The 123,194-nt window shown below is 44.9% G+C and overlaps 4 protein-coding genes and 1 long non-coding RNA gene across 19 annotated transcripts; 2 read left to right on the top strand and 3 right to left on the bottom strand.

Moving 5' to 3' along the window:
• Nucleotides 1-7,567: 7,567 nt before the first annotated feature.
• On the top strand, nucleotides 7,568-98,275 carry LOC137840677 (uncharacterized). 14 transcript variants are annotated; one of them, XR_011087566.1, is made up of 20 exons: nucleotides 7,568-7,768; nucleotides 8,248-8,322; nucleotides 8,387-8,531; nucleotides 13,889-13,991; nucleotides 15,196-15,319; nucleotides 15,885-15,971; nucleotides 29,693-29,811; nucleotides 63,142-63,248; nucleotides 70,717-70,851; nucleotides 74,185-74,241; nucleotides 78,710-78,887; nucleotides 79,022-79,089; nucleotides 86,907-86,992; nucleotides 87,965-88,038; nucleotides 91,973-92,065; nucleotides 92,591-92,745; nucleotides 92,824-92,922; nucleotides 93,808-95,909; nucleotides 96,516-96,972; nucleotides 97,134-98,275. It is a non-coding gene; the product is annotated as an uncharacterized lncRNA (long non-coding RNA). The 14 variants fall into 14 exon arrangements; XR_011087565.1 differs by having other exon boundaries at nucleotides 96,516-97,324; nucleotides 98,023-98,275; XR_011087575.1 differs by lacking the exon at nucleotides 97,134-98,275 and having other exon boundaries at nucleotides 94,070-94,138; nucleotides 95,301-95,909; nucleotides 96,516-96,767.
• Nucleotides 56,049-84,705, bottom strand: trabd2b (TraB domain containing 2B). Its single transcript, XM_049724404.1, has 7 exons — nucleotides 84,311-84,705; nucleotides 81,525-82,094; nucleotides 65,575-65,721; nucleotides 64,136-64,310; nucleotides 58,889-58,985; nucleotides 57,522-57,791; nucleotides 56,049-57,010 (listed from the first exon to the last, which is right to left on the bottom strand). The coding sequence occupies exons 1-7, from the start codon at nucleotides 84,422-84,424 to the stop codon at nucleotides 56,812-56,814; spliced, it is 1,572 nt and encodes a 523-aa protein (XP_049580361.1). The 5' UTR covers nucleotides 84,425-84,705; the 3' UTR covers nucleotides 56,049-56,811.
• On the bottom strand, nucleotides 93,718-96,550 carry lpxn (leupaxin). Of its 2 annotated transcripts, XM_049724620.2 has the most exons (8): nucleotides 96,446-96,550; nucleotides 95,774-95,882; nucleotides 95,514-95,604; nucleotides 95,119-95,334; nucleotides 94,879-95,052; nucleotides 94,321-94,402; nucleotides 94,091-94,239; nucleotides 93,718-94,013 (listed from the first exon to the last, which is right to left on the bottom strand). In XM_049724620.2, exons 1-8 carry the CDS (start codon nucleotides 96,456-96,458, stop codon nucleotides 93,747-93,749), a joined length of 1,101 nt encoding a protein of 366 aa, XP_049580577.1. In that variant the 5' UTR covers nucleotides 96,459-96,550; the 3' UTR covers nucleotides 93,718-93,746. The 2 variants fall into 2 exon arrangements, with proteins under 2 accessions (XP_049580577.1, XP_049580566.1); XM_049724609.2 differs by having other exon boundaries at nucleotides 94,879-95,334.
• Nucleotides 98,276-112,087: 13,812 nt separating the features above from the next.
• scyl3 (SCY1-like, kinase-like 3) lies at nucleotides 112,088-115,565 on the top strand. The gene is made up of 13 exons (XM_049724345.1): nucleotides 112,088-112,252; nucleotides 112,332-112,517; nucleotides 112,593-112,706; nucleotides 112,819-112,875; nucleotides 112,955-113,057; nucleotides 113,119-113,230; nucleotides 113,302-113,379; nucleotides 113,555-113,694; nucleotides 113,778-113,959; nucleotides 114,044-114,215; nucleotides 114,291-114,449; nucleotides 114,534-115,192; nucleotides 115,282-115,565. The coding sequence occupies exons 1-13, from the start codon at nucleotides 112,088-112,090 to the stop codon at nucleotides 115,345-115,347; spliced, it is 2,193 nt and encodes a 730-aa protein (XP_049580302.1). The 3' UTR covers nucleotides 115,348-115,565.
• A 355-nt stretch (nucleotides 115,566-115,920) lies between these two features.
• firrm (fignl1 interacting regulator of recombination and mitosis) lies at nucleotides 115,921-122,231 on the bottom strand. Its single transcript, XM_049724297.1, has 25 exons — nucleotides 122,063-122,231; nucleotides 121,774-121,899; nucleotides 121,509-121,549; nucleotides 121,343-121,431; nucleotides 121,178-121,282; nucleotides 120,968-121,108; nucleotides 120,708-120,870; nucleotides 120,511-120,595; nucleotides 120,230-120,368; nucleotides 119,967-120,056; nucleotides 119,826-119,890; nucleotides 119,588-119,736; nucleotides 119,183-119,312; nucleotides 118,907-119,093; nucleotides 118,516-118,598; nucleotides 118,255-118,306; nucleotides 117,790-117,879; nucleotides 117,518-117,703; nucleotides 117,335-117,454; nucleotides 117,142-117,237; nucleotides 116,955-117,068; nucleotides 116,770-116,877; nucleotides 116,605-116,685; nucleotides 116,386-116,532; nucleotides 115,921-116,237 (listed from the first exon to the last, which is right to left on the bottom strand). The coding sequence occupies exons 2-25, from the start codon at nucleotides 121,866-121,868 to the stop codon at nucleotides 116,013-116,015; spliced, it is 2,781 nt and encodes a 926-aa protein (XP_049580254.1). The 5' UTR covers nucleotides 121,869-121,899; nucleotides 122,063-122,231; the 3' UTR covers nucleotides 115,921-116,012.
• Between the last annotated feature and the right edge of the window lie 963 nt (nucleotides 122,232-123,194).

Raw genomic sequence — 123,194 nt, 5'->3', positions numbered from 1 at the left:
CAGCGTTTGTTGACGTTGTCAGCGTGGACCCCCGGCCCGGGGAGACTCAATGCCCGCACAGCGAGGGGTCCCCCTTTGGCAGGCCTGGAGCAGCCACACACGTATATAGGAGCCCTGAAAAGCAATGTTCTTTCATTCTAGCGGCGTTGTCTCGAAACACGGATGAAAAGAAGCAGTGGGGGACCCCCAAAACAGGCGCAGTGGTCTTTTTTGAGCGGAGCATGTTTGTGGACAGAAGGAGCCTGTATGCATGCGAGGAGGCTCTTTGTGCGCAAATGTACGGGCAAATTAGTTTACGGGTGTTTTGACACGTGATTATTGCGGATGAAAGGCGTAGAAGGGATGATCCGTCTTGTCTGTCCTGTGGCGCAACAGCGGAGCTTTTCAAAAGCTTTGAAACGAAAACCAACACATGCTTCTTTAGTCCAGGAACAATTCTGATGCTTCTGCTGCTGCAGGAGTAAAATGGACCAATGAGAAGCGGTTCATTTTGTATCCTCTTCTACTCCAAACAAAAGTGCTGTCTCGAAGATGACGCACGTTTTTGACAAGGTGTATTTTGCTGATCTTATGTATATCGTAAAATTAAAAACAACTTAGTGTGATGTATAAAAAAAAAGAAAATCTGCTCTTTTATTAAAACAAGGTAAAAAATAAAACAGAATAAAACACTTTTGATCATTATTGCTACATGATCATTTAATTATGAACATTTGTGGAATTTTTAACGACGTAATCTTTGTTTTATTTCGCTTATGGTCAAGTTAAGCCTCAAAATGGAATGTGTAACTCACTCTTGAAAAAACTACAGCAATAATAATAATAATAATAATAATAATAATAATAATAATAATAATAATAATAATAATAATAATAATAATAATAATAAAGGCCCTACGTTGTGCTCAAATGCATTTTGCGGTACTATTTAATAGAACTACATGATACTGGAAAAATATGCATCTATGGGTGTTCAATATTGATGATATTATCGCGATATTTAATATGTAACGTAAGAAATGACATAAAGAACTAAAAAATATTATATATATAGTTAATGATGCCCCTAGATACTGTTCACCCATGGAATTGCGATGCGCATTAAAGGTTGCAAGTCAGAAACGCATTCAATTCATTTTGCGATACCGCATATCGTCCAGGCCATTATCGGGATGAGGATTTTTTTTTCTATATTATATGCAGCCCTTCTATTTTTAGCACCGTGGTGCTGTATAAAACAACCCATTATCCAATAGCACCAGACACGCAGGAAGCAAATGGTTGGTGGTGTGATATTGAACCTATACTTACGTTTAATAAACTCAATGGTGCTATATAGCTGGAGCAATTTCAAATTACCCCTGATGAACGGCTATCGGATCCCCTGTCAGGTCTCTGAAGCAGTTCTTTTTTGTTACTTAATTACTTTTTGGGCATAGATATTTTTTATATAAAACAGCATCTCTGGTGTTTTATTTCCTTCATGAGACATTTTTATTTATTTATTTTGGTCATTTTATTTATAACCATACAAGTCATACATTCTGCTGAAAACGCATTTAATGCAAAATGCATACACCTATCAATGCAGAAAAAGCTTGTTAATCATTTTTTAAAATTTAATTGATTGTTTACTGTGAATTTATATAGAGAATTCCAAGAAACAAATCTTTCAACCCCACCAAAAATTACCCGAATCTTAGACCACCAGCCCAAATTTAGGGACCCCCATGCATTAAGAATGGCTTGCGCGAAACTCCCCAACAGGCTGCAGCATGGCTGTCATGCAGACGCACCATCAGTCCATTAGAATCTCTGCATGAAACAGGGGAGCGAGCACACAATTGAATGGCGTCTCATGTAGACCTACAAGATTACAGGCTACGGCAAGCAAAAAATAGACCCATGTTCTTCTTGCTCACAAAAAAAGAAGACACCACAACAAACAACTAGCACACCCGGCGAACATCTTCCCTATAATTTTTATTTTTGATTTTGTCTTGACTTCAACTGCACGCTTGTGTTTGACTACCGGGACCACCCACGCGCACCGGAGAGAGACCGACATTGTCTTGATTTCGTCACCGCCGTGCTCGTCATTTTGCGTGACGTTGTCTCAAAGTATAGCCACGAGTGATGCGTGACGTGACAGCCAAATGACTCCAAGTGCGTTTATACTTTTTTTTCATCCCCCCTCCTTAGCCTAACCGCTTCCATATGCGCGGTTGGCAAAAATGCATTGTCATGTTTTTGTTATTTAAATATTTATAAAGATTTATCATGAAATGTGTTTATATTTTAGAGCGTGTGACAGGAGGGGTCTTAACTAAAATCATTATGCCCAATTCTTTCACCACCTTGTCAATAGACTCGGACACCTGATCGATACGCATCTTCCTTAGACTTGAAGGACACAAGGGCAACGTGAGTGTGTGTTGATACTACAAAGAATGCGTGATGTCGATAGGATTGCTTCATTTTTTAAACAAATTGAGTATTTTTTTCTATCTAAATATTAATATAATATATGTACCACAATGAGATTTAATAATATTGCCTCTAAAATAATTTCAAGCATCGTAAGAGGTATTTTCCTACTCAAACATGTTTCTACTGAAAGCTGTTGCTAATATTTTGGTTCCCCCTAATTGATTACAATAGGGAGGCAGGGTGGAATCACTATAATAACCACATTATTAAATCGATACCTATATTTTGACGTGTGTCAAGCATCATTATCGCTGCAAAGGGAAAATCAATTTTTAGCGCATTAGAAGGTGCAGCTATACCTATTAATGTGACGAGACCAAGTTTTTTTTCTGCGTCACCCTGCGTGGGGTGATACACGGAGTGATCTCAATGAGTAAATGGAATTATTTAATAAATTACTCCTTTTTAGGTGCATGGCTAACAAAAGTGCGCAGCGGACATTGTTGCACGGAGGAATGTTGGACGGGTCTGAGTGGCTCCTTGGCCGAGGACGAGAAGTGATCGAGCCAAGGCCGGCGTCGATAAATCACTCCCTGCACCCCTGGCCTCTCCTACCATGCACCACCATGCAACGCTCGGCGCTCCCCCTTTGCAGCAGCCTCGGTGTTTTTGCACCACACAAAGGAATCTTGCGCTTAATTAATTTAGATTGTGTAAATAAAGCCTCAGGACAGTCAACTCCCCCGTGTGCCAGAACATAATATGAACTTTGGAAGACACATCGAGTGAAGAGAACACCTGCAGTTGGAAAAATAAAAGACGAGGAGGACACTATAGGACTTGCTCAATATTAGCAGCGAGGTGATTAATTCTACGAGGCAGACATGTTCTTATACGAAAAAAAATGTTTTCCCCTTCTTGATTAATATTATGTAATTTTATTTATATGTTTTTGTGTATGCTACAGGTTTTCTTACAATATGGTAGTAAGGAAATTACAAAAAAAAATCGCTATTTATATAAAGGAGACAAATTTGGAAAGCAAAAACAAACATACACAGCACGTGGAATATCGGAATATTCACGTGTGAGTGTAATTATTTTCAATGAACAAAAATAGGATTGGAGGACCTGGTCTATTTTAGGATGCTGAGATTAATTTAATGATTTAACGAAGCGGTTATTGAGAACATATTTAGTCAACATGCGCGTCATTTGTAACGAATTAAATTCGGATCACTGACACGTTTTTGGACTTCTGGTCACTTTTGATTTACAGAGGTGCAGCTGCTACATAGTGTGCGTGCGCGCGTGCGCGTGTGTGACGCGGTATACGCACTTTCGCGTTGACCTTACGCGGACATGAGGTCAACGCAAAATGTAAATTTATTTAAATATTAGTATTAAATATGCAATATTAATTAGGAGTAAAAATGAGCACCTCATTGATAAAACATTTACGTAATATTTATTTTTATGACCTAATTAGTTGCGAATCAAAATGTCTGTTTATCCAATTGTGTCATAATAAATCGCACATCAATTCACGTCAATAAAATATATCAATGTTATTGTTAGACTCTTAAACTTTGTTTAAATTGACATCTAATATTTTTGTTTTGTTTTTTTGTGCGCGAAAGTGTTGCGTGTGTGTTTTCAAAAGAAGGCAAACCTCGCGATAAAAATGGACTGTATCCAGAGTGAAACGCGATCACGCCGAGGTCGCGGGGCCAAACTTTTTAAGACTAATGTTTATTTAGAGAAGTGAGCGCTGTCTATGGGACTCCCCGTTCTAATGTCTTTGCCAGACGTGACTGCGTGGACCACCAGGCGCGCACCAAGTCCCGCTGCAGCTAGTTTGCCTGGCTGCCTCCAAGCATGCGTGCCAATGCGGATGGATATTAACAACTGGACAGAACGAAACTCACACTCCAAAAAGCATCTTTCCATGCTGTTCGAGTCGCTTGATTTGCTTTGCACGAACCACCAAGAGTGATTTTTAATTTATTTTTTAATGGCCTTGCGCTTGATCTCTACCTCAACATCAAATATTTTAACTCTCTTGAAGCTGCAAGCAATTGAAGTAAGCAGCTCATCAGCAGCGTCGAGTGCAATTTATGGCAAAAAAGAAAAAAGTGGCTTTCCTGAGAGATGAAAACATTTTTTAGATGGGAAATATACGCACATGCAACTTCAAATAATGGCTTGTTTAGGCAACTTTTATGTTGTATTATGATAAACATGAAACTGAATGAGCAGATGCATGGAATGCAGTAAGCAAGGGCTTCCGGTAGGGACAACTTGTCTTGGTTTCATCATCAATAGACATAAATAATACTTTACATTGTCAATGATGTCATCGATTAATGGTAAGGGGACTCGACTATCATCCCGATTACAAAAATGTGAAGTCGTTCACTGCAGCGATTTGGAACCACCGTTGCAGAAGAAATTAGAAAAAATTCTGTCAATATTTGTATGACATTTGTTTGGAAGTGTGCTGTGCGATTTCATATTCACGTAAATATGAGCCTTGGCTCAATAAACTCTGGGAACCACTTCTGCATTTGAGTAAATAATCTCCCCCGGCCAGTATTTATGGACATACACTTTGTAAAAAGCAGATGGGAAAAGACCGTTTTGAGTCATTGGTGAAAACAGCAAAAGTGTAAAAAATTGAAATATTTGCTTTACTGCTCAGACAGCAGCGTGTTTTCTTACAGTTTGTAAAATCGAATTAGATACGGTGGGGGAATCTGACCTATCGGCAGGCCTCGCATATTTTTCACCCCTCAGGTTTTAGTGTTCCTCGGGTGCTTGTGTTTTCTCAGCTGGAACTGCCATTACACATTGTGTCCACTTGTAGCCCAGCATCTTTCCTCTCTGTCTCCCCCCCCCCCCCCCCCCCCCCCACCCCTTCCACCAGGGTCTCCCAACACCTCTCCTTCGCCACCAACGATGATCTGAGGCCCAGGCCGGAGCACCACAGGCATGCGCAGTACAGTACGCACACAGCAGCCGAGGAAGAACTCACGCTAGCCTCCTTGACGTGACATGGCTAATCACATAGGACACTTTAATTACCTCCCCGAGGAGATTGTGTTTTTCACTTTGGCTTTGTTTCTTTCTTCGTGCATGTAGCCCAGTTTGATGGCCAAATTATGCTCAAGTTGTTTACCAAGACTTCGCTGGGGGTTAGCGTGCTGAGCCAGGAATACATTTTGGGAGCCATCTATTTAAGCGGCAAACTGCGTTTTGCAACATCGCAGATCAGAGCGGGACCTTTTAAGTTGAATTTCCCAGAGGTGGTGCAAAAAATACAATTTGACAAAATAGAAGTCTCTAAAGTCACACAGTACTTTGTCAAATTTGGGAATCTCTTTGGCTTTTGATGCCGTTTTTGCAACATTTATTTGAAACAAATGTCCAACTTTATTAAGGGGTGTTGAGAAATTGCGTGAGAAGAATATACAAAGCTTGTCAGGAAAGTTCCAGGACCGATGCATTTCAAGGCTGAACTACGATTTTGCACCTGCTCAAAATGCATCTGACAGTTCCTCGCTGAGAACATCACCCAGCCTGGAGCAGCTGCCCCACTCAACCAACCAAACGCAATATTTTGTTTAATATCATGTATATGAATTAAGCCGAAAAATCTACTTGTTTTCATCTGTCTTAGCGGCGGCCATTTTGCCACTTGCCGTCGACAGGAAATACTCGGCGCTCACCCTTTTCGATGTCATTTTCAATTGTGCAATTTTACCCAATATTGGCCCATGTGGTTATTCAGAGGAGCCAAACCAACAGGCCACAATTCACTGGAGAGACAACACACACAAGTAGTCACAAGGCCGAGCGGAAAATTTGAGTCAAAACATGCGATATATTTCTTAATAGAGGATTTATTGTTTTCCAGCAGGCGTCTTTCTACTCCACTTCTCCAAGGGAGGTCCCACGCGTGCACATTCATCTTTTTACAACACGAACACACCCTTGCCTCCTTTCTCCTGTAACACAGATGTAGAAAATATGGATGCCATAAGGTTTTAGATTTATAAACCCTCCTCGTGTCATCTTGTGTTTGACCTCATCGTGTTTTTTTTTGCAGCAACATATTGACAAAATGTGTCTCTCAGCAAGCACCTATTCATAACCGTGCGTCACTTCAAGACTATTTTCTCACACGGAGTCCGTGTGGTACATGAAGAGGACACAAGTTCAAAGCTGGAGGCAAATAAAAGGCCCAAGATGATAAGACCACTCAAGACGAGAAATGTCACACGTGAAAAAGGGACAGCGGAGGAGCGAAACAACACTTGGAGAGGCAGATGTAACGGTGAAGTAGGCCGAGATTGGATTCCGAACAAAGTAAAAGATTTTCTGATCACGAGTGAGTGTGTATGCATTTGGACACGGTGTGGATTAATATTGTTCATGACTATAGAGTCATTACACAGAGCGCAGCTGGATGATGGATGGGGGGGGGGGGGGGGGGGGGGAGCAGATGGGTGAGGAGAGAAAGTGAGGTTAAGTGGTAGTTAGATGTGGGAGATCTAAGTAGATCAAGTGTGCGTGAGCAAAAGAGAGTTAAAAGTGAGCCGACACATGTAAGCACTTGCTCGACTTCAGCGGCTGGATGTATTTGCGGCTCATTTTCATTTTTAAAAATGTGCCATAGTGTAGTTTGACCGTGTTGGTTGGTTCCTTAACCACACTTATGATGGTTAGAAAGCAATATGCTTGCAAGAACTCATCAACCTATTTTGTCTGGGTAGACTTTCATATTTTGCAAATGACTGTCTTACTAGTCTCGTTTCTTTTGTAAAATATTAGTTAACTTCGAGCATAAAAGGTCAATATGAAATAGTAAAGTTAACTCACTAGCTAGTTGACTAATTAGTTACAAATTTGTCTATCTGTCCATACACCAGCAGAAGAGGCGATGGCTGAATGACGTCATTATACGCGAGGATGGCCAAAACATTAACATCACATTTTTTCCATCTCAAAGTATTTAAAAAAAACGAAATTCAGTGTGGAAAATAGTAAACATCATTTTAACCTAAAAAAAATAATTATTATAATTATTGTTTTTTTTTCTAACTCTCCCGGAAGTTCTTTATCCATTTCCTGTGATTAACTGCTAGTGACGCACCTGCCTGATAGTGTTGCGCGGCAAAAGGCTTTTTGTGGCAAACTTCAGAAATTTCAAATATACAAGCTTCAATTTAAAAGTTCTCAAGTCGGTATCAAACCCAAAACTACGAAACTTAAAGACAATACGTAGAAGGACTGGGACTTCGCCGTTTTTTTGTCCCCCTCATCCCGCTCATTACTGGTGAGTTAGCTTACTTTCCGTAAGTGCTTCTGCTAATGTCCGTCGTGTTTATGAAAACGCAACATTGAGGCACGAAAAATCATTAAAAACAATAACTCACGACAGCCTAGTCATAAGTTAATGTTGAATAACAATATTTAATTTGACACGTAATTTAATGGATTCAATTTACGGCCTGATAAATGGCACTGTGTTTAAGGATACGTTTAAAACTAAGTTCAGTCATGAGCATTTTGATTAATACCTTTCAGAATAAGAATGTTTAACAATAATTTACATTAAGTTTCGAATTTTTTGTAACGCAACAGTTGTAGGAAAATCCCTTTATTATATTGTGGTTGGTTTGATCTAAACAGATACTTAAAGTTGTTATTGTTATATTTTTTTTGCCAGCATTAAAATACAACAATGTAGATTGTTGACACATTGGAGCAAAGTTATTTAATGTGTTGCATTTGATGTCTTTCTCATAATTACAGTATGTGACACATGGAATCAACTGGCACATAACTCCAATCCCTATTGGAATTTCAGCTTTGGAATGCCAATGCTGTGTAAGTTGGGGTCCAGATGTGTTTTGTCGGCCCGCTGGTTGAGCCAAGCTACCCTGGGTTGCAGGACATGTGTCAGACCTGTTGGTGAGCCGTCACAGACCATTGTGGCAGTTTGTGATTGATGCGGAACAGCGACAGAACAGGAAGAATGATGGCGACAGGGCAATGGGAAAAGGAAGAGAATCGAAACTGCACATAAACGTTGAAAGGTAAATATACATTTTTTTGGAGCCTTTCGAGAGCCCTAAATGTCACTGATGAAGTGATAAAATAGCTCTGCTCTTGGGCCAAAAATGTCTGCCACTAAATGTTCTGCTCAGCAGATTTATGTTGAAATGGTGGTTGATAAATGTCATGCTGATGTCAGTAGGTTGTGTACACGGAGGGCTAGGTTGACGCTACAATTAGCCAGCCGCTAACATTCAACGTTTTTTTTTTAAATCAAATCAATAGTTAGCTCCAACAATGAGTTTCATTTTTTTTTAATATTCTGTCAGAAGCACTTACTTTCTCGGCCCATGAACAAAAAATGAAAGTTTATATTCATCAACATGATTCAAAGAGGCCCCACCTGCTGCTCCATTTGTCTCAAAGCAATAGTATTTGCAAATATACACGGGCCACTAGTGAAGCTGCTCTCCCATTCACAGTCCTTTCCAATTATCCTAATCCTTCCTCCGACCCTGTGATGTTTCTTCCCTTTTTACCCCTCAACAGTCGCCAAGGGATGTAACGGCTAATGTAAGAAAGGTAATGGTCCTCCTCTTTCTCTTTGCACCCCTGCTCCTCTCTACTTGTGCTCGGTTGTGTTCCCTGTACCTTAATTCAATTCTACATGCTTTTCTTGGCTGGACCAGACTCTTTCTAAAGTTTCCCTCTCTTGTTTTCCCCCATTAAATCACTCTTCACGCTTTTTTTTTTTTCTTCACCATAGTTTTGCTTCCAAAAAGTTCGATTTCTTTCCGTACTCTCCGTCTCTTTTGTCCCACTTGGTCTGCTTTTACTGCTTTGTCTGATTTGCTACCTCTGGTTCGCTCCGAGACCGTCTCGCTCGTCATCTCGGGCCATCTGCCACCGTCGGAGGGAGCAGCTTACTGGGAATGAGAAGGGTCATGTACAGGTTAGGGATATCACTTCACTCTATCTTCTTCTATTCTGTCCTTAGTTGCCACTCAACTCACAAGCTCTTCTCCATAGATCCCCCCCCACCCCGGTCTCCACAGTTGTATTTTCTTGAATGTCATAATTCATACACTACAGCAGAACCTCCAAGGTTGAAAATGCATTTGTTTGCTTTTCGAATCAAAATAAAAAATGGTAAAAAGTGCACAGTCAGTTTTACGTAAGTTAACACAATTAAATTAGAATACATAAGCTAATTACGTTAAAATAAATAAATTAAAATAATGTGAATGATATAAATATGACTGTTTTTGCACTAAAATCCAGATTTTATAAGTTCCACTGTAAATGACTCATCTAGAAAGTGTGTTTGTATGTTGATGGATGATGATGTAAATCTGTGATGAGGCTGCTGCCCAAGAGCTTTGTGTACACAGATGCATGATGAGCACCACGCACAGTGATGGGGAGGAAAGAGACAAAAAAGGGGAAGATTGTCATAGTGTATGTTTGTGTGTGGGGAGGGGGGGCAGCTGAGGGGATCATCTTCCCTCCTCCTCCCTGGCCCCAGCCAGAAGCCCCCGGGGGTCCCTTGGTTCCCGAGGAAAAACATCTCAGGCCCCCCCATCACCCCTGAACCTAGCGCTGGGCTGTTTACCTTGGCCTGGCTGCCTGACAGCTTTACTGATGTTACATACAGGCACACAGGGACCCTGAGTCAGAGAGGGCGATGGTGGAGACGAGGAGGAGAGATGCCGAGCGGAGGAGTGCGAGTGGGTGGAAAGTGAGCAAGAGTGGCACAAATTGAGGTGAAAAGGATAAAGGGGGGGGGGGGGTCGTAGAGACGGAGGTGCAAGGAGGGAGCCAGTGTTGCCTTACCGTGATCTTAATCACCTCGATCAGATCCATTTGGCAGATCTCCAGAGGAGGGAGCCGCTCAGAGGCCAGCGGAGTGCAGTCTGAAAGAAATATTGTGGACAAAAACGCCCGCGCTAAAAATACAGGCATTAATTTCCATCGGCCCTCCGAGCGGATCGCTGTGTATATAAAGCAATATTTTGTTTTCGGGATCATTGCTCAGGGAAGTATGTGGGATTCGAAAAGCAAATGTGGACTGGAGACTCACTATTTTGACAGGAGGTCGTGTTACTCATTACGCCGCGCTGAAAAAATGTAGAAGCACTTTTCAAACTGTTAGGGCATTCCTATACAAACATTGGCGTAGCCATTTTGCAAAATAGATGAAGACACAAAACTTTACAATAAGGACAGTCCCATCAATCTAACTGGAATTTTCATTTTTTTTTCGGATAAATGACTAATCAGATGTTTTCTACTAAAGCGGCCTTCATGTGTGGCGATATCCCGTCTATACATTTGCGTAGGCGTGAGTTTGTTCATATCTGACGCGAAAAGTTGGGCCGGGTAGGGCCATGGGGGCTTCCACAATAGGGTGGGAGGTCTGTTTTGCAGCCCAGAGCACCGAGTCTTGTTTGTCTGTCTTGAGCAGCTGGACAAGCTGTAATAATACAAACAGGCCTTTGAACAGGCTGCTGTGTTGTGCCGCTTCGGCTTGGGTTACATCCCACACACACACGCTTGCTCACAATAGCAACCGCACATAAGAAAAACAAAACGACACTCCAAACTACAAGTGTTCACGCGATGGAGAGATGCATGCAAAGTGGTGACACCAAACAATTCTTAAAAGCACTCAGACAGTTATTATAGATATAGAAACCTCACAAGGAAATATCCGCCCCCCCCCGAGCGCAGAAGCGATTGATCTCCTTGAAGTCTGCGCTCGACGCCTTGTTTGTGTGTCGTCACTTGTTTGTTTGCTTGTTTGTGCAGACCGACGGGTGGCTTGCTTGCTTGTTTGTTCACCCCTGATCATTTGCGCCCATGAATCACTGTGTGTGTGTGTGTGTGGGGGGGGGCACCCAACACACGCACCTCATATCACCTCCTCCAACTGATTTAGCCTTGCACAAACACATCAAGCTCACCTCGGAGAGGGCACGAAAACGTGTCCAATGTCGTTCCGCATGGCAACACTGACTGATGGCTGATGGCATTGACTGATTATAAATTGGAGTTTCCTTTTTTTTTCCCTAAAGAAAACCTGCCATTTAAATATTTGTGTGGAGACTTTTTATATGCCCACCCCGCTCTTACCTTTATACTGTTTGATGCTCCAGGAGGAAAAGAGTGTTTCCCTCTTGGGCAGACTAATTACTGGTCCCTTTCAGAGTCTACGCTAGGTGCACACATTATGAGGAAAAACAGATTGCATTCGCTATGGCCCCCTTTCACCAATCCTTTCACCGACTCCCATGATGCATCTGCTCAGAAACACTTAAGGCCCATAAAAAGAGCACACGCAAATGTTTATTTAGTCCCACCACTGTGGATTTTGACAAAGAGAGTGATGGTAAGATGGAACTAGTCAAAAATAAATTAGTAGTCACTGTCGCTACTGTAGGCGCAACCCGGCAAGCTGTCAATCAATCATTCCGTCCCATTCATCCGGGTAATGTGTGAAATGGATTCTATTCGTCAAGTTAGTCACACAAAAAGTGAAGTATTTCAAAAGCATGCTAATGTTTTTAATGACACCTCTTTGCTTCGGACGGGATTTGTGCATTTGCCGAAAGAACAGAGGGCAAAGTTGAAACAAATCAGCCGTCACCTGGATGTGGAAATCATGACACGAGGGCCAATTACGTCTGACATTTGCCGTGAACTCTAAATAAAGGCAATTTGCAGCTCATTATTTTTACTCCCACATTCAAATTAGATGCAGGTCTGGCAACGCAGACCCGCCGTCCGTGGGAGCCCGGGGACGGGTGGCCGCCGGGGGGGGGTTGAGTCGAAGTAAATGAAAACACCTGTTTAGCAAAATAAGCTCTGTTTTGGTCCTTTTTTTTTTCTGCTGTGACCTCATGTTTAACATAACTTATTGCAATTACTTATCAATTACAATATTGTTTGTACTATTTTTGCCTTCGCAGCTTCCGTAGGGCAAAGCAGGACTCGCAAACAAAATGGCCGTGTTTACAAATGCACAGTCAGTGGGTATGGGAGGGGGGAGACACGGGCATGAAGATTTTTGAAAGGACGGCACATCTGCCCAATCCATTCGGAAGCGCGCGCGTACGCCGTGCGTGGCGTGTTTTCACTGCCGGCGTTGGCTCGGGTACGCACAGCACAAGTGGGATCGAGTTTCGTCCGTATGCGGTGGGGGGCCGTCTCCAGTTTGACGCGTGATGATTTAGTCAGGTGCGAGTGTGCATTTGGAGGGAAATAAATTAAGTGAATTTATTTTTATTTTTTTGTATTTTTATGAGGCTTCTGTCTCCCTCCCCCGGCTGTCTGTAGGTTCAGCCTCCCTCCCGCTGTGCACTGTCAGCCCAATTGATGTGTTTATGAAGAGCGTGGCAGCGGGAGAAAACACATGTGCATCAAGATGCTGTGGAAAAATGACAAAATATGTCTCCTTCACATTCGGGTTGCCAAATTGCCGCCGCACGGCAGGTGTGTGTGGTCGGAGAGCTTGGACGACTGTGTGTATAAAAAGACGATTCGGTTGAGAAGCGGGAAAGCCAAATCTTGCGTGACCTCTGACCTCAGTTTGGTTTCCCTGCTACTGCTCCCACATGTGGCTCCAAATGACTGGTCGGACTCTCTTCATGTTGATCACTGTCTCTTTGTGTGTGGGTTCATGTGAGTGACCTGACTGTCTGTTTGCCTGCCAGCCTCTGACTGATTATCTCTCTGTTTATTTGCTTTCAATCAACTGCATTATCAGCAATTAGCGACATCCATTGAGCTCAAGTCTAAAGACTAACATGCGCTATGAAGTACATTTTCACATACTCCTGAGTACCAAGTCAATTTAACGCAGGGACTGCTTATAAATAATCTTAGGTAAACTGTTTAAATAATTTTAACTACTGGCGGAGCTAGAGGGGGGCACAGAGGGCCCACTGACCCCCCCTAGAGTATCAGGCCAGATAATTGACTTTTGGGTATTTTATGAATATTAAAAAAATACAGTTAATTTATCGTCAAAAAATAAGTAGTAATTTGCATTGCTATAAGTTTGATTTTTTTTTTAAACAAATTATTATGATATTTTCAGTGTGGTGCCTCGTGTCCATTTGGGCACAGGGTGTTGCCAACCTATTTTCATGGTGACTGCAGTTGACGATCTTTTATTGCGCTCCAGATAAAGAGCAATTGCTAATCATTGTGTGTATCGCATTTAAAGTAGTGACATCATCTGCCAAGTATTTGATACGCTCCCCTAAACTCTGACATATCTAATCTTCTGATAGCGTGTTGGCATATTAAAATGTACTTGATGTTTCGCTTATCACCTCGTACAACGTGCTTCCAATACAAGCCAATTGAACAACATCTCGTCTTTTACTTTGCACAGGAAATCATCAGACAAGCCTCGTCTCCAGGAGAGTCGCCGCGAATTTGCCCGGGCCCGCCTCGGCGCAACAGATGATCGAAGTAGATTGGCGACTTTTACTGAGGTGGGTCAAAGTCTGCTTCCTTTATGAGTTGTTACAACATGAATGGGAGCACACAGAGACCCAATGAGAGCGACAGGGGAGGGGAGGGGGGAGAGGGCGTAGGAAGTGAATGGTGTAGTTTTTCTCAGCTCTAGCGCCCCTGAGCAAGGTGAGAGGTGGGGGGCCAGGGGGCACCGGCTGGGTGGTCACCATGATCGGCACTGCGTGTGTGTTTATGTGTGTGTTAATGGCTCTATGTGCTTGAAAGTCAGAAAGAGAAAGGGGTTCTCTATGCTAAGTATCCAGCCATGGGAATAATCAAATGCCTCTCATATTTCCCCTCTCGCCGCTCGTTTGATGCTCCCGCCTCCCTCGTCTCCTTTCTATTCTTGTTTTCCAATCACTTTTCTCACCCTCGGACTGCGGCTTCTATTCTTGTGTCATTGTTATTCCACGCTTCGCTTAGCCACGCACATTCTCTGAGGTTTGGCTCTTTATGGGCTGCAGAATGAGGTGTAGACCAAAATGACTACCCTAATGGAGAACCCGCACGGGTCCTAAAACAACACGCAGCGTTTAGCCAACATAACTCATTCCTCTTGCTCGTAAAATACCCGGGCCTAATAAAAAAGGGCATCAGGCAATGAAAGTGTAAGTGGCTAAATTCTTTCGGGCTCTTTGTAAGAAAAACACACAACACAGAGCTTTTATAGAAGGCAGTTCGAGGATGTCATTTTAGAGGAAAAACAACTTACACTTGGAAGTTGTTATCGTAATTCGGCCGGCTTGGCGAGGGACAACGGAGAATGGCTCAAATTTGAGATTTATTTGCCTGTAATTATGTCCGTTTCATTTTTTGGTTCGTATCAGTATTCGTATCAACATTTTCATCACAGTGGACCTTTCATTTTAGGAAGTACAATTAGGGCTGGACTCAAATCGAATTCAAATCAACACCGCAATGCAGTCGAATGCAATTTTCACATCGCAAAGGATGCAAATTTTAAAAATAAAAGGTCTGCTGTACCAAAACTGAAGTGATAAGTTTGCGCCACACTGGTTTGCTGGAATTTTATGAAGTTTTCGTGAGAGCTTTGAGGCAACATTATGACATCATCGTCACATTGTTTTTCTTGCCCTACTCATCTTCTGGCACAAGTAGTCCCGTCTTTAACGGCCTTGTCTGTTTTGAGTTGGAATCTTCTGAATATGTCATTTGTCCCAGAATTCAAGTCCCGGGCCATCTGATGCTTTGCATGCAACCTTCAATTTGGCCCGAAGTTGGATCAAAAGTGTGACGGCGGCGCGGGCAACTTAGCAGCCAGTCAAGAACTGCCTTCTGTCATCAGGTGCGGCCAAACCTAAACACGAGCAGCCACAAAAGCGTATCCCCCTCTTAGCCTCCGACTACACTCGTATCGACTTCCCAAACCAACGGTAACCACGCGCACATGTTCTTGCTCGTTCGGCGTTAGCTTGTTCGCACCCATCTTTGATCTTTTCTTCTTGTATTGTCAATCTTGGGGGTTTGGGTCGCCGTCAAACGATCATATTGAGCAGAAGAAAAAAAAATGATAGCATTGTCAACGTAGAAAGTGGGACCCTGACATGAAATACTTTTGTCATTCACCACTTTGGACTTTTTCCTCCCTCTTACGCTAGGCATATGCGGTTCTGTTTCAGAAGTGTTGTTTTTAAATTCAACCTCACACTGCATAAGTTAAGCGGCTGGCTGAAGTGCACTCTACAAACTGTGTTGCGCTGTTCCACTTAAATTCTATAGGCGGTGGTAGTCCACAGTTGTAACGCACTGGCGGAGATAGAGGGGGGACCGTGGGGGCGCTGGCCCACCCTGAAATATGCTCTGACCCCAACTGCCAGGACAGAATTGAGATTTTTTTATTTTCTTTACAGACGCTCAGAAATATCCTTTGTAGTACTGACCACTACTGCCTCCTATGGGACTGGAGGGATGTGATCTTCATTGAGCCTTCTCTTCAAGTAAGTGCCATCTTTGTCTTCTTCCTTTTTTGGGTGTCTCCCAGCTTCTCTTGTCAGTTTTCGCTCCGACAGCAAACGTTGTGTAACTACTGGGGTGGGGACTATATTTTGTCATCATTTAAACTCTTTGGCAACTAAGTAGAGGTCCTTGGTGTTGATTATGTTGACAGGATTATATTACTGACAGATGAACATTAGATAGTAGTGTTACTGGAAAGGGTAAACTGACGCCGCACACACACACACACAAGATGCTCTTGGAGCCTGCCCACACATGCTTGTTGTCCCTCTGAGTCAGACTGGTTGACACATGGATGGCTCTGACAGCCACAAGTCTGTGCTTTGAACACACAGTAATGCCAGATAATGTCGGAGACCCGTTGCCAGATGAAACCCTCGGATTGAATGAATGCACTTTACAGTGCTCGTGACTTACTGCAGTGGGCGCCGTTCTGTCACCGACGCTCCACTTAGCTCACCCCCCCACCCCCCACCTGCACGTTGAGCGAAGGCAAAAATGATCCGGGGTGGGTGATGTGATGTGAATTGGCACTATAAATAGATGATGACGCTTGGCATGGCGTTGTGCAGTAGCTGCAGATTGTTGTCCTTCACTCTATCTCGCTGATAAGGTGTGAAATATAACGCATCGCGTGCGTGTGTGTGTGTGTGTGTGTGTGTGTGTGTGTGCACACGTCGCTGGCCTTTTAAGTTGACGTCGGCGGGAGTGGAAAGAGAACAGGGAAGATAATAAATGTGGAAAAGTTATATAAATATCACGAGTGAATGTTTAATGAAAATAAGACCTTTTGAGTCTTTTATATTCTGGAAAATAAAACTACAAGACAGTAAAACCATCCAGCATAATATTTACTTTAGCCATAATGGAAATTACGTTGTGTTATGTTTGAAAGTCATTATATTTGTTTTAGATTGTAGAAATGGCCATTCCATCGGCTTGCCGATTAATCGGTCGGGGCCCTAGTCAAAATCTAATAAATGATAAACAGGATAAATATTTTTCTGTGTTTTGAAACGATTAATGCAATTATCATCATTCAGTGCGTCTCTGCATAATTTGTAAAACAACTTTGACCTTTAGCCACTTGGCGCGCATTTATAAAAAAAAAAAAAATCTGTTTCCCAAGTGTTCGTTAATTTCAAGTTTATGCTGCGGCATGGAGAGAAAGACATAATTCCCTAGATACCTCTCCTCCCCCACTTATCTCCTCGCCCGCTTAATGAATCGTCGCTCCTCGCGTCTGATTCTCTGCTCTGATTAGCTAGCGAGCCGGCGTAGCACCTGCACTTGTGACAAATTAGTCGCTTTGGTACATAAATACTCCGAGGCCAGCTTGTTAGTCTTTTTTTGCTTTGTGGAATATTCTAAGTAATACATAAATTCAGTTAAAGTCTGGGAGATGAATTTTATTAGTGGATGACGACCACACATGTCAATAGGAAAGTAGTACATTGGCGCCAAGGAAGCGTGTTGGTGATACATCACCCCTACAAGCATTTTGGTAGAGCATTTCAATAAATGACATGCTCGATAGAAAATATCCTCCCTTAAAATCACACTTGGCTATGACGTCCACGTTGGATTTTTTGGGGGGATTTTTCCCTCCAGCGGTTTGACAGACAAACTACGCCCTCGCAAAGTTTAAGAGAAGAACAACAGCTTACGGTGGACGGAGAACGCACTTTTACTGCCCGGACTCAAATAAAACACGAGGACTTTGCGGTCCACAGTACAGTCGGAAAGACAAATATTATTTTCTTTACGAGCGGGAGAAGTCCGGAGACAAGCGGCAAAAGAGAGAAAAAATAAAAACTTGAATGATTGAATGGCTGAAGTATTAAAGCTCGTAACTCGGACTGTGGGATCTTGGAGGGAGGTGGGAACAACAGGTGAGTGATGTCAGAGACGGAATTCACTGGGCTACGCACACGTGTAAAAAAAATAAAAAGTTACACATTAGACACTGTAAACTTCCCATGGCGGAGCAATTGCCTTGGTAAATCTTTACATTGGGGCGCAAATTGGAGCTTAATCAGTTGTTTGAAATGAAAACTCTTAAACCTTCAAACGCAGGCAGTGAAATTCAAAAGAAGGGAAGGGGACATTTTATTGGGATGATTTTTATTTTCGGCCGCCTTTCTATTGCTCTGTTGTCTTTGTCTTGTTTTGTGTGTAAAAACAAAAGAATGGTTTGAGTGTCTTTATGATGTTTTATGGTGCGCTGGGAAGGATTTTTTTTTTTTTTTTTTTTTTTTTGTATTTCCATTCTATTTCAGCTCTGTTTCCATTGATGCTTTCTTGTTAAATCCACATATTGACGGAACCTGTTTTGGATCTAAGGCTCTTTTTTTTTTTTTTTTTTCCGTTCCCTCTGCTACTTACACTGTCATGAAGCATTTTCAAAACACCTGTGAGAGAAAAAAAAAACAGCCTCTTGAACTTTGTCATATAAATCTAGTTTCAGGTGTTCAGTAAATGTAAACACAGGGTCCGAAATTGGTACTAAATTGGAATTTACCGCTTGTAGTCCGAATCCAGCTTCGGTTTCCTTGAGACTTTTTTTTTTTTGCCCCTTGACACTCGGGCTGTTTGAACTCAGTATGCTAATGTTAACTTGAATCAGCTCGCCATCATCATAAGGCTCATTATCCGTCTCCCACCTTGTCAAATGATGGCAATCATTGCCCGAGCTCACACCGCCGGTCAGCCTTTCAGGAAGGGCTCGGATTCCAGCCGTGATTTTTCTCACGCGTCCCCTTGGAAGTCGCGGGGGGTGGCGGGGGGCAGCGACTACGGAAGGTCGGAGGGATGGGGCGGCAAGCAGATGAGCCCGCAGGCATCCCAGGTATGCCAGCGCTCTGCAAATGCTGGCTAGGGGGGCGTGGCCAGAGCCTTCCAGATGGGGATCTCACGCAAGTCATTACACAAACGCAAAATGTCGCAGTTTGTCCCACCGCGTCCAAATATGAACTCATCACAACAAAGAAGCTAGGCAGATGTTTGTGACATGATTGAAAGACTGAGCACTTTGCTTGCACATGTGCGCTACTCTCACTTTCCAGCTGGAGCTCTCCTGCTGGGGCCTTCTTCTGGTAGCTATTATGGCTGCATGTGGATGTGTGTCTGGGTGGTCCTGCCCCCCCCCCTAATAGTTTTATACTGTTGTGCCGCGGCGGTGCCCGAGGGTCGGTGGAGGCGGCGGGGGTTTCGCTGTGGCTCGGTCCAGGAAAGCAGACGACAAGACTAATAAAGCTTCACAGGGCCTCGGCCCATCGCTCTCAGCACTTCCTCCCCGCTGCCCTCTTTGCTCTCTGTTGCCCCCTCTGTCCAACAACCCCCCCCCTCACATGTGGTCCAGTCCTAATGGGACCCAGCTGGACTCCCACCTTGTGGACCCCGGCTCTGGCGCTCCTCGCTGTGTTCTCCCTTTCAGTCCTCGACCACAGATGGCAGCGTATTCACCACCGGGGGATGTTTAGCATCCTTTTATTTTTGCTTTCCTCTTCCTCTCTGTTTTCTTCTTACTTCCCAAAGGGCGGTTTGTCTGAACGTCAGGAGTGTGACTGCTTGGGAAATATTCTCTTCCCAGTTAGTCCATTGCGACCACAGCGAGTTGTTCACACATCAGCTGCCTGAATGTGTGCCCCCTCTGTGGTGAGGTAGCGTGGGGAAACATTTGCTCCCCAGACCTCCTCGCCTTCATCTCCCCGGAGTCACACAATCGGCATGTAAACAGGGCCGTGCCAACGGGCCGTCCCCAAACTTTTATGGTACACAAGCAAAGCAAACAAACAAACTGGAGAATTTCATGCTCTCTGAAGGTTCTCACAGTGCTACAAGACGACGAAAGCCGGACAAAGTTATCTCCGCCGCCGCATTTGTCACGAAAGTTTCTTTTTCTCTGTGTGCGGCACGTCATGTGAGATCATGTCAATGAGCAAGACACCGGCGACCGCCGCGTATGTCTTTGTGTCCCGACACGTAGCCGCAAACAGCGAGGAAAACAATAGGGAACAAAAAAAAAAAAACTACTGCCCTCGTTGCTCTCTCACACATGGCTGTCGTGGGATTTTTACTGTAATCACACTGAAGACAGACAGCCGTGTGCCGCAACATCTTATCATTGTCAGACCATAAGTAGATGTTCACGCTGAAGAATGGTTTGGGCTCCTGCGTGTGGTCCTTCTTGTGGCTCTTGCATATGGTGTCATAATGGTTTCCGTCCATGTCTGAGATGAAAGCGAGCTGGGCGCGGCGACGTTGGCTTGCTGCTCTTGAATACATTTCGGCTGACCAGATCCCGTCCCTGTGATCAAAGTCCCATAGAAAAGTTGCTCTTCCTCTTTCTCTATTAAACATTGAAGAATAGAAGAGTCAGTCTGGTCAGACTGAGATTTTTGAGAGTGGAGTCAGAGGAGTTCAAAATGTGCTACCAAGAGGAGTTTTGGGTGTTCTGTCCGGATTGAAGCCATGACTCTTGCCCGCCACCGCTTATGTCCACATGGAGACCCCGAGTGTTTATGTGCGGCAGGCGCCCAGGCTAAACAGGAAGGGACAAGAGAGCGTCACTGGGGACTCCGAACGGAGACCCACATCCACGGGACCTCTCAGCATAGATTAAGTTCACCATCGCTCATTTGAAGCAACATCTCAAATGTGTCCGTCACCCCAAAACACCTGGCAATGACCTCATGTGGGTGGTAAATATCTGTCAGTGCCGACCCGCAAATTAATTTGCGCACACGCTTGGCAGCGTGTTGCGGAAAGGAGACGGACGCTACGCTGTCCGTGCGTGCTGGCTTTGAGGCAAGCTTTTCAGACAGAAAAATAAATAGCGCCAGAGGTAAGCGAGTCTGTTTGAAGTCAGAGAGCTGCCGAGTGGACTTTTGGAGACAGAAACCTGAACGCAGCCTTGTTAAGAAACGGTAATACGTGTTTGTGTGTGGCAGCAATAACACAGTTCCAGAACTCGGCTCCGTGCGTACACATGAGCCAGTGTAACCCGACGCACCCGATGATGTCAGATTAGCATTAAAACCTAAGCTAGCAAACGTGATGTCTACTATTGTTTTTTTTTTTTTTTTTTTCCGGGGGGGGGGGGGCAACAGAAATGTAAACAGCGGAAGGTAGCGGCAGAGGAAGAATCAAAGAGCAGAGACGTTCCATGCGCCCGTATGTTTGTGTGGCGAAGGAGATGACGGCATCGGCGGCCGAGCGGGCGATGAGCGAACGGGTTCTGCTCAGTGTGAAGTCGAGTCTGTCACACAAACGTCGGCCCACAAACTCACAATAGAGCACTCAGACTCCGCCGCTGGCAGGGGGACTGAGCGCCGGCCGATGGTGGTCTGCCAAGAGCTGTCAACTCTGTGGCAGCTTAAATGTTTAAGCACGGCAGCCCGGGAGGCGGAAAAGTCACAATCGCACTTGGCGTCGGATTTCACGTTACACTTAAAAAGCTTTTCCGCTCGGCTTTCATAAAAGAAAATCCTGATCCGGTGTTCTTTATCGAAAAAATAAAAATGGCTCCACGTGTAGAAAAAAAACCAACACGTTTGTAGATTGTGGATTACACGGCAAAGCAACAGGTGCCACAATATAAATCGTAACTGGGAGGTCATTTTAGATGGTGATGAATGAGCAATTTCGGAAAAGGAGGCAATGGTATAGTAATTCTAGATTTTGGGGGAAATAAAAGAAAAAAACACACACCATTATTAGGCTCAAAAGCAGTTTGCGTGCTGATTCAAAATAAAAAAATAAAGATTCCTACATAAAAGAAAAAAAAATCCCAACAATCATTGACGACCGATCAATTTTACATTCATTGCTTTGCTCTGGTTCACTGGCGCGGCCATGATGACATTTCTCTTCCGCCAAGCGAGGCTCATCGCTTCCCCTTTCTCCCTCCATCAGAGGAGGTGGTCCTCGCTTTTTACCGACGGCCGTCTTTGATCCGCCTCTCTCTTCTCCGCTATGATTCATCCTCCCGCCGCGTACAAAAGCCTCCCCCCCACACCCGCCCTCTCCACACCCAAAAATGCAGCTGCATTTCAGGGCCAAGCGTCAGGCTGTTGAGGAAGGAAGACCACATAAGAGGAGCAGGGAAGCAAAGAGCGGAGAAGAGCACGCCGTTTTCACTCACCTCCGCCATCCCCGGCAAGACCCCGTCTCTCGTCAGCGCACCTCCGGGGAGGGCCTTATTCAGAGACTCACCTAATGAACACTCCTGCCCTCATTCAGCCCCACAATGGAGTCCTCCACTGCCATTGAGCGCGCTCACAATGGGGAACATCGCTCCAATTAAACCCACGAGACAATGAGCCGGGGTAGGTGAAGGGGGTGGAGGTGTGCGGGTAATATCTGTGCGCATGAGGGGTCGAGCTGGGGGGTCAGCAGGGTAATGAACAGGCCCCAACCGCCGGACCTCTTCGGAGGTCCTCTCGAGTGCCGTTGCCTCTGATGTGCTATTTGGATCAGTAAGAAGCAATTAGGTGCCCATTCCCAGCACATCCCTGATCTTTCTCCTCCCCCCAGGCACATGCGTTATTTGGACGGCGGGCGACCTGGTCGTGCATTTCAAACCCGGAGCGGTGTTAAAAAGGCCTTCGTTTATGTTGACAAAGAGTTTAGCCGCGCGGCTTTTGGCGACAAAACAAAGTGTCAAACAAAGCCCGCCCTTCATTTTAGGCGGCTTTCAAAAAACTAGACAAAAAATTCATGGACTTAAAACACAAATGTAGCATACGGTGATTTTGGTTTGCTCTCGTGTCTTGTTTTAAAATGCCTGCCCTCTGCAGAAAGGTCACACATCTGCAAAAGGTCTAAACACATTTGTCATAACCACCAGTGATGGGCGAAAGAAAAAAAAACACAGCGGCTGGGAAATTCTACGTATGCCTTGCGCACCGAGACGCAGAGCTTCCATAATTCCGTATGTCTTATTATTGACGCTTTGGCTGAAAATATAAAAGTCCGCCGAGACATGACATTTGACAGATAGCAAAGCCAACAAAGGGCAGGACAAAGGCCGGATCTGTTTCATGATAATGCCGCTCGCTCTCATGAATACGGCAGCGTTGGCGGCGATGACCGAAAAGGCGTTAGTGGGTCCGCATATCTATCCGGCTTTGTTTGTATGTCGCGCCCTCAAGACTTCCATCGGCAATGTATGCGTGTCCTCACGTGTCAGCTTACGCTGTTGAGGCATTTCTGTGTCTCTATCTGCATGCGCTGGCTCCCGCCGGGGCTGAAAAGTCAATCAACAAGTCTGTCAGGGGAGCCCGACACGCTCTCTGCGCAGGGATCAATGGCCCTCGCTCCCCCCCTCCCCTCCCGGGACCCTCGCTTAGCCGGTGGGGGAATCTCGAGCCACGCCAAGCTGGTTAAATCCCTCGTACTGCATTGACAGCTGACTGGAGGGTGCAGCTTTTTGTGTCTTGTGTGTCTTTGAGTGTGGTCTTTATTCATGCTTCGTTGCTGCATTTGCAAGATGGCAGCCATTTTGGCTCTTATAATTAAACACTGTTTAAATGTTTATATATCGCGACTCAGTCGTAGACCAACTTGATGGTGTAATATTTTTTTCAGTTTATTTACAATAAATCAAATATTTTACGCGATAAATGAATCAAATTTAAATTGACATTAAAAAGAAAAAAATGGCTAAATTATTGCAACAAATATGATTTTTTTGTATTTTATTTTAAATTATTTTACTATTTTTTTAAAACTACAAACAAATCAAGCTCATTTATTTTGACAAAATATAAAAAAAATCTCAAAATTGTTATGGCTCGTGTTACAACTTTAGCAGCTCCACCTTCATTCTCTTGTGGGATTTTTTTGTAATTTATTTTTTTGAAGGAGCCTCTTGCTTTAAGTGGGAATCCATCTGCCCTGAATTTACTCTCTGAGTGACCTCGCAACCCTGACCTGTCAGTGCGGCGTTCCTTTCTACACTGAAGGCCATATTGTTGTCAACCCAAAAAGGACATAAATACCGGCTAATATTCCAAGTCTCATTGGAGTGGAACCGAGAGTTGCCGTAAATCAAACGGCGAGCATACGAAGAGTCCCACCACTGTGCCGCTGCCGCTGCTGCCTGTGTGAGCTCTCTATTAGTGGAGGCGAGTGTGTTTTTCTTTGACTGACCCAGCGCGGCGCTCTCCACTCACCGTGGGAGGGTGGGCTTTGCTCTCTCTTTCTCGCTATCCAATCCACACTGGCCAGTCCTCTTCCTCAGACCTCCATCTCTCTTCCTCTCTGGTTCCTGTGGCCTCCCGGGCCTTCCTTTAGCTGTCAAGACTGCAAAGGGACTGCCACGACGGTTAAGGGTGGGGGGGCTGGTTGTTTGGAGGTGTACGGTGGGTATCGTGTTCGCTCTCTCTTTCCTACTACAGATTTATGGGGGCTCAGGCCTTCTCTAAATATTTGCCTTTTCCCCCCGTACTATGGGAGATTGATGGCCTTTGATGTTGAGGGGAGGGGGCACGGTGGAGGTGATTCGGGTTAGAGAATATATGGATAGGTGAAGGCCTAGTGTAGGGCAACTCGGGTGGGGTTTACCGGTGCTGTGTAATGTTGCAAAAAAAATCCGATTTTGAGGGAATACCCTGATTTGACGTGCACCGCTTATACCATCAATATGGCAGCGGACGTAAAACTAAGACTGTTGCCAACCGAGTGACCTTTTGGACACCTCAAGGGAGTACTTAAAAACATAGTCCATTTTGCTGAACATTAACAAAAACTTGGTGCAGATTTATAGCATTTTGTGTATTATTTATACTATTTTTTTAATATTATTTTTGCATTTTTATATTTTTCACAATTGATTGTTATTCCAAATGATTAGACAGCATCTAACCACTAAAAATGACTTGCTGGTAATTTTGTTTTTGTTAATGTGAGTTACATTTTCTGAACTGTTCTTGGTCCAACACGGCCAGAACAAACTACATATCCCCTGCCAAGTAAGCTCGCCCAGCTCTGTACGTCGAGCGAAATACTGGCAGGAGTTTTGCCAAATACCTGTTCTGCAGGGGATTTTGCCAGATAAACCTGAGCTGGGCCTGCTAATAATAATTCTGTACAGAGTCAATCAAAAGTTAGAAAAACATCTGTTAGAAAGCTACCTCTTAATCTCTCCCAATCTCCTTTTGTAAATAATGGCTCTTGTATTCCCATATCTATTTCTTCATCCAGCAAAGGTTGCATCATCTAGTCTAGGAGTGTGTCTATACGTGAGTGTTTTGATTGCACTCCTCCCTTTTGAAGTTAATACAACAACCAAAAACAATTTAGCTTCAAATCAAATCAAATTAAATGATGCAACGTGGCACGCATCTTCCAAAAGCAGCTCGTCCACGCTCCTTAGCCTCTTCGTCTCCTTTTCCACTCTTAGCTCCGTGTCAGAGAGTAAGTACTGGGGGCCCAACCTCAGCCACCCTACTGAGCGGAGCACTAAAGTGCCAGCCTGCATTTTGACTCGTGTATTTATATGCATAATAAAATGTGGCAAATGCTTGCATGGAAATGTGCAAGTGCACATGGAAAGTATGGAAGCATTGGTGGGAAGCAAGGAGGTCAATCTTGTTACTTTGTATTGTAGCTTTTTCCTTTATCGGTACTTGAGCATTTATTCATCTGATGGTATTTGACTTTTACTTCTATAAAAACTGACATCGGTACTTTCCAGTCCTTCCTTTGTCAAAACAGGCATAATCATGACCCTTTGACTTTTATAAAAAAAAATAAAAAAAAGTTTTTGGAGGCAAAAATGATTTGTGGCGAGTGTGTTGCGCTAGCCTAAAATCCATGAGAACTTCTGGTGTTTATTTAATCTGACAAAACACAAAAAGTATTTTTTTTTCATTTATCATCTAATTTTGCATTGTTTTTGGCAGTCAGTTCATAACACTGGTCAAGGTTGGGTTCAGGAAGTTTTGATAGCCTAAAAGCTTGAGCCAATGCTAGCTAGCACTTAGCTTGTCAACAGCAGACATGCTACATGTAATGTTAAGTTTCGCTGCTTTTGCTACCACCCAATAGTTATTGCATTTAATTTATATTAAAAATGCATGTATACCTTTCCTTTTGTCCTTGAGTACATTTGAGTCTGTACTATTTGACTATAAAAGAGTTGTGTCAGTTCTACAATTGCCAAAGTTATTTTTCCACCCAAATATCGGCACTCCTAAATAGAGATTATGATCGCTTTTGCCACCTCTGCCCTTTGCCACAGACCTTACACACACACACAAACACACACAGTCCATCCCTGGTTCCCATTTGCCTGCCTCCTCCCCAGGCAGCCATTGCAGCGCCACTTTAGTGTCGCACAAGGCAAAAAGATAGGAGCAAGAAAGGTCACTCGGGTGACAAACGGTCAAATTTGCAGGAAACTCCCAAGAACATTCTTCCTCAAATTATGCTATTAGCTGCTCGCGGTGGGGGGAACAGAGAGTGAGAGCAAGATGGCGGAAGAGGGAAACAAAAACAGGCACGGCATGAATGTGTTGGGGTGGAAGGAGGGGTCTTGTCTTAAAACAACAGAAAAAGAAAGAGAAAGGAACTTTCTAGCCATTTGGCCTCTTGCTCTTGAGCGGAATGCGGTTTGGTGGCATTTACATGTTCATAGTGATTTATTGGAGTTGGCACCCCCAGACTCCCCTTGTGTTCCAGTGCAGTCCTTTCCAAGCCAGAAAAAGGCCCTAAGCCCAAGGAGACAGTAAGCCTGAAGTATTCTCCTTCTCCTCCTGCACCTGTTCCTCATGCTGGGGAAAGGACAGCCGCAAGCCTCGCTGACAGTGTGAGAGTGTCAATCTGATAATGTTTTTTTTTTGGGTGGACAGACTACACAAACCAGAAGGATTGTTTTTTTTTTCTCCAGGGTTTACCCAATAAGGAGGTTATTTGACAGTTGTTTTCTGGTAGGCTACATCAGCTGTTTGGTAAATTGAATAACAGTATCAAACTTATCACTGTCGTCAGGCAGAATTCCCATACCGCCAAAATCTAACTCCTAAAATGGGCGGTGGAATATAGATATACATCTCTGTAATTCAATGTGTCGATCTGTCCATCTATTTATATAGGCAAGCGAAGCGATTCCATGTTCCATTCCTATTGTAACGCTTTCCCTCCTTTTGCTTCGAGTATAAACCTTGTCCTCTTAACCCAGCCATTATTCGAGGAACTGCCGTATGTCAAAAAAATGTCAGCTCTAAACGCCGGTTGCCCTCTGCCAGCTTTCCCAGATGGGCTATGACTTTACTCGGAAATGATTGCAGCGGGAATAAGTCCAGTTATTAAATAATAAGCCCTCTACTTGAGCTAAGAGCCTCCGCACTCTGTCATTTGAGGTAGGGCTTTGCTAACTATAGCCGCCGCCGACGGCTGGAAGAAAATCCCGTGACGGCGACACAAGAAAGGACTCGAGCGTACGTAACGGCTGCTGGAAACTTGCTGTTTCTCACTCATCCATGAGAGGGAGAGACAAAGTTATTTCTGTTGTGCCAGAAAACGTATTGTACCATGAGTGTGTGTGTGTGTGTGTGCCTCGACAGCGGTTGGTACGTATATACAGGAAACCACAGAAAGCTAACATTTACTCCCATAAAAAGAGAGCGAGTTTTGCTCCACCTGCCTCGAAAATCACAAAGCAACGGCGGTCTGAGGAAAATAACCAGTGATTTCTACGTCCACCGCTATCTTTATAAACTGTCTGACCCCCCCCGTGTGTGTGTGTGTGTGTGTGTGTAAGAGAGAGATTAGACACTGAGTCATAGTAAGACTGTAGGTGATTGGTCAGGAAGTGGTCATGTTATTATCTTTAATTGAGGCGTAATTGTAGCCCTGAGTGTGCCGTACTGTACGCGCTAGTGTGTGTGTGTGTGTATCTTTCGACGTGTCTGTGTTTTTGTTTAGGTGGGGAGGGGGGTCACATTAAGAGTTTGAGCTTGCTTTGATTAAAAACAAAACAGAGTCAACGCTGCGTTTTAGTGGGCAGCGGTTTGGATGGCGGGTGTCCGTTTGTGTGCGTTATCTTTTGGTGGCTAACAAATTTCGGTTGAGACACGACCAGCCTGAATGAGTTACTTTCTTGGCCAAATATAAAAGTTCCCGTGTATTGTTTATATATTTTCCCTTTTCGAAATACAATACAACCCTATTTTGGCCAGTTTTTTTTTTCTTTGTTTCCATCCATTTTTAAATCCTCACTGCTACAGTCAGCATTTTTTTTTACTTGAAGAAACCCTATTAAACTGTAAATCTGAGCTTTATTGTTGGCTCTGAGAATTTTTTTTTCTGAGCAAGTGAATGTGTAAACATTCCAGAGAGAGAAAGGATGCACACTCTGCTCAGTGAACCTCAAACAATACGTCAACAACAATTCCAAGTTGATGGCCTCCAACTGAGACAATGGCTTCCTTCCTCGGGGGTGGTTTTCAAACTTTTTACATCAAACTTTGCTTTGTATACAATAGCGTAGCATGTCAAAATGATCCAAGTCCGAAGTTTATTTTGACTTAAAATCATCACTGTCATTCATGCAAGCAACTGTGTGACATCACGCAGAGTTTTCTACCAATTTTATACATGAGCTCATTAAGAGCATTACCTCTGGAGTGATTTCTCTCCTCGCTCATGCTCCCCCCTCCCACTCTAAAGTGGCAAGGAGTAGCTCACCTCCCTTATTTCTTTGTGCTTGCTTCGACCCCCGGCCCTCTACTCGCTGTGGATATCTGATGTGTTCTCAACCACTCTGAGCATGGATCTAATTGAGGGCAATCATTCAGGTAAAAAGCCCTCGACAATGATGCTGCCTCCATCATGTGTGTGTGTGTGTGTACATGTTTTCACCTACTTGTGTGTGTGGTACAAGATGTTTGGGGTGCTTTTCTTTCCTCGTTGCTGCCCAACCCCACCACCTCTCCTCCTTTTTAAAATGTTGTACTGACCCCGTCTACCTTAATATTGCCCCGGCAATCCTTTTGTGCCGCAGAGAAGAGGCACTGAGAGAGAGAGAGCGAAAGAGAGAGAGAGAGAGAGAATGTGACATGGAGAGAACCGGAGAGGCAGGTCTGCTCCTGTTGTTGACTAGCGCCATTGTTGTGGACCTCTGGGGAGCACCTCCTTAACACTAGGAGGCTCCAAGTGCTCCACTTTTCACTCCTTTTAGCCCCACCCAACCCTGCTCTGACCCCCGCACTAGCGAGCCCCATCCCCATGTCAAGTCCTTAGAACCTGAAAATGTCGTAGGTTAAAAAATAGAAAAAAAAAATTGATTGATGTTGTGGTGGGCGTCTCTCAACCAGCGCTGACCTTGTATATTCACGAATACAATAAGTTTCAGGTTATTATTTTATATGTAGAAAATTTAAACTGTTATTTAAGCTTTTAAGAAAAAAATATAAAAATAATAGTACAAATTAAAATAAATGAAAAATATGTAGAACATTACATTTAAATCTTTATAAAATTATAAAATAAGAAATATGCAAAAATATTTAAATATGAAATTAATAAAATCTTATATTTTTAGTTTTTAAATTCATAAAATGGACCCAAGTGATCCGTTTTGTGCGTGAGTTAAGTGCACTTTTAAGTTGAGCACTGGTACTGTACATTAAAGAGAGCTGGCTCAAGCTATGGGTCCACACCCTCATCTAATTTTTCTTTTTGTACACATTTACAGGAATCTAAAACCTTCAGGGAATCCCAAATTATGTGTGGAATTGCCAAAGTACGGCAAACTGACCAAAACAAATCAGAAGAATTATTTGCGAGATGGGGAAAAAGGTCATCATTTGAAAGGTAAGTGACTTTATGATGTCTTTACATAGCTTCACATGTTGTCGTCTCGCGGATGGACGTAAGCGTCCTGGGAAAAGCTTCCACATTTCTGCGCATCATCACATTAACACATTTTATTGCTGATCTGGGCCCCGAAGCACAATTCAATTTGGTTGTCCACACTAGTGTTGAGAGATCTATTTTGCACCACTTTGATCCTCACGGTGTCCATGTCCACTTCTTCACTTTAGCCCCTCCCCTTTGACGCTTCCTACCGATGTTTAGTGTCTCTCTGAGGTATTGCGGCATTCGCCGCAGCTCTCTGCTCACCTACAACTCTTGCTACTTTTGACGTGGCTGGGAGTTCAGAGGTCACCCGCTGACCCTGAGTCCTCTAACTCTGCCTTCCCGTTCGTCCGCTCCATCGGCCCGGCTTTTTCAGGGACTGTAAAGTTGCTCCCAGATGACTACTGTTCACTTGATTTTTATGTGTTTGTCCGCAAGGGCAGAAAATGGGAAATGAAAAGGTGGAATGCAAAGCACCACTTTGGGACTTTAATATACTATCGGCAAATACAGACTTTTAGAAACTTTTTATAGCTAAAGGCCAACTGATATGGATTTGAAGAGGTCACATTTTTGGCCGAAAATAATTCAATAACAGATGAATAAAAAGTTGACCCCTGAATGCTTACAACAATAAAGACATGAATGACAGGCAGAATATATAATTTTATATACCTTTTAGAATACTTTGTGCTATTGTGCAAGACAGAAAAATCTGACAGATTTTTCCCAGATTTTTATTTTGGTGGGCGAGTGATGGTAATGTTGAAATGTCTTACATCTCAGTGTGTTAACATGTTCTATCCATTTACATATTTCTCAATATGTGGTCATATGGCAACGGCAATTATTGCATCGAATCTCACGATCTTATCCCACGCACGAGTGGAGAGTTGTTGTGACGAGTCGGTTTGCATCCCTTTTTGTTGTGTTGAGAACGCGCGGGGGTCTGTTTTCGCAATCCGACCCCTCTTCACAATCAATTACAGTCACCAGCTCGCTCCACTTGCCGCCTGGGCTCTCCGCAGCATCCAGGACACTAGCAGGCCAAACATTAGCATAAGTAAAACCTCTACTGACAACTCCCTCCCTCTATATTTCTCTCTCTCTTCTCATAATACCCCTTTCTAGGCCTCCCTCTTTCGCAATCTCTCCCTTGTTCTTTGTTAATATCGGACTCTCCATCATCCCCTTCCCGCTGTCCCTCTGGCAGGGAAAACGTTATTGTCACGGAGAGAGGGATGACAATAATGAAGCGGCCGCAAATCACACTGATTGTCGGTGGCGGGCCCGCCGGATGGCGAGAGGGCTAATGTAATTGTGCGAGCCCTTGTCGCTGTTGATACGGGCTCTTCAAAAGGTGCGGTGATTTAGCTAAAAGCTATCTCCGGGCCAAGTAATTAGCCACGGCATTAGCGCGGGGGCGCCACACGGCGCAAAGGTTTCATCACGCCACTCTGGGTGTTAGTCAAAGCGTTAAAAGGGAACGCGGCGTTCCGGGGGCAATTTGGACGGCTCTTTGGACCGGGCGTCTTTTCTGTGGCGCATCACCGGCCGATTGCTCGTTTCGCCCAACTGACACGGGCCATCCAAGATGGAATTGAGGTAGCGCAACACACTTGACTTTGCCAAAGCATCCAATGTTCCCCCATCTCCCGCTGTGACTCGGTGCTCCCCCATTAAATCAATTAGAGCCATCCGACACTCGGCTGACAACAGACGGGGGCAGACGAGAGGCAGGTACTGTGCCCTCCCTGTACTTCAGTGGCATTCTAACCTAACGCCCATGGGAATTGGGGTTGGAGAGTGCTGGATTGTTGGCCCGTACTCACTTTTGGAAAGATGCCTTTTCCTGAGTGTCGTTTACATTGGCGGATTTAAAATGAATAACAAATTTGTACGCAATAGAAGCATTGGGTAGTTACTTTATGTCTATGGCAGAGATGGACTGACCATCTGTTGTGAAGGGCAACTGGTCTATACATTATTTATCCCCCCCCCCATCATATCATTTTACCACATGAAATTTATTTCCAAATATCTAGTCAACTTCATCCACTATTGCGGACGATTCTGGCTGCTAAGATATCAATCATTAGAGCGTCCACATTCGCGGCTGCCTCGGTTGTCAACGGCCAGTTAAAAAGTCGATGGCGGCAAATTAAGTCTGACTTAGTGTTTTTGTTGTAGCTTGAAGCGGCGATTGTTTCAAGGACTGTGGAGGTTGAAGTTAAGGCCAAGTAGAAAGCACTAAAAATTCCTCCTGAAAAAGCATCTCTCGTTCTTTCCTCTGCTCTCCAACACCCCCCCTCCCCCTTTCTCACCCTGCTCACCCCTGTCTTTATGGGGACACCAGACTCCCCGGCAGTTTGTTTTAAATTTGACCATGCAGATGTTTCTACGGGTGACTGACTTTTATCGTCTAGAAAAGATTATATCAGCTTTCCTCGAGATTGTGTTACTGTATTCAAAAAATGACTGAAATGGGGGGAGGCTGGCGTGCATTTCAGAGCTCGCCGTACCAATTAAGGTTGTAGCTTAAGGCACCGCCATTTTAAAAAGTCTAAAACATTTAGCCCCAACCAATCCATAAAACTTCTCTGTCGACTTTGTCCGTAAGCAAAAGTTGCCATGGTCAGAAATTTTTTTGGGTATCCTGACACCGAATGCCCTCCATTGCGGTCTTTTGTTTACTGCGATGCTTCTTCTCTATTGTTGCATCGGCATGATGTGATGCTATTTCAACGATCGCCATCCACCCTACGCATTCCGCGTATGGAAACATAAGCCAGACCGGGATTTAAACCGCTCGGCCATGGAAACACAAAGGCAAGACGGGCATAAAATACAACCGCGCCTATCGTTTATCTGTTATCTCATGTCAGATGGCCTGCTTCCGTTTCGGCGTCATGATGAATCTATTAGGCCTTTCATCCGCCCGCTCGCAACGGCCAAAGCCCATCAACAGCAACTTCTAATGTTTCCTTATGAACATACGCGGAATAACTATATTTGAAAGATTAAAGAGATGGAAGGCGGCCATCGGGTCTGGCTCGTACTGCGGATCCGAATGATTTTAATCAGACGTGAAAAGAGGGTGACGTCGAGCCTTTTTTCTTCCCGCATAATTTTGGCTCGATTTGTTTCGAAAAGGGATTCCTGAATGTGTTCGTGAAACCTCGAGCTTCTGTTACACCCACGTTTTTAAATAAGTGCGCTATCCAAATAGCCGCTTGGACTCGGACACCCTGACCGAGTCCATGGCACGGGTGTTGATTTTACTCCCCTTTTATTTCGTCAGGTGGCTATGCTATGTTTTATTTCGGGCAACCGCTTGATGAAATAAAATGGACTACATTCAACATAAAAGTTTTTCAGTCTAAAAATAAGTGAATGAAATAACAAAATGAAAATAATAAGAAAAAATGCAAATGTATTTGCAAATTTTAAGACTGGCTTGGAGGAGCAACTTTGACATTTGAAATTGTGGATGATTTTCAGTGCTCCTTTTAAAGCATATTGAATGGCTGTTTAGATTTTCTGATGAGTCAAAGCAGTCTTTTTTTCCCCCTTTAGCTAAAATAGTCTTCACCGTAGAGCAAATGAAACAGTTCCTCGGAACAACGGTACTATTTCATTGGCAAGCCGGCAGGAACGGCAGCGCCGGCTGGGGCTAATTACAGTTGAGCCTAAATGTCCCTCACTTCCAATTTTCGTTCTGGCACATGTAGCACCATCAAAACAGCTCATGACTTTGGCCCTCCACTTACTTGCATTATGAGAGGAAATTGGGCTTAGCGCTGGCAAATTTCCTGCTGCTTCGGCCGGCTGCCGCTGAGGAAATGCGCTGGAAATGTTAGGACAGTGACTGCGTTGCGTGTGTGTGTGTGTCCGCGTTGACTGACGGCTCGCCTCAAGGCATTCGGGTTACTTTGGTGAAGGCTTCGTTGGACATCAGAGGAGACTTTAAACACCCGTTTACCTTTCCTGGGGGAAAAAAAAAAAGCTAAAGAGGAGATTACAGCATACATCATGAGGTCAGAAAGCCACAAGACTGAATTGGATTTTCATATTTTAATTCGTCAGGTTTACTTGATGTTTAGTGATGCAGCAAGACAACATAATGAGAAGGTGGAAAAAAAAAAGTCGTCCTTTTGTGGCTCCTTCTTGCGCCACCGGCGCTTGAAGTCGTCCCTGCTTTTCCGCCATTGTTTGGCAAGTTGCGATCGGTACTTTGTAGTCATGTCACATGCAGAACCCGACGTGATTGTCTCCCGATAGATGAAAGGGGGCATCTCTGCCCTGAACTTTGAGTGGCTCCCATCTTTTTATCGCGTTCTCTCGGCCCCTCCAGGCTACTCAGAGATGAAGAAGATGGCAGGCAGGGGAGACAAAGAGCCTGCACCTCCGCCGCTGCCTCGCTTTCCCTTTGTAGCGCTGTCGCTGTTAGGCGCAAATGATTATGCCCCGCCGACTGGCAACCAAGTGACGCTATTTGTCGGTAATAGCACGGTAATCAGCGTCAATCTGCGCCGGGGTCTAAATATTGTTCACACCGTGTGCCCCTTTGACTGCGTTTTACATACGCTTATCATACGATATGATTCACGCGTTGCTGCCGTCTTCTCTAGTCTGATCTTGTTTCTACATTGACTCCCAAGTATGATAGGCTGCTCTCTACATGTATACGTTCGCCCCACATAAACATCCTCTCGATGCTATATTCTAGCTCTCGTCTGAATAAACTGTTGATCGTATAGCACTTGCCGCATTAGTTGCCGAGAGCATCGGAGGAGAGTAGCACGAATTGAATTGAACCTCCAAAGTCATCCGTTATTTGTAGCGCTCGTTCTTATTAGCGTCACGGGCGCAGGGGGAAGGAAGGTGGAGTGTAAAGACAAAAAAAAAACCACATTAAAGTTCACACTTAAGGACAGTAAAGAAATATGAAGCAGATATGCGAACCTGCGCTAACTGTAACTGTTGGGCTAATTATGCTAACTCGGCTAACTAGTCTACTAATGTGATGAATGTTAAGTCAAAGTTGATTAATTGATGACATCGTTGATGTTTATTCGCCGCTGTACAACAGTCCCTGACCTTACCAACATGGAAACAAGTAAAAGCTAACGATTCTATTATAGTCGTTATAAGCTAATAGGCTAGCCTAACATGCTATTCTTTTATTCATTCCATTCGGGAATTCCGGTTGCTTCATTATTTCTTGCGGAAGCGTGGAACTGCAAATGTCGAGTAAACATTTCAACTGGATTGTGTACCGGGGTAAACATCGTGGGGTTATGGAAAAAAAATTAGCCTTCGCTTTAGCCTCCGTGCGAATGACTTTACAAAAGACGTTTGAATGACTTTCCCAGAAAAATGAACCAAACTCCCAGGTTTTAAACGCATTAAAGGCAGTGAGGCAGTGAGTTTCCCTGAAGTGTTTCAGCCATTTTTTAATCTATGGAAATGTATGACACAGATGAAGTGCAATTGTAAAGAGGGACTTTCACCATTAAAATCTTTCAAGTGTTTGTTGCGGCAGGGGGCAGCTCGAGAAAGGGCCGTAATCACCGCAGGTTCACCTCGCTGATGACGGGGAGGGAATTAATTTAGCGCGGGGAAAAACAAATTACAGCTCCACTCGGCAGCGCGCCCCGTCACACAATAGCATATATAAATATTTGATCACGGGTGATCCAGGTTAGCAGAGGTTTAGTACATCTCCATTTACACAAGGGCCCGCTCTCCACCCCGCGGCCTCCGCGCCCCTCTCGCTCGTCCTCCTGATGAGTGTCCTCTCCTTCACCTCCCCCGTCTTCCTCCTCGCATCGTGGATTTCTCCTCCACGTGAACTCCCACCGTCTCTCTTCAAGCGACTCATTCAGTTGTTAACTACACTGGTGAGAGGAAGAAAAAAACATTTTCCTCAGTGTCTTAATCCGCCCTGACGCTGACGTATCACTTGTTGAGAGACAGCGTCGAGTACACCGTGAAAAACGGGATTCAGCTGAAAATGTCACGCTGATTTATGAACTGACGTGTAAATCAAGTTTTGGCCGGGGGAGTGGATGTCAGTGCACCCAACCGACTTGGTTTTCCTATCCGTAGTAAAGATCCTGTTGGATATTTTGAATTGCAATAAATTAGCTGAGGAGAAAATAGGGCCTTTGTTATTTTAGCTTCCTCTTTCACTTGCTCCCCAGCTCCACCGTAAAAACAAGCCTGTGTGATACTATATAATAAGGAATAATACTGTTAAGAAAAAGAAAAGGTGCTTGTAAAGAAATACCTTCACGTATAGGTCCCCTGGACATGCCGTGTGTGGCCCGCACGTTGGATAGCTGAAGTATTCACCTGAGCAATGTTGTGTTTATTTTGAATGTCATCTATCTGGGTGTGTGTGTGTCTGTGTGTGTGTGCGCCACTTGACGGACACATGTGCCTCTCACCTCGTTCTGGCGTTCGCAGGTACAGACTGACAGTGTTTGCACGGGAGGGGAAATTTCAACAGAGTGGCTTATTTCCAGCACAGCTTCTCTTTCAAATTGGAAACCTTAGATTCAAAGTGAACTCCAGGAGAACCTTTATACCCCGCCGCATTGTTTCTGTCGAGCCTTTGATGCTTTCGGTTTGCAGCGGAACCCCCAAATTGTTGCGCGGCTGTCGCATGATTTCATCTTTTTAAGCCTGACAATACTTTCAAATAAGAGTTAAAAGTGAACTTCCTTTATGGGTCCTGCTCTCTTTTAATCTAAACTGGATAAATTTCTTAATATGCAACACTTTTTAGGCAATTTTTTACAGTGGTGCTCTTGCATTAAATTGATTCCGAAGTAAAACAAAATATATATATAAATAAAAATAATATATAAGATATAAATGAATAAAAATGTATTTAAATAAACACTTTGGACCTGATTTTGCTAAATACTTTTCGAATGATAGAGAGATTTTTAAAGCTTTTTTTTTTTAATTAAATAATCCCTATAAATAGAATGACTGAGAATTGATTCAACGTCTCCCGCTCTAAAGTCAGCTGCAATTGGCGCCATCTTAAGTACGACCCAAATGAGCATAAGCACTATACGGCACGGATGGGTAGAAATGAGGATCCAATGACATATTGTTACATATTACTCAGAAGTGATCCTGCAATTGTACAATTAGCAGTTGGCAAAAAAACACGGAGGCAATTAGCTATGCGGCCAAGCGCAGTGATGAGCATAATAGGCATGCGAGGCCCACGCTGACAGCCAACAGCGGCCGCGCGTGCCGCGGCTCGGCTGCGATGAGGCTCGTGCTCTAATGAGAGGGATTTAATAGATTTACAGCGGCGGTGCAGTCCTGAGCACCCGCAGGCTCCTGGCATGCTCGGAACATCTGTAATAACTGCCGAGCTGACTCCATGTTAAGTAGAAAGGTCTGCTCGATGGGAACAGGTCGCAACCTTGACGTCGCGCTCTGTAGAACGCAAATAGAGACATCTCAAATGAGAATTATCACTCGATTTGTTGTTTTATGAATTTATAACTTGCAGATTATGCTTGTCTGTATTTTTGTGACCAATTTGCTGACCTTGTGGAATAGGACTTACTTTGCTTGTCTTTAATTGCTACAATGGAATCCTAATACAAGGGAATATTTGGTTTTTGAGCTCTGAAGGCAAATAAATAAATAAATAAATAAATAAATAAATAAATAGCAATGATTAAATAACAATAAATAAAATTAAATAAAAAAAATAAAAAAGCTTTTCAGTCCAGGCTACTTAGTAGCAGCTGTCCCCGGGTCACACGTTGGCCCCAACTGTGCCGATCAATAGGCCAGGTCTGCTAATTTCTTGTTAATATGTTCATTGATCAAGTCTCCTCTGGGAGCAGAGTGGCAAATGGCGCTAGGCCAACTCAAATCCCTGTGCATCATCACATCATAAAGTAAAATGACCCCCTGTCTTCAAGACGTCAATAATTGAGGGAATATATTAAGGCTTTAATACCTTGCCATGGTTAATAGTGAAATAATTACAGCCATTTCCTTTTACAAATGGTTTTTATTTCATTGGGAAAAACAAGGGTAATGTATTTGACCCAAATAGAAATATTGCTATTGGCTGAAAAATTCACCTATTTGCAGTGCTCATTCTGAATTATGATACAAAATGCCAAATAGGAAAGTAGTACAGAGCTAATTTTAGCCTGGGTTGTTAGTGAACGTTTGTCACGTGTGCTAATGATTTCTCGTACTAGACCACGTTAGCAATTTCACTCATTGATTTATTAGCCACTAATTTACATGCATGTACTAGCTGTTCATTTACATTTTAAATTTAGACAATCTATTATGATTATTAATGATTCTTGATTAAGAAAAATTTCCATCTGCCCTTTTCCACACCTAATCTCTAATTCGATAAATTGTTAATCGTTTCCCAGTGAATAACAAACCTCCAGTTCTATCCCATCTGTCCCACATATCCGGAACCTCATCTGATTGTGATCAATTACATCCGATAGGAAACTGCGGTTGGCAAAACCAAAAGCGCGTATCAAGTTCACTCGATCCATTTTCCCCTCGCTGGCTGCTTTCCTCGCAGACTCGGCGAGAATTTGAGGACAAAAGCAACATTTAGTGTCCGCTTGTTTATTCCTCTGCTCGCTCTGTATTTATTCACTCCTGTCACTCATCTTAGCCCCCCCCCCCACTCTTTTTCGCCGGCGGCTTCTCCCTCTCGCACGACCGCTGCCCAACGGCGCTGCAGCACCGAGCTCGAGAAAAGATCTGGGTGACCATCTGCAAGCGATTATGGCGGCGCTGCAGCCACCCAGAAACTCAGTGACGGATGGGGATCTTGTATTTATAGCTGGGGTAATTGGCAACACTCAGACACACATAACACACACTCACAATAAATAGACACTCCAAAGAACACACTGGAGGCACAGTTTGTGTTTGGACGTCACGGAGACGGGCCTCACAGGAAGTAGGAAAAGGTGCACCGGCAAAGGCGGCATGGCATGCGTGTGAATCAAAGAGTGCTGGCATGGAAAGACAAGCAAAGGTGGAGGCGTCTTTTGCGTCATTTATTTGCACAAACTTGTTACGATACGTGCCTTTTGCATTTTATGACGCGACCTGTCCGCTGTTTCTTTAAATACTTTGATTTGCGAGCAAAAAATGTGATGGAACCGCCGTAGGATGGCAGTTTGGCGGATTCTTTATTAATAAAAGAGGCTTCAAGACGTTTATTGGAACTTACTGTTAGAGTCCAGTTAAAAGAAAAACATTTTGCCTTTACTTGCGCTAGCTAAATGCTAATGGCTTATGAATAGAATTAGCATGTTTTTACCCCTTCTGATACGTCAACATAAACAAAATCCACAGCTTATTTGTGCTAGCTTAATGCTAATCGCTAATGAATAGCATTACCCCTTCCAGCACTGATACTATGTCAACATAAACAAAATACACAGCTAGCTAATAACATAGATGTATTCTTTATCCTCTGAGTAGAACGACCATCACTGCGAGTTACTGAGACATCTTCAATCAAAGTTGATGTTCACAGGCCATACTTGAAGCCATCACCGCGTTGAACATGGCCGCCTGTCTCGGCGCGTCATCAAACCTACATGCGAAACACATCTGCCTCTTGTTAGGTGCCATAAATGGCTGCCATGTGCCGCGCTGATAAATAGTCCAGTCTATTTATTGGAGCGCAACAAATTGGCTACAAACGCGGCGACAAGGAATCGAAACGCCATAAATACCACCGACGGTGGCGGTGTTGAAATGTTGACATGTGCGACAGGTAGTTTACAAGGCGTTTGCTCCTTTCCCCCCCTTTTTTTTTTTTATGTGCATTTCTTTTCGGGCGCTTTCTTCTTTGACGCTTGTTAAAAAGACGGCGGTACAATGGCACTCGGGCGCTGAAACGGGGTTCGGGGCCCTGAAGTGGCGAGCCGCCACTTGAGAAGGATAAAGAGACCCGCTCGCAGGCTGGCACTCGTAAGCTGGAATTCCTGAATGGATTGGCAACGGGCGAGTCCTAAACCCCCGTGTAATTACATATTTGGACTTTATCAGGGTTTATACGAAAATGCGCAAGTTTCCCTACCCTGGTGGTCCTTAAACACATCCATATGTCTCGCATGTTTCCATTTCTGCGCCTCCCCTCTCGCCCTCCCTTCCGTCTCTCTCTCTCTCTCTCTCTCTCTCTCTCTCTCTCTCTCTCTCTCTCTCTCTCTCTCTCTCTCTCTCTCTCTCCCCTCTCCAGCTTCCTCCTCGTTTTGCTCCGTGACAAATGTTTGCAGAACAATGTGGCCCTTTGCGCCGCCGTTTTCTGCATTTTTGTTCCGTTGTACTCGCCGGCTGTTGGTTTGTGAGCAAACAGAGGAAGTCGAAACCTGTTCGGGTCACACTGACTGCAACGCACACAATCTGGGGAGGCCTTCTCGCGTGTGGGGTCTCTCTCTCTCTCTCTCTCTCTCGCTCTCTCTGTCCCTCACTCAATCTCCCCGCTTGAGAAAAATGATCTGTTTTTAAACACGTGCTAAATATTACCATATTTACATTTTCTTGTTTCAAAAAGGCAGCACAGGAGGCGTGTGTTGTCGATTTTTCTTAACCACCCCCCCTCTTCTCGCTAACTTTTTTTTTTTTTTTTCTTCCCCTAAGTGGGAAGGTCTCTGTCCGAGGTTAGGCCCCGTTTGAAACTTTAAACCTTTTTCATGCTTATTTGTTTTATGATTCTGCAGGACACCGTGTTTACACTGAGAGTGCAACATCTGGATTAGATAATTTGTTGGGAATTAACTGAGCCCCAAATGCTTATCCAGCTCATCTGATTACATCTGTTTGAACTTTACCGCTCTTTTTTTTCTTTCCCCCCATCATTCAATTTTTTTTCTCTCCAGCCAACTCACCGCCATTCTCCTGCTGCTACACTTGCAGTTTCCTAAAATGATTGAGACATTTCAAGCCAGCTCTCCCGTGTTACTCAAATATTGACAGACACTTTACGGAATCGGTATTTTTTACTAACGCCTCGCCATTTTATCTCTCCCGTACTGAGTTGGCTTGCCTGAATCTTTAAGCCCACTGTGAAGGCTAAATGCTTCTGTCCATGCTGTCATTTTCTATTTGGACTCAGAGTTCATTTGACACCCATGTAAGAGTCCAAAAAATAATTTGAAAAATTATTGAAATTATTTTTTTTACTTGACTTCCCCTTTAATATTTGCATTGAGTTTTTTTCGGACTATCAAACATCCTCTCTCCGTGCCTTTCTCCCCATGCTACGATCCATCACAAAGCTTCTCCGTCCCCTAATCTCTCCATCCTGCTGTGATTCCATCACTTGCAGCGGAGCCACGCAGAAAGATTAGCCGAGGACTCTGCGAACGACAGATGTGTCCAACGCGTGATTTGTGTGTGTTTTATTGACTCTGGCCATCTGTTAATACAGTTGCCGGTTCCTCCTCTTTTTGTTTGTTGATGCGTGCAGACAGCGCCGCTCGGCGCCAGGAGAAACATACGGCCGAGGAGAGGCCGGAGATAAAGAGAGTGGAGCGGGAGCACCCAGGCTAATATTTTATAAAAGAGCTGCTGGTTTAAGTGTTAACCTGCGACCTGCCCAGAGAAGCGAAGCATTTGTTTTAGCTGGCGCCTTTTGTATTCAAGTGCGGCCAGCGCGAGCCGTGTCGGTTGACGAATGAGTCTCAGATGTTTCAGAAAAGGGCTTGAATTCCTCCGCCCGGAGGAAAGTGAGCGATTGCTCGGGATATGTGGAATTCCTCGTGTGGTAGCCCTTGCTAGGTTCTAGCTGAAGGCATGCGAGTGGCAGTTGGTTGGCGCCATTCCTCGGCGTGTCCGCATGCGTGTGTCAGTGTGCGCTTGTATACGTTGTGAGAAAACGACGATGGCACGCCACAGTTGTTGTCTCGCGTTACTCCTCGTCTTGTTTTTTTTTTTTTTTTTAAAACGTTAAGGGGCATGACACATCCCCTTAGCGGTTTTCACTTCCATGGAAGCAATGGAGCTTAAAACCGGTCCATTAGGGCTGGGAATTGAATTGTAACAATAATGTGAAACTGAAGAGGAAATTCAAAACATTGTGGTCGTTCACCAACGTAGTCAGAACGCAGTTTATTGAAACAAAGAAAAGACGATCAGCCACTGGCGGAGCTACGATTTTTGGAGATGCCCCCCCCCCCCCCGTCTAACTCTGCCAATGCTAACAGCGAAAACAATGACAATAAAAGTCAGTTAAAAAAAAAAATTGGAAGGATTGACGAATGTATATCACCATAAATCACATTGTAATTATTTCCGGCTATCCCTGACTCACAAAATAGTCTCCCGGACAAAATTCCTGCGGATATACTCCCTAAACAAAGTCTTTCCAGAAGTCGAGAGGAAGTTGTTGTGTATGCAGAACCAAGTCCAACAGCAATTTGCATCCATTTTCACTTCCTCCACATGTAATAGCGGCTCTGCCATGCCTACAAGGTGAGAGAATTACATCGTCACGCTAAAGCGCCTCACTCAGCAAGGATTACATCACTTAGTTTGCGCGCTCTGACTCATTTTATCTGCTGCCAACGCACTCCCAGTCCACCGCTCTTCCCGCCAGCCGCTTTGCCATGTCGCGATGATGTGATCTCTTGACGCCGCCGTCACCCGGCCATTTAAAACCCCAGAACTTTACGTGAACCCGCTGAAAAGGGAATCGGCGTCCGGCCCGGGTAAACATATAAGGGAAGGGGGGGTGGGGGTGGCTGGAACGCGGCTCGGCGGTTCTCCTAAGTGGAGGAAAATCGGCCAATAAGTCTGTTGGGAGCAAGCAGCGCCAAAGCTCACCCTAGACCAAGATGGGAAATTGGATCACAGCTGCTCGGAAAAAGGCGCATAGGTAATAGAAAAGCATTCGGACATGCGTTTAATTGATTTAACCTAGTTGTTGTTTTTGTGTCTTATAAAAATAGTTGCGTTTTTATCATTTTAATTCGAATATAGTCACGCTTTCCTATTTGGCGCCATCTTTTGGCGTCGGCAGGGATTTCAGAAAAAGCACAAACACAGCAAATAGATGAGTTTGTTAATGAATGAAAACAAAAAAATGGAAACACATGTAGTTGTACTATTTTGGGGTCACATTTTGTGGTCTCAACTCTTAATACAGGCAATCCTAAACCAGTTTGGGAGGTGTCAATTACTCGCGTTTTTTGACTCGGTCCACATTCCCGCAAATAGCGTGTGTTTACTATCTTACCATAAGGAAGCTTTTAAGCTCTTGCACTCTACAGTTTTAAATTACACTTCAATCTAAAAACATTAAATGACCTCATGCCTCAGCTACTGTACACGAATGCATGGTCGCAAATCCACTTGTGGTTTATGCAGCATCCAGCTTAGACGTGTTAAATAGTTACGTCTGCGTGAGGGGGCGACTCGACCCAACTTGGGTTAAATATTTTGAAGGAAAAAAATATATATATCAGTGCACGTCTCGGTCATCTCTGTGAGCCAGGTGGGTGTAGAGTAGCTCTGATCAGAAAGATAAGTTGAGCGCACTCAGAAGCACACATTTTGAGATTTGTTTTCCTTTTTAGAACGTGAAAGCGCTGTACTCGTATTTAATAAAGAAAAATATAACATCATATGATATTTCACGGTAGCAAAGAGGGTTTGGGAGGGGGGGGGGATGAAATAATTTTCACTCCGCCCGTTGCTTGAAAATAACTGCTTTTGTAAGTCCAATAAACTTCTTGAATACTGCAGCACTTGTTTGGAGTGGGAAAAAAAAAAAAAGATCCAGTGAGCACTCAAAGCTTTAATTGGCATGTAATGAGTTAATTGATCCCGAGTGTTGTTCAAAAAAGGGGCGCCGGGTTCACATGTAACCGGAGGCTTCGGGGGGTGCAGGTGAGGCCCAGAGTGCTTCCTGTGTCACATCACCAGGCGGAGGTGCCCATCCGCCCCCTTTGAAGGGAGAGACAAACACTGGAACCGCTTTGATCGGGGCCGATGTGTCATCACGGCCGGGGTCCCATGTATATGCATGGGACCGCCTTCAAATACACAAAGTCCAATTTGCCCGCTACAGGCCAACCTCAGAATAATGAAACGCATGTGATGTGTTTCTGATTCTCGGGCCTGAGTCATCACCAGATGTTCGGGCAGGATGACTTCCAGTTCTGCACTTTTTTGGACAAGGAGACAAAGAAAGGCAGTCAACAAACATTTGCTGCCGTGATTAGAAGCGCATCAGGGCTTGTAAAACGCTCAATGGCTGCTGTCTCCGGAGGGGAGACCAAAAGTGTTTCTCGGGTCTCTAATTGGGGCGACACAAGCCAAATGAGAGGAGTTGTTTGAGGTCAGAAAGAGAGGAGGAAGTAGCTCAGGCAGCGGGCCTTCAGATAAAAGCTTACAGGTGCGTGCGGGCGGGCTCGCTCGTCCATATGCATGCAAGCTGTGGCGAGCTTGTTTGTTCTGCCGCCTGTTTGCATGCGCAGCTCCCAGAGCACCGTGTTTGCTCACTCCGAGCATTTTTTGTGTACTCTGGACAACGTCGCTCCGGGCCTGTCTTGAAGGAGTGTGCGTGTCCCCGTTAGCGCGCTTAACTATTCGCCGTGTGTGTGTTAGCGAGACGGTGTTGGTCTCGGTTTCGCCGCGCATCAGAGAGCGACGCCCAGCGTGCGCTGTTGTTGTAGGTGAGGGCGAGGAGCTCCCCTGTTGGGTTGCCATGGCAGAAAGGCCAGCTTTGATCCAAGGCCCCAAAAGAAGGAGGAGGAGGGGCAAGGAGGGGGGCGGGGTCTAACCAGGAGAGCAAAGAGGTGAACCCAAGCTACAAAATGACTCCACCCAACTGTCTTTTTTTTTTTTTCCCTCGCTTAATGCACCCCCGTCTCTGCATTGGATTGATCCCAGCTAATTGAATAATGCATTTATTCAATAGGCTCGGCCAGCGTATCGATCGGCCACACATTGAGCCCGCTCGTTCAATCTGCTGCAAGCGTCTCCAAAGACAAACCCGGCCGCACGTGTGCACGAGGAATTCGATGCACGTCGCTCAGGTTGCAATTGCCCGTGGGCGGACGCTTTGAAAAGATGTTTTAGCGTCTAGCTGGTGTTTACACTGCTATGCTAATAATCCGCTGTTTGTTTATTGCACCTTAATGCATTCCCACCAAAGCCGCAGCAGAAAAATACAATTGGAAGACTCTACATAATCAGCATCAGTCCAAAAAAAAATATATCATATCATCATTAGGCCTTAATAAAGTGTACTTAAGCCAAAGTCACACTTTGTGTATTTGTGCATTGATTTGCCTTTAAGGGGACGGGGCCTAGTGAGTAATCACAGTAATTTTTCTTCTTCATGCTCCTTATGATTGTTTTTTTGGGGAGGTGGGGTGATTTTAATTTGTTCAATGAGTCAGTGGAATTAATTGGATAAAAAAAAGCCGGCCTTGTTTCTTGCCTTTTCAAGCAATCTGACTAATTGCTTCATATATATAATAAATTGCTGTTTTTCCACACGAGTGCTGTAATTGCGTAACACATTAACTAAATGTTACAGTTTTTTTAAGTCACATTGAGAACATTACCAAAATCCCCACAAAGCACGCAAGAGATTAGAGGAGTATTTAAAAAAAAAAAAAAAAGTATTTGCCTGCAAGCGCTGCGTGACTTGTCGCAAAGGTTGTATTTGATGCCGAGAGGGCCACCGCATTTCCGTTATAATTATGGCTGCGCTGATGTCTGTCTGAGCAAGGAAGACTCAGCTCCTCTTCCTCGGCATGCGATGGGAAAAAAAAGAAAAACAAAACTCGGTCTCGTTTCGTGTGGTTTGGGCCCCGGTTCTCGGTCCCCATATGTGCCGCCTGCGCGCCTTGTGAGGCGGACTGAAAAAGAAAAACAACAATTAGACATGAATGTGTGTGTCCAAACAAACGAGTCAAAGGCCCTGTTGTGTTTGCGGGAAGATGATTGGTGGGCGACGGGGGAGAGAGCGCCGCTCCTCTCTGCGAGCTGACCCCGCGTTTGAGTCCTGCCGAGCGGGCCCGAGACGCGCAGATGGGCCGGGCCGCGCTCCCCCTCCCCTCGCCTCGCCTCGTTTTCATTATCCGTTAGTCCCAGTTCAACTCCCGTCAATCCAGTTCACTTTCATTCAGCTCAATGGCGTTCCACTTCACTGCTCTCCTCTGGTTTTGCACCTCGCTGTGATAGAATGCAAATTATCGCATCGCTACCAATGTTATACACAATTGTGCCAATAGTTAAAAAAAAAAAGTCCTAATTTTTAACAGGCCGCCAAACAAACCACTGTCGATGCTTATAGACCTTTAGAGACTATAATGAGTTTTATTGCTTGTAAAATTACGCTATTTAATTATATATAATTGTTTGTAGTTTTTTTTAAATTGTATGGACTTCCCACCCACTGACATGTTTTCTGGTCTGTTGATTTTAGCCACCACAATGTTATTGTTATCATGAACAAAACATCGTGACAATAATATAGTATCGTTTGCCCCAAGAGTAAAATATCCAAAGTCTTTGTGTAAAAAAATGCACCCACCCCCACCCCATTTCCCTTTTCCCCCTCCATCCCGCAACAAACAAGCTGCAGATCGGTCAGTCAGTCCACGAGCAAAAAAAAAGACCGATTTGGTCTGCAGCAGACACGTGAGGATGTGGTCGCTAGCCATCAAAGGCCCGAGCTGTCACGCTCCGGCCGTGTCGTGCAAAAACAATCCGAAGCGAGCGCAAAGATTTGCTCAACCTGCCACCCGGCATTCTGGCGCAGAAAGAGGATCCGCGACTATAAAAGGAGGGCCGAGATGAGAAGCGGCTATTTTAAGAAAGCCACGACACGTTTCCCGCCTCCTTTTCACTTGGGTGCGTGTTGAATCGTTTCCAAAAGGCGCGGTGTGGGTTGTGTCGCTAATTTGCAGTTATTCCACCGCAGCAAGTGGGCCCTTTGCGCCTTCCGCAAACGTGCACTTAGAGCCGCGCCGCGTCTCTGTTGCGCAGCTTGTGTGGGCCCGCGGCGTCAAAACCGCATGTCCGCTCGGCTCCGCGTCGGGCTTGTCGGCGGGAGGTGGGTCATTGCCACATCTTTCTTTTCTCTGAAAAATTGCTCCTAAGGAAAGGGGGGTCCTTAAACCTAAACGATGTGTTGACCGTCACAATAAATCTGTTGTGTGTTTCTTGGCATGCTGAGTGGGAGGATTCCAAGTTGTCAAACAAAGGAATGCAAAAAAAAAAAAAACTCTCTCAGAGGCCCGCGGCGTAGCCAGCCGCCTCAAGAGTCATTTGTGGCGATCTGTACCTCCTCCTCCCCTATTCTAGGTTTCTCTATTAGTCCTAATAAGCATGAAGGGCCTGAGAGTAGCCACTGTATTCATCTCCAATCAATGGCGTTGCCGCCGTGCACCCTATAGACCTCCGCCAAAGCATTCCATCAAGTGAGATGACCAGCAGGACAATGGGTGAGAAGTTGCTCTTGCATGGGCTGGCTTGGTGGAAATCCTGAATCCTAAATGGACCCAGTTGTTCCCCCCACCCAAAAATATTTAATAAGTAATTAAAAAAAGAAAAAATCCGCAAATAGGTACAGAACCACGGATATACTCCATCCATTCACTCTCGATTAAGCCCTCATTCATACCTCCTCCTAGTGTGCGTAGAGGGAACTACAAGGTAGCTCACCTCCAAAATTACAGCTGTAGTGTGTCAACTACATCAGCGGCGGCGGGTCAACCCCCCTTTCTGAATGAATAGAAGCGGAATTGTTGGCGTCGGGACCGTCGGCCAACTTTCTGTTCACGCAGCAGCCGCCCCGAGGCCGGGCGGACAAAACCGCAGGACACGGATCAGCGCTGCGATAGCGGAATCATTCCACTCAGCTCTCAGCAGTAGTCGATCTGCCTCAGCGGCACTTGAGCTGAGAGGAAGTGCAAACTGGCTGTGTAAGATCAGGTTGCTGCTGCTGCTGTTGCTGCTGCACTGTGTCAGGCAATCAAACGCACCAAAAAAAAATCATTTTCAGAGATTAAACCGACACTCGGGCAAAGCAGGTTCAGGAAGAGGAGAGAGTGGGGCATTCCAAATGGGGAAAATTGACAAATGGGATAAACGCTGGATTCGAGCAGGTTTCAAGCGTTTTTAGATAATTATAAAAATAAAATAACATTTCAAATTTAAAAAAAATAAAATAAAAAAAAGCGCCATTGAGCTGTTATGAATTCCTTCCTACCGTCAGGTTTGAATCTCGATTCAGAACTGTGATTACAAAGAGTCACTTTGAGTTTATCCACTCAGCCTGTTTTAACTGGCAATCAGTCAGGAAAGAATACACACACACACACACACATGCACACGTGTGAATCTGTGGCGTGGGTTTTTCCAAATGCGCTCACTCACCAGTGCTAATGCCGCCCTTACAGTTCACGCAGAATTGATTGCATAGACCATACGTCGCCGCCGTCTCTCCTGCTACTTCACACTGCACACCAGAGATAGTTTAATTAAAGAACAACATTATCTTAGGGCCGCTAGCTGTGAGGAATGTTGCTTGTGTGTGTGTGTGTGTTTGGTTGGAATCTTTTCTTTATGCCCGTTTGGCTCATTCTCTCTCAATAGCTTTTTAAAACACCTCGTCCGGGTGTTGTTTTACAGCCCACGGCTTTCAAAGATGAACCATAGCATTGCCCCCTGTAAAATTTAAAGCGACCCCGGTGTGTGCAAAGGGTTGCATCATGCCAAACGCCATTATTTTCAAATGCACACTTTAAGTGTGTGTGTGTGTGTGTTTTGTTGTGCACCGTAAAGTGGGTACTAAAACGCAAGGCCATGGGCACAGATGCACTTTCATGAGCACACTGGGAGCTTATGTGTTGCATTTGACTAATTCAGGCCATCTTTTGGAGCAATTTAAATGTCTAGAGATACGCTAGATGGGGTAGGTATTTAATTAGAGCAGGTGTCCACAACCACCAGTCTGTGTTTTCCGGAACCGGTCTGCTTGGTACCGGGCCCTTGACCCCTATCAAGGAACATTAGCTGAGCATATACAGTATGTCTATTATTATGGGTTCAATATTGTGTGAGTGAAGAATCTTTTTATATATATATATATATATATATATTTATTATTTATATATAAAAATATAAAGTATGGTCTTAAACGTTTTAACCACATTAACTTATTGGCTAATGTCAATTGTATTTAATTATTATTATTATTAAGCATAGACTGATTAGAAGTTAATAGGCAGCTGGGTAATAAGGTGATCTATTTTTTAATACACTACTTTTTTAATACATTAAATTTAGTGTTTTACTGGGAAAAAATAATCAGTTGTAGCAGGCTATATAAATAATACAGAATAATATGAATGTTAGTGTATATGAAAGGTATCTATTTTTTCCTTTTTTAAATTACAAATATATTAATAGCATTTTAAGAAAAGGCTCGTACAAGCACAACCCTTACCCCCCATCAAAAGGTTAAATATAAGATTTTAATGACAGTTTCCATGGCGCTGTGGTTTTTTTGTTCAGTGTTTCTAATGTGTTTATCCATCTGAGCTTACAAAAAGCCTTTAAACACGGTCAAAAATACAGCAAAGAAAACCAAAACCCATCCACATCAGACAGCCGAGGGCGAAAGAAAGGAAACAAGGATGGCAAAGTCAAGTTAAAATACAACTCATCACATGAGACAGCACACAGTTCCAGTTGTTGCTTCCCGTATATTTTCAATCCAGCGTTTATACGTTTGAGCTCCTTCCATTTACATAACATGAGCCTCAGGAATGAGTTTTACTTCGCCACGCTGCAAACTAGCGCTTAATTCCCTACTAAATGAGATGATGTGTATTTAGCCTGTGTAATACAACCGCTTGGCCTTTGAGGACGTCCGGCTCGGGTAGGGGAAGGGCAGGGGGGGCTTTGAAACGCTCCCTTCAAATCAAGACGATTGTAACCCCTACTCCACAAAAGCATGAATATCAATTTCTAAGGAAAAGGGTGAGTGGCCCCCCCACGCCCACCCACTCCCATGCCCCTCCCCTCGCCCTTCTCGCCGTACTGTACCCGTTACCCTGGTAACCTTAACGGGGGCAGAATGCAGATCAGGGGTTCTGGCCTCTTGTCTCCTCACAATTCATCCCGACGACGAGCAAACTAAAAAGAGGGATCATCATTTTCTTCCTCAGATTTAGTTCACTTCGCATTGCCTTATTTTTTTTGAACCCATATTGAAATTTGCGTCCCTTCGAATCGCGCCCTGCAGACGTGGCGACGTTTTTGCGAGAGGTCAGTGTTATCTAAACAGACCCATTGGGCTATTTGCTATAGCACCCTCCATCAGGCGGCGAGCTCCGAGAAATCAGCCCATCACTTCAATCAGCTGCGGCCGCATACGATGAATTTGTAATGGCCATAATCAGGCGGGGTTACGGAGGACAAGCCAGGCGAGAGAGTGTCACCCCGAAATATTGCGTGAGGGTCGAAACCATTTTTAGTTTCTCTATCGCACGTTTTTACCGATTGCCTTTGGAACGTTATGTCCTGCGATAAACAGAAGTTAATCGTTATCTTATCGCCGTTCAGGGGGCGGGGGTGAGTACACGTAACCGTCCACACACACAAACTCTCGATCCGTATCTTGATGGGCTGCCCGATAACGACTCGTAAGGCAGATTGCTGCCATACGAGGGTTTTTTGAGGCTGAACGCCGTCCGGCTGAAGCCGCCCGTCGCGCTCTGCCCTTTGACCACATTAACCGCCGCCGTCAGACTCATCCTTCGGCCCGCTCTTATCACCTGAATCAAACATTAAAAGAGGGAGGGAGCCAGAATTTGGTCGTAAAAGTCGGAGAAATATGGACAAGGAAGGGCTGATAAAAGAAGAAAAGTGGCTACCACCCAAAACGACCGATAAATGTTTCGAATAAGCCTGTCGGTGTTGACCTTTAAGTAATCCGAGTCGGCAAAACACCTTCTCAGTTTTCTTAATTTTCTTTCTTAGCTGCTTCCAGCCTCGTGAGCTTGCCAACTTATTGGGGGGGGGCGGAGCTGAGTCATAAGCAAACATGCCGTTTTTACGAGGACCATTGCGGCAATTAGCCGTTACCTTGACTGTCGCGGTTTTAAGAGCAGCTTGGCCTTGGAGTTACCTGGCTACACCTGAGGGAGAGCGATAACAGGAACTAGGCGTGTTCAGCGGCACAGGATGGGAACAGGACACGGGGCGTCTGTCTGTCTGCCCGCTGGCACCCGCACATACACGCCTATGCTGTCTGCGGGTCCGCCTGTGGGCGGGACTCAAAAGCGAGCGGCACACGAGACTAGAAAATATTTTTATTGACCCACGAACAACATGTTTGTTTTTAAAAATATCTTGTGACATCAGTCTTGGAACCTTTATGACTACCTTGTGCACACAAGCAGAGTGAGGCAAAGTCAGTGTTTTTTTTTTCTTCTGTCCAATTTCAGGGGGGGCCAGTGCCACCCCCGGCCCCCCTCTAGCTCCGCCAGTGCTTCACCCTTCAAAAGTTGAGATCACTTAAAAATGTCATTGTTTCTTCAAACCAATTTCCGGGTTCTGCTATTTAACCCAATAACCCAAGCTGCTCAAACGGTACCCAACCTTTTGGCCAAGTTGCTCATCGTGCAACTGGTTCAAGACGCTCTCCATCTTTCCCAACCCATGAATCCAATCTTGTTCATCGCACGTCTCCTCCTGCACATCTCAGCCAGGAGGTTTGCTCATAGTGATGGCTAGGAAAATATTTGATGTCCCACCCACACTCCTCCCCAGCTCGGCCATTTAACATTCTCACCCCGTGCTCTGACCTTAAAGGGCGCACACCCATGCATGCATCGTTCATGAGCAGTGTGTGTGTGTATGCGTGCGAGTGAACCGCATTGTGTGTTTGTTCACACAGCTTTTAGCCTCAGTTAGCTGGACACACACTGTCCTATTAGTAGAACTTATCAGGGCCCATTTGACCTCCACCTTCTCCCTGACCTCCAGCGCCCCATCTCTTGGGAGGACTTGGTCAGCAAGGTGAAAGTGTGCGTGTGTATGTGTGTGTGACTGGGCCTGGTGGGGGTGTTCTGCCGTCTGGCCGAGTGCAAACACTGATGGTCAAACACGTTGTCTCCCCCACCTCACCCCTCCTCCTTCCTCACCTCCCTCTTGACATTAAGTTACTTCAGCTAATTACATTCAGCTCAAGATGCAAGTGCAAATGTGGGCAGTTTAATGCTTTTTTTTTTTTGTACTAATAATTTTTAGCAAAACTAGGAATTTATTTTAGGATGACTTTACACAGCTTGGTCGCAACAATTTTTTTTTTACTTGGCTACTTTCCATTCTTGTCCTGCATTTTAGGGAAAGTCAGTACAGTATAATTTCTGCCTCGAATTCCTCATCTTTATAATGCGGAAAGAACACCAATAGTAGTCTTTTATTTTCTGAACTCTCAAATTGGCGCCAGGGCACATTAATCATCCATTTTCATCTCTTTATAGGTTTCTAAAATAAACTGCAGACTGATAAATGTCATTTGTCACTCGCTTCCTAAAAATGACTTTTTATATCCAAATTCAAGTCAACGTTATATGAATCTTTTCAGCCTAAGTTAGCTCAGAGACATCTTGTCTTTTCAATAAATGGGAACAATGGGGTCCATGACATATTCCGGGATCAACAAATGCCCCACTGCTTTGTATCAGGTGAACAGCATAAAATGTTTTTTTTTTAAGGCGTAATAATCACAGAGGCTAAGTCATATTTGTTTTTTGTTTTTTTTAATACCTTTTTGTCCTGTTGCGTGCGGGAGGGCTCTCATGTGGCAGTAATTACCATATTTCATTAGCGTGTGGAGTGTCACCGCCGTGGCATCAAAGCGCTCTGTTTGTCGCCGATGCGCGCCGAGCGCTGCCGGGGGGGGTGGGACGTACGCAACTATCTGTTTCCCCCCCCCCCCCTCCCCAGAATAAATTCGCCTGTTCCTGTGTTTGAGTGCACTCTCCGCCTCAAGCTGCTGTCGATATCAAAGAGAACCCATCCCGCATGTGAAGTGCCCCCTTGCGCCGAATAATAAAGAAGTATATCACGGCGAAAAAACTGTGAAACACAACACTCGCGGTACCAGCCTTTAATGCACACGCTGGCATTCATGTGCTCGGCGACACGCACTCAAACATGCTACTCTGGTCTCTTTTGTACTTTCTTTTTCGCTTCTTGGTGAAAGCGTCATTACTTTTGTTTACTGTGTGCCGCAACACAAAAGCAATGTGCGTGTCAACTAGGGCTGAACAATTAAATTCAAATTAACGTAGCAGGCCAAACATTTCATTTGGGTTGGTGGGCTTCATTTTGTATGCACACAGACACGTCAGTTTACCTAGCTAGCTGGCTAGCTAATTACATTCGTGAGCTAGCTAGCTAGCTACTTACATTCGTGAGCTAGCTCGCTAGCAGACTAGTTACAGAAGGTAGTTTGCTATATAAAACCACACTTATTTGGGAGAATTTTATGAAGTTTGCGATCCTTTAAAGATTTTTGTGAAATGTTTAGCCAAGGCATCTCTATTTATATTGCACATTTCATACACCAGGCAATTTATGTTTCAAACAGACAAAACAAGTAGCTTAGCATTAACATTTAGACAGTCAGTTAACACCTAATTGAAGTACATTTCACAGTTACTTAAAAGCTGATTATTTATTACAACTTCGCCCTCCCAACATGCTGTAAATGATTGTATTGAGCGTACAGCCAAGACACAAATTTTTGACAGATGGCTTTTTCATTCCCGTTTGCTGTTATAAATTGACTTTTATTTCTGCACTGTATAGTTGATGGTACTTTTTCAATTTAGCCCATCAGCTGAAAAAGTTAAGCCCACTTTGTTCGTCGCCAGTGCATTTCAATGCCTTTTGACACATGCACCTGAACCACAGTTACGACTCCCCAAGGCCAGCGGGCTCGACACAATTACTCCGAGCCGCATGTCTTCAAGGGAGTCAACTAATGTTGAGAGAGAGAGAGAGCACCTCGATCCGCTTCGGCTCCCGACGCGCTTTTGTTGTCCCGAAAAGCTTTTTACAGCTGCCGTTGGCTTGGCTGAAAAAAAAGAGAACCAGAAGCTCTTTCGGAGAAGCGAGCAGTAATACTCAGAACGTGGCGCCTTTGCTTAGCTCATAATTACATTACACATTAAAAAAGAAAGCTGTTGACAACAACAACAACAAGAGGAGGAGAACATTGCGCGGTTGCAAACGTTGGAGGTCGTTTCTTGTTTGGCTCTTTTGTGTTATTCCTGAGATCAGTGCTGCCGGGGTACGTTTGAAAGGCTCTTAATGGCCTCGTTTGGATCGATGGAGGTTTACCTTGACTTGGATGACTTGTTTTTTGGGGAGGGATCGATCAACATTGTCTATGGACAAAGCGCAGCTATTGTGTTTTGACGGCAAAGAATAGCATTATGGTTAGGTAATTATTTTCTATGCACACTAATCCCCCGCTTATTCACGGCTCACTATTCACTAATCCTATTTTTTTTTTCCTGTGGTTGTCGTAGTGAAAGTTTAGCAAAAGTATCTTTCGTATTAAGTCATGCTTCAATTTAGTGAACAAATAAATGTATGTATAATAAATTTAATATTGTTGATATTATTGCAAATTAATTTATGAATTAATCTTTGTTTAAAAAAAAAAAACTTGATAACTTTGTCGAAAGCTATGAATAATCCTCCAAGATTGAATCAGTTGAGCAAAGTTGCTCGTCCTCTACTCATTGAAATCAATGGCTCAGCAGCTCCTTCCAAATACGGCTTCACCTTGGACCTGCATGCCCCCCCCCTTCTCCGTCCCAGATGCAACAGAGGAGGGAGGTGTGAAGAAAAAGCCAGGGCCTGCCACATTATATGCTTTAACATGACTGGCAAATCCAGCACGGTTAAACAAACTTAACCTTCATTTGTGAAACGCTGCAAATCAAAGGGCGACAAACGACTTGTGCAAGTAATTACCAGCAGGCAGGGCAGGGCGGATGAAGAAGACGGGGTGGGAGTGGCATGTGCGGAGGGAGAGAGGGGGTGCTGGAACAGGTTGAATGGAAGGAAATGAGAATCATTTAAGGTGAGGGGCATTTTTAATGAGTTTGCCCAGAAATTGATTTTTCCACTGTAATCTTTTATTTATATGCAGCAGGCGGCGCGTCCCCAGCAGAGTGAGGGTCAAAGCTCGAGAGCAGCCTGTCAAGGCCTCCAGCCGCTCAAACAACAGCTCCAAAGCTCAGGGAAAATGGTATTGTAGCAAAGGCAAATATTGTCCTGTCTCGGCTTAAGGGGCGGAAAGGCTGTTTATTCGGGGGGAAAAAAAATTCAGCCTTCCTCCTGCATCATTCAAGGTGCAGATTAATTCAATTATTTTCCCCTCCCTCTCTGCTTATTAAATCAACATTAAGAAAGGTTATTTCCAGTCCAATGGAAAGTCCTCCATTTGAGGTCAGCCTGTTGAATTCACTCTAATCTCAAGATACCGTACAAACTAAACATGATCTCTTTGAGTCCTATCCACAGTAGGACACAAACTAAACAAACATTTATGTATTTTAACAGAAGGCAAAATTTTACGAGCCCCATTTAATAAAAAGCTGATAATAGTCTGTTTTGATTGAGGCTGCGAATTGTGGTTACAGTTGCGTAGTATTGGGAATTGTTTCTAATATTTTATTGTTTTGTTGTTACATGAGAGGCATGAAATATTTAACTAAATGCAACCACAATAATAAATATTACTGCTGTCAATCCCAAACTAACGCGGTTATAAAGGAAACAAATCCAGGCAGAATTTTAACACAAATAAAACGCTGTTACTGTCTTGACAAATAATTCTTAAACGCCTTTTGTAAGATAATTCCACAGCCTTCAATCGATCGATGTGGTGGCGCCATAAAACGTCAGCATTTTTTCAAATCTGGTCCTTTTTTTAAACCTACTAAAGGAGCTGAAATTATTGTATGACAATAGCGCCCCTTAGTGTCGAAGTTGAAAAGTACAGCCTCATTCCCTCATCCCTTTTTGTACTCTTTTGACTTTATGTATCGATTACCGATTATTTTTCTTTACCATCCAGTAGGATGAAAACTCAGGGAAAATGATCAGCTCTCAAAGATACTTTATTTCCTAAGTACATTTTTAAAAAGCAAGAAAATATACTCTTTCTTTCAGCAATAATAAATATACAATATTTATAGACAAAATACACAATTTACATACAAAAAGTCTAAGTGCTCCCCACCACAGCACTGTTTGACCTTATTATCTCCCAGAGTTATTAGGATCTGTACTCGATATCCATGTTAATCAAAGATGACTATTTAACATGTTTTAATGCACGTGTTCTCAAAGTTTTTGATTTTGAGGATCCTTTATAAGAGAGACATTTTCCCAAGGAACACCGCCTAATCCTAATAAGGCAATTATACAGGTTAGCATCAAGGCACCACTATCTTCTTTTGTTTGACTCCTAATGAAGTGGTTTCAAATTCCTTTGATAATATGTCACGGTCATATCAGAACGTTTAATTGACCCACAACTAAAGTAGGGATGAACTTTTTTTTTTTTTTATTGGTGTCAGTCAAGCTATGACTCATGGACTCTAGTTTGAGTCCGACTGATGTAATGGTCACGACCACAACGACTCTAAATAGGCGAGTTCTCCACTGAGTTCCTTCCTGGTGGTGTGAAGGCCTTTGAACCATTGTGGTCCACTTTCTTTGACTGTGTGACTCACATGTGAAGGCCTGGCAGCTTTTTGAAGAGCTTGGCAGCGTCACTCAAACTATTCCTGCCTTTCTGGCGTTCACATTTGTCGTTCTTTCGATGGCAAATTGCAGCCCTCGAAGCGATCTCCTCGACGGTCAGGAGATGAGCAGTGCGTAAGATAGCAGCCAGGCTAACGCGCACTGTTTGCTGTGGATCGATAAAGACGGCTGGGCTGAAGTGAGGCCGGGCGGCGTGGAGAAGGGTTGACTTGTGATGTGCTCGTCCGGAGGGCTCAGAGGGGGCTCCACTGTCACGTAACCGTTGATGATCCTCACGGTTGGGGGTGGTGTGGTGCTGCAGGACAGGAAAGGAAAAGGCTTAGTTATGTTTACTGTGCAGTGGCTACTTGTGGTTTACAGTTTGCTCAGTTTTTCTCTGCAGAAGAAAAAAATCCTCAGCTATTTTGTAATGCCCACAGATGCCACAAGATGGCGCCAAAACCTTGGTAAATAGGAAAACTTAACCGGATCTTCTGCCATCTAGTCGAAAACCTAATACACCTTTTAAATACTCTACTGTTTATATAGGCACGTCTTTATAGCAATTATAGCATTTTTTTGACATTTTTAAAATGACACAAACACATTTAAACACATTCAATATATTGTGAGAGTGACCAAAGAATAATGGATAACAGAGAAATTGAAAAAGAATAAACTACTGTTAAACTAATTCTCAAACTAAATGTGTGCCGCCATCTAGTGGTCAAAAGGGCAATTACACTCAATATAAACGAGATAATTACATGAAAAGGGCAATTATTTTACATTTTTTTAATTAGGTAAAATAGAAAAAATTCCCTCACCCATCTCCAAAGCGAACCCAGAGGTCACTGAAGAGGCGGGGCCTCCCGTGGCCGCGATGAGTTTTTCGAGGACGCTTGTGTCGTCCAAACTCCTCCAGCTGGCTCAGGCTGTCCGGCTGCAGCATGTGAGGCAGCCCTTCCTCCCCCTCCTCCTCCTCGTCCATGCCAGGCATGTTACTGGGCTCCTCCAGCTCCGTCTCGCCCGAACCGGTCGGCCAAATAGTGGGAGGAGCCGCGCTCGTGCCGCCGATTGGCTCGAAATCTGGTTGACTGTTGAAATAGAGCCGTATCTCATGAGCATGGATTCCTTTGAAAAAAACTGCAACAGTGTAGAAAAAAAAATTGAAATAACAGCAATCTACCATTTAACGACACTGTGTTTGGAAGTTATTGATTGAAAACAGTCTGCTTTTTGATTTTATTAAACTTCATTATTTCCTTTGGGAAAAAGTTGTTAACAATCAACCAGCATCTTGGAAGAGATTCCGTTCAAACTTTTAAAGGTTCCTCTAAATCGCAGGAAGTTGTAAGTCATTTGGCTTTATTCTCGCTCATCAAAAGTGAATGTGTCTAAAATCGGACCACCCACAATTCAATAATCTTCCATTACTCATATTTTCTCCCCGCTTGTTAACATCCGTCAATATAATCTGCACGTGAAGCTTCATTTAATAGCACGCAGGCTAATAATACAAGAACAAGTGCAAAATTATCTGCTGCTCACGCTGTGTTTCTATTGTCTGAAAAGCCACTGGATCTTACATGATGCTCATATTGGGATTTCCCGCAGCCCTTCTGTCTCATTCATAAAGTTGTAATGTATTCAACAAGCTGTTTTTCTACTTTTACGAGCTCTAAAAAGCCTCCATGCGGCATTTTTGATGGCTCGGTCGGTCGGGGTGATGATAGCTCCAGGTTTGTGGTCTGGCTTCCACCCGGCCTGCGAGCCGGCGCGGCTCTGCTCAGCCTGTCAGTCAGAGCATCTTTCACCGTCCATGAGAACGACGCTCGTAAACACCACCATCGTCCCGTTTCCTCGTCATGCCGGCCTGCATCTCAACACGGAGTTCTGTTTACTTTCGGAATTTGGTTCCTGGCATAACTCTTCTCTTGCATGAGTGCGCACCCGTTTGTTTGGATCACGGTACCAGTTTGGATCACGGTACCAGCGGCTGCCGAGCACAGATGAGCGAGGCTGGCAGCACGCCACTGAGCTCCAGCGGAGGGAAGGGAGCGAATTAATCGGCTATGAAAAAGACTTTGTTTCGTTTTGAAATCTCAGTTTGGACAGTGTTGGTATGTTGAAAGACACCAGCAGGCGTTTCCACGTTCAGTTACCATCAGAACCAAATTGGGCATTTACTCACAGCGTGACGGGCTGCTGGTCATCAGGGGTCACGTGATCGATCACATAGCCGTCTCGTCGGAGGATGTCCAGCACGCTGTGGTTCCCCAGGAAGTGACCTGGAAATAGTCCGAGTCAGGACGAGACTAAGTTATGAAAGGCATTTGTTGTGTTTTATTTCCAGTGAAGGTCACACAGAATTGTTTTGGGGCCACACTGGGGAAAAAAATGGAGTCTGTTTTTCTGTGAAAATGATATTTTTAAAACTATGACTTTTTAGCTTGGTAATTCAAGTGTCTCTATAAAAAAAAAAAAAAGCTTCACTCCTGCATTTAGTCTGCGCTTCCTCCCTTGCGCCATATTTATCATGACGCTGTTCCCCACCAAAAAGGCAACGCGTGTTGCTCTTGGCAGAACAAATTTGTAAGTGGATTGCAATTGGCTGCTTGGGGAGGGAGTGGAGGCGAGATCTGATGGGATCTTTCTTGCTGGGAGTCTATTTGGAACCCCCAAGCGACATCCACAACAGGCCAGAAAGTTGTTTTAACTTTAAATAGGATCGTATTGAAATTGGACGTGACATTTGATTATCATTCAATTCATGGTGGACATATGACATCATCTTCTTGCGTTGTCTATTGTGTAGAGGTGAAGTTAAATTCCACTGATGATTTTACTGTTTTCTGCCAGGCAAATATATTGCCTATGTTTATTTGATATATTGTATTGAAAGCAATTTTGAAGGGTTAACGTTCTCCAACGAAAGGCCTCATTTTGAAATACAACTCGTGTAACGTTGTGGTCAGCGTGTGTATATCTGTGTGTGTGTCGACTTCTTTTCCGTAGACTCCCCACAAGGTCCCCACATATCCCTGGAGGCATGTTTTTAATCAGGCAGCAGAACACAATGATCCCAAAAAGCCTCTCAGAATGTTTCAATTCATCGGAGTGAAAAAACAGTCGCTGACCTCAAACGCAAGCATCGCTTGCTTCTTCCATATATGAAATTTTCCCCCGCTCTCCATGTCGCCCGCTGATGTAGAGCTCTTTTTCACGTGCGCCTCCAAGATTTCAAAGAAGCCATCGTCGGCGCACCTTGCTGTGCATCTACGCTTACCCTTTGACCACCTTTATAAATCACTTTTACGTTCATGGAGCGCTGCCAGAGTACCCGGGGCGCGCTGGGTTCAAATGGTAAATTCCACCTTTGGGTCCAGCTAGGAGAGTCTGGATGGCTTCTCTTCAGCCCCCACGCTCATTCCTCATCTCCATAATGACTTCACTTCCTACGAATGCAGCAGCACGTCTGTGTCTGACTGTCTCTGTTGCGCCGACGCTAAGGGACCTTCTGAGTGACGGCCGCTCACATTCGAGTTCTGCTTTATGTTCTGCTCACTTGCAAAGCTCTATAAAGCTTCGATGAATAACTACGTGAGAGGCCCGCGTGGGTCAGTGGGATTTAAAGAGGACAAATCCTGAAGGAGGACCAAATCACTACTTTTAGGGCAATAAAAATAACGCCAGGAGATATGCGTGTGTGCCTGTTCATGTATCAAATCGCCCTATTTTTGAAAATTTATTTATTTATATGCACTTTGGTAAAAGCGCTACAAAGTTAGCACAGATTAGCATGAACGAACAGCATTTTCTTGGCCCACTGACCCCAGCCAAATTTTGCATTTGCCCGAGATCAAACTACGCTTTAATTCCTCGTCCTCTGTGTATTTTCAAATCTTTCATTAAGACACCTGGGAAGCATTTAGATAAGGGGGAAGAAAAAAAATGTCTCCTTGAAATACTCCATTTTGCTGCTGCTGCAGAATGTAATCATCTCCCACTAGAGGAAAGCTGATAACATTTAGCTCCGGGATTGAAGAAAAACAAAACGCGCCCCCGTTGTTTGCTTTTTGTTTGCTTTCTTTTTCAGCCACAATATTTCCCTGCTGGGACGAGAAGTGTATGAGGAGCAGCTGTTTGACTAGCACGCACACACACACACACACATAGGCTACACTCGCTAATTAAAGTTGCATTTTATTATTCATGGGATTTCCAAATGATTCTCTTGTTTTCCTTCATTAAAGCCTCGACTGCTTTTTAAACGACAGTTTTGTATTAACGTATTTGTGTTTGTTGCTAGCCTGCTAAGAGGTTGAAGAGTAAAAAAAAGCGTGCAGGTATATGTGCACGTCTGTGTTGTGTCATTATTTTCTTCTGTTTGAATTAAGGCCAGCGAAATTAACTGTATGGTTAAAAAACAATTTTTAAATGCAAAAGTTGCGTCATACAATGTTATGAAAACGCTCGTTGCTCCTTCCGACCCCCTTATCGTAATAATTACGAAATCGTTTGAAAATGAGATACTTGACCGCTAATAACCATGAAAGCGATGACAAGATTAAAACCACAAATTCCGCTTGTTGGTTTTGAACGATGGCCAAAGGGAGGGGAAGCATTTGCCACGAGGGAATTGTCTTCAGATTGTGACACAATTACTGCTGGAAAACCCAAATCATTATCGTGCTCAGATAGAAGTTACAAGAAGAAGCTCAGAAATAATAACACTCCTTGAGTGAGGCTGTTAAAAGGTGTGTCCGGCCGGGATTATAGAACGCTTAGTGAAGTACAGACAAGTCGGTGATGTCATCAGTTTTGCAACGGCGACAAAGAGACAAGAAAACATGGTAACGCTGATGTCATGTCAAATTAGGGATGAGTGTTTTTCTTTTGCTAAGATGTTTTAGTTTGCATTAGTCACTTCCAATTGGAATTAATGAAATGTTTTATTTTCAGGCTAAATAGAAAAAAAAAATCACCTATTGTTGTATACAAAAGCTCTAAGGTCAGTTTGCATAGCACCACCTGTTACTACAAACTTTCGGCGGCCTGAATATTTATTCAAGTGTCAGCAGATTTTTTTTTTTTTTTTAATTGATATTGATTTTGGCCCTGGACTGTAGACTTGTTTTATTTTATTTTATTTCAGCATCTCTTTAGCCACATCAATGTAGACATAGCCTAAGAGCTAAAGCGCCGATGAACTCGTAGTGAAGCAAACAGACGTGGAAAGAGGCTGAGAAAAGCAAACACGCTCGGTCGGCTAAAGCACGACAAAGACCAGACAAGTGACGTGCGTGCCTGCATGGGAGCGTGTTACCGGGATGATTTCGTACCACAAGTCAAGAAAAATCAGGGGACATTTTGGCAGGAAGCTTGACATTTGTTTAAAAAACAGTATTTCCCACCCAAAAAAATTAAACTGGCATTAGCTCCACCACCTAAATTATTTTTTTTATTTGAGGAAGAAAAAAGCCCACCCTTAAAACAAAAAAAAAAGGATTTTCAGCATTGTATTTACTAATACAAACTCACTATTTTGTCTTATATCGCTCCAAGAATTCAAATTATGACCCCCATTAAAGTTATTTTTTGTTTCCCATAGCACGCTAGACCTCTTTTTGCTCTCACTATAGTCCCTAAAAGCCCGCATGGCAGAGTCTTGGCGCCAGAATCAGCTCTTGGGAAAGGAAATGAAAGTGGCTCAAACAAACAAACCTACATGTGTATTTTGGAGAGCGCCAACTCTTCTTGGCAAAACGCACATGACGCGCCTCGCCGGCTTACGCGCACCAGTGTGTGTGAAGCGGCGTCTCGGCTGCGGCCGCGTCAGGAAATTCCACGGGATGTTTTCAATAAGGCGGCAGCCCGAGAGCTGGCAAACTTGCTGCACACCACAAAAAGCAAGATGCAACTTTTAATCGCAACTTGTGATCGTGCATACGAAAAGAAGAAGGTTGTTTGTTGTTGTCTCGTTCCGACTGATGCGTTCAATGCCGCGCGGTTTTCTCGGTTTCGGCTACTCTCCAGGTGACCCGCACCTGTGTAATGGAAAAATGTAAAGCACCAACCATTTTAGTGTTGGTTGACGACACAAAGTGACAAGTCTCTCAAATATTATGGCCTAGTCACTTGCAAAACATAAAAATCTATAAAAATTACAGCAACACAAATCATGTTTGAGAGCTTGGCAGGAAACTGAAATTGTTGCCGCCCGAGCTGAGTAACTACCGCCTACGCATCTTTTTTTTTTTTTAAATGACAATAAATCGAAGAGGAAAACAACATTATGTAGTACCCACTGCAGCCTCAAGAGACACAAAGGAATCAAAATAGTTTCATACATACCAAGTACCACCAAGTGTTCATAATAAAAGTCCGATTTATTAATATTGATGTTTGTGGAATAAGAATTAACCAGAAATGTTTCCATTTCAGGACGCGGCCATTTTGTCCTATTTTGCCACCTGCTGTCCACTGATTTTGACATCACAATGCCCACAGTGTCGTTTTACGGACATCGAGTGACCGAACCCAAAAAACAGGTGAGGATCCGCTTAAGCATTCCGGTGAAGGATGTAGACAGATGTGTCCAGGAGAGAAAATGTCCAATTTGCACAGTCAGGAAGGTGTAGGTGTGCAGACTGAAGTAGGTCCAAGTTGGATTTCCAGGCTGAACCACTTTATGCACACGTCGTATAGTTTAATCACTCGGTGCAAAAACTCCTGGACGGGACCACAACAGCTGTAAATTTAAAAGGTTTTGACCCAAGTGCTGCCTGTATGGACTCACTCCAGTCGGCCTGCTCACACTCTGGCAAAAGTATTGGGACACCTGACCTAGTCAAAGTCCACCAGGCTCACCTTTATGGATCTTGCCATGTGCACTGCGGTGCAGTCACACAAAAAAAAAAAGGCCATCCCCAAAACTGTTCCCACAATGTTGGAACCGACGAGATCCCCAGGGTGACCATAAAAACGAAATAACCTTAGTCTACCCTGGCTGGTTTATGTTGCTAAGCATGTCTGGTTAAGCCCTCAATTGTTACGACACTTCTTTTAATTCCCCTTCTAAGCCCCAAAGTTGTTGTGGTTCATGCAATAAAGTCACTTAAGTACGAACAGACGGCAGTTGACAACTTCCACTCGGCTCCTCTGGCCAATATGCACCCACATTGTCGTTTGGTACTTTCATGGCATCGAGTAGATGATAAAACTTCATGAGCAGTTACAGACGCAAACGCAGAGGACGAGCCAACACGGAAAAAAGTAAAAATAAAAGACAGCAAGTGTTATAATTTGTGATAAGACCTATTTATTAGGGCCTAACTAGATTAAGCTAGAATAAGTCTGCTAGCTTAATGCTAACACATCATGGGAAACGCCATAGATGGGCTAATGACTAGCATTTACGTGGTATGCACCCTCTCACCTGCGCCAAAGGCGAAAAAGTAGGTCTGGTTGGGGTTCCTCTGCAGCAGGGCGGACACGCGACGGGCCATGCGTTCGTTACGCTTGTAGATGAGCTCCTGGCGAAAGTAGCTGTCGATCTGCTGCGCCGTGGTGCGTTCGTGAGCCGGCAGAGAGCTGTTGATGAAGTGCGGCAACTGCGTGAGGAGAAAAATGAAAGGCTAATTTATTGCGAAGGCATTCGGAGAGGTCATCAACTGCCACATTCGAGATAATGAGACACGTAGCTGCGTTAGCGCTAGCAACGATTGCGTTGGACGCAAAGGGTCAGCGAGTTTCGGGTGTTAAACATCGGTGGTCTCGGTCGACACCCGTCCCGACATGACATTTTATGATGTTATTTAAGAGCGGTGAATTACAGTGCGGAGTTCCCACAATGCCTCGGTAAGACAAATGAAATGCTATTGAGGTTCTGGTGGGAGAGCAGATGTGTTTCATGTGTTTGGGTTTGACACTCAAAACGATTTATTGAAGCCCGTGTGAGCAAGTAGCGCTCGCTCGCATTCGTCGACTTCACGCTTGCGTTATATTTGAGCGGCTTAAACCTTTGTCGACACAAATGATGTTAAAGACTCCGACGTTGGAAAGGTGCACTCACTGAGTATCTTTGTTTACAAATCGGTTCATATCACGTGCAGATAAACACATGTTTGGAGCTCCAGGTGTCTGATCGCTCTAGCATGTGCTGGAAAATTCCAGTACATGTCATTTCATTACGGCCCAATTGCTCTGATTTAAAGGGTAGGAGGCCGCCGGCGGGCTACTCCAGCGCCGCGACCAGCTCCCCGGGGCCGACTGAGTTAGAAAGACGAATGAATACGGGCCACGAAAATGACATGAGGGGGGCCCAGTGAGAATTTTTTTTGCTTCAACTTTCACACTTTCTCGGGGGTCTCTGGTGTGAATAACTTGTAAAGCTAAGGTTACACTGTGTATTGGCTTTAATGTGTCTGGGAGTGATTTTTTCTTGTGTGTGTGTGGCGATTTGACATTTTGTGTGTGAGCTGCATGTTCTAGAAGCTCCATGTTGCTGTTGTGTCTTGTTAAAATGCTGTAAGCTATTTTGTCGATTGTCATGAAGACATAAATTCACGTCCCTCGAGTTCTTTATTATTAGTTTTGAAGTCAGGCTTACAGCCATACAAGTTTAGAAAGCCCCACGAAAGACCGCAAAATTTACTTTGACATAAAGATGCTTCGCAGATGGCGTGGAATCTCATGACTTTCGCATTTATTTTGAATTTGAGATGCTTATGGGTACACAGGGGGGACACAACGGCTCATGTTCTTTTTGTGTGCGGTTAGCTTCTGCTTGTGTTTAAAATAAGCGAAAAATGTAATTTCACAATTGGCCGTTGCGTTGGAAAAAACCGTCAAGGTCATCGGTGAGAGCAAGCGGACCTGCGAGTTGTCGTGGTTGAAGATGATGGAGCTTAGGTCGCCGCAGTTGTAATGCGTGATGAGGTCCTCGGTGGTATAGGCGCCCTGCAGACTGCCCGCTCGGACGCCCTCGTGCTGGAGCAGGGTTTGGTTCAAGGCGAAGAGCACCTGTGGGAAGAAGCACATAAAAAGATGACGACTTCCTTTTGGTCTTTTAAGTCATCGATGTATTACGAAGTCAAAAACATCACAAAATTGGTGGATCGTAAGCTAATGTTGCAAGGCTAACGTCGTTAGCAGTTTGTTCGGTACTTTCTTTTGAGGTCACCTGCAGGTAAAACCCCACCGCACATGCACACCAGTGCGTTCCTGGTGCAGGGTGGAGAAAGTTTGGAAAGAGTTCTTTGAAACCTTTCTCTCTGTCACCGGGGCGCCGTAAATCTACAACAGCCATTAATAGCAAAAGTAAACCCTCTTTAAAGAGAATTTACTGCATGCAGCCGGCGTTCAGCCCGCTGACTCGGCTCGATGGGTCAAAACCAAAGACTCCCCACCGACCCCCGCAGCGCCACGCCACATGCGATCGATCCGACATGTGGTCCGGGGCGGTTGATGGCCGCCGAGCTCGCTCCTCCAAGACCCGGAGGCCCACGGGAAGCCCTTTCACACACTTCTACATTGCTCCTAAACTGACGTGATTACGCCAAATGACTCATCTCGTCATAACTTCAAATCTCAGTTGGCGAGAGCCGTCCAAGAAAGTCAACGTCGAGAATGTCGATGATTCGCATAGCAGCTACGGTCCGATACAGCTGCTGGACTGATTTAGCCCCGAGCCGTAATTTACACAATTACTGAATACCCACCGGACACGTCATTAGGTACAGCTGCGCAATGGAATGAGACAAAATTGTGCCCTCACCAAACCATACAGTCAATTTGGAGTCATCCCGTTTTTTTGTGTAATCTCGCTATTCAACAAAACCACAAACTGCAACAAAAAATTTAATCTCTTTGGCAGAGGTAAGGTCAATAACAGTATCATACTTCAGGTTACATTTTTATTGCGCGTAAAACTGCAAGATGTTTTGAATTGTTCAATGTGAGCCCAGTTTATAGTTAATTTTATAGGTCGGGATGAGCTTCCACTATCCACCCCAAAAAAAAAAAAAAAAAAAAGCTCGCCGAGTGGAGAAAGGAAGTGTCGGTTACACCTGCTCAATATTTTATGACACTTCTCTGGACAAAGCCGAGTGTGCAGGGAGACGGAAAGCTTGGTGTGTTGGTCGATGCAATTGTCAATATTGTCTTTCTCAGAGGCACAGAACAGAATTGCAGCCTGTAACCATGGCGACGGAGTTTATACAGGAGGAACTTGGTGTTTCTGATGTTGCGAAATAGGTCATGTTGGATTTTAGTTTTTTTTTTTCATTCTGGCTTTTATCAAACCAACTCCTGATTTCCAAAATGTTTTTTATTTATCAAAAAACGGAAGATATTTTTTTTTCCCTGTAATACAAAAATTCCCGAGTGGAGCTCCGCTTAACAACTAGCTAAGAATCATTTGTGTTAAGTAAAAAGTACACGCATTCACAGCGAGTGACCTTGAAGGCATTTCAAATTTGGCGGCGGTCTCCGAATAATGTTAGCAAGCTTGCATGCGGACGTGGCAAACTCGACAGGCGGCAAATGAAGTCAAACGAGAAAAAGAAAAAAAGCTTGTTACTGCATTTACACGTCTATATTGTCTGCTTTCCTTGAAACCTCGAGAAAGGCCATTCAAAAGAAAGGAGACAGTAAAATGTGGGCTAGATGCTCCGATATGATGAAAGGCTTGTTTTTGAAGAGCGGACGGAGCATGTGCTGAGCAGATGGAAGTGATGATCTCGCCGGATTAGCGAGCCGCGGCGGAGAGTTTGGCTCGGTGGTTTTTGCACGCATGCAGACGATTAGAAATCAGGTGCAAGAAAACAAACGTGCCTTCCACTTAGTTATTCGCTCTGCTTGCTTTTAGATCCCCCAAATCACATCGACGCACTCGGTTATTGTTATCATCATCACGGGATTTATTCTGTGACGCCAATGCGAGACCCGAGGTTTTTTTCTTTCCAGTTCTTCATCTCGCCGTCATTTAATCGGGCGCCGATAAAGAAAAACAGGGAGGTGCGTTCCCCTCCGCCGCTCTGGCCTCCCCAGAGAGCCGCTTGTGTTTCACGGCTTGAAAAGGCTTCGCCGGACCCGTGACCCTGAAGACATGCACCGCTGCGTCCCTCTGGGGCGGGAAAGGGGGGGGTCGCTTGGGTTTGCCGCACCCTGCAGGGCCAGAGTTTAGGTAAAGGAGTTGAAATAACATCCAGGGAAGTTCTCAGTGCCGGGTTCCCAGCAAAGACAGGTTCTTTGTGAGTTTTATGGAGGAGGGTAAAGAACATCCAACCTGTTACCATTGTCTTATTTATTTAGTTTATTTGAAATCTTTGACATTTTTAAATCTTTAAATTTTTTAATTGTTTTATTTTTTTTATTCTATTTTATTGTTTTATTATTTGAATTTAAATTTGTTTATTTATTTATTCCCCCGCCGAGTTGACCCGAAAAAGCAGACATCTTTTCTCAATTGAGTCTTTGTTTTTCCATCTCTGGTTCCACGTTAAAGCTAATCAGTTTTATTGAGGGCGTTCATTTAAATGCACAATTAAGAGGCGTATCTAGAAAAAGCGGAGCTGTTGTGTCATCGTGTCTGTGTGTACAATCGGTAGTGGCAGGAGGGCTTTCAAAGCCTGCTGTTGTCTGATGTTTTGGTTCGAGAAGCACCTTGAATACATTAAGCAAAGGAAAAGATGGTGTCACCCATCAAAGTCATGCGGACAGTCGGGCATGATAGCCCCGCCGTCATCTCCTCTGCTTTTATCCCGTTGTTCTCGGGTTTCTTTCTACTCTCGGTGGAGATGCGTGTAAGCTGTCGGGGGCTTTTTGGAGGCACCATTTAAACGACGTCTCCCTACGTCGGATCCTCGCCAGAGGACTTTTTACAGCCAGCCCCTTGGCGCCTCGTAGCATGTGGACTCAACTCGCGTGTTTGAAGGTGAGCGGCGCTTTCAACTCATCCCATCTGGCGTCGGCCTCGCGTTGAGTCATTGGCTCCTTCCCGTGCCAACGTCGGCGTCAAAGTTCTCCTTTTTTATTTTTTTTGCTCCCTCCGTCCTACCGCTGTGCCTACTCGGCCCTCCGTCTTAGAGGAGGAAATCCCGGGATTACCACGGGGACAATCCCAGTGGCAGAGGCCCGCTGCTGGCAGCTTCCGCAGAAAAGCCTCGTTTTATTCCCCTTCCGTCTCCCGAGGCAGGGGGCAAGCACTTGTGATTTTTTTGTCACCCCATGTTGGCACTCTTTGGCCTGGCGCTCCTTCTGTTTTCTCCACTTAATAAGAGGACCGAGCGGGGGAGGTGGGGCGGCTCGGCTGTTGCCCCAGCTCTCTGTAAACTTGTCCACAAATAAACCCCGCTGTTTGACTTGGCAGGGCCGCGGCTGCGCCAGTCATCCCGGCTTTCCTGCTCCCCCCGCCCCCCTCTCAGAAAACGCAGAACAAAATAAAGTATGACTCGAGAAAGGCAGAAACAGCTCACAGCTGCTCCTTCACACGCCGTCCGTCCGTGTCGGAGGAAGGCGTGCAAATCACACAGTGAAATCTTGCTAATCTCTGTTTTCCTTTGATACATCTGGTGAGGTGGCACAAGTCTTACTTGGAACGGATCAATTTAAACAGACGCTTATTAATATGACGCGATGGAATTTCAAACAGGTTGGGTGGCCCTGGAGAAACAAGATGACCAAGTCCAGCACTGTTCATGAGGCTCTAACGCGTCCTTTCAAAGTTGCCAAAATTTACGCTTTCAAATGACTTTTTGTCAACTCCAGCGCTTTCTCTGTCTCGGGAACACATTTGTTTTTGTTTTACTTTCAAGTTCATTCCAGAACAGTGGAAACCCTCAAATATACTTGGCCCGAAGAAAACCGCCACTTTAATAGAAAATGACACTTCTCTAAAATTACCATTTTTTTCAATCCTTTAAATATTATTGTCTATGGCCTCTTTCTGTTCCATTATTTCTTATGGGATGTTGGATTTAATTTTCTCATTGACTTGAGTGCATCCATCCCACCTCATTAATGTGACTCAAGCAGACCCCAAGCTTCCTAGAACCACGTGAACGTATCTGCCAAAACTTCAGCAAAAGTAGCAAATCAAACTTTTGATGCCTTAACTGGCCGATGGAGCCCGTGAACGCTGAACTGACATATTGATTGACATTTTTATGATGTGTCAAATGATTTCTGGTAGGCCTCTTCAAAATGGCTGTTGAGGGATTCAAACACATCTTGTGAGTGTGACTAAGTTCTCTTAGTGTATTTGGCAAGAAGATTTTACCAAGCAACTGGAGATAAACAAATAGAATGTCCATATCCCAGAAAGCCTATGCTAATGTTAGCATTAGCTTTTTAATATTAAGAGAATAACGCAAACGTCACAGATGAAATGCTTAATGGAGCTTTAAAATGTTCTACCCGTGGGCCTCATGGCGGAATTCACGCAGCCTTCCTAGATCAGGTCACGCTAACCTTATCGCCTTCTTAAAACTTGTAGTCCATCACGAACATCGTGGTCTCCGCTAATCCCAACACATTTCACACACTGCCCCCCCCAGTTGAAAAAAAAAAGTAAAAATCGCAATGAATCCAACAATGTGTGCGATACGATCCAAACCAGATGAGAAACGTCGGCACATGTTTAAGACATTCCGACGTCGCCCTCTCTTATCTCCCTCAGCTTTTCCTGAGCTTACAGATTTGGACGCAATCATCCCCAAAGAATGATTTGTCCTTCTAAAAAGTCCACATCAGATGTGCGGCTGAAATGTGAGCTTGCCACATAATCACCTGCAAAAAGGGCCAGGTGACCCAAGTCACGCCGTCCCTGCTCCTCTCGTACGTCATTCTAGCGTTACGCAGTCAAACGGATTCCAGTCAAATCTCTTTTTTGGCAGAAAAAAAAACGTTTGACACGGTTAGAACGTTCTCTGCCAGGTACGACTGCCGCCTTAGAAAGAGATGAAACAGATTTGGGCAGACGGCGAGCAATAAGTTTTAACTTCTACCTCGTTCCAGCTCTTTGGTACATTCCTCCTCCTCACAAAAAAACACACCACCCAGAGATGGCAGCCCTGCAGCCTTCCAGGAAACTAACGCATGATCGCACCCGAGCTCTCTTCTGGGCCTGAACCACAACGGCTTCTGAAAAAGGCAAGTCGGCCAGAGAACGTGTTGAATGCGTGTGTGTGTGTGTGACATCTGTGTGTGTGTGTGCCAGCGCATGCAGCCCACAGGGGCTCAAAGGGCAGACTTGGGCAGCCACGCTCGGCGTTTTGCGGTCCCTCCGTCAGCACATCACAGCTTCGCGGCCTTTAAACAGGCCACAAATCATCAGAGGGACCACACCGACGCGATGGAAACCCTCCGACCCTGACAAGTTATGTGCGAATCGGGAAATACGAACAAACTGTTACATTTGGAATCGACGGCGACGTTGCTACGTAAACAAGCTTCCGTACACTTTTAACCGGATTACAAAAAAACTGGGCTCGGGGAAGAAAAAAAAATTGAAATTAGCTATGTATTTCTTAATCCAAGCAAAATTATCGGTGAGCCGAAACGGAGCCACATCACAGAAGCACCGCAGTGGGAGTGTTGATGTGATCTCGGATGGGTTCCGGGTGAGCGGCCGTGGTTTCACGGGCGCTGCGTGCATGTGAATACACACTGACAGATGTCTCGCACACTTTGGGATTATTGCAAAAGAATGTAAAACTGCGGCTGTGACTGTGACTCACACGCTCCAGATTACAAAGGAGCCATTACACACATGCAAACACATGCTGGACCAAAGGTTGAATAAGTTTGCACCGCTTTAAGTCGCGGCCGTGCCCATTGAGGATGTCAGCTGCAGCAAAACAAAACACTCCTCTGTTTCTTCTGATCATGTCTTTCCTTTCACCCCGATTTTTCTTTATTCTCCATGTCAACACCCCCCACCTGGTTCATTGCATCCAAGTGGCCATGGCAACACTCCAAAACGGTGGATGAGTCAACAATGAGCTGTTTGCTTTCCACCCTCTCTGTCAAGGTAGAGTGAGTGGACGAGCATGTCAATGTTCAGCATTTAAAGTGGATTATAAATGCCCATCTAGAGTTTTAAAACAAATGCAGAGATCTGTAAGAAAAAAAGAAATCAATTAGGCGAACTGAATTTGCCGTTTAGCATAGGTATAACATTTAGCGATGACAATTTAGCATTTAGCATAGGTATGACGTTTAGCTATAACAATTTAGCATATATCAAAGCTATACATAAGCCGGTAGGGAAGGTCATTCACCCCAAAAGGAAAATCACAACTAGAAAAATTTGCACGAAAAGACAGCTAGCTTAATGCTATCATATCATAAGTCATCATGTCCAGGCTAATAGAAATGGCGTATATAGACGTGAAGTTTATTTAAGGACATTATCTGCTTCTTCTTGGTCTTATTCAGACTTGCTTATACTGTATAGGACTGTAAAACCTATTATTTTAAAATTGCTTCAAAATCTGTGATATAGCAGGGACGCTAATGACAAGCTAATGTAGTGGGGGGAACTCTGACCTTCTAAAGCGCTAGTACAATTAGCTGCCGAGCGGCTACCGTGTAACGCGACGTTGTTGGCATCCGTGTTGACCTTGGGATGCTTTATACCAGCAACCACTCACGGTTCTCGTTTTACCCTTTTGCTGTTTCCAAAACATCCATCGGGATGTCAGCGTGCATCAATCCCATGCATGTCAGTGTTCAGCGGACGGACGCACATAAATTGCCACGCTCATTTCACCGCAGCTGCGCGTTCGCTTCCATTCTGACCGACCCCCCCTGGCTTTGCCTTTATCTCCTCACCCCTTTGACTTATGTCCGTTTTATTCCTCTTCCTGTCCCCCGTTTGTTTCTGACTTTCTCCGGCCTGCCACCCATCTGTTTCTCATCACACAGCCGAGGTTGTGGCCATGAGGGAGCTGGATGAGATAGAAGAGGAGGGGAGTCACTATCAAATTCAGACTGCACGAACAACTGTAAGACTGTTGTTTTGTTTTTATTTTGTAAGTATGGAAGCATTCCTGCATGCGCGTGTGTGGAAAACCAGCAAATAAACTCCCCCCAAAAAGGAGAAGTGAGTTAATGAGCTCCTCCAGGGATGTTTACTTTTTTCATAACCAACGCAAACAGAAATTTGGCTGACTGCGGCGGCCCTTAAAGACGCACATAAGCGCCTCTCAGTGCGATGAGCTGTCAGACCCTGTTAGACTTGGCGTTCCTGTTCCTGCGGTTTGGATCTCCTTTCTGAGGAGGACCTTTTCCCCGCATCAGGAACTTCCAGGGAGCAGCGGGAGCCAACGCGGGGAGGAAAGAAGACAGACAGGAAGGGAGCGCCGAGGGCCTCTCGTTATTGTAGTCATTTGCTGAAATAACTCGCATGATTTGTGAAGCACATTAAGGAGTTCGTGCGTGCCGCTTGGAACAACCACGCCGTCATCGGAGCCACTCCATCGCCCTCGGGCGTATCGATGTTGCGGAGAACGCATTTGCGTATGAATAATATTAGGATACCTTCAGTTTCAATTACATTCCTTCCAGATGAGCCCCCGAAGAGCTCATGGCTGATTAAAACGAATTTATTTGTGTTTCTCATCCACGAGGGGGGAAAAAAAGTGGACTCGATTTTATTTTGAAGGACAAGAGCCACATTGACGGGTTGTCCTCTTGGGTGGGCAGAGGAGGCGAACCAGAACAGACATCCATCAAAATGATTTCAGCCACAGTCGTTGATGCCTTCGCAATAGACAAACGGTCATTTGAGACCAGCGTCGCTTTTTGGGTAAGAAAACGTTGGTTTCTGACTTTGGCATCTGCGTTTTAAAAACAAACTCAATATTTCTTCACCCAAATCAAAATCTCATCCCATTTTCCTTTGCCATTCTTTTATTATATTACTGTTTGCTTTCACGGATAGCTAGCTTGCTAGCTAGCAATGGCCGTACCCTTAGAAAGATATGATTGAGGCTTTATTCATATTCCACAAACACAATATTAATCTGAATACTTTTTTTGGACCTGTGAGGCAGCATAGAACATATTCTAAAACATTTTTTTTTTTATTTGACTTCCCATTTAAGCTAATTCCTGAGACAATATAGCCTTGCTCTTGCTGGCTAGCGCTGGTGTCCCTAAATGTGATTATTATTGAAGCCCCAATTTCCATACATTTGTGCTTTAATTTTCCACCCCAGGTTCTGCTAATATGAGAACATGACAGCTAATCAGCATTCGACTCGCAAAGTGCGATAGCGTCTTTCCAGCCCATATGTCGAGCTGTCCTCAGTCCCTCCACTGAGTTAAGTTCAAATCGCGCTGATGTCACTGAAGTCATAAATGTCTTGGCTGTGTATTTTTTTTCCTCCCTTTTTTCACTCGCCAATTCTTCCATCTTCTCCCCTCTCATTCTTTCCCCTCCTAATCATCATTTTTTTTGTCTCTTGTCTCCGTTTCCAGGGGCAACGCTTCAAATTTGTTATGGTCATTTGGAAGCAAACAGCAGCCAGGTTGAGGGTAAGATTATTTTTTCTCTAATGCATTTTGTCTGTCTTCATGGCTCAACTGATTTTTGCTCAGGGAAAATACTCCCAACGCTTTAGATTTTTTTTTTTCCCCCAGAAGTTATTGCAAGGAATCTGACACAACTTGCTGCCTTGGCAACAGAGCTCAAATATAATCAACGACGTGCAGCGCGAGTGTCGGAACACTCCCAAATACTCACACACACACACAAACACAGCATGCGGCTAAAACTATTCTTAGGCTGTGTATAGTCGCTTGTGTAAAAACAGCATCATTTACAGTTGCCCGTCATTTGCCAAGTGCGAGGACACGGCCTGAAGCGTAAAAAAAAAAGGAAGCCATGTGACGTATGGATTGCCAGATGTAGGAAAATGGAAATCATCTCACTGTGGGGACCAGCAAACTTTTGAAGCGTCAGTCCAACACTAGCAATAACAAACCGAAAGTGCAAATGTGTCAGATTTTTGTCATTGATCTTAAACTTAACTTCAAACTTTGGTCGGACCTCACTTCTCAACAGTCTATAAATCTACACTCGTATGCGTGTTGAGAGAGCAATGAAGGCAATTACCGCTGCGATTTCCACATAAGTGAGTCGTCCGATTTGTCAGCTCGGTTTGGAGAAGGCATCGAGAAAAATGGACTTGCGCTCAAAGAAAATGTTGTTACTCAAACGTACATTGAGCGAAACCCGACGCCTAAATTCGCATATACTGAAGATAAAATAAAATACGGCTTCATAATGTGACGCTGGCTGGACCGTAGCGCGGGTGGTCTGGCACAGTGACTTGACATATGCATCAAGAAGCAAGACATGTTCACGTAGCCAAGTTCAACTCGGTTCTCTTGGAGTCTTTGTCTACTCAGCTGTGCACCAGGAATCCTCGAATCTTGCCCGCATTCCGCAAAACTGGCAAGTCAGACAATTATCTGTCTGCCATTTAGCACGGTTGGTCCCTTTGAACTCTTTTGTAACCTCCATCAAACGATCTGTTGGCGAATCGGGCAGCCATTTTGTTTTCCGACGTCGGAACTTCCCAGCCGTCTTTAATGCGGCATCTGTCTTGGCCAACCGCACCGAGAAACCTTTTTTGAGACTTGATTAGTCTCCATAATTTCATATTTTTATAGTGGCAGTATAATCTAGCGTGACCTGAGCAGGGCTTCTATTTTTCTTAGGGGAGGTTGGCAGCCGACTTGAAACGCCTCCCCATAAAATTCCACTCCATGTGGACGACAGACCGACGGCCAGCCACCCACCCGGCTCTCGCTAATGAACATCAAGTCGAATTCAACAAAAGACGCTTCATAAAAAAGAGGAATTCGGGGGCCCCGGTGCTGGCGATCCGCAGGTGTAGCTAACAAAATGGCCGCTGAGTGTCATTTCTACTCGCACAAAAACGCTTTTGAACATGCTTTCTTGCACATAACTCGCACTCTGTGATTTCTTACCTGTCCAAAGGCCGCAAACCGCAAAGACGCCGCGGGATATGAGCGCCCACGCCATTTACTCGCTATTAAAATCCAAGTATTAATAGACACGTCCTTATTCAAAGACGGCGCACCTTCTCGACCCCTCCCTCCTCCACCTGCTCGTCATTCATACGCCTTCCGCCCCATCGCAAGCGCACAATCCCACGTGTGTGCGCGGCACAGCGCACGTATTCATCTGGCGGGGCCTCGGCATGTTGACATGTTTCCCCGCTAATCTGTTTGCACAACGTTGCCGCCGACCGCGAGCCAATCAGGTGCTGCGGGGGGGTTTTGAAAAAATTTAAACGGGTCTCGTGTACGAAAAAATTGGGGGACTTAGAACGATTTGCTAGATGAAGAAAGATGAGCCACCCACTGAGAATCTCATTGTCTTCTCTTTCTCATGGTCTTCCTCTCGCCCGCCCTTCCCGGAAGAGCAGAGACGACTCGCCGAGTGCATTTGTTTCCTCGTCTCATTTGCGCTGCGTAAACTCTGCCATGTGTGCGATATTACGTCTAAATTGTTCCAGAGTTGGAAAAGCCGCCCAGCGCCAACTGACAGGTGCAATTGAGCGTGATATAAGCCGCGCCGGAAAGGAGAAGACGGATTTAAGTAAAACGCAATGAGGCCAAGCCGTGAAAGCTCTTTGCTTGTGTTTACGGTACACCAGGTCCTTTTTTATGGCGCGAGCAACAAACTGTGCTTTGACGCTTAGGAATTGTGCCCTCACATTTACCTTGGTCAAATGTTCTCCCAGCCGCTTATCCTATTAAACATCATCCGCACAGACTAATTGGCTCAGGTCGGTGTCGTTGCACGTTGAGCCGCTCGGGGAGGGTGAGTTAAGGGGGCTCCCACGCGTTTAGCCAAAGGGAGACGAGGTCATCGGGAGGCCGATGACAAAGGCGACCGCCCCCTTCGGTCAATCGGGTTCACGGAAAATCTTTGAAAGGTTGAAGCGGCGTTCTGATCGTTCTCACCCGGCTTCTCCCGCAGCGTCGTAAAACACGATGGTTAACCGGCGGGGCCAGACGGATTTTTTACGTCGATGTAACGTGAGGCCGCGCAGACGGCCGGCTTCTGCTTTGGATCGTTTTTTTTCCCCATGAATCAATAATCGCTAAAAATAAGACGTGATGCAAGAGGGTTGCAGCGTACGTGATTCGGAGAGGCAAGCAACGCTCAGTGGCTGGAGTAGAAATGGGGCACAAGGCGAAGGGGGCGCAGGACTTGCACAGGTCACATTAGAAGTGGGTTCAGTGAGAGGGCTTCGCTAATTCCACTTAATCCTCGACAAGCCTCCCTCACATGCACGCACACACACACTTGCTCTCTGCTGACATCTATTTATGGCCACTAGTCAATGTGTGTGTGTGTGTGAGGAACGGGCGTGTTAATATGCACACAACCGGACGCTGAGTTCAGGTCCAACCAACAAGTGTCCGACATGGAAAGTTACATGCCTAGGCACACTGGGATTTTAAAAAAAAAAAAAATGGTTTTACACCTAAAAGAAATGTTAAATCAAATTTTGTATTGTACTTTATTTGCCTTAAACAAATCAATTTATGAGCGGCTCGGTGGCGCACTGGGTAGCACGTCCGCCTCACAGTTAGGAGGGTGCGGGTTCGATTCCACCTCCGGCCCTCCCTGTGTGGAGTTTGCATGTTCTCCCCGGGCCCGCGTGGGTTTTCTCCGGGCACTCCGGTTTCCTCCCACATTCCAAAAACATGCTTGGTAGGCCGATTGAGCACTCCAAATTGCCCTTAGGTGTGAGTGCGAGTGCGGATGGTTGTTCGTCTCTGTGTGCCCTGCGATTGGCTGGCAACCAGTTCAGGGTGTCCCCCGCCTACTGCCCGATGACGGCTGGGATAGGCTCCAGCACGCCCGCGACCCCCGTGGGGACTAAGCGGTTCAGGAAATGGATGGATGGATGGAAATCAATTTATGTTTTTAATTGTCATTTTGTCATAGCTTATTGTCATACAAGTTGATAGTAATGCAATAAATAAATGCACAAATGGGCAAATAAATAAATGTCTTAATTATTAAATAAATAACTTAATTAATAAATAAATAAATAGATAAATTCCTGCGGCTTTTCATTGCATACACACACACACAAACACACAAACATCAAAGGTACGGCCCTGCTTAAACTAAATACGGACTACCAAAGTTATAAAACAGTGACGTCCCAGAAGACAACAACATTCCGGAGGGGCCGAGCGAGTGAGTCTCGGAGGAAATCAGTCAGTCACATTCCAGTCTGCGATCAATCAGCCCAGACAACCTCGAGATTAACCTCATTCAGCCCTTCTGGAAAACTACCTGGCCTCGCATCCCAAAACAACCAAACACTCACCGCTGCTGTGTCACCCTGATGGGAAAAGCAGGAAGAAATGATGGATAGCTGATTTATTAATCCCGAGGGAAATTTAAAAAAAAAGACGGCTGTCATTCGAATCCACCTGATTGGTCCAAAAAATGTTTCTTAGGGCATATAGATGATGAAAAAATCTCAATTAACCGCCAGTATCAATCACATCCACAAATCACGCAATAGAATAATAGCCTTGTGTTGACACTTAGAAAAATTAGAACAGCGACCGCCGGAGAAATATTCACATCTGGACTTGAGACTTATTTCTTCATGCTCGCATTCGATGAAAGCACTTCTCGTCTACAGCGCCGCCACGCCGCCTGACATCAGGAATGTTTTACTTCCGCTCCCCTCGGATTTCAGATAGTTATGGAAGAACAAACATCATTTGTCTCCTGATTTTTGTCATAATTGCTCACTTTCAGCCTTTGATGAATGACTTGTTTTCTGAGCACTAAAACCTGTAAATGGGCTAATCCTTGAAGGCTCGCCGATTTTCCTCTCTTTCAGTCGACTCTCGCTGTGTTTTCTTCTTTAATCTCATGTTTTCCTCCAATTCATGTAAAAACACCATTTTCTCTGCATCTCCATCTCACAGCCAGCCAGCCGGCCGGCCGGCTCCTGTAATTGTCAAAGTGCTTCTGGATGGCAGCGGGCTATTTGGTCATTAAAGGCAGGCCGATTAAGTCATTAGCGCAACGGCGGGACCGCCGTCTGCCGACGTCGAGATGATCGGGGTTGATACGCGCTGCCTTGCAGTTTTTCCACATATTTGCTCAGGTAATTACAGCCTGGATGTGAAACACACCCTCTGATGTCCCGCTTAAAGAGAGGATGCACGGAAGCCTGCACACTTTAAATCTAATCTTCTCCTCTGTCATCCCTCATTTTCGTGTGTGTGCGTGGGTGAACAGCAGGACAACAGCAGCCTCGGGACATGTCCGACAGAATGATGGAGCAAGGAGAGGAAGCAGAAGTTCAGGTATGGAATCCTTTTTTCCTCTGTGGGGCCTGATTCATTGGACGCTTCATTAGGTACACCTAAATGATGTAATAATCCGGCTGCTCGTCCGTCTAGTAAAAACAATGAGCCCGGATTGTTCAAGTCCCAACTGGTGTAAAACTCGCTCCGAGGTCGGCCTCCGCGCTCGGCCGGCCGGACTGACCCCGGCAGACCGCCAGTCTCCTTAGCGCTCTGCTGCCCCTCTGCTGCCACCTCCCACGTGACCCCTGAACCCCTACACGGGAGTCAGGCGCCACGGATATGATGCAATTTTTTTTTTTTCTCTCCGACACGGGCCAGTGGGCTCAGCTTGGAACGTGACCCGGGGAAAATAATAAATAAGGGTGTTTATTTGCTAGGAGGCCCACAGGCTGGAGCCACCCTGGAGATACCTTCTCCTTATGTAGACCTTTATTTTTGCGAGTGTTAAGCATCAGGCTTCACAGCTGAGCGCAGAACCCGACCGTCGGGCTAAATCAGCGTCACCGCGACTAGACGAGAAGCATGCGCCGTGACCTGCCATTGTTTCCGCATTCTACAAAGTCGCTCCGGCGTGATGAGACAGCCACACCTCGCTGTGATCTCCAGGTCCCATGCAGCTGTCATTAGAGCACAATGAGCGCTTTGACGCCCCGACGACTCGTCGCTATTATCGCCGCTACAAACAAAGCCGGCGAGGAGAAACAACTTCCTGTGAGCTCACCGGTGCCTCGGCGCTCGGTCTCGCCGGTGTCAGAACGCAGACCCGGGTGCTTACGGATGATGAATGACCACGACTCTTGTTTCTAAAGAGCCTCTCGCAAAAGTCAGCTACAGGATATTGTAAGCTTGCCTTTATTGGGAACAAATAGCATGTTGGCCGGCAGGCTTTGGAAGCGTTCCCAACGCGGATTTCCCTTTTTAACGTGGCTCATGTTTCAGATTAACTCAAGCGGTGACCACACAGGCCCCGGTCGCTCTCCATCTCACTTGACTTCCCACCCAGCGCCTTCACATCTATCATCTACGTACGCATTTCGACTTTGCCGCTCCTACAGCCAAGCAGACGGGGAGCTGATCAATCATAACGTTCAGATTAAATTGCAAATTGTTATAATTGACAATAATAGTTTCCATATCTAGTGGGCTCGCTCAAACATATCTGAAAACCAGATTGGATGCGACGGGAACTTCAAGAAAATGTTCCATGGCACTGAAACATTTGAAATGTCATTCAAGTCATGTTGTTTGGGGAATTCTAATTGCCAAAACCTGTCAACTTATGACATCTAACAAAAGTACCGAGATGTGCCTCTTAATCATTGATTTAAACAATCAGGGTTTGGCTCCATGCGCGACTTCTAAATCTTCCAGACGTTTTTGGTCATTTGCCCTGAACCTCGGAACAGTGTGGACTCCCCAATTCAGCATTTTTTTTTTCCCCCCCTCTATTTTTTTTCCCTGTAGGTGTGATGGCCAGTGTTGCAACATTTTTATCCACGCAGTGTAAAGATTAAACGGGCCCGGGTGGGCTAAAACATGGGTCAACGTGTCGGCCATGTTGGCAGGGGCGACTTTCCCATCAAAAGCAGCCATGTTTGCGGCTATGCTAGCAGAACGGCTAGTATGGACGTTACCTTAGCATCACCGAGGACTCACAGCTCGTCATATAGCTATAGTTTTATCTTTTTTTTCTTTACCTGGAGCCAGTTGGGGCTTTTTTTGCAAAGCCAAAGCCTTTTAGCATCTAATTCTAACGCAGGTGAAAAAGGAAATGCTAACATCGATGACTGCTCAGTTTATTTAAAGAGCCACAAAGCTCCCTGGCACGCAAGGGGCGCCCATACACTGTGACAGCGTCGTTAGGACGTTCGAATGAAAGCGAAGATGCTAGCTGTGCATTTGTTCCTAAAAGTAGCCCCAGGGCCCCCTTTGACCTATCACGTGGCGGCGAAGGCCCCTAGTTGCCTACGAAATGGAGATTTGCATGTGTGTGGACATAGCATGGACTCAAAGCACATGTCGAGTCTCGCATGACGGAGATATTTCTCCTCCTCCGTGGAGATCAAAGAGCAAAGGAGAGCATAAATTTAGAGTGGCAGCGTCTTCCTCATTCTGTCAAGGCTCATTGCTGATTTTTATGGGACCTCCCACGAGAAGAGTATTTTCAGATTAGCGTGGCTCATTATTTAATTTCATGCACCCGCCTCTTAATTTGTTCATCCCAAAACGATTAATTAAAGATTGATGTGATTCTCATGGCCATGTGGGTTTGTTCCAGTCATCTTGTGGTTGTTCACCGCATAGCAAAACAGAACGTGTCTGCCTCGATGGAAGCGAGAGCATTGTGCTCTTCTCACCTTGTTCAATCTCATGGCCGAGCGGGTCATTGCAAAATCCTTGAAGAAGGTACAAAAAGTAAAATCTTTTCTTACCTGAGAAAAGTTGAGGCCATTGAGCGGGTGACACTGCTCCTCCACCCGCTCCACCGCCCCTGTGGTTTTCCCCATCCTCTCTGCCTCCTGCGCCAAATACAAGTCCAGCACCGGGGTGCCCCTGGACCTCACGTCCCACTCGGTCAGCGAGTTGACCATCAGCATCACCCACACGGGCCTCTTCCTCTCCCAGTTCCCGGCGATGGCGTTGAAGAGGTAGTCGGCGTAGAGGCCGCGGCCGCGCTGGTCCGCCGTCATCCAGTACGGCATCATGTGCTTGACGTAGTCCAGGTGGCGTTTGAGGCGGCGGTACAAGTCTCGAGGTAGCAGCGTTTGGAGGTTCTCCCCGTGGGGGAGCAGCTGGCAGCTGGTCAGTTTGGAGACAGTGAGCGGGTCGGTCAGATCCAGCTCAAAGAAAACATTGCGGCTAGTGCGGAAGGCCCGCTTAGAGACGTCCGGGATGAAGTCCCACACTCGGGTGTAAGGCACGTGGATGGTGCCGTACAAGTAGGAAGGCGGCTGCGGGGGGGCACGCTTCACTTTCCACAGGAAAGAGTTCATGTTGCTTTGCTGTGGAACAAGCAGAATGATGTAAATGGAAAAATTGCCCCAGACACCACCTACTGGTGTGGATCTGCAATTACACTTTATTATTGTACCCAGAAAAATGTCATGAGTGTCATGTTTTACCAACCTTGCCACACACACCACCTACTGGTGTGGATGCGCAATTACACTTAAGTATTGTATGGGATTTTTTTTTTTTTTTGCCATGGTCACACGCCCTACTAGCTCCGCCCCCTGCTCGTCATGCTCATCAACCTACATAAGATTGAGATATCGTTTCGGGGGATGCAAATTAGATATGACTTCCCATCAGCCCGCGTTTAGAGAGGCCCACTTGGTTGTAAACAGAGCTCCGTTTATTGTCCAGCTCACTTGCCAAAGCCTCTTTTCGAAGCTTTCCGAGCGGAGCTCATAAAGTCCAAAATGCTGAAAGGAGGCTGTTCCTTAGCGGGAACCCGCTGCGAGACTTTGCTTTGTGACATTTCTGACACTACGGGTGGGTGGGGGGGGCTCGATGTCGACAAGACGGCATTGTTTGGGACTCGCAGCGCTTATGTTACAGCAAATGAAATCAGCGTAATACCATTTTGCTTTTTGAATATGGTTCTTGTTAAGTGCTACGCACAAGTGCATGTGCTGCAACTTTGCTTTTGGCATCATCGTCACTTTGGGCCTTCGTCTGTCTGGCCGAGGCGGCGCGATGTCATCGGGCATTCGAGAGATCCAGCCCACTGCCGGGATTTCACGTTATTCTTTGAAATTTGTTGACTTGAAAAATCTGACCAAGGTTTCCGTCAGTTCCAATCATAGCACGCCGCCAACGCCGAGTTTGTCGTCGGAGGGGAGGCAGTCAAGTCAAATCGTCTTGCGGAATTTGCTTTTTATCGTCAAAATTAAGTGACATGAACATATTGAAATATCTGGCAAAGTTTCCGTCCAGACGAAATAAATCCACGGCGCTTTTATTTAATCCAGAGCGCCGTCGTGCCTCGTGGCGCATATGCAGAAATAGAACTTTAATTGAATTTTCATTTTCAGACAAAGTGGAAGGCTTTTTATTTTTTTGGTTCGTGCCATTAGTCATCATGTCATGCAGTGAAAAGAGCGTGCACATTCAAGCGAAGACTTTAAGACATGGAAAAGTGGTGAGCTTATGCGCTGGACCTCTCGGCAGAGCCTTGACGCGCTGGGCTCCCTTTTTTTTTTTTTTTTATGGCGGTAATTACTCTTAACACAAACCAGAGTGCGCCGTGCTGCGTTAGAAGTCATGTAAAGTTATGGAGCAGCATCTCGTCAAGCTCATAATCGTGGATGAATTGTGCCCATTTGTAGAAACTTGTTGTCTTTTTATCACGGCTGCACTGGAATGACTAATGGGACTTTTTTTTTTTATGGAGCATACAGAGATTTCTCTAAATCTCCTAAATATTGTTTTTCTTTTGAAGAAGCCATTCATAGCTGGAATGTGATGCACACACTGCTGGAAGATCAGCAAACATGTTCCGAATGAAGTCAAGCCCCGCCTCCCCCTCCCCACTTGCACTTGTCACATAAACAGCTTTTAAAACTGGCAAGCACTCCTGCATGGGCAACAACTTTCACCTGGTTGCATGTTCTTATTGTGACATGTTTATTTCACAGACACACAGATAAAAAACATGCAGGTTTTATTATTATTAATTAAAATGACTCGCTGTTCAGAAGTAGGAGCACTTGTGGTTGCTGTTTTTTTGGAGGGTTACTTATATATATTACAAATTGGTTTAAAAAAACAAAAACAAAATTCTGATAATTGTGTAGGAATAGTCCAACTTCAATACTTGCGGCCCTACATACATTTTCATAAGATTTAATTATTGTAATATGAACTAAAAAAGGAAAACAAGTGTCAAAATAGTAAAATTCGACTTGATACGCTATGATTTTCAAATGGAGATTTTTATTCCCCATATAATCAAACACTTTCTATTTTTAATTACAATCCTCAAATTGTATTCTCGTAATATGAACCGATCCCCTACTCTGTCAATTTTGCACAACTTTTAGATCGATCAATTTTTTTTAATCAATATTGGGTTATTTTTGACATAGCTATTTACTATGACTTTAATTTGTTAATATCTACTTTTCTTGTGATATAACTTCTTCCTGGCAGTTTGATTAACTCATAATATTTTGACATCAGTAATTATCACCATCGATGTAATAAAGTCACTCACCGACTGGGGCGGGTCGCACTGCCTCGGTCTGCCGGCCGGCCGCGCGCCCCAGGGCGCCGCAGGGTGCAAGAGCGCGCTCAGGAGCACCCAGCCCAGCCCCGTTACACACACCATGCTGTCCTGTCCAGGTGACACCACGACACGCAGCTTGTGGTGTAATCCCTCTTTCCTCTCCTTTCCCTGCGCTGTCAGCGTCGCCTTCAAAACTTTTTATTTCACGTCCTCACCGTGCGGCGGGGGAAGCATCGCGCCTCCTCGCCATCCCCACCACTTTGCGGCGCCCCCAAAGCGCGTCTCGTCCTCTCTCTTCCTCCTCTCGGTGCAGAGCAAGTCACTGTTGAGAGTCTTTGGAAAGTTTCCGCCGTGCGCTCCACAAGTTTGGAGCGTCTCTGCGCTGGGAGAGTGGGAGGTGGCGTGCACCCCTCCTCCTCTTTGGAAAGGAGGGAGGGAGGGGAGGGAGGGGGGGCACAGGTTAAGAGAGGGATGACAGGCTTGCTGTAAACTCTCAATGTGGTACTTTGAGGTTTACACAAAGCTTTCTGCAAACATAAATGCAACTTGTACAAGTTTATATTCAATAAGGGGGGGATTTGTGAACACATACAAGTACTGTAATTAATATTAAATTATTTTTGGAACTAATTAATCAAAATGTAATTTTTTTCACAGTACTTCTTTATATCCATATTATATGAAGTTGCTGGGATATTTTGCTTCCATTTGATTGCAAGGCAAGTTGTTTTTCCAATGTAAATGAACCATACATCATACGCTGTCGTGTGCTTCCTCCTCGGCAGCCTTGCATTCATCTCCGTCCGTTTGTGTTTGACTGGCCGGCGGCACGAGAGCGCGACCGCTGGGGTCTTTACGTCGATGATGAATGGTCACAAATAAGCAAGCTCGAGTAAGGACAACAGCGAGAAGCGTTTCGTTTACTTTCCAGTCGGGAAAGTCCTGATGTGGAGCAGACCCGTTTGAAATAAACAGGGAGAGGGAAAGTGGCCCCTTTCGCTCCGCTTTGACCCTCGCCATTGTCCCAGCCGAGGGCCCGGTGACAGAGTCAAGTAGCGGGGACATTTATCACAGAGAGGCCTCACACCGGCGGCCCCCAGGACACCCCCCCCCCCCTCCTCCTCCCCCCCAGTGGACTGAAAGCTGACGGACACGGTACAAGCACTTCTTTGTCCCGGGCCGTGTTCTCCCCGCGTCTTCATCGAGCGGCCCGTTGACCGACTTGTCTTTTAACACAGTCGCACGCCGGCAAAAAGAAACGCTGACCTTTGACCCTTGAGTCTTTTTCTACATAGGCACCATTCATCGGGACATTTCTGAAAGTCGAGCGCATTCTCCTGCGGCTTTGGTTCTCATCTTTTCTGGTCATCCTTTGTCCCGTTGCTCAGGTGTGAGATTTCAGTTAGCATTTTGCGGCGGCTCTAATGTGGGCACCTGCGGAATCGGGTATACCTTCTTCAACCGCACTTTGCTCCTTTGAAGGAGCTTGCGCGCATTCTTGGCCCGTTAGAAAGTCAGCTGCTGACTGCGGGAGATTCCTGGACCAGCTCCAGGACCTTACGGCATGCTGCACAATAACAGCCCAGCCACTAAAGTTCGCTATTAACTTCAAACGTGGACACTTATTCTCCCGTGTGCTGTAGTCAAAATTCAAAGTTTGAGACAATCCCAGGTGTTCAGGACATTTGAGGAGCATAAAAAAAAAAAATGCTGCTCCACTTTGTTTGCTTCTGGTTCTGGAAACATTTAATAAGCCAACACCGGATAACCCGAGGGATCTGGAAGTATCACAAAGATCTTACAATATATTTATGTTTCAAATGTATTTTTTTGACTCACAGGAAGCCAGTGTGGAGATTTGAGGTTGTTTCCTGCTGCAAGTAAGAAGTCCAACAGCTGCAGCTTTCAGATTGGCTTTTTGTTCTGTTACAAAAATCCAAACCTCCTGAAAACGATCAGCTATCTTTTTTTTTGTGACAGCAGAATCCTGCTCTTTTATGTCAACGGACAGAGAGCGGATGCAACGTGGCCCCATCCGTGAAGATCCAGTCTGTTTGTCCTTGTGGCTGCCTGTCTGTCTGTCTGATAGCTAGCAGGAATCCCGCCTCAAAAATGCGACAGTAACTCACCGCCTCCGAAATCACAACTTTTCTATGAGCGTGTAATGAAAGAGGTGCTTCTTGCGTTCCCCTTAAAACCGCATCACACACTGTTTAAGACACGGGGCCCCCTAGTGGACATCAGAGGATCGCATAGATGGAGCGGGATATGTGGTTGACCCCAGGGGTGCTAAGATATAGCTTCAAAGAACCGCTGGAGATGACGGATACCAAGGAGGGGCTCATAGCTTCAGGCAGCCATACTTGAGAGGGGGAAAGTAAGACGGACCGGGATGGCCAAACTGAACAGCCGCTCTGTCTTCTTTCACTTACAAAACACACACACACATGCACACCCACTCCCCCTCTCTATCTCCACCCGTCTCCAGCTTTGGGCTCCAATATCCTCTGTCCCGCTTTGAAGATGTCAAAGAATAATATTGACGGAGTCTCCGGTGAAATGTTATTGTGGTTTTCTTTTTCAGATAGCTTGGGAAAAGAAGATGTGGCGGAGGAGGAGGAGGAGGACAGTGTCGGGATGGGAGCGAATGTGTCCACCAGCTGCCGACAGGTACCAACAATGGGACCAAATTTGCGGAATTTCCCTCCATAACAAATCGAGCTTGTCCCAGACATAAGCATTGACTCAATTACTACTTTCCTGTATCGACTCAATTAGATTTGGATTTGGTTCTCACCACTGATCCCTGCATCGGATTGCCCCTCAGGGCATGTCAACATGCGCGCAGGATGCCTGTCTCTCTATCTTCATCACTCAGAGGTCAACTTGACAAAAGGCAGGACAGGGAAGAGATAAAGTGACAAGGGTCACATGGGGGGGGGTCCTTGAAAGCAAGGTCTCATGATACTTTTTCTTCTCATGGTTTGGAATCACAAAAATCACATGACATGTTTTCAATTGTGAGTATGTATGACCTAATTAAAGGGGCTGCAGTATAGAATAGTGACTTTTAATTGGCTTATATAAACAAATTTGAGTCTCTGGCTAGCATGCTAAGCTACAATGTTGTTGCATGCACAGATTAGTTTGCTGTTATCCGTTTTGGCTTCTAGCTTGGTTGCATAGCCATCACAGTCAGCAAAATGTCAAGACGTCACACACCACAGCTGAGTAAATTGGCGGTGTTCACTCCCACATCGGCGCCAACGCCCCTTTTACCCTTCTGCCATGTTAGACTGCTCTTGACTTGCACCTCCTGACTGGTTGTTTTTCTTCAGATTTGGTGGTTTCCATGATGTCACTAGAGATTTTTTCCCAATATAATGCACGCAGAAAATAATTGATGGCCTTTAATTAGTATTTTTTGTGCATGAGATTTCCTTATGTTGTGTCTGGGGCACTTCACCATTTAGAGAGAAAGAGAGAGCAAGGATTTATTATTTTTATGTGGGACATCAACATACTATTACAAGCACTATGCCAGCAGCCCGAGCAGCTCTCGGTCATCAGCTATTGTGATTATCGTGTTTTTTTTCCCCGCTTTTTCCCCTCATCACTCACTTACAGCCTCTCTTCACGCAGGAGTGCATCACATCAAAGCTGTCCGGCGAGGGCGCCCCGTGATGCATCCTCTCTCCTCCTGATCACGGGCCATTGTGAGTAATTGTATTATGCCATAACCATAGAGGCTCTCGCCTCTCTCGGCCTCATTGAAGAGAAGCAAAGTGGATGGATGAAGGCGAGGCTCATCCCGCTGTTAAGCAAATCTACCTTTTGCCTCGTTGAGAATAAGACCAGGCGGAATCATCATGTTCTCGACAAGACATGGCGGCAGACAATAGAGGCCTTCCATTTTATGATAATATGGAAATGGGAAACGTATATACGGTGAAAAGATCATTTCGGTCGCAAATTAAGATTTTCTTTTCTGAGGTTGAGGTGGGCGGGGCAGTAGAGGAACAGCATGTGTTGCTTGAATCACACATATGTGACTCGGACCGTAAGATGCAAAAGTCAGGACTTCTTTTGAAGACGGGCTTTATGCTTCTTTGGAAGATTATCTGATTGAAAAGAGCTTTTATAGCACATCTATGCTGACTGCGAGGCATCAAAGCTCACACACACGTATGACGATAGTCGCCGTCGGGTAATATTGAGAGCCGACGGGAAAATGTAAAGACGCTCGTCTGCGGTGACTTAATATTTAAAAAAAAAGGTTTATTATCGAACATTATCAAATATTTTACATTAGTAAGTGTTAAATCGTGATTTAAAAGAATAAATAAAATAATCAGTGTATTACCCTCGTGCTCTAAAAATTTTATCGATTTTTAATCACAATCTCTTTGCGCAGGTGTCCCTAAAATTGTGACCAGTTTTGAATCTCTATTTCCCTGGAATATGAACATAATGCATTGATTCAAATGCTGCTTTCAAGTGACTGTAATGGATGCTCTATATAAGAAGTGGGCAGAGAAGCTTTTGAAGCCGCCGCTTCTAATAATAACCTGGCTGTGGACTCGGATAAACACACACACACACACACACACACACACACACACACACACACACAAAACACTCTCTCCAATATGAGCATCCCTCTTCTATCTACTCTTCACCAACACATAGAGCTGTTCTGGTGCTTGACAGGAAGCAGAAGGGCTGTCAACAGGCCCGCAGCCTGTTAGGAAACAGTCTGGCTCAATCGTGCTACACACACATAGACACACACACAGGGACATGAACATAGATCCACAGATGAAACACGTCAACAGTCAGCAGCATGGCTTCTATGGCACCGTAAAAACAAACGTAGGTCCTGAGAGGGGGAAAAAAAATGAAACAGCACGCCTTGTATGACTGGAGGGCTCTCCAATAAAGAACACACACACACACACACACACACACGTACAGAGCGCTCGTAGGAAAGATCTAAGTGAGGTAATTTTCTGCTTCTTCAGCTGATCCGGAACATGTGTTGGGCTGTGATGTGTACTCCGGGACACAGACAAAAGAAAATAGAAGGACTTTATGCACATTTATATATGCTTTAGCCTCGAGGCGTTGTGCTGATGTCACCGTCCACTTGACACTTTACGGTTTGGCCTATTCTTAAATTCATCTAAATATAAAAACTGAGATTTCATATCTTTTTGGAAATGCAAAAAAAAAAAAAAACACCAATTTTAAATATTTGTTGTCTTTCTATTTAAGCGCAGAAAAAAATACTACGGACATTCTCCGGTCTCCACAAGGGCCTCGTAGAATTATTACATGGTTCAGATGGCGCGCCGATGCTCGGGCCTAGGCGGAGAACCACCAAGCGGCTTTTATTCGCCACCGGGGAAGTCATTAATACACTGGTTGCCGCTCAGGCACATGCGCAAACTTCATCGGCACACACATACTTGACTGTACGCTGGATGCACAAGCAAGCTACTGTGCATTTGCATGACATTTCAAAAATATGCTTCATGTGTTTACATTTGATTGGATTACGTCCTTTTAATGAGCATTAAATCTGCGAATGTGTCACACACAAATTGCTTTTTAAGAGCATGTGGATTGGATTATATTTATGGAACTTTTACAGACTGCACAAGATAGTGATAGCCTTCAACTTTGTTGCAGTCATAAACAACTTTTCAACGTGAATTACTGCCATCCACATCATCTTATATGTACATCGATATATTTTTATTTATAAAGCGCTGTCATGAAATGAACACATCACATAAAGAACAATCATAACTAGTATCCCGATTGACCCCTTGTTTTTTTATAATTAAGTATTTGTACTGAGAGGGTGGCGCTATGTATTACACTCTTGGGAGCTCCGAATTCTTCAGCCGGTACAGCGAGACAGCGGGCTGATTTATGAAAGTCCGTTTGACTGGATTTGGCGCACCGCTGTGATTGTGAGTCGGTTTCAGAGCGAGCCCTCCTCACTCATCACGCTGCACACACCCGCAAATGACTGGATTCTGTTTTGAGGTCGCATGCTCTCCACCAAAGTTGACAGAGTAACATTTACTAAGTAATCTGAGCGTACGTGATACAGACTTCACTGTTCGGTTGTTTGGTTTTGTCGCACTTAAGTCTCTCGAAAGCTCGGAAACCACATTTTTCCACAAATTCAAGCGGCTGCCGGATGTATTTAGCATGCGAAAGTCAAAATAGCCCAAAGGTCATGAATTGCAGTGGTGCCTTGAGATATGACTTTTCATTTTTCCCTTTTGAAATGAATTGAAATGATTCCGTTCCAGACAACCAGTTGTTGTCGGTTAGCATTAAGCTAGCAATCTTTTCAAAAACTAACGTGGTTTGTTTCGACCGGTGCTTTTTGGTTAGCATTAAGCTAGCAAACATTTCAAAGAGTTATGTGGTTTGTTTACATTCACAAAATGCTTGTTCTTGTTTTAGATTTAGTTTGAGTGTTACAAGACAGTGGCACCGATTTGTGTTTTGTTAGCATGAAGCTAGCAGGCTATTGTGCGCTAAACTTTGGTGGTTTGGTTGATTACACAACATGTAATTCTCATTGTTCTCCACTGCGAATTGTTGTGAAGTGAGTTAAATTGATCTCAATGCCACCATACAGAACTTGGAGGCCAACGTTTTGCTTCTCAACCACAGCGCGAGATATTACGTTTCAACATTTTTTTAATTCCGTAAACACCACCGTATCAATGGCAGACGTTCTCACGCTCGGTTTGATCACTCGGGAAAATTTACATCTCCATTTTCTCCTCCTCTGTTGTCCTTCACATTTTTGATGTGTTAAAATATCAAACATCATCAAAATAAAAACCTCAGTCCATCAATGCTGGGAAGAATTTCTTATTTTGAAATGTGTTTCGCATTTTATGTTATTATCGTATCACCGGATACATCAACGAGTAACTTGGATTGGGAGCATAAATGAGCCACAGAGGCGGTAATTTGAGCTTTAATCCCTTAATGGAGACTTGACTGTGTAATATTTCCACAGAAGGCGATAAAAATGAATGAATAATGCCAACGTTGCTGTTTCTTTAGCTTGATTTGCTACCGTACAGATACAGAAATTTACAGTTAAGCCCAAAATGATTTATAACCTGGCCAAATTTACTCTAAGTGATTTGTTTTCTTTTTTTTATCTGTCGACTTTGCATCTTCTGAAAATGATACACCAATGTAGCAAACGACTTGATGAACCTCTGCCTCTTAGTTTTATGAGAGCACAGTATTTGTGACTCCTTCTGGGGCAACTCTAATCCATCAAATGCTTAGCGGTGCCCTTCTCCTCGCCTTGCGGGCTTTCCTCTTCCCAGCCTTGAGCAAACCACAAGACGGCTGAAACCTCAAGAGGCCGATCAGTTCTGTTGGGCGTTATTACAAGGAACCATTACTGTTTCAAGAAAATCCCATAATGATGGCGGCCACACAGGCAGTGGATTTGGATAAGCCTCGTATCTGTAACTGGCCTTGTCCCAGTCTCAAAACTGTCTTTCTATGACCCCCACGTAACACCTGATCCGGTTCAGATGCTTCTGTCTTAACCCCGGGTTTACTTTTGAAATTCATATTTGTTTATGTTATGGTTTACAGAATGACACAATGACAATGAAGAGAAGATGCACCTTGAAAGCACTTGCTGTCTACCTCAATGAAGATCCAAACAGATTGATATAAGATTTTATGGTAAGTGTTGAAAGAGAAATTGATTCTGTATAGAAACTCCCAACTCATCCTTTTTATCTTAAGTGGTTAACTACTTCATATAACTTCAAGGAACTTGGTTTATGTACATCTATGCTGTTCAGTCAATACTAAGAAACTAACAGTTACTCAAAGTAGTTTTGTGGGACCACTTGAAGAAAGCTTTTTGAGTAAATCTGAGGTTTAATTTTTTGGAGTGTGGCTCGAAAGAAGAAGGAAAAAAAACACGGCTCACTGTTTCTTCCTTTCCCATGAAACCCAAACCAGTTTGCTTTGTGGGCAACGTGATGTTCCAACATGTCCGAGCCAATACCATATGGGTGAACCGCGGTGGAATTTTGAGGATACACGGCTACAAATGACACCGATTAAAATGTTAGCTTGTTAGTCACACTCATCTGTCAACATTAGCTGTCAACATAAACTGATCAATACTCCCATAGAAATTGCCACTAATTTAATCTGTGCTCGTTTCTTTGGTGACATCTTTCCATTCTTTTCCTCTAGTGCTCTAGCTTTCCTCCTGAAGGTCCAACAAGGAACATTGGCAGGACCTGTTTTGGCCCTCCCATCGTGTTGGTCCTCGAGAGACGACTCCATGTAACTCATGAAGAAAAAAAAAACTTCTTCAAAGATCAGTGGGCGCACAGAGGCGATAAAATGTGAGTACCTGCGTGCGTGCGATGGCTAAGACTCGCTTAGTGTAAGGCCAAGAGGAGCGTGATGTTTCTCTTGGACAGAGGAAGCAGTCAGGGTATCAGGTGTGATACCTGCGTCGGCACCAGAGAAAACACGGCCGAAGTGGACCAGCACGCCCTGGCTGGATTTGTATTTCCAAGGTAGTTGGAAGGAAGTTACTTTTTTTTTCATTTGTGGTTAAACACATTTGAACTCGCACAGAAACATTTATGATTCGCGGAAGGTTTAACCATGTTTAACACCCGAAAACCTAACCATTGACCGACCTAAACTCTGACCGTAACCCTAACCACCAGTCCACCAGTTGGATGGCTGGCCTTCACTTAAGGACACATTGACACTTCTTCCATGATGCAAAGGCTCATGTGACGTATACAGACTATAAGAGGCGAGCGATGACAGCATGATTAATGCCCGCCACCCCAGCAAGCGCTCACCAAACGACGATTCTGTGCGAGCGGTCCAGAGAAAAGTCAAAGGAAAGCGTCTCATAGCGCCAACACAAACCAAGCACCACGCAGCTAACCAAACGTGGCTGCACAGGGTCAACTGCAGTCTAGCAGTGAAGCAAAACAATCAGCTAGTCAACTTAAAGGCGCAGTTGATAAGAAAGTTGTTTCAAAATGACCTGAGGCTAATAAAAGTGCAGTTTGCTGGTTTTATGCAAGCATGTTACTTAGCGCTTCCCGAGTTTAACAGTCTCGTTTTATTTCCTTCTTTCTGTATAAACATTTTGGGCTAAGTGTGAAGAGAACCGGACAGGTATTAAACTTGCTTTGACCAATGTCCTAAATGGTGTGTTTGAGGACATTGGGAAATTTCAAGACTATCATTTATCAATAATAATAACATAATACAGTGAACAAATGTGTTAATCAGTACCAGAGAAGTCAGTCAGTTTCTAAAAAAAAAAAAAAAATGGTGACAGACTATAATAACATTGCTCTTTTTATATTCTTATACATCACACAAGGAGTTTGTTAAAGCACGTCAAGCAGTATGGTTTGCCTTTGTGCTCCTGAAAGATTCCTTGGCTGAGCTGCCGCAGACAAAAAGCACACACAAAGTGCTCCGGGTGAAACTTGCGGTCCAGAGCTGAGATACAGCGGCCCACGATGGGCTGACGGCAGCTGCCGCACAAAGTGCCTTGACGCAAGTGGAAGTCCGTTTGGCACAGCGGGCGGCCGTCCAGCTCCATGAAGCGGCTGCCGGAGAAGGGCTTCCGACAGTCCTGGAAGGACACAAAAGGACTCACGCTCTGTACTTGAGTTGCAATTTTTTTTTTAGGTGCGAGGATGAGGAGCTCACCGCACAGACGAAGCATTCCGGATGCCACGTGTCGTTGGCTGCGCTCAGGTAGTTTTTCGTCACCGACCCCCCACAGCCTGCGCACTTGGGGGCGAAGAGGCGGTAGAAGTCGGCGGAACAATAAGGCTTCCCATCCTTCTCCAGGAAACCTTTGAACGCACATTGCTAATGAGCTCATTGCACTTTTTTTTTTTTTTAAAGGCCCCTTGCAAAGTTTTTTTTTATGTTACCGTCATCGCCAAAAAAATGTCCACAATGTGCACAGAAAAAGTGATCCGGATGCCAGGTCTGGTCCAGAGCTGTCAGGATGTTCTGTAACATCAAATATCAACAAATTACTTTTTAGGTTGCCGTAATACAGTTGGAATGATTGACTTTGCTATGCAGTATGTCTACAGTAGGGAGCTATCCTATTGAGGATAAGCCGTTGAAAAAAAAATAGATGGGATGAACGGAAAATATTAGGTACTGTTTACTTAACATTTAAGATTGATTATGTAGTGTTAGCCATTGTAGTCCTGGGATAAAAAAAAAGTCTTATCTTATAATCTTGCCTATAGCCTGTTATTGGTTTAGTTTAGCTTTGTTTATCTTAGCTTGGGTTGGCTTGATTTAGCTTATCTTAGTCTGGGCTAGCTTTTATATGAAGATTTTTGAAAGCAATAAGATGGTAGATTTGCACATGCTAATTGACTTGTCTACTAATAAGGCCTGATGGATGGATGGATGAATTCCTGCCCATGGTTGCTTTAATATATTTGACTGCAAACGAATGGGAGGCCTCCTACCTGAACAATAGGCCCCTTGCAGTAGGCGCAGCACGGCGCAAAGAGCTTCTCGTAGTCTTCCCGGCAGTACGGGCGTCCGTCCCTCTCAAAGTAGCCTGTGGTACTCAGCTCCGCCTGACACGCCACACACACAAAGTGCTGCGGGTGCCACACTTTACCTAAAGCCGCCAGCATCTGAGCAAGACAGGAAGAGGTCCGTATGTGAGGGAGAAACATTTTAGTAGTAAAAATCAAGAGTACCTTTCCCACAATCACTTTGTTGCAGGCGGCACAGCGGCCCTTGGCTGCAGTGTTGACTCCAATCTTTTCAAAGTCAGTGCTCAGTCCTCCGAGAAGATCATCAATGCTGTCTGAGTCTTTGCTCTTGACTGAAGCCTTGGAGTCAAAATCCCCTTGACCATCTTTTGTTTTCTTCTCATCAGACTGCTCCTGTAGAAGCGGCGAAGGTGCTGTGTCCTAAATGGAGATAAGGACATTGGGCATTGGGTTGCATGCTCAAAGGTCAGATGATGACGTGGGGTTGGCCTCAGTGTCCAAATTGGAACAATGCTGCCCCCTCTTGGTGAGTGTGGTTAAGTTCACAAGTTCAGCATGCAAGGTCCACGTCGAAAGGTAAAAGGTGAGGCAACACTCACCCCTGATGCCAGGCTCAACAGATCTTGCAAAACGGAGTCCAGTTCAACGGTGGGTGAGTCCTGGGAAGCTGCCTCGGGAAGAGCTGGCTCACTAAAAACCCCACGAGAAGATTGGTTGTTCAAAGTCTTATAAATCAATGTGCTTTTTTCTTTCTTTCTTTTTACATGTGTTTTGGATGCCACCACTGGAGGGGACCATTTTTGGCAAATCAGGAAAATTACTATGGAGGTTTCAGTTGTGCAACATTTAGTGAGTGAACCTGTGCAGTTTTAGGTTAGGTCCGGTGCTGACGGCAGCCGACTCCTTCAAGGTTTCACGACTGTCTTCTGAAGCAGTCGGATTAAGGGCGAGCTCTTCCAACAGCAAATCTAAAACATAAATTGAAGGTTTAGCCGGTAAGTGGTGTGTTTTGTGTTTCCTGTCAAACTCTCAGATGGCAGAGGTGTCTGTCTTTTCTGTTTGAGATTGTGTGCAAACGGGTTTCCTCAGGAAGTGATGTTAGAACTTTTACAGAAGTAAAATTTGCTGAAATAATCCATTTGAAAATATTCAAGTCAATCTCAGTGCAGTCACGCACATATTAATGATGGTAATACCCTAACGATAGGTGCGGCTGTAGTTGTTATTCAAGTGTAAATAAGTTTAAAATAAATGAACTGTTTGGAATATTTTGCCCTTCTCCGTGTTGCTCAATATTATACAGGAAAGAACCACAAAAAAAGAATGCCTCTCACCATTTTAACCAAAAGCGAGCATATCTAATAAAACTACGATTTGACACATTTGGGGGATTTAATCAGATTAGATCACAAATGCGCACCATTAAATTTATCCTGATACAACTGACTACATAAGATCACTTTGCCTCAGAATCAAATTCAACTGATTTATCTGAGAATCACTGAAAATAGATTGCAAAAAGTTGCCTTACCAAGTTCATCCATGTTTCTCTCAGAATGAATTTGTCTGACTGTTGTTGTTTTCTCTCTCCCTCCCTGCAGCTGCTGTTACTCAAGTTACCACAAGTCATATCTTCACTTCCTCTGTTGATATTTCTGACATATTGCTGAATATAGACTTTTTTTGTTGTTGTATTTAAACTCAGCCATATGATCTTTTGGATTTTGTGTGTGTGATTTTACAATGTGTGCCATTTTTTGTTAACTTTTAGCGTCACGTTATTAATAGCATCTGGATAGCAGCGCCGTTTTGCTGAAGTGGAGAAAACTTACATAAAATCACACTTAAGTTTATTTATAAGCTTTTATTATATATATTTCATTAACAGAGGTGTAACGAGTTTTCTCTACGCGTGCAGTAAGCGGAATTTAGAACGCTGATGGATCATCACACTCACTGTATTGTCTCCAGACATCCTTTTGTCGCCATCTCCTGGTCAGAATGAGAAATGCTGCTAGTGATATCTTCTGGCTCTTACAAAGGAGAAAAACACAAGCGGTATTTCAACTTTGATATTTTTAAAATTAAAACTAAAATCAAACTAGTCGTTTTTTTTATTATTAACAACTGCTTCCAAAAGTAATATCCAATGACTAAAAGAAACGCGGCCCGAATACATATTACTGCAGAGAAAATTGACTTCCGGCCACTCGTTCAAGGTTTGTACCAGACACGCTTCCCGTCCACCCCGTCCCTCTCCTCCATCGGCTCCTCGTCTTGATCCCACCTCGCCGTCCGTGACAAAGCCACAAGTCTTCTCGCCCTTCCCGTGCGTCAAGGTGCCCAATAAGTCAGCGGCGGCCCGAAACCTGTGCCCACCCCCGGACTGACCAGGCCAGGAGCATATTACGTATGTTAAAGTTAAAGTCCCAATGATCGTCACGCACACATGATGGTGGCATTTGTCCTCTGCATTTAACCCATCCCCGTGTGATTTTGATCAATGTTGTGGGGGAGCAGTGAGCAGCAGCGGTACCCCGCACGGGAATCATTTAGTGATCTAGGGCCCCATTCCAACCCCTTACACTGAGTGCCAAGCAGGGAAGAAATGGGTACCATTTTTATAGTCTTTGGTATGACCCGGCCGGGGTTTGAACCCACGACCTTCCAGTCTCAGGGCGGACACTCTACCCATAGGCCACTGAGTTGGTGCAGTGACGGCTGCTGTGTAGCTAGCGAGCGGTGCAAGTGAGCATAATGGACTTCGAACGTGGTAAAAAAAAAAAAGACGAAAGGCGGTACGGAAAGGTACAAAAAAAAAGAAAGCCGCTGGAGGAGAACGCGGCCAAATGCAGAAAAGTTACGTATTTATTAAAAACCCTTCAAAGTAGAGTTTCATACGAGGGTTGGGGTTTCAAAGTAGGCTTTAAAGCTAGGGTTATGGTTTCAAAGTTGGGTTTAAAGCTAGGGTTACAGTCTCAAAGTAGATTGTGTGCATGCGTTTTGCTTGTGCCCATGCATTTAAGTGTGGATGTGAACATGCACGTGTGGGCAAGGCCAGGGTGGCCTGGTTACACAACTGACGCCTGGCCTAAAAAAATCTCCCAGGCTGGGCCCGTCCAGGACGCCCGCCGTCCGCTTCCCCCAGCTGAGCCGCAACTGTAGCAGCGCCACCGGCACCACCACGAGGCACTGAGAACTGTTGGCTACCAGCCGGTGTGACTCCGCCCGCCACTGAAGCCATCCACTTGTTTCGATGCCAAAAAGAGAAACCAAGCAAAGGTTTGCGATTAAAACGCAAAATATGCATGCTTGCATTGCAACTGTTCAACGACAATTAAAAGAAGTCCAAAAATTGAAACTGACTTAAGAGAGTTCTTGATTATTTAACTTCATTATTGTAGTTTATTTTTATTCACAGAAAGTGACAACAATTAGATTGAACTTGTACAACTCTGCAAGGAAGAATGGGCAACTATGACCCAAACGAGGTGTGCAAGGTGAAGTTAAAAAAAAAAAAAAGTTAAAGAGCGGTTTGATTTTTTTGTTTTTATCTAAAACAAAAATAGAATATATTGCGAGAAACAAAAATACAACGACGCGTTTTGGATTGCCGGAATTTGGCAATAAGATAGAGAAAGTGTACCGTGTGTCGCCCTCTGCTGGCAAGTATGAGAAATCCTCCCGTTGATAAATTCCGAGAATCCAAAACAAACATAACTGCTGTATCATTTAAGCTTCAGAGATAGTCTTGCCTTTAGTTCAGGAGACACAGGTACGAATTCACGTATGGCACTTGACTACACTTTCTTATTCATTTTTTTTTTTTTTTTTTACCTCGTGTAGTGTACCTATCGAAGTTTCCATGAGGTGTACCTAATAACAGGCCACTGCATTAGGGAAAAAACATGGTCAAAGCTTAACTGAAAGTGAAAAGTGTAGTCAAGTGCCATATGTGGCTCTTGACTACACTTATATGTCGGCTCGTGATATACACCACATCACGAGCCGACTAGTGATGTGCATTCCAGATCTTTTAAGTGAACTGAATCTTTAGAATCAGTTCACTCAAAAGATTCGTTCAAAAGAATCCTTCAACGAACCTGAAAATGGCGGTGTACCTAATAGAGTGTCCGAGCGACGTCACATATCAAACAGCCAATCAGAAAGTGGGGGTGAGGGCACTTTTCACTTTCAGTTGAGCTATGACCATGATTTGAATGAAGTGGACTGTGATTAGGTACACCTCATGGACACTTCAATAGGTACACCACACGAGGTTAAAAAAAAAAGAATGAATAAATAAGAAAGTGTAGCAAACGATTCGGTGAACGATTCTTTTGAACAAATCTTTTGAGTGAACCGACTCTAAAGATTCAGTTCACTTTAGAGAACAGGAATGCGCATGACTAGTACAAAAGAGTCCAGACGGCTGAGGGCTGCCAGGTTGAAATAGCCGACTGGTTAGTGACACGGGCTCTTGTTCGGTAAGACCCTGGTTCGATCCCAGGTGGGAGCATATTCCTAAATGTGCTTTTAGAATTGGAACCTCGCTTTGTATGCAAACAATGCATTTGCAAACAAATGAAAGTATGTATGTGTAAATACATAAGTGCGAGGGTTAGGTTTAGAGCTAGGGTTAGGCTTAGGGTTAGAGTTAGAGCTTGGGTTAGAGCTTGGGTTAGAGCTAGGTTCAGGGTTTGAGCTAGGGTTAGGGCTAGGGTTAGGGCTAGGGTTAGAGCTAGGGTTAGGGCTAGGGTTAGAGGGTTAGGGTCTGGGGTTAGGGTTAGGGTTTCCAAGGGGTTAGGGTTTTCCAGGGGGTTTCCAGGGGTTTCCAATGGGTTTCCAGGGGTTTCTAGAAATGTCCATGGTTGCCAGGATTTTCCAGGATTTCCCAGGATTTCCAGGATTTTCCAGGATATTCAAAGGGTTTCCAGGATATTTCAGGGTTTTCAAGGGGTTAGGGTCTGGGGTTAGGGTCTGGGGTTAGGGTTAGGGTCTAGGGTCTGGGGTTAGGGTCTGGGGTTAGGGTCTTGGGTTAGGGTTAGGGTCTGGGTTTAGGGTTAGGGTCTAGGGTCTGGGGTCTGGGGTCTAGGGTCTGGGGTCTGGGGTTAGGGTCTGGGGTTGGGGTTAGGGACTGGGGATAGGGACTGGGGTTAGGGTCTGGGGTCTAGGGTTAGGGTCTGGGGTCTAGGGTTAGGGTCGGGGTCTGGGGTTAGGGTATGGGTTAGGGTTAGGGTCGAGGGTTAGGGTCGAGGGTTAGGGTCTGGGGTCTAGGGTTAGGGTTAGGGTTAGAGCTAGTGCGAGGGTTAGGGTTAGAGGTTAGGGTTAGAGGTTAGGGTTAGAGCTAGTGCGAGGGTTAGAGGTTAGGGTTAGAGGTTAGGGTTAGAAGTTAGAGGTTAGGGTTAGGGTTAGAGCTAGGGTTAGAGCTAGGGTTAGGGTTAGAGCTAGGGTTAGAGCTAGGGTTAGGGCTAGGGTTAGGGCTAGGGTTACAGGGTTAGAGGGTTAGGGTCTGGGGTTAGGGTCTGGGGTTAGGGTTTCCAAGGGGTTAGAGTTTTCCAAAGAGTTTCCAGGGGGTTTCCAGGGGTTAGGGTTTTCCAAAGGGTTTCCAGGGGGTTTCCAGGGGTTTCCAATGGGTTTCCAGGGGTTTCTAGAAATTTCCATGGTTTCCAGGATTTTCCAGGATTTTCCAGGTTTCCAGGATTTTCCAGGATTTTCCAGGATTTTCCAGGATTTCCAGGATATTCAAGGATTTTCCAGGATATTCCAGGATATTCCAGGGTTTTCAAGGGGTTTCCAGGTTTTTCCATGGTCAGGGGTCTGGGGTTAGGGTTAGGGTCTGGGGTTAGGGTCTGGGGTTACGGTCTGGGGTCTGGGGTTAGGGTCTGGGGTTAGGGTCTAGGGTCTGGGGTTAGGGTTGGGGTCTAGGGTTAGGGGTTAGGGTTTAGGGTTAGGGGTTAGGGTTAGGGTTGAGGTTAGGGTTTAGGTTAGGGTTTGGCGTTAGGGTTGAGGTTAGAGTTGAGGTTAGGGTTGAGGTTAGGGTGTAGGCTAGGGTTAGGATTGAGGTTAGGGTTAGAGTTGAGGTTAGGTTTGAGGTTAGGGTTAGGGTTGAGGTTAGGGTTAGAGTTGAGGTTAGGGTTAGGGTTGAGGTTAGGGTTAGGGTTGAAGTTAGGGTTGAGGTTAGGGTTAGGGTTGAGGTTAGGGTTAGAGTTGAGGTTAGGGTTAGGGTTGAGGTTAGGGTTAGAGTTAGAGTTGAGGTTAGGGTTAGGGTTGAGGTTAGGGTTGAGGTTAGGGTTAGGGTTGAGGTTAGGGTTGAGGTTAGGGTTAGGGTTGAGGTTAGGGTTAGGTTTGAGGTTAGGGTTAGAGTTGAGGTTAGGGTTGAGGTTAGGTTTGAGGTTAGGGTTGAGGTTAGGGTTAGGGTTGAGGTTAGGGTTAGAGTTGAGGTTGAGGTTAGGGTTGAGGTTAGGGTTGAGGTTAGGGTTGAGGTTAGGGTTAGAGTTGAGGTTAGGGTTAGGGTTGAGGTTAGGGTTGAGGTTAGGGTTAGGGTTGAGGTTAGGGTTAGAGTTGAGGTTAGGGTTAGGTTTGAGGTTAGGGTTGAGGTTAGGGTTAGAGTTGAGGTTAGGGTTAGGGTAGAGGTTAGGGTTGAGGTTAGGGTTAGGGTTGAGGTTAGGGTTAGAGTTGAGGTTAGGGTTAGGTTTGAGGTTAGGGTTGAGGTTGAGGTTAGGGTTAGAGTTGAGGTTAGGGTTAGGGTTGAGGTTAGGGTTAGAGTTGAGGTTAGGGTTAGGGTTGAGGTTAGGGTTGAGGTTAGGGTTAGAGGTTAGGGTTAGAGTTGAGGTTAGGGTTAGTGTTGAAGTTAGGGTTGAGGTTAGGGTTAGAGGTTAGGGTTAGAGCTAGGGTTAGAGCTAGGGTTAGGGTTAGAGCTAGGGTTAGGGCTAGGGTTAGGGCTAGGGTTACAGGGTTAGAGGGTTAGGGTTAGGGTCTGGGGTTAGGGTCTGGGGTTAGGGTTTCCAAGGGGTTAGAGTTTTCCAAAGAGTTTCCAGGGGGTTTCCAGGGGTTAGGGTTTTCCAAAGGGTTTCCAGGGGGTTTCCAGGGGTTTCCAATGGGTTTCCAGGGGTTTCTAGAAATTTCCATGGTTTCCAGGATTTTCCAGGATTTTCCAGGATTTTCCAGGTTTCCAGGATTTTCCAGGATTTTCCAGGATTTCCAGGATATTCAATGATTTTCCAGGATATTCCAGGATATTCCAGGGTTTTCAAGGGGTTTCCAGGTTTTTCCATGGTCAGGGGTCTGGGGTTAGGGTTAGGGTCTGGGGTTAGGGTCTGGGGTTACGGTCTAGGGTCTGGGGTTAGGGTCTGGGGTTAGGGTCTAGGGTCTGGGGTTAGGGTTGGGGTCTAGGGTTAGGGGTTAGGGTTAGAGGTTAGGGTTTAGGGTTAGGGTTAGGGTTAGGGTTGAGGTTAGGGTTTAGGTTAGGGTTTGGCGTTAGGGTTGAGGTTAGAGTTGAGGTTAGGGTTGAGGTTAGGGTGTAGGCTAGGGTTAGGGTTGAGGTTAGGGTTAGAGTTGAGGTTAGGTTTGAGGTTAGGGTTAGGGTTGAGGTTAGGGTTAGAGTTGAGGTTAGGGTTAGGGTTGAGGTTAGGGTTAGAGTTAAGTTAGGGTTAGGTTTGAGGTTAGGGTTAGATTTGAGGTTAGGGTTAGAGTTGAGGTTAAGTTTGAGGTTAGGGTTAGGGTTGAAGTTAGGGTTAGGGTTGAGGTTAGGGTTAGGGTTGAGGTTAGGGTTAGAGTTGACGTTAGAGTTAGGGTTGAGGTTAGGGTTAGAGTTGAGGTTAGGGTTAGGGTTTGGGTTGAGGTTAGGGTTAGGGTTGAGGTTAGGGTTAGGGTTGAGGTTAGGGTTGAGGTTAGGGTTAGGTTTGAGGTTAGGGTTAGAGTTGAGGTTAGGGTTGAGGTTAGGTTTGAGGTTAGGGTTGAGGTTAGGGTTAGGGTTGAGGTTAGGGTTAGAGTTGAGGTTAGGGTTAGGGTTAGGGTTGAGGTTAGGGTTAGAGTTGAGGTTAGGGTTAGGGTTGAGGTTAGGGTTGAGGTTAGGGTTAGGGTTGAGGTTAGGGTTAGAGTTGAGGTTAGGGTTAGGGTTGAGGTTAGGGTTGAGGTTAGGTTTGAGGTTAGGGTTGAGGTTAGGGTTAGGGTTGAGGTTAGGGTTAGAGTTGAGGTTAGGGTTAGGGTTGAGGTTAGGGTTAGAGTTGAGGTTAGGGTTAGGGTTGAGGTTAGGGTTGAGGTTAGGGTTAGGGTTGAGGTTAGGGTTAGAGTTGAGGTTAGGGTTAGGGTTGAGGTTAGGGTTGAGGTTAGGGTTAGGGTTGAAGTTAGGGTTAGAGTTGAGGTTAGGGTTAGGTTTGAGGTTAGGGTTGAGGTTAGGGTTAGAGTTGAGGTTAGGGTTAGGGTTGAGGTTAGGGTTAGAGTTGAGGTTAGGGTTAGGGTTGAGGTTAGGGTTGAGGTTAGGGTTGAGGTTAGGGTTAGAGTTGAGGTTAGGGTTAGGGTTAGGGTTGAGGTTAGGATTGAGGTTAAGGTTAGAGTTGAGGTTAGGGTTAGGGTTGAGGTTAGGGTTGAGGTTAGGGTTAGGGTTGAGGTTAGGGTTAGGGTTGAGGTTAGGGTTAGAGTTGAGGTTAGGGTTAGGGTTGAGGTTAGGGTTAGAGTTGAGGTTAGGGTTAGGGTTGAGGTTAGGGTTGAGGTTAGGGTTAGGGTTGAGGTTAGGGTTAGAGTTGAGGTTAGGGTTAGGGTTGAGGTTAGGGTTAGGGTTGAAGTTAGGGTTAGAGTTGAGGTTAGGGTTAGGTTTGAGGTTAGGATTGAGGTTAGGGTTAGAGTTGAGGTTAGGGTTAGGGTTGAGGTTAGGGTTAGAGTTGAGGTTAGGGTTAGGGTTGAGGTTAGGGTTGAGGTTAGGGTTGAGGTTAGGGTTGAGGTTAGGGTTAGAGTTGAGGTTAGGGTTAGGGTTGAGGTTAGGGTTGAGGTTAGGGTTAGAGTTGAGGTTAGGGTTAGGGTTGAGGTTAGGTTTAGGGTTGAGGTTAGGGTTGAGGTTAGGGTTGAGGTTGGGGTTAGGGTTGAGCAACCTCAACCCTAACCTCAACCCTAACCTCAACCCTAACCCTAACCTCAACTCTAACCCTAACCTCAACTCTAACCCTAACCTCAACCCTAACCTCAACTCTAACCCTAACCTCATCCCTAACCCTAACCTCAACCCTAACCTCAAACCTAACCTCAACCCTAACCCTAACCTCAACTCTAACCCTAACCTCATCCCTAACCCTAACCTCAACCCTAACCCTAACCTCAACTCTAACCCTAACCTCAACCCTAACCCTAACCTCAACCCTAACCCTAACTTCAACCCTAACCCTAACCTCAACCCTAACCTCAACCCTAACCTCAACCCTAACCCTAACCTCAACTCTAACCTCAACCCTAACCCTAACCTCAACTCTAACCCTAACCTAAACCCTAAACCCTAACCTCAACCCTAACCTCAACCCTAACCTCAACCCTAACCCTAACTTCAACCCTAACCCCAACCTCAACCCTAACCCTGACCTCAATCCTAACCTCAAACCTAACCCTAACCTCAACCCTAACCTCAACCCTAACCTCAACCTCAATCCTAACCTCATCCCTAACCCTAACCTCAACCCTAACCCTAACCTCAACCCTAACCTCAACCCTAACCCTAACCTCAACTCTAACCCTAACCTCAACTCTAACCCTAACCTCAACCCTAACCTCAACCCTAACCTCAACCCTAACCCTAACCTCAACTCTAACCCTAACCTCAACCCTAACCCTAACCTCAACTCTAACCCTAACCTCAACCCTAACCTCAAACCTAACCCTAACCTCAACTCTAACCCTAACTTCAACCCTAACCCTAACCTCAACCCTAACCTCAACCCTAACCCTAACCTCAACTCTAACCCTAACCTCAACCCTAACCCTAACCTCAACCCTAACCCTAACCTCAACCCTAACCTCAACCCTAACCCTAACCTCAACTCTAACCCTAACCTCAACCCTAACCCTAACCTCAACTCTAACCCTAACCTCAACCCTAACCCTAACCTCAACCCTAACCTCAAACCTAACCTCAACCCTAACCTCAACCCTAACCCTAACCTCAACCCTAACCCTAACCTCAACCCTAACCCTAACCTCAACCCTAACCTCAACCCTAACCCTAACCTCAACTCTAACCCTAACCTCAACCCTAACCTCAACCCTAACCCTAACCCTAACCCTAACCTCAACTCTAACCCTAACCTCAACCCTAACCTCAACCCTAACCCTAACCTCAACTCTAACCCTAACCTCAACCCTAACCCTAACCTCAACTCTAACCCTAACCTCAACCCTAACCTCAAACCTAACCCTAACCTCAACTCTAACCCTAACTTCAACCCTAACCCTAACCTCAACCCTAACCTCAACCCTAACCCTAACCTCAACTCTAACCCTAACCTCAACCCTAACCCTAACCTCAACCCTAACCTCAACCCTAACCCTAACCTCAACTCTAACCCTAACCTCAACCCTAACCCTAACCTCAACTCTAACCCTAACCTCAACCCTAACCCTAACCTCAACCCTAACCTCAAACCTAACCTCAACCCTAACCTCAACCCTAACCCTAACCTCAACTCTAACCCTAACCTCAACCTCAACCCTAACCCTAACCTCAACCCTAACCTCAACCCAAACCCTAACCCTAACCTCAACTCTAACCCTAACCTCAACCCTAACTCTAACGTCAACTCTAACCCTAACCTCAACCCTAACCCTAACCTCAACCCTAACCCTAACTTCAACCCTAACCCTAACCTCAAACCTAACCTCAACTCTAACCCTAACCTCAAATCTAACCCTAACCTCAAACCTAACCCTAACCTCAACTCTAACCCTAACCTCAACCCTAACCCTAACCTCAACTCTAACCCTAACCTCAACCCTAACCTCAAACCTAACCTCAACTCTAACCCTAACCTCAACCCTAACCCTAGCCTACACCCTAACCTCAACCCTAACCTCAACTCTAACCTCAACCCTAACGCCAAACCTTAACCTAAACCCTAACCTCAACCCTAACCCTAAACCCTAACCTCTAACCCTAACCCCTAACCCTAGACCCCAACCCTAACCCCAGACCCTAGACCCTAACCCCAGACCCTAACCCCAGACCCTAGACCGTAACCCCAGACCCTAACCCCAGACCCTAACCCTAACCCCAGACCCCTGACCATGGAAAAACCTGGAAACCCCTTGAAAACCCTGGAATATCCTGGAATATCCTGGAAAATCCTTGAATATCCTGGAAATCCTGGAAAATCCTGGAAAATCCTGGAAACCTGGAAAATCCTGGAAAATCCTGGAAACCATGGAAATTTCTAGAAACCCCTGGAAACCCATTGGAAACCCCTGGAAACCCCCTGGAAACCCTTTGGAAAACCCTAACCCCTGGAAACCCCCTGGAAACTCTTTGGAAAACTCTAACCCCTTGGAAACCCTAACCCCAGACCCTAACCCTAACCCTCTAACCCTGTAACCCTAGCCCTAACCCTAGCCCTAACCCTAGCTCTAACCCTAACCCTAGCTCTAACCCTAGCTCTAACCCTAACCCTAACCTCTAACCCTAACCTCAACCCTAACTTCAACACTAACCCTAACCTCAACTCTAACCCTAACCTCTAACCCTAACCTCAACCCTAACCTCAACCCTAACCTCAACTCTAACCCTAACCTCAACCCTAACCCTAACCTCAACTCTAACCCTAACCTCAACCCTAACCTCAAACCTAACCCTAACCTCAACTCTAACCCTAACCTCAACCCTAACCCTAACCTCAACCCTAACCTCAACCCTAACCCTAACCTCAACTCTAACCCTAACCTCAACCCTAACCTCAACCCTAACCTCAACCCTAACCTCAACCTCAACTCTAACCCTAACCTCAACCCTAACCCTAACCTCAACCCTAACCTCAAACCTAACCTCAACCCTAACCTCAACCCTAACCCTAACCTCAACTCTAACCCTAACCTCAACCCTAACCCTAACCTCAACCCTAACCTCAACCCTAACCTCAACCTCAACCCTAACCTCAACCCTAACCCTAACCTCAACCCTAACCCTAACTTCAACCCTAACCCTAACCTCAAACCTAACCCTAACTTCAACTCTAACCCTAACCTCAAACCTAACCCTAACCTCAACCCTAACCTCAATTCTAACCCTAACCTCAACCCTAACCCTAACCTCAACTCTAACCCTAACCTCAACCCTAACCCTAACCTCAAACCTAACCTCAACTCTAACCCTAACCTCAACCCTAACCCTAGCCTACACCCTAACCTCAACCCTAACCTCAACTCTAACCTCAACCCTAACGCCAAACCCTAACCTAAACCCTAACCCTAACCCTAACCCCTAACCCTAAACCCTAACCCCTAACCCTAGACCCCAACCCTAACCCTAACCCCAGACCCTAGACCCTAGACCCTAACCCCAGACCCTAACCCCAGACCCCAGACCGTAACCCCAGACCCTAACCCCAGACCCTAACCCCAGACCCCTGACCATGGAAAAACCTGGAAACCCCTTGAAAACCCTGGAATATCCTGGAATATCCTGGAAAATCCTTGAATATCCTGGAAATCCTGGAAAATCCTGGAAAATCCTGGAAAATCCTGGAAAATCCTGGAAACCTGGAAAATCCTGGAAAATCCTGGAAACCATGGAAATTTCTAGAAACCCCTGGAAACCCATTGGAAACCCCTGGAAACCCCCTGGAAACCCTTTGGAAAACCCTAACCCCTGGAAACCCCCTGGAAACTCTTTGGAAAACTCTAACCCCTTGGAAACCCTAACCCCAGACCCTAACCCCAGACCCTAACCCTAACCCTCTAACCCTGTAACCCTAGCCCTAACCCTAGCCCTAACCCTAGCTCTAACCCTAGCTCTAACCCTAACCCTAACCTCTAACCTCTAACCCTAACCTCAACCCTAACTTCAACACTAACCCTAACCTCAACTCTAACCCTAACCTCTAACCCTAACCTCAACCCTAACCCTAACCTCAACTCTAACCCTAACCTCAACCCTAACCCTAACCCTAACCCTAACCTCAACTCTAACCCTAACCTCAACCCTAACCTCAAACCTAACCCTAACCTCAACTCTAACCCTAACCTCAACCCTAACCCTAACCTCAACCCTAACCTCAACCCTAACCCTAACCTCAACCCTAACCCTAACCCTAACCTCAACCCTAACCTCAACCCTAACCCTAACCTCAACTCTAACCCTAACCTCAACCCTAACCCTAACCTCAACTCTAACCCTAACCTCAACCCTAACCCTAACCTCAACCCTAACCTCAAACCTAACCTCAACCCTAACCTCAACTCTAACCCTAACCTCAAACCTAAACCTAACCTCAACCCTAACCTCAACCCTAACCCTAACCTCAACCCTAACCTCAACCCTAACCCTAACCTCAACTCTAACCCTAACCTCAACCCTAACCTCAACTCTAACCCTAACCTCAACCCTAACCCTAACCTCAACCCTAACCCTAACTTCAACCCTAACCCTAACCTCAAACCTAACCTCAACCCTAACCTCAACTCTAACCCTAACCTCAAACCTAACCCTAACCTCAACCCTAACCTCAATTCTAACCCTAACCTCAACCCTAACCCTAACCTCAACTCTAACCCTAACCTCAACCCTAACCCTAACCTCAAACCTAACCCTAACCTCAAACCTAACCTCAACTCTAACCCTAACCTCAACCCTAACCCTAGCCTACACCCTAACCTCAACCCTAACCTCAACTCTAACCTCAACCCTAACGCCAAACCCTAACCTAAACCCTAACCTCAACCCTAACCCTAACCCTAAACCCTAACCCCTAACCCCTAACCCTAAACCCTAACCCTAGACCCCAACCCTAATCCTAACCCCAGACCCTAGACCCTAGACCCTAACCCCAGACCCTAACCCCAGACCCTAACCCTAACCCCAGACCCCTGACCATGGAAAAACCTGGAAACCCCTTGAAAACCCTGGAATATCCTGGAATATCCTGGAAAATCCTTGAATATCCTGGAAATCCTGGAAAATCCTGGAAAATCCTGGAAACCTGGAAAATCCTGGAAAATCCTGGAAACCATGGAAATTTCTAGAAACCCCTGGAAACCCATTGGAAACCCCTGGAAACCCCCTGGAAACCCTTTGGAAAACCCTAACCCCTGGAAACCCCCTGGAAACTCTTTGGAAAACTCTAACCCCTTGGAAACCCTAACCCCAGACCCTAACCCCAGACCCTAACCCTCTAACCCTGTAACCCTAGCCCTAACCCTAGCCGTAACCCTAGCTCTAACCCTAGCTCTAACCCTAGCTATAACCCTAACCCTAACCCTAACCTCTAACTTCTAACCCTAACCTCTAACCCTAACCTCTAACCCTCGCACTAGCTCTAACCCTAACCTCTAACCCTAACCTCTAACCCTAACCCTCGCACTAGCTCTAACCCTAACCCTAGACCCCAGACCCTAACCCTCGACCCTAACCCTCGACCCTAACCCTAACCCATACCCTAACCCCAGACCCCGACCCTAACCCTAGACCCCAGACCCTAGCCCTAGACCCCAGACCCTAACCCTAACCCCAGTCCCTATCCCCAGTCCCTAACCCCAACCCCAGACCCTAACCCCAGACCCCAGACCCTAGACCCCAGACCCTAGACCCTAACCCTAAACCCAGACCCTAACCCTAACCCAAGACCCTAACCCCAGACCCTAACCCCAGACCCTAGACCCTAGACCCTAGACCCTAACCCTAACCCCAGACCCTAACCCCAGACCCTAACCCCTTGAAAACCCTGGAATATCCTGGAAACCCTTTGAATATCCTGGAAAATCCTGGAAATCCTGGGAAATCCTGGAAAATCCTGGCAACCATGGACATTTCTAGAAACCCCTGGAAACCCATTGGAAACCCCTGGAAACCCCCTGGAAAACCCTAACCCCTTGGAAACCCTAACCCTAACCCCAGACCCTAACCCTCTAACCCTCTAACCCTAGCTCTAACCCTAGCCCTAACCCTAGCTCAAACCCTGAACCTAGCTCTAACCCAAGCTCTAACCCAAGCTCTAAACCTAACCCTCGCACTTATGTATTTACACATACATACTTTCATTTGTTTGCAAATGCATTGTTTGCATACAAAGCGAGGTTCCAATTCTAAAAGCACATTTAGGAATATGCTCCCACCTGGGATCGAACCAGGGTCTTACCGAACCCGTGTCACTAACCAGTCGGCTATTTCAACCTGGCAGCCCTCAGCCGTCTGGACTCTTTTGTACTAGTCATGTGCATTCCAGTTCTCTAAAGTGAACTGAATCTTTAGAGTCGGTTCACTCAAAAGATTTGTTCAAAAGAATCGTTCACCGAATCGTTTGCTACACTTTCTTATTTATTCATTCTTTTTTTTTTAACCTCGTGTGGTGTACCTATTGAAGTGTCCATGAGGTGTACCTAATCACAGTCCACTTCATTCAAATCATGGTCATAGCTCAACTGAAAGTGAAAAGTGCCCTCACCCCCACTTTCTGATTGGCTGTTTGATATGTGACGTCGCTCGGACACTCTATTAGGTACACCGCCATTTTCAGGTTCGTTGAAGGATTCTTTTGAACGAATCTTTTGAGTGAACTGATTCTAAAGATTCAGTTCACTTAAAAGATCTGGAATGCACATCACTAGTCGGCTCGTGATGTGGTGTATATCACGAGCCGACATGCATTTGGCCGCGTTCTCCTCCAGCGCCTTTCTTTTTTTTTGGTCCCTTTCCGTACCGCCTTTTCTCCTCTTTTTACCACGTTCGAAGTGCATTATGCTCACTTGCACCACTCGCTAGCTACACAGCATCCAGCACTTCACCAACTCAGTGGCCTATGGGTAGAGTGTCCGCCCTGAGACTGGAAGGTCGTGGGTTCAAACCACGGCCGGGTCATACCAGAGACTATAAAAACGGTACCCATTTCTTCCCTGCTTGGCACTCAGTATAAGGGGTTGGAATGGGGCGCTACATTACCAAATGATTTTGTTTTACGGCGAGGTGGGACCAGCTTCAATGCGCATTACCGACACCAACTGGTTGAAGTCATACGAACTGAAAATAGAACGAATCACTTTAGGAAGTAATTCGTTCACTGAAAGGATTCGTTCTTTTGAACGAATCGTTCACTCACGAGCCAACACTAGAGCCGACACTAACTTCCGCTTTAAACTTCTTGAAGCATAAAAAAAAAACGAACAATGTGCAGTGCAATAAAATAAATTCTTTTTTAAAATGAATAAGTTAAATATAAATTGAACTAAAAAGAAGGGGGGGGGGGGGGAATCCCAATGCTGTGAATGCCTCCCCCTCGTGTTTCGTGGTTTTATCGATACCGGAAATGTCTGTGTTTACAGCGCGTTAGCATAGTCAGAAGCCATTCGGAGTCCTTTCGTTTTTGTAAACAACAACCTGACCATTTAAATTACTCGCGTGAATTATTAAGTTTCATAACGCCCCGTATGGTGGTTTGGAAGCTGTCCGGGCTACGGCGAGTCGTAGCAATGGCCAGCTGACGAGGCAACTAGCGAGGCTGGCTAACATCTTCCTCGCCGCCAGTGGAGTCAAACAGGTAAATGACGCATAGAATTGAAAATGTTTCATGTACTTGTCTGACATTCGTGACAACTGTAATGGTGGATCGATAGGTTCTTTGCGCCTAATCTCCCGCGATGTCGTTATTCTGCTCGTTTTTTTCCTCGTTTGAAATAAACTGGTTGTTTTGCACGCCGTGTTTACAAGACTTGCAAAAACTAACCCAACGTGCATGAAGTCAGTATTCATCTGACCGCATAGGTTATTAATGAGATTATAATCAATCGCGGTAGAATATGCACGTATACCAGAACTTCTAATATTGTGTTTGATGTAACAATTTATTTATTGTCATTAAGATAGTAAAATACTGTGTATGATTCGCTAAGGACATGACGTCATGACGCTAATTGTAAAGTGCCATTTCACCCACCGGTGAGTAACTTTGCACTCTCCCCCCCTCAGGTGTAGTGCGGTGGATGGTGAGCAGCAATGGGCGCCGAGAGCAGCGCCGTGCGGAGTTGCACACCGGAGGAACCGCTCCTGAGCCTGCCCTTTGGTCTTACCATGTTCGCTGCAGTGCTCCAGGACGGAAGGGCCGCTTCCGTGTTTGTTCACAAGCGTGGCAATGAAGATAAGGTCAATAAAGCAGCTAAGGTATGTTGGCTTAGAAAAGAAAAATTGAAAGCTGTTAGTTGCCTGTTTTAAATGCTGTGAAATGAATCCGCCACCACAGCACCTGAAGACCCTGAGGCATCCTTGCCTGCTGCGCTTCCTGTCCTGCTCGGTGCAGGACGGCAGCATCCACCTGGTGACGGAGCGCGTCAAGCCTCTGGAGCTGCTGCTGGACGGGCTCTCGCCAGAAGAGATCTGCGCCGGAATCTACGACCTCCTGCAGGCAATTGTCTTTCTGCACGAGAGGGTGAGCCAGCTGCAAATGAAGGAGCCTTCTTCCAAAAAATGGAATGTTTGCTGACCTGCTGTCCTGAACCGCCAGGGGAAGTCAAGCCACAACAACGTGTGCATCTCGTCTGTGTTTGTCAGTGAAGATGGACATTGGAAACTTGGAGGGATGGAGACAGTCTGCAAGTTCTCGGAAGCAACTCCAGAGGTACGATGACGCACCTAAAAGGGTGGCTTGTAACTCAGAATTCATTTTTGTGGAAAAAACACGTAGGCTCAAAATATACATCATAATTGACACATGATGTTCTCTTCCTCAGTTTCTTGTTAGTATTCAGAGCGTGAGAGACGCCAGCTGTGTTCCACCAGAGGAGCAGGTCAGCATATCAAACATACCCACCCCTCCATCACAGTGACTTTTTTTGTAGTGTCCCTAAAGAAAGGTGTTGTTTTTAGGTGGAGGGCTTTAAAATGCTTCCAGATAAAAATGCTCACGCTCGGGACTGTTACTCGTTTGGCTCCATGCTCGAAGCCCTCCTGCCTCTCTTGAACGATTACGGTGAGTAAATTGACCTGAGATGTTTTTCATAAACGTAACTTATGTCTCTTTTTCCATTCAGTGTCACAGGAGCTTTCCGATAGCCTGAAAAAGACCCTGCAGGCGGGCCCGCTGAACTCTGACCCCTCATATCGGCCCGCCCTCAGTTCCCTGCTGACTCACGAGTTTTTCAGGTGTGCTCGCGGTTGCGCTGCCGTCACCTGCTTATTTGCTCAAACTCCCTCACGCTTGCTCTTGTGCATAGGAACGACTTTCTGGAGGTGATGAACTTTCTGACCAGCCTCACACTGAAGACGGAGGAAGAAAAGAATGAGTTCTTCAAGTAAGGCGCACAATTTGAAAGATTAAATTCAACCTTGTGCTTAGCTCGTTGGGGATCTAAATCTCAGCTCCGCTCTTTCTGTGTAGCCCACTCCGTATTTTAAGCGAACCCACTGAGCATTTTTACATGATCAAGGGTCCTGCACTAAATATTCATTTGCATTACGTTTGCGCAGGTTTCTTCTTGACAGAGTCCAGGGCCTCCCTGAAGAGCTGACGGCCGTACGTCTGGTCCCCAAACTCCTCAACTCCCTGGTGTTTGCCGAGCCGATGGCGGTCAAAAGCTTTCTGCCGCATCTCCTAAAGCCAAAGAAGGGTAGGACAAAAGACAAAGCGGGCGTGACACTCTGAGGAATTCAGTCACTAAAAGTTTCTCTTGTCGTGTGCTGGGCGGGACAGATTGCGGTAGCGGTGAAGAATGCCTGCTGTCCGTGTCTCTTTACCGCAAGCACGTCATCCCACAGCTCCTCAAGCTCTTCAGAGTCAACGAGGAGCACGTGCGGATGGTGTTGTTGGCGCACATCCACATCTACGCTCAGTTCTTCTCCCACGAGGAACTGAAGGTTCAGATCCTACCTCAGGTATGATAGGGGAGGACATAAATTCACAGTGACTGCAACCACACACAAACAAAACAGATAAATGTTCTTTACCTCCCCATGTAGGTTTTGCTCGGGATGAGAGACACCAATGACGCTCTGGTCGCCATGACGCTGCAGAGTCTGGCCGTGCTGGTGCCTTTGCTTGGTGCTCAGGTGGTGGTGGGAGGAGAGAGAACTAAGGTCTTTAAACGCTCCACTCCCAATTTCAGCAGGTCAGCAGAGGCCACGCCGGAAAGTAAGTCAACACGACCAAAGATCACGCAGTTTAAGATGCCATTTTGGAAGCTGAAAGTTTCTTTTGATTTTGTAGCATCGCCCGTCCACATCATCGGAGGCTCCTTCCCTCAGATGGAGCAGCCTTCCAAGGTTTTGAATTTGTTCCCCAGGCCGCCTGAAGACCTTAAGGGCAACACGGAGCAATTAATGGGGAGAAGGGAGATTTCAAGAAACACGCTGGAAGCGACAACAGGTATGATAACTTAGCTGTCGGTGCACTTATCAACAATTAAACTGGTTTTATAAAATATAACAAGCTGGTGTCTTTGTTTTACAGGTATCAGTAAACCGACGTTTCTCTCCTTAAATGGCTTCCGCCAGCACGTTGACGCCGACTCCTCCAGCCCAGAGGAGGCGGCGCACTCACTGAAAGGCCGCAGGGAGGACTGGCCTGACTGGAGCGATCCAGATGAGGGTGAGGATGGAAAGAGCCAGCCGGTCCAGATCCTCATCGAGTCCTCAGATGCAGCTAGACTGCACCAGACGGTAGAAGCTGAAGAGCCTTGGGATGATTTTGAGGACAATGACGCCACCTCCGAGGCTTCTCCCGCAACACCGGTTGTATTTACTTCACCCCCTGAAAAACAAACCACTGAGCCACTAAGACTGGGAGCTTCCAAACCCCTCAAACTGGGCACAGCGGCACAACCTGCTAATCAAGCCTCAGTGGACCCCAAGACTGCGGTGCCGCAGAACCTGAAGGCTTCGGGAGGTCTCGGCGAGGAGTTCACCATCAAGGTGAAGAAGAAGAAGCAGCAAGAAGCAGACCCAGAGCTGGATTTGTTTGCGGACATGGTGCCGGATATTAAGCTATCCTCTTCGGCTCTGCTCATACTGAGCGCGAGCGGCGACGCCACGTCGACGTTGCGCAATGCTGCTATCGACACATCGACGACAACGCTGTCTGCCAAGTTTGCTGCTACAAGTGAGACTGAGGTGAGTGGTCAAAAATGTGCATTTTAGGCTCTCTGAAGATTCAAAATCAAAAACAGTGGCCACTGAAAATGTGTCTTTCTGTGTCACAGGCTGAAGCAGAAGGTTGGGGCGATGGGGACGACCTCAACTGGGAGGATGAAAATGGTTGGGGATGACATTAACCAGGAACCCACTCTGGAACACTCCCACCCCAAAAGTAATAAACCCTTAAAATATACCAATTCTGATTTTTTGACGCAAGAAGAATGGACCTGCCTTTGTTAATTCAACTGGAAGGAATCAATGCTGATCAAATGGGTGGGGGATATAAATGAAGCCATTTTTAATTGCTTGCCAACTGACATGGATGATGCTGACAGAACATGGTGGGGGGGGGGAAAGTGCCAACTTTGCTAAGGGCACGTGAAGATCTGGATTTCTCCAACCCGAGTCAGGTTTGATGCCCAGAAGACTTGTTGCACTTTGAATGAATGTGGAGTATGCATCAGATTAATTTATTAGTGGCTTTTTGGGGAAGTTGCTGGTGAAATCAAAGCGTTTACTGTACAGAAGCCTGATTTTGTCTTTTTGGGCCTATTAAAATGTTTACCGTGTTGTAAAATTATAACAGTTTCAATTTTTCAGTTGACCTACTAAAGTAGGAGTTCCTAATATTATAAATCTATGGAGATGTATAAAACAGTACCATATCCCAGTTTTCATTCATAAGTATTACCTCAGATTTAAACTCTTTTCTATTCAAAAATTTAATAATTTGATACGTAAAAAAACAGATAAGCAGCCTTAATACAGATGAAATGACTTATATACAAATAACAGGTCATGAGGGCTGCTTTGCAGATGTGACTGAGCTAATGTCATTTAGAAGCACCTGCAACTCTTGAAGTCTGGATGCCAGCCACGAAGGAGGAGGAGGAGACTCCTGTGTGCCCGTTTTACCTGTAACAAGCGCATGCAGGGCTCTCAGTGCAGTTTCAGCTGTCTGCATGTTGCGGCTGAACTCCTCATCCCCAACGTTCTCCTGCCGAGCCCGTTTGGCTTGCGGCTGCGCAATGAATGGGAACAACATTTTAACGATAAAGTTTGGCAAAAAGAAATCTAAGGAAAATTATCATTATCGTTGACATTCTAATATAGTATTCTAAAATAAAACCAAGTAAAATTGATTAATAACAGCAGGTTACATTACTAACCTCCAAATGAGTCGCAGATGGAGCAGAAAGTTCAGTGGGAACCTGTTTTGGGGTGTCCAGCATCTGGTTGTGTTGCTCTAAAATAGTTTTCTCTGCTTCGATTCTTCCTAGCCGTGCTTCCTTTGCTTCTTCAACTGTGTTAACGGTCTACAACAGAACACACCCACATTCAAATCCAGCCTTTTTGCAGACAATCGCTGACAAACATACTTTTCTTACCTTGCGAAGAAAATCCACCACCTTGCTTCTGGTTTCTTCCACACCTAAACTGCAGGAAATGATCTCTTCATGGTTTGTGACCTTCAAACATCAGCAGGTATGATGGTGGGTAAATAAACGAGTTGTAACTTGAATTTTGTAGTATTATCAGCGCTGTTGCTTTACCTCCGCAAAATGAGCAAAGGCCTCCAAAGCGTGCTGATGCAGCAACCAGGGGGAACTTTGTGCTAACAGCATTCCAAACAAGCTGCTCAACTTGGGAACAATTTTACTCTAAAGACGGGATGAAAAAGTACAAGTCAATTGCAATATCAATTTAATCCTGTATTCTGATTGGTTGGAGTCTGTACCTGGTTGTCAGGAGGAATAAAGATATTCCCCAGTGATGAAAGGAACTCTAGAGTGGCCAGGAGCAACTCATCTGCACACTTTTGAGATACTACAGCGTCTACACACAACAGGACCTAAAACACACACATACACAAACTACATAACAGTCTCCACTATGTGCTCAAAGTCAATTTAGAATCTACACACCTGAATGATCACAGGCGGGTCTATGTTTGTCACTAAAGGTGCCGTGATTGACAAAAGGAGGCGTAGAGTGACGTGCAACACAGGATGGCTCTGCACCTGTACATTAGGGAGATACAAACACAACTTAGACCTTGCAGGTTAAATTTCAGGATGAAGCTAAAAGTGATAAAAACTATTTGTTAGTAGCTTTCACCTGATGTGGTGTCATTCGCTGCCACAGTTGTGTGACTATCCTCAAAGCTGATGTCGCGCACCGTTCCTCAAGAGGTGACTTTCCTTGAACCACCACTAGGAGGCATTGTAGCACCGCATTCTGGAAACAACAACACAGTCACACACTGCCTGAGGTGACTGTTACTCATAATATTGTCCTCACCAGTTTCTCCACTTGGCCCAGTTTGTGGCCTCCATTTTGCCAGTCGCTCAAAGCTTTTTGTGCTAAAGTGATGATGTCTGCATCCACGCGTTGACGGGCATCATTTGAAAGAGCTCTGAGGAGGACGTGACGCCACACTGGGAGATTTTCAGCCTCGGATGGAGGGAAATGTGTCAAGAATTCCATCTATGTTAAAAAAATATATATATCAAATATACAGATATGCTCCTCACCTCCAAAAAGTGGGACTACTGTATGCGAATCCTGCTAACCTGATGGCTGGGCGTCATGAGGAAAAGCATGCGTCTGAGCAGCAAGCCCAGGTGAGACTTCTGGTAGCACTCAGCCGAGCTAGTTTTGACCTGAGGAGGTTGAAGCAAAGAGAAGGGGTGCTCGTTGGTTGTGTGAAAATCAAAGGGGGTTCTGAGATCGGTTGCAAATGTGTGAGATGAGCTTGAATTTGAGGGATTAAGGCAAAGGTGTTCCGGAGACATCAATCGTCACCTCAGTCGGGGTGCCGCTGGGGACCCCGCGGAGAGATTATGGGATTTTGAGTTATTTTAGCATCCAAACAGCACTGCACCACACTCGGAGGTGAACTTTTAAAACCTGCTTCTCTTGGATCAGATGTCAAAGTTTTAATCAAGTGTGATGCTACTTTTTGCTTCATTGAGTGGTCCTTGAGCAACCCACAAATTTCAGAGATTGGGGCAGGGGTGTTCTTGCAGAATACCCACCAGATGAGCTACGAGGAGGACATGATGGAGACATAGTTCAGCTGTTCCGTACCTACAACAAACCAGACAAATATACATTGAAGTACAAATGATAAATACAAATGAATATTTGATGATTTTTTATAAGGTCACATGATCGACAGCATGTAAATAAATGTTTTTCAGAAAAAAAAAAATCATTGTTAGCGAGCACAATGGCATTTTGAGGGTAAGTAATATAGATCTAAAAGAAAAAGATTAATGCCACAAAGTCGTCCTCACCGCGCGGTGAAGCACCACACATCCGTGGCCAACAGAGCAGTCTGAGTGTCAGCCTGCAGCGTGGCCTCCAACAAGCAACACTCCTAAAATGGAGAAAAAAAAATATAAAAGTGGGTGTATTGAAAACAGAGGGATAAAATGCTATCACAAATTGAAACCAGTAAAAAAAACAAAGTTTACACTGAATGAGAGGAAATCCCTCCAGCAGGAGCCAAAAGGAGATTAGAGTCAGGAAAAAAAATAAACAGCAGATTTCACAGCAAACTCTGAAAGTTAAACTAAGGAGCTATTCATTTGAAATGTGCTATTGCGAGAATGCTCTTAAAGTCATTTCATATTTTTTTTTTATGAGTCCTGATGCAGTTTACAATACCAGCTTCGTAGTACTCACCAGAACAGAGAAGTGTAATGGCGAAAGAACAGCGACGCTGGCGCAAAGGTGCACGCACAGGTGACTGTGCAGAGACACCCAAACTTGGGCCTGCCCTTTCGTCATCACCCCCGGTAACAGCACCGGCAGCTTCCGCTCGGTGTAGCAATTTCGGAAACTACGGAAGACCGCCCGGTAGAGAGGAAGCCTGGAAACACATACTCAACATCATTCTACAAAGGTCATATTGAAACTAACCAATCTGGCCCATTTAAAAAGGACAAATGGCAACGTTACCTTGGCGTTTCCTCGGAATGCTGACTGCCGGAGTGCCAAAGCTGCAGCACCTCCTCAGGCTGGGAGGCCAACTGATCCAACACGTTAGCCAGCAAAAGACACTGAGGAAGCTCATGTTGCTGACTCAACCCTGCGTAAAAAAAAAAGTAGAAGTGGTTGTATAATAATAATCATATTTCTTTTATTTAATATTTTTTACTTTTAAAATGCCCATTATTTAAAATGTAAGTTATATTTAAAAAATATATATATTTAAATTTGTATTAGAAAACATCATTTTGCATTCTACATTTGAATTTATAATTGTACTAACATATCTATTTTCTTTGGCTATGTAATATATTTAAGAAAAAAAGAGAATATTAATAACGCACAGCTTGAATTGGTGAATTTAGACAAACTCACGCAGGTCTTCTTGCAAGACAACTTCGGCAAAAGGCCTGAGAGGTAAGAGTTGAGAAAGAAAGGCCTCCATGGGAACGAGGGCCGCCGCGTTCAGCTCCTCAGAAAGAGGAGGAGGCAACGTAGGAGCACACAAGCTGGGGGGGAATTTACTGAAAGATAGTGGTGACACATTTCCACATTGCTCCAAGGTTCCATGACAAATATTCCAATCTGTGACTGTAAATCAGATTGCATGTACCTGATAATCTGGAGATAAAGTTTATGAAAGTTTCCACAAGACCTTGTTAAGAAAGATTTGAATTCCTGTGAAAAGAGCAAAGAACTTGTATTTCAAACTAAGCTGGAGATGATTATGCAACAAGATTTTGTTTTTCCTGACCTTTACATAAAGAACCAAAGTGTTGGCAAATAATCTGCACATCTTTGCAGTTCTCTGGAACAGTTTGTATTCTGCGCTTTGCGTTGCCTCCTAGCAAAACGCACAAAAGTGCACAAAAGCAAAACATCTTTGAACCTTTGACTTGAAAATACCTTGGATGATAGAAAATACATCAAGCGAGGGTGGTTACCACAGGAAGTGGCAAGTCATTATTCTATAAATGGGATACAGTTGTGCTGATTGCCAAGCACGCAGCCGCATACCTGCAGACGGGCAAGCGTTATCTGCTCGGCCAGATCGACGGAGTTGTGGAAGGAGGCCAGCAGGTTGTCGCACAGGCTGGAGCTGATGTCGCCGTGGTGCAAATGCTCCTCCACCAGTGAATGGTACTTCACGCTCTGTCTGAGCAGGGGAAGGACAGTTTCAAATGAGGAGCTGGATGATTTTGTCAATATTGCAATTGTGATTTCATATGCATTTTTTAAGGTCCTCTTTCATTGATAAAAACGATATTTTTCTATATATATATAGTTCTGGCACTGACTTGATGAGGAACTTCCACGTGTTTGCATGCAGCGCCATGTCCAGGTTGGAGATGACTGAGCAGATGTCCAGGAGGCTGTGTAGTACTGAGGAACATGATGAAAACAAAAGGTTACATTAATTGACAAGGCAAATGAGCTCCATCATGGAAAGAGTTCAAAAGAAACGTGAGGAGGGCATCTCCTCAACTGGTACAACCGATGACGACGTCAGACACTTCGTCTTCAGAGGCATTGTTATCAAGGGATAACCGGTCCAGGAGCTCCAACAGGGCCTTGTGGAGAGCGTAGGCCTCCTTGAAGAGGCTTTGCAGAAGGTCAGCCACCAGGGAGAAACGGCCGCAGTAGACCACCTCGCTCTCCTGTCGACAATACGCAAATGTCTTTGCAGTTGCTAACACAATAACACATCACAAGATGACTCAGATTTTCAAATTTGTTCAGCTCTACGAGACTCACCTTACAGTGCTGAAAAGTGTCTCGCAGAACTTTTAGGATGCATGATGGTAAGGTGCGGATAGACATAAGGTCCAGGACCTCGTCATACGTCCCGACGTGACGCACACATGCCAACATTGCATCAATGATCTGCATCAGTGACTGAAAATAAAGTCGAATCAATATAGAGCGCCAAAACAGATTTTGAAAAATAAAGGTGAGGTAATCTACCTTCAGAATGTTCCTCAGTAATGAACACAGTTCTGGGTTTTGACTTGACAAGCCTCCAACTTGGATTGAAACTTCTTTCATCATACTTTCAAACATGGTAACCGCCTGCAGATATGGTCAAGAATAACTAACCAGAATTATGCAATGCAAGTGTATGCCATTTACCTTTGGTAAAATTTTGGAGAAGCATTCATTTTCTAGGTCTGTCAGAGCAATGTGAGGAAGGAACATGTCTGTTATTATCTTCAGTACACCTGAAGGGAAGTTGGAGAGGAATCCAAGGATTAAAATTGGTCAAACTGAATTCTTGCAAAAAGTAAACATAACTTACGTATATGATCATCCCAGCCCTCAGACTTGTGTTGCAAAGCGTGTACGCAGTTAAAGAAAATCACAGCAAAGAAAGACCATGACGTCAACAGTGAATGAATATTAGACATTTTTAATTCACATTACAAATGTTGATTTTAATTACAGCACTGGAGTGAAAATACTGACGTCATCAGCAAGTAGAAGTAAAGGGCAACCTGGCTGGCTGTATTTTAATGTCAATTTTATGGACAGTTACATGACAAGAATGTACCGAGAAGGATATGGTAAGTTTGGGCAGGACAGCCTTGAGCTCCTGGCGGCAGGTTTCCTGGCTCCATTGCGCCACCTCGTCCAGGAGTGAAGTGTTAGTCTGGGACATGATGTCACCAGTCTACCAGAGATCGGACACGCTGTCCGAACGATACAACAAGTGAGTCACTTGAAAAGTGAGTCAACTTGTAAAGTTCGCCCAACAACATGTGTACTTTCGTTCACTCAGTGGGCAATTACGTAGCTAAGCTAATTTGAGCGTTTCATGTAGCACCTTAGCATTGTCATTATTATCGTACTTACAGACTTAATGGCGAACTTCTGTCGTCTTCTTCATGAGTCACTTCACTATTGTAGTTGAGTTTGTTTCAACTCAAGTTGAAAACTACATTTTTATTCCTTTGGATTCGCATAAGTTGTTAAGAGTAGCGTTTCATGTCTCGCGCGTTAGTTCTCAAACCGGATGTGATGTCACATCCACTTCTTTGTTATGTTTTTTTCTTGTTTTCTCAATTTTCTTCAATGTCCACGCATATTCGACACTGATTTCTAAATTGATTTCCTTTTTATTCTAGCACGTCAGGTTTCTGAGACAGTTTTGTTATTTATTTGTAAATAAAAATAAATTAACGGCAATTTTAGATTCAGTGCAAAAACTGCATCTAAAAAAGGATATTTGTGTCTCTGGTTTAAGAAAAATGTCTAAAAATGTACAAATATTTACAAACTTTGCAACTTTTTTTTAAATACAGTTTTAGTATTGCACCGTCAACACACACACACAAATGAAACTTAAGTTGATTGTATTTTTTATTCAAAAAAATATTGACTGATACACAAACAAGAACACAACAGCAAAACATTGGAATTAAGGAAACTTGTGTAAAAAAAAGGCATGTATTGCACAAATTTAAAAACATAACTTAATGAAGCCTTATTTCAATCATTTGTTGGGCTGGATGCTGAAAAGCAAAAAAAAGAATTATGATAATAATAAGCAAAAAAGTAAAATAAGCATCACTTAGCCATTAAGCAAGGCTTCATCTAGATGGCTGAGTGAAAGCTGATAAGCTCAGTGTGTGGGAAAGCTATTGTTTCTTCAATGACAAATAGAAATGTGGAGTCAACACTCACACCTTCACTGCTCTGAGTTTCCCGGCAGCGTACCGGAGGCGTCTGAAGTCGTCGGGCCAGGAAGGAATTAATTTGGAGAAAGTTAAATTTAGCCCAATTTGTCATCTAAATGATGAAATCCACAAGTGCCTTTTAATTTTATCCATGACATCTATTGCTTGTTTTGTCACGATTTCAAAGCGAATTTTATACACTTGAAGGAAAATGATACCTGGCTAATATTAATTAACCATCATGGACTTGCCCTTATGACAACACTTGACCCTACCTCAGATACTAAAATGGAGCAGATAAGTTTTCC

The sequence above is a fragment of the Syngnathus scovelli genome, chromosome 10 (assembly GCF_024217435.2).
Source record: "Syngnathus scovelli strain Florida chromosome 10, RoL_Ssco_1.2, whole genome shotgun sequence".
Lineage (NCBI taxonomy): Eukaryota > Metazoa > Chordata > Actinopteri > Syngnathiformes > Syngnathidae > Syngnathus > Syngnathus scovelli.
The sequence above is the reverse complement of the archived record's forward strand: the minus strand, read 5'-3'. Positions and strand labels throughout refer to the sequence as shown.

Bases quoted from the DNA above. Each gene is read 5' to 3' on its own strand.
- firrm (XM_049724297.1), bottom strand. From the start codon at position 121,868: ATGTCCCAGACTAACACTTCACTCCTGGACGAGGTGGCGCAATGGAGC. The intron at 119,094-119,182 runs GTAACGTTGCCA...ATGTGTTTCCAG, and splicing joins CATTCCGAGGAAACGCCAAG to GCTTCCTCTCTACCGGGCGG. The intron at 116,686-116,769 runs GTAAAGCAACAG...TGATGTTTGAAG, and splicing joins CCTTTGCTCATTTTGCGGAG to GTCACAAACCATGAAGAGAT.
- trabd2b (XM_049724404.1), bottom strand. From the start codon at position 84,424: ATGGTGTGTGTAACGGGGCTGGGCTGGGTGCTCCTGAGCGCGCTCTTG. The intron at 82,095-84,310 runs GTGAGTGACTTT...CTTGTTCCACAG, and splicing joins AGTGCGACCCGCCCCAGTCG to CAAAGCAACATGAACTCTTT. The intron at 65,722-81,524 runs GTAAGAAAAGAT...TTCTTCCCACAG, and splicing joins ATGGCCTCAACTTTTCTCAG to GTGCTCTTCGCCTTGAACCA.
- lpxn (XM_049724609.2), bottom strand. The intron at 95,335-95,513 runs GTGAGTGTTGCC...ATCTCCATTTAG, and splicing joins TGTTGAGCCTGGCATCAGGG to GACACAGCACCTTCGCCGCT. The intron at 94,240-94,320 runs GTAACATAAAAA...GTGCGTTCAAAG, and splicing joins ACATTTTTTTGGCGATGACG to GTTTCCTGGAGAAGGATGGG.
- scyl3 (XM_049724345.1), top strand. From the start codon at position 112,088: ATGGGCGCCGAGAGCAGCGCCGTGCGGAGTTGCACACCGGAGGAACCG. The intron at 112,253-112,331 runs GTATGTTGGCTT...CCGCCACCACAG, and splicing joins AGGTCAATAAAGCAGCTAAG to CACCTGAAGACCCTGAGGCA. The intron at 112,518-112,592 runs GTGAGCCAGCTG...CTGAACCGCCAG, and splicing joins TTGTCTTTCTGCACGAGAGG to GGGAAGTCAAGCCACAACAA.